This window comes from Coregonus clupeaformis, chromosome 21, assembly GCF_020615455.1.
Source record: "Coregonus clupeaformis isolate EN_2021a chromosome 21, ASM2061545v1, whole genome shotgun sequence".
Lineage (NCBI taxonomy): Eukaryota > Metazoa > Chordata > Actinopteri > Salmoniformes > Salmonidae > Coregonus > Coregonus clupeaformis.
This window is the reverse complement of record NC_059212.1, coordinates 41,621,232-41,727,170: the sequence shown is the minus strand read 5'-3', so window position 1 is coordinate 41,727,170 and position 105,939 is coordinate 41,621,232. Positions and strand designations below refer to the sequence as shown.

Genomic DNA, 105,939 nt, shown 5'->3' with positions numbered 1-105,939 from the left:
GTTGGGTGCAGTTATGCAGTTTCTCCACTGGAGGAAGCTGTTGAACTGATCAAATCGAATTTTATTTGCCACATGCGCCGAATACAACAGGTGTAGACATTACAGTGAAATGCTTACTTACAAGCCCTTAACCAACTATGCAGTTTTTTAAAGAAAAAAAGTAAAAGAAAAAAAGAAAAGAAAATAACTAAAGAGCAGCAGCAAAATAAAATACCAGTAGGGAGGCTATATACAGGGGGGTACCGGTACAGAGTCAATGTGAGGGGGCACCGGCTAGTCGAGGTAATTGAGGTCTTATGTACATGTGGGTAGAGTTAAAGTGACTATGCATAAATAATAAACAGAGCATGTTCTCAAGTGCCGCATTGTCATATTCTTGGAGTGATAAGGTTTTGTAAAAATTGGGGTTTTGTGGTCTTAACAGGGGAAGGACAAGGACCATAGTTTGCCAGTTCTCCCTGGCAAGTGCTCTCCTCTCCCATCTCTCCTTCAGTAACAGTAGCCAACACTTATCTGAACAAAGGACAGGTGACAGTAATATGGAGGATGTCTACCTGTCATTCACCAATCCTAGTCTTTCATATCATCGGTGCAGGTGAAGGGAGAGGAGACAGCCTTTGGACTATTGGGATGTCATGTACACCTTTCCCCATGTCCTTCATGTACACTGTTCTGAAAACACTGGACCGTTGATAAGCGATATGGTGGATGCCTGCTCAGTTCTTTCACACCAGAGCAGATAAAGGAGAGGAAGCCCCTTTATACTGTTAAGATGAAGCCCATCTCTCTCTGACTTTCCCACGATTGTTCAGTCTCACCAACAGGAAACTGTCTGTCTTGATTTGACAGAGAACTTGACTTTACCATCTGTAGGCAGTAGGCTACCACACACGTACACACACACACACGCACCCACGCACTTTACATTTTTACATTTTAGTCATTTAGCGGACACTCTTATCCAGAGCAACTTACAGTTAGCGCATTCTTCTTAAGATAGCTAGGTGGGACAACCACATATCACAGGCATAGAAAGTAAATGTTTCCTCAATAAGTAGAGTCAGAGCTAGAAAGGGGGGGTCAAGTGCAAGTGCTGCACACACACACACACACACACACACACACACACACACACACACACACACACACACACACACACACACACACACACACACACACACACACACACAGGCCATTAAAGCTACAATATTTAGTTGCTACATCCATTTTTTGACTTATAAATTAATGATATATACTTGAAGAATATAACTTAGAAATGCCCCGTGAGCTTAGTTCAACTGCAGTACCTCACCAGAACCCAAAAACATAAGCTTGTTTACTCCAATGTTTACTCCACTGCTTTGTTATTGTTTAATGTAAAGGACTCTAGCTTTAAGCTGTCAAACCATCATTGTAGTGCTGCTGGGGGGGTAGAAGGAGAGAGGAGAATATGCATTCGGAAAGTAATCAGACCCATTTACTTTTTCCACATTTTGTTACGTTACAGCCTTATTTAAAATTGATTAAATTGTTTTTTTCCCCTCGTCAATCTACTTACATACAATACTCCATAATGACAAAGAAAAAAATGGTTTTTAGAAAATTTTGCAAATGTATTAAAAATAAAAAACAGAAATACCTTATTTATATAGGTCTTCAGACCCTTTCCTCAGTACTTTGTTGAAGCACCTTTGGCAGCGATTACAGCCTTGAGTCTTCTTGGATATGACAGTACAAGCTTGGCACACCTGTATTTGGGGAGTTTCTCCCATTCTTCTCTGCAGATCCTCTCAAGCTCAGTCTGGTTGGATGGGGAGCGTCGCTGCACAGTTATTTTCAGGTCTTTCCAGAGATGTTTTATCGGGTTCAAGTCCGGGCTCTGGCTGGGCCACTCAAGGACATTCAGAGACTTGTCCTGAAGCCACTCCTGCATTGTCTTGGCTGTGTGCTTAGGGTCGTTGTCCTGTTGGAAGGTAAACCTTCGCCCCAGTCTGAGGTCCTGAGCGCTCTGGAGCAGGTGGACTCCAATCAAGTTGTAGAAACATCTCAAGGATGATCAATGGAAACAGGATGCACCTGAGCTCCATTTTGAGTCTCATACCAAAGGGTCTGAAAATTTGCAAACATTTCTAAGAAACGGTGTTGGCTTTGTCATTATGGGGTATTGTGTGCAGATTGATGAGGAAAAATAATAATTCAATCAATTTTAGAATAAGGCTGTAACATAACAAAATGTGGAAAAAGTCAAGGGGTCTGAATACTTTCCGAATGCACTGTAGAGTAGAGACGAGAGGAGTGATGAGAAGAATGAAGGATAAAACTGAGGGCATTTGTGCCTGTGTTTCAACACTGGTAGACATATCTTTACAGGTGTGTGTATGTCTGCGTGTGTACAGGAGTGTCTGTGTGAGAGATCTTTGCAGCTGTTTGCTTTTCCTAAATAGAGGAAGTCCTTCCTGTTTTGAATACTCTATGAATAGAGGAGAATAATGTGTGTTTGTGTGTTTATGTGTGTCACCAAACCCCTGTTCGTGCCACTGACCCATTAGCAGCTGCATGGGTTTGGGAAGTGGGAAGTTTTGGATGTGGGGTATGTGAGGTGCATCTGTGTGTGTGTGTATGTGTGTGAGTTTGTTTGTATGAGAGTGTGTGTGGGTGAGGGGTGAGTGTTGGGGCATGGGTACTTTTGAGGGTGTTGATTTGTCTTCTCCTCTCTTCTCTCTGTTTCCTTCGCTCTTCCTCATCCTCTTCCTCCCTCTCTTCGTCAGGAAGCTGAGACAAACAGCCTCTGTTTTAATGCTGGGAGAGGCAGTCAACTTCCAGCTTCTGTTTCTGCCACTTCCATGTGTGTGTGTGTGTGTGTGTATGTGTGTGTGTGTGTGTGTGTGTGTGTGTGTGTGTGTGTGTGTGTGTGTGTATGGGAAGTGCTTGAGAGGCCCTGGGAAAATTGACTCTGCTTGTCACTCACCGACCCCCTCAATTCCCATTTAACATGCTTGGCTCAAAGTTCAAACTGCTTGAGACTGCAATAGCAGCAGCAGCAGTACTAGCAATACTGTGATAACTATTGTTCCCTACTGTGTTTCTTTCTACCTTTATTTTACACCAACATCCTGCTTATGTGCAGAAATACTATTTTCTTGCTCCTCTGTTCTGTTACATTTACATTTACATTTTAGTCATTTAGCAGACGCTCTTATCCAGAGCGACTTACAGTTACTTACTGTTCTGTTAGTGTGTGTGTTTGTGTGTGTGTGTGTGTGTGTGTTTGGGGGGCTGTAATTAACACAGCTGAAAGGAAAGAGCTAAACCAGCTGGTCACCAGCACTGTCGTGGGAACAGGCTCCATGGTTCGACCAGAAACACCTGCTCGCCTCTGTGTGTCTGTGTGTGTGTGTGTTTTGCTGCATTTGACCATTTATGCCCCTATACTGTAAGTGTTGTAGGCCTGAGTCCTTACTATGGTAGAGTTCATAGCTGTGTAATAAGGCCTGATAACTCTCAAACAGTGAAGGCTCCTCAGTGGAGGAAGGGGAGGACCATCCTCCTCAGTGAATTTCATAAAAATATAAATAGTGAAACATTAAAAAATGTATAATTTTTAGATATAACTATACTAAATATTTTCACGTCACCAAATAATTGATTAAAACACACTGTTTTGCAATGAAGGTCTACAGTAGCCTCAACAGCACTCTGTAGGGTAGCACCATGCTGTAGCCGGAGGACAGATACACTACATGGCCAAAGGTATATGGACAGCCTTCAAATTAGTGAATTCGGCTATTTCAGCCAGACCCGTTGCTGACAGGTGTATAACATCGAGCACACAGCCATGCAACAAACATTGGCAGTAGAATGGCCTGTACTGAAGAGGTCAGTGACTTTCAACAAGGCACCGTCATAGGATGGCACCTTTCCAACAAGTCAGTTTGTCAAATTTCTGCCCTGAAAGAGCTGCCCCGGTCAACTGTAAGTGCTGTTATTGTGAAGTGGAAATGTCTAGGAGCAACAATGGCTCAGCCGCGAAGTGGAAGGCCACACAAGCTGACAGAATGGAACCGCCGAGTGCTGAAGTGCGTAGCACGTAAAACTTGTCTGTCCTCGGTTGCAACACTCACTACCGATTTCCAAACTGCCTCTGGAAGCACAATAACTGTTCGTCAGAAGCTTCATGAAATGGGTTTCCATGGCCGAGCAGCCGCACACAAGCCTAAGATCACCATGAACAGTACCAAGCGTCGGCTGGAGTGGTGTAAAGCTCGCCGCCATTGGACTCCGGAGCAGTGGAAATGCGTTCTCTGGAGTGATGAATCACGCTTCACCATCTGGCAGTCCGACAGACAAATCTGGGTTTGGTGGATGCCAGGAGAACGCTACCTACCCCAATGCATAGTGCCAACTGTAAAGTTTGGTGGAGGAGGAATAATAGTCTTGGGCTGTTTTTCATGGTTCGGGCTAGGCCCTTTCCTGTTTCAGCATGACAATGCCCCCATGCACAAAGCGAGGTCCATACAGAAATGGTTTGTCGAGATCGGTGTGGAAGAACTTGACTGGCCTGCACAGAGCCCTGACTTCAACCCCATCGAACACCTTTAGAATGAATTGGAACGCCAACTGCGAGCCAGGCCTAATCGCCCAATATCAGTGCCGACCTCACCAATGCTCTTGTGGCTGAATGGAAGCAAGTTCCCGCAGCAATGTTCCAACATCTAGTGGAAATCCTTCCCAGAAGAGTGGAGGCTGTTATAGCAGCAAAGGGGGGGACCAACTCCATATTAATGCCCATGATTTTGGAATGAGATGTTTGACGAGCAGGTGTCCACATACTTTTGTACATGTTGTGTAATTTCCATCCTCCTCTGGGTACATTAACTTAAATAAAAAACCTAGGAGGCTCATGGTTCTCACCCCCTTCCATAGACAAAGTAATTATGACAACTTCCGGAGGACATCCTCCAACCTATCAGAGCTCTTGCTGCATGAACTGACATTTTGACCACCCAAGCAAAGGATCAGAGAATGAATCTGGTACTGAAAAGCATAAGCTACAGCTAGCTAGCACTGCAGTGCATAAAATGTGGTGAGTACTTGACTCAAAGAGAGAGAAAGACAATAGTCGAACAGTTGTGAACAAATTAATTTCTTCAAAAATGAAGGAGAAGCAAGAGCGAGATAAATATTTATTTCACTTTCACTTACTTAGCTAGCCAATGCAGCTAGCTGGTTTAGCCTACTCAAACACCCGGCTCAAACAGAGAGGGATGCTATGATAGCTAGCTGGATATGGCTATCCAACACTGGAACTGTTCCAAGTCAAGGTAAGCTTTTGTTTTTATTAATATATTGCCACCTGCTAAACCACTTGCTGATTGTACACTGTACTGCATCATTGTAGCGGGTTTACTAATGCGTTAGTTGTATTAGCTATGTTACCTATGATGTTAGCTAGCTAATATGGTGACAACGATGTAGGCTGTTAGCGGTTATGATATGAAGGTTTGGCTTGGAATGGTTTTTTCGCCTGGTCACAGACAGCTGATGTGTTGTGCACTGAAGTCCACAAGTGAAGGGAAAAGGTGAGAGAGGAGGAGAGCGTGTAGTTTAGATAAGGAATTGAAACGAGCAAAGTGATCATGCTATTTGTATGTGGCTGCTATGAAAGTGAACTGTGTTTGCGTGTGATCAGGGGTGTATTCATTCCGCTGATTCTGTTGAAAAACGTTTCTTAAACGGAAGCAAACGGAACGAAACGGGGATAAACATACCTGAATTTGTCCAATAGAAACTCTAGTTTGCAACTGTTGGACTAATGATTACACCCTAGATCAGCTAGATGCAGGTAAGAGTGTGCAAGGCGGTATTGAATGTGTCACTGTCTGTCACCTTGATTACAAAAAAATTATCTCAACGTGTGCAACTAAGTTGTAAACTTTAATTCATAGGCTAGATTGTTGCAACCTCATAATAGGTATAGGGAAGATTTAAGTATCATGTAATAGCCTAAACCTATCGATGTTACATTGAACTGGGTGAATGGAATATGAATGACAGTCATCCAATATGATGTAATAGAAGTAAGGCCATGCTCATTTAAAAAAAAGTCCTCCCTCATCTTAAACGGCACCGACTGCCACTGCTATCAAAATACCGTATTTTCCCTTCAATCTTTTTGAGTCTACATGAGAGATGAGAGTGGGTGCAAAGTGGGTCCCTAAGTACAGGAGGTCTTTAATTAGGCCTCTGAGGAGGAGAGGAGAGGGAGAGACAGTATGGGTGATGAAAGGGAGAGGAGAGAGAGAGAGAGAGAGAGAGAGAGAGAGAGAGAGAGAGAGAGAGAGAGAGAGAGAGAGAGAGAGAGAGAGAGAGAGAGAGAGAGAGAGAGAGAGAGAAAAGGTGTATAGGGTGAGGAAAGGAAAGATGTGTGAGGGTGTAGGAAGGTAGAGAGAGTGGGGTAAAGGGTGAGAGAGAACAGTCAGGTGACACCAGTCAGTGTTGTCTGGGTCTGAGTCTATGTCTGTATAGGATATGGCTCACCTATAACGGACATCACACACAGTCTACACCTCAACCACACACCAGGGTTCCCCAACTGGCGGCCTGCGGGTGGTTTTATTTGTTTTCTGAGCAAAAAATATACATTATATGTATACAATGCATTCGGAAAGTATTCAGACCCCTTGACTTTACAGCCGTTACAGCCTTATTCTAAAATTGATTAAATTGTTCCCCCCTCATCAATCTACACACAATACCCCATAATGACAAAGCAAAAACAGGTTTTTAGTCATTTTTGCAAATGTATAAAAAAAAAAAACTGAAATTATACATTTACATAAGCATTCAGACCCTTTAATCAGTACTTTGCTGAAGCACCTTTGTCAGCGATTACAGCCTTGAGTCTTCTTGGGTATGACGCTACAAGCTTGGCACATCTGTATTTGGGGAGTTTCTCCCATTCTTCTCTGAAGATCCTCTCAAGCTCTGTCCGGTTGGATGGGGAGCGTCACTGCACAGTTATTTTCAGGTCTCTCCAGAGATGTTAGATTGGGTTCAAGTCCGGGCTCTAGCTGGGCCACTCAAGGACATTCAGAGACTTGTCCCAAAGCCACTTCTGCATTGTCTTGGCTGTGCGCTTAGGATCATTGTCCTGTTGGAAGGTGAACCTTTGCCCCAGTCTGAGGTCCTGAGCACTCTGGAGCAGATTTTCATCAAGTATCTCTCTGTACTTTGCTCCGTTCATCTCTCCCTTGATCCTGACTAGTCTCCCAGTTCCTGCCGCTGAAAAACATCCCCACATGATGATGCTGCCACTAGGGCTGTTGCGGTGACCATATTACTGCCACACCGGCGGTCACGAGTCATGAAGGCAGTCAAATTCCACATGACCGTTTATACACGGTAATTAGGCTTCTCCCAGCTCTGATGCTGCTGCTGGTCATTAGTAGCCTACCAAACTTGCTAACTTCCTGGTACTCAGCACTCTATTGTCCCTCTAATCACTCTGACATCAATGCAAATGTATTCGAAATCAAACACTTCATGAGAGCCCATGAGCTCATGTTGCGCAACATTTCTATAGGCTACGCAGTTGCAGGAGAAAACAGTGATGGCCGCTAATAAAAAGAGGAGGATCCCATCAGCTTTCTTTAGGCTTACTATATTTACATGTATTTCTCAACTTTCCTAATATGAAGCACATTGCTTATATTTACAACAGGAGTATAGTCTACCTGGCTGGCATGAACATAAACCACGGGGAAAAGCGTCCACCATTCGCTATTTAAGTGCATGGATGACATGTATTTTTTCCGCTGCCCATGTTTCGATACAGATGCATGATAATGGTCCATTCTAAATCAAAACAAAGCAGTGTGGGTGCAGTGATTGAATAACATGTATGTGCACATTTATTTTGCAACGCGTGGTCAGGATGTAACTGGCATATATAAGCAGCTCATGAGTTTCAAGTTTGGGGAAGATAATTTACACCATAAAAAGGCATCTTTATAGTGTGGTGGCCGAACAACGATGATGTGTTGATAAGAAATCCGCTGACACTGTACTCTGATTATAAAGGTTTATTATATCAACGATTTCAGCATCAATTTACAGACTTCTGCAGAATCTGGAGAGCAACAAACCCAATCTCAAATATGGTCACTCTCCCCTTCCTTTGTTCAAACATGGTATATATATCCTATGCCCTATGTAACATAAGATGGCGTGTTTTGAATAGACCAATCCCTGGCCTCCACATAGCCCAAATTCCACTGTTTTAGGGGGCCCCTATAGTAACACTTTCCAGATGTTTCAGCAAAGTAGAGTATGCAAACCTCAGCCAAAGTTATAGAATGTTCAGATACTACAATAGTAAAAGCATTACATGCATAATTGCATTTGCGGTCACTTTTGATAATGGTGTTTTTCGGTAATGGAACATTCGTGCTTATAGTCTACTACCATGTGCGCATTGCTGTGCTTATAATGTGAAGAAACAGCCTAATAATTTCAACACTTTAAGCTAATCGTTCTAATCTGTTGCGTCAGCCACATTGCATAAATAAGGTTTTTTGATGCTAGTGGTTGAATTAATTTGGGATCTATCGCATCCCACAATTGTCCCAGACTATGTTAGAACATTTATTTCTCTCACAGAATAGAATAGGTTGACTTTTGTACTATGGGGGATAGTAGATTGACATAGGCTAGTGCTTTTGCTGTTCGTTAAGCCTACTCTTGTTGGCTGACGAAAAGTAAATGTGGACAAGTTCTTCCAATATCTTCAATATGCACCTCGGAATTGGATAAGGACGCGCGCATTTGCGTCCCGGATGTGTCTGTCTTAATTTGTAGACTGTGAGAAAGACCCGATCACGTGACGGAGAGCCATGTGAGTGAGAGGGCTTCTGATTGCGCAGTACACTCAGGGAGAAGGGCACAACGCAGCACAAAAGGCATGGATTTCTTTAGGGTGCATTACGGCCACAAAGGGGATGCAGCCACGAAATTCGAGACATTATCAAGTGCTTGTCAAATTGTGAATGAGAGACTATTGGAGTGTGTACAGCCTGCGTAAAAAACAAAGCAGAGCTCATGCCTTTCAAGCGACTTTTTTCAAATCATCATTAGAATCTCATCATGCAGCCTTACAATGTATAAAAAATCTAAACATATAGCCCAACGTTTGTACAACAACTAAAGTTAATAGCTCTAAATTAAGCATATAGGAGTACCTATTTCTTTGTTAACAGCTCAACACAGAATAACCGCATGTGCACACTCCCTCAAATCGTTTGGAGAAAATATTTATATTTTATTCAGCTTTGTTCTATTGTATTCTTCATACTATAAAATAATATAAAATAATGCCACGGAATTATAAGCAAATCTTTTCTGCTAAATGAACTAGTGTAGCCCACAGCCATTTGGCATAGCCACATCAGGACCTAACATAAGGACAACTCAGAGTATGCTATTATTTTCTTCAGAAATAGACTACATTTTCTTCATCTCATGCTTCTTTAGACCTGTCTAAAATAAATAATGGATTTATTGTAAATGTGTAGGCTATATTACATTGATATATTGTACTTTTTTTAATGGCTTGTAGGCTATGTGTGGACGCCAGGAGATGCTAAATATGTTTATGTTAATTAACGGTAAATTGTCGTGAGACAATTTACCGTTTGACAATCACTGGCTGATGAAATTTCGTGACCGCCACAGCCCTAGCTGCCACCACCATGCTTCACCGTAGGGATGGTGCCAGGTTTCCTCCAGACGTGACGCTTGGTATTCAGGCCAAAGAGGTCAATCTTGGTTTCATCAGACCAGAGAATCTTGTTTCTCATGGTCTGAGAATCATAAAGGTGCCTTTTGGCAAATTCCAAGCGGGCTGTCATGTGCCTTTTACTGAGGAGTGGCTTCCGTCTGGCCACTCTACCATAAAGGCCTGCTTGGTGGAGTGCTGCAGAGATGGTTGTCCTTCTGGAAGGTTCTCCCATCTCCACAGAGGAACTGGAGTCGGCTCTTCACCGTTGACGTTGAAAATGGTGTTTTGCGGGTACTATTTAATGAAGCTGCCAGTTGAGGACCTGTGAGGCGCCTGTTTCTCAAACTAGACACTCTAATGTATTTGCTCCAGATACTCAACTAGTCTCAAGAAGGCCAGTTTTATTGCTTCTTTAATCAGCACAACAGTTTTCAGCTGTGCTAACATAATTGCAAAAGGGTTTTCTAATGATCAATTAGCCTTTTAAAATGATAAACTTGGATTAGCAAACACAACGTGCCATTGGAACACAGGACTGATGGTTGCTGATAATGGGCCTCTGTACGCCTATGTAGATATTCCATTAAAAATCAGCCGTTTCCAGCTACAATAGCAATTTACAACATTACCAATGTCTACACTGTATTTCTGATCAATTTGATGTTATTTTAATGGACAAAAAAATTGCTTTTCTTTCGAAAACAAGGACATTTCTAAGTGACTCCAACCTTTTGAACGTTAGTGTATATCAGTCCTTCTCAAATAGTGGGGCGCGCCCCCCTGGTGGGGCTCGGAGCAATGCCAGGGGGGGCGCGTGTGACCCCGTGGAACATGCTTTTTTTTTGCCGCAGGGAGTAGGTTTTTTTTGCACCGAACAAGAGCACACAGCACAGAGCAGGAGATATGAAGTGCAGATAACAAACCCTTAAGATACACCATGGACAATTATTTAACAGGGATGAAAAGAAAGGCGGAGAGAGACTGAGATAATGAGACAAACGTAAGTCTCCCGAAAGCTAAGATGAGGAAATATGACGAAGCGTATGTAGCGCTTGGCTTCACTGTGACTACGGTGGGAGACGAGGAAAGACCGGTATGTTTACTGTGTCTAAAAATGTTGGCAGCGGACAGCATGAAGCCAAATAAATTAAGGCGTCACTTAAAGACATTACACCCCAATCACGCTGATAAGCCGCTTGAGTTTTTTCAGCGAAAACGTGCCGAATATTGCCAACAATCGTCCCGCTTTGTGAATGCTACTTCAGTAAACCAGCGAGCACTGTTAGCATCATATAAGGTGGCGTACCAAATTGCTCAGTGCAAAAAAAAACACTCCATAGCAGAGGAGCTGATACTGCCTGCAGCATTAGACATGGTCTCTGTCATGCTGGATGACGCAAGTGCTGCAAAAATAAAAACTATCCCTCTGTCCAATGACACTGTCGCCAGACGTATAAATGACATTGCTAACGATCTTAAAGAACAGCTGGTAGATAAACTCAAAGACAAACGTTTTGCCTTACAGTTCGATGAAGCAACTGACAGCAACAAAGACTGTTTGTTTATCGCTTATGTACGTTTTGACATGACAAACTCCCTGTGTGAGGATCTACTTTTTTGTAAATATGTCAGAGACAGAGCCACAGCTGAAGAGCTATTCAAAATGCTGAACTGCTTCCTGACTGAGAATGGGCTAAAGTGGGAGAACTGCATTGGTGTTTGCAGTGATGGTGCACAGACCATGGCAGGGATGAGAAAAGGACTTCGGGCACTCATCAAGAAGGCCTCACCTAATGCTGAGTGGACACACTGTGTTATACACAGAGAAGCACTGGCATCAAGGCACCTTTCCTCTGAATTAAGTGAGGTTATGACTGACATTGTAGGTGTAGTCAATTTTATAAAGACCAGACCACTAAAAACAAGAGTCTTCTCTGCTATCTGTGAGGAGATGGGAGCTGAACATCAAGCTGTGCTGTTTCACAGTGAAGCAAGGTGGCTGTCACGAGGAAAAGTCTTGTCCCGAGTTTTTGAGCTCAGAGAGCAGATAAGAATGTTTTCGGAGCAGGAGCACAAGTATGACCTCGCAGAAAAATTTAGTGTTGAGAACTTCCTGGCAAAGCTGGCCTACCTGAGTGATATATTTGGAAAGCTAAATGAACTAAATCTACAGCTTCAAGGGAAAGATTAACACCTCCCTCAGGTCACAGACAAGATCAGCTCTTTCACTCGAAAGCTTGCAATGTGGGGCAGGCGACTTGATGAAGGAAATAGTGATTCATTCGAGAACCTGCATGAATTTGTTGACACTACTGACTATGATGCCACCTCAGTGATTCCATATATTAAGGAGCATATTTAATCACTGATGGGATTCTTTAAAAAGTACTTCCCTGAAAACAGTTCCCAATATGACTGGGTGAGAGATCCATTCAATGCACCAGCTCCAACTGGTTTCAGCTCTGCAGAGGAGGACCAGTTCATTGATATGACGTCTGACTCCCCATTGAGAATGAGGTTCACATCACAGACACTGAGTGAATTCTGTCTGAGTGTAGAGAGGCAGTATCCACTCTTAGGGCAGAGGGCCATGGGCATTCTTCTTCCTTTTGCAACATCTTATCTTTGTGAGACTGGCTTCTCTGCTGTTGCTGCACTGAAGACCAAGTACAGGTCCCAGCTAAACATTGAGCAGGAGCTGAGAGTTGCAGTATCATGCTTCAAACCCCGCTTCGAAAAGCTGTGCACTGCAAAACGTGCTCATTGTAGCCATTAATCCTGACTTCCTCATTTAGATTTTTTAAAAATCAGCACAAATTGTTTTATTCATTTTTGTTTTATAGGTCAAAGTGTTTCATATATTGTGCGCCTGAGTTAATGTTGCTGATCAATTTGAATATATTATTATTTATTGATTATATTTTATTTTATTTTTCAGTATCAAATGGTCAAAAAATGTTTACAGTTTAATTAAGGTTTGAATTTTTATTTTTTTTTCAGGCAAATTGATGCACTTTAAGTATTTTCTGTTACAGACTAAAAAACAATGTTAATAAAGTTATTCTTTGTTGTTGTCACGGTTTCGGCCGAGGCTGCTCCTCCTCCTTGTTCGGGCAGGCTTCGGCGGTCGTCGTCCCCGGAGTACTAGCTGCCACCGTTCGATGTTTCATGTTTGTTTGGTTTTGTCTGTTTGTACACCTGTCCCTTGTTAGTGTTTGATTTGGTTGCCTATTTAGTTTTCGTGTGTGGGGGCAGGTGTTATGTGGTATTGTTTATTTGTCAAGCTGTTGCTCTTTGGTATTACTCTCAGGATTGTTGTTTTTCCGAGAGTCCGCACTGTGTGCGCTATCGTCATTTTTACGCACTGTGTGTGTTGTGCGTACTTTGTATTTTGCCTCCCGGTTGGGTTGGCTGTTCGCCTGTTTGGTGCTGTTATTTTTGTTACTAAAGTCTGTTGACGAACGCCCGTGTTTCCTGCGCTTGATTCCTCACCGCATCTACACTCAGCTACTGACAGAATACCACATCCCACCATGGAGTCAGCAGGAGCACCCGCGCCGACAGAGGTCATGGAGGACCGTCTTCGTGGACAGGAGGACCGGATTAACCAGATCGGGCACGCCTTGGATCGGGTGATGAACACTCTCCACCGATGGGAAAGCAGCGGGGTACCCACGCCCCCACCTACCGGACCATCCCCATCGGTCAGTCCTCCTGTCCACATTCCGGAACCCAGTGGGATTCGGCTCTCGCTCCCGAGGGCGTACGACGGGAGTAGTCGTGTACATCGACGATATTCTGGTGCACAGTTCTACCCGAGCAGAGCATGTAGCCCTGGTGCGCCGAGTGTTGAGGAGGCTGTTGGAGCATGACCTATATGTCAAGGCAGAGAAATGTCTGTTCTTTCAGAAGTCGGTCTCCTTTTTGGGTTATCAGTTGTCTGCGTCAGGGGTGAAGATGGAGGTTGACCGGGTGTCAGCTGTGCGTAATTGGCAAACCCCAACCACTGTGAAAGAGGTGCAACAGTTCTTGGGTTTTGCGAATTACTACCGGAGGTTTATCCGGGGTTTTGGACAGGTGGCAGATCCCATAACGTCTCTGTTGAAGGGGGGTCCGGTGCGCTTGCGGTGGTCAGCTGAGGCGGACAGGGCTTTTGGGAGACTGAAGGACCTGTTTACCTCGGCGCCGGTGTTGGCGCATCCGGATCCCGCTTTACCATTCCAGGTAGAGGTAGACGCGTCCGAGGCCAGTATTGGGGCTGTCCTCTCACAACGGTCTGGCACACCACCTAAACTCCGCCCCTGTGCTTTTTATTCTAAGAAACTCAGTCCGGCGGAGCGGAATTATGACGTAGGGGACAGGGAGCTGTTAGCCGTGGTACAGGCCCTAAAGGTGTGGAGGCATTGGCTTGAGGGGGCTCAACACCCTTTCCTCATTTTGACTGACCACCGTAACCTGGAATACATCCGGGCAGCTAGGAGACTGAATCCTCGCCAGGCCCGCTGGACTATGTTTCTAGCCCGGTTTGTGTTTAAAATCACTTACATCCCTGGGTCCCAGAACGGGAAGGCAGATGCCCTGTCTCGGCGGTATGACACGGAGGAGAGGTCCGTTGAGCCCACTCCCATACTACCAAAGTCTTGGCTGGTGGCACCGGTGGTATGGGAGGTCGATGCAGAGATCGAGCGGGCGTTACGCACCGACCCAAGTCCTCCACAGTGTCCAGTGGGTCGAACGTACGTTCCGCTCGAGGTACGCGATCGCCTCATTTATTGGGCTCATACGTCCCCCTCCTCTGGACATCCAGGTATCGGACGGACAGTTCACTGCCTTAGCACTAAGTACTGGTGGCCAACGTTAGCCAGGGATGTGAGGGTTTATGTCTCCTCCTGTTCGGTGTGTGCCCAGTGTAAGGCGCCCAGACATTTGCCCAGGGGTAAGCTACAACCCCTGCCCGTTCCACAACGACCCTGGTCCCACCTCTCGGTGGACTTTGTTACAGACCTTCCCCCCTCACAGGGGAATACTACCATCCTGGTCGTTGTGGATCGGTTCTCGAAGGCCTGTCGTCTCCTTCCCATGCCGGATCTCCCTACTGCCCTACAGACCGCTGAGGCTCTGTTTACCCATGTCTTCCGGCATTACGGGGTACCCGAGGATATAGTGTCTGATCGAGGCCCCCAGTTCACCTCCAGAGTGTGGAGAGCGTTTATGGAACGGTTGGGGGTTTCGGTGAGCCTTACCTCGGGTTACCACCCGGAGAGTAATGGGCAGGTTGAACGTGTCAACCAGGATGTGGGTAGGTTTCTGAGGTCTTATTGCCAGGGCCGGCCGGAGGAGTGGGCGAGATACGTTCCGTGGGCCGAGATGGCGCAGAACTCTCTCCGCCACTCCTCCACCCAACTAACCCCTTTCCAGTGTGTGTTAGGGTATCAGCCGGTTCTGGCACCTTGGCACGAGAGCCAGATCGAGGCCCCTGCGGTGGATGAGTGGGTGCAGCGCTCGGAGGAGACATGGAACGCTGCCCACGTTCATCTGCAGCGGGCCATCTGTCGGCATAAGACGAGCGCCGATCTCCACCGCAGTGAGGGGCCTGTATACGCACCTGGAGATCGAGTCTGGCTCTCGACCAGAAACCTGCCCCTCCGCCTGCCCTGCCGGAAGCTGGGTCGGCGGTTTGTGGGGCCATTCAAAGTCCTGAGGAGGTTGAACGAGGTGTGTTACAGGTTAGAACTGCCTATTGATTACAGGAATATTAACCCCTCGTTCCATGTGTCTCTCCTCAGGCCGGTGGTAGCTGGTCCACTCCAGGACTATGAGATAGAAGAGACTCCTCCGCCCCCGTTGGACATCGAGGGGCTCCGGCGCACACTGTGAGGTCCATCCTTGATTCGAGACGCCGGATGGGGGTCTCCAATATCTCGTGGAGTGGGAGGGGTACGGCCCGGAGGAGCGGTGCTGGGTGCCGAGGAGGGACATATTAGACCTGTCCCTGCTGACCGAGTTCCATCGGGGTCATCCTACGCGCCCTGCTCCGCGTCGTCCTGGTCGTCCCCGAGGCCGGGATCGGCGCACGGCTGGAGCCGCGCGTCAAGGGGTGGGTACTGTCACGGTTTTCGGCCGAGGCTGCTCCTCCTCCTAGTCGGGCAGGCTTCGGCGGTCGTCGTCCCCGGAGTACTAGCTGCCACCGTTCGATGTTTCATGTTTGTTTGGTTTTGTCTGTTTGTACACCTGTCCCTTGTTAGTGTTTGATTTGGTTGCCTATTTAGTTTTCGTGTGTGGGGGCAGGTGTTATGTGGTATTGTTTATTTGTCAAGCTGTTGCTCTTTGGTATTACTCTCAGGATTGTTGTTTTTCCGAGAGTCCGCACTGTGTGCGCTATCGTCATTTTTACGCACTGTGTGTGTTGTGCGTACTTTGTATTTTGCCTCCCGGTTGGGTTGGCTGTTCGCCTGTTTGGTGCTGTTATTTTTGTTACTAAAGTCTGTTGACGAACGCCCGTGTTTCCTGCGCTTGATTCCTCACCGCATCTACACTCAGCTACTGACAGTTGTAAGTTGATCTATATTTCTTTATTTTTTATTTTTTATTTTTCTTTAATGTTAATAAGGATACAATGTTATGCAGAGGTGTACTTATAACAATTTGATAGACAAATTATACTATTTACAGTCGTGGCGGAGAGTTGGGGGGCGCGAAATGTTTACTTCTTCCTAGGGATGGCGTAACAGAAAATAATTGAGAAGCACTGGTGTATATTATTATTTTTGTACAATTTTCATTGTTAGACATAAAAGACTATAAAAACACCAGGAAATCAGCTCCAAGTGATTTTAATTTTGAAAATATGTTCCTAAGTATTCCCATGCATAATAAAGAGAGACGTGATTGTATACAAATGTAGGCAATGTTTTAAATGATTATGTTTTAGTCAAATATTACATCTGTTTGGGATTCCTGAGGTCAATTTGTAGTCTACAAATTATCTGTACTTATATTCCGCCCCCCTACCATCCACTCAATAAATAATCGGCCCGTGGCTGAAGCTAGTTGATGATCCTTGCTGTAGACAATTCACACACCGGCTGTGGGTACACTGAGCACCCAGAATGCAGCAATGGCACCCTACGCCTCCAGATCTCGCACCAATCTGTAGTTGAGCATGTGGCGCATAGACTGGCGCACTGAGAGGCGACAGGGTTATAAGACACACTGTTCGTTTACTGAACAGAGAATGGGAGTAGATAAGCATCTGACATTCTTGAGCACAATATATCTCACACACAATCATAACCATTTCATATCAGAAGACGCACGTGTGAGAATTCTCTCACAGAGCCGAAACTCCAGCTACTCATGCAGGACTGTTCAGCTCTGTGTAAAAGGGACTAAGAGGTGCAACACCAAAACAGTTCTTTATTTCTCTCTCTCTATTTCTCTCTCTTACACAGAGACACAAACACATGCACACACGCACACACGCACACATACACAGTGCAGCTGTACCCCCATATACATACACAGTAGACACGCACTACAGCTGCACAGTGAGAATGTGTTTATAACGTTTCCTCTTTACTTTGGTAGACTGTCAATTAGACAACAGTGTTATATCATCATGCTATTACAAACAATATTATTCTCACAGATTTGATGTTAGGAGCCTAAACAATAAACAAAGGCACACACACGCACACACACACACAAACACAAACACACACTCAATATCCTGTGACAGAGCCACTTTCAGCACCTGACACCTCGAAAACAGGAAAAGCATTTCCGCGGGACACAGATGTGTGTATGTGTGTGTGTGTGTTGGGGGCGGAGCAAGTGAGGGAGCGGTGTTGGCAAGGCTATTTAACCTCACCGGGTACAAAACTATTCTCCACTCTGAGAAGAAAAAGAGAAAAGGGCTGGAAAGAACAGAGAGACAGAGAGTAAGCTGGCTCCATCATGTCCTATTATGAGGTACGGTTTCATTCACTATTTAGACCATGTTAACAAACTTTTATGGGACTTTACTGTAACATTTATCTCAGTTATCATGTTATTCACTTATCAGATTGTAGAATCTGTTCTTAGAGTTTTGCACATGTATTTGCAAGTTTGCTCAATTATCCTCTCTTTCTTCCTCTCTCTGAAGCACTTTGTGATAACAGAATCGGATTATGACTACAATGACACGAGTTCCGGTTTTGGTTCTGGCTTGGGCGATTTCGGCACTGGATTTGAGGAGCCGTGTGACCGTGAGCTGCTGAGCCCCAGCGTGCAGCGTGTCTTCCTCCCGGTGGTGTACGGTTTCATCTTCACCCTGGGGATCACTGGGAACGGCCTGGTGGTGTTCGTACTGGGCTGCCAGCGGAAGGCCCGGCTCAGTCTAACGGACCGCTACCGGCTGCATCTCTCCGCTGCAGACCTGCTCTTCGTTCTGGCACTGCCCTTCTGGGCTGTGGACGCTGCACTCGGGGACTGGCGCGTCGGAGCGGTCATGTGCGTGGGCGTGCACGTCATCTACACAGTGAACCTGTACGGCAGTGTGCTGATCCTGGCCTTCATCAGTCTGGACCGCTACCTTGCAGTAGTCAAAGCCACAGACACCAGCACCACACACACCCGGCAGCTGCTGGCATGCAGGCTGGTGTACGCTGGCGCCTGGCTGCCTGCTGGTCTCCTGGCCATCCCAGACATGGTGTTCGCTCGGACCCAGGAGGCAGGGGAGGGGGAGATGGTGTGCACGAGGCTCTACCCGCCGGAGAACGCCCCACTGTGGGTGTCCCTGTTCCACCTGCAGACGGTGCTGGTGGGGCTGGTGGTGCCGGGCCTGGTGCTGCTGGTGTGTTACTGCGTGATCGTGTCCAGGCTGACCCGGGGGCCGTTGGGGGGTCAGAGGCAGAAGAGGAGGGCGGTGCGGACCACTGTGGCTCTGGTTCTCTGTTTCTTCCTCTGCTGGCTGCCGTACTGCATTGGCATCGCCGTGGATGCGCTCCTCCGCTTGGAGCTGATCCCTCGTGGCTGTACGCTGGAGTCAGGCCTGGGGGTGTGGTTAGCGGTGTCTGAACCAATGGCGTATGCTCACTGCTGCTTGAATCCGCTGCTCTATGCCTTCCTGGGAGTGGGGTTCAAGAGTTCTGCTCGCCGCGCCCTCACACTTACCCGCACCTCCAGCCTGAAGATTCTCCCGCGTAGACGAACAGGCGCCATGACGTCCACGACAACAGAGTCAGAATCATCTAGTCTGCACTCCAGCTAACAAAGACAATAGGCTATAGCCTAATATTATGTGTGTGTGTATATATGTGTGAGAGAGAGTAAGGAGAAGTCTGCTGGTCAGTTGTTCTTTATAATGTCCTGAGGTCTTTGGGGTAAATATTTGTTGCTTTGCCACCATTCACTGTTGTTATGGTATTAATGTATGCTTTATACGGCTGAACATGTTTGTAATAAAATGTGCAAAAACATTATATTCGTCTTCACTAGGTTCTCTCAATTGAGTGGTGTTATGGTGTGTGTGTGTGCACGTGTGTGTACGTGTGTGTGTGTGTCAGAGAGAAAGCGGAAGAGAGATGACGTGTACCTTCACGCTCTTGAAAGTGAAACGGGGTAAATGCCCATGGTGCAGTTGGCCAGTCAAGCGCACCTAAAACAACCTGCTGTGCGTGTGGGCAGGAGGAAAGACATGAATTGGTTCTCCACCAGATGTTGTTATTGGAGCTGTATACCCCCCACCCACACAGGTAAGTGGCTAATAGATTTGTGTGTGTTCGTGTGTGATGATGGGTGGAAGGTGGGCCTCATATCACGTTATAATCAGCATGATACTCGCCTCACTATTACTCAGTCAAAGCTGAGTCAGCCAGCCCCCCTCCCACACACACACACACTGAAAATGAAACTAGCTGATATTTTAGACGTATGACTTTGGACCAGGTGTGAGTGAGTCACAACAACAGATAAACATTAGTGTGTGTGTGTGTGTGTACATGCATGCTGGTTTGAATCCCGAGCCGACTTGTACCCTTGAGCAAGGCATTTAAACCTAATTGCTCCTGTAAATCACTCTGGATAAGAGCGTCTGTTAAATGACTAAAATGTATGTTGGAGGGCTGCAGTGTGGGTTAGAGGCCAAAGCTGTTGACATGGACAGGAAGCAGTAACTTCTGGCAAGTCCATTAGAGAATATCCGTATGCGGACACACACAATATGTAGCAGATTTAGGCTAATTTTAGGCTAAGCCTAAATGCTACTAACTTTGCACTGTGAACTAATGCTTCTCTTGACAACACAAGTCATGTCCATACTGATACTGACTCAAAGGAAGGCCCAAACAGTTATGAAAATGCGTTAATATAATATGTCCTCATTATATTGGCTACTTATTTGATGCGCAGATTACCTGATACATACACCATAGAAATAACAATGAATAGAACGGGCGTCCCCATTCAAGTCAATGATGGCATAATGGGGGTCGTCACTAGTTACCACAGCCACAAAGTCATAAACCCAGCCTATTTCTACAATTTCTCTTCTAAAAATGGTATTATAAACCTAACTCTAACCGTAATCCTAACCTTAACCACACTGCTAACTTTATGCCTAACCCTAACTTTTTTTTTTTTATATAGCCAATTTGGACTTTGTGGCTGTGGTAACTAGTGGAAGCCGGCATAATGGGTGGACTGGCGCGGTTATTGCGAGTGTACCCATAGCGCTAATAGAACAATGAGGCAGATAATTCACTGCATGTATAAATGTGAAGCATCCGGTTGGCGTTTCCACTCACTACCAAATATGGTGATCAGAGGATGGATTTTGGCCGACATTCTGCTAATTTTCTCATCATACAGTTGATCTCCATACAGTTTTCTGTTTCCAAAACTACAATCTGTACCAAACAGAGTGGACTGCGTTTTGTAAACTTTATTCCTTGCCAAAGTTTCAATAAATGGTGTTGTTCAGAAGGAGCGCAAGTGCGAATTTAGTTATTGCCATAGATTGTATATACACTGAACACAAATATCAACACCACATGCAACAAATTCAAAGATTTTACTGAGTTACAGCTCATATAAGGAAATCAGTCAATTGAAATAAATAAATTAGGCCCTAATCTATGGATTTCAGATGAATGGGAATACAGAAATGCATCTGTTGGTCACAGAAACGTAAAAAAAAAAAAGTAGGGGTGTGGATCAGAAAACCAGTCAGTATCTGGTGTGACCACCATTTGCCTCATGCAGAGCGACACATGTCCTTCGCATAGAGTTGACCTGGCTGTTGATTGTGGCGTGTGGAATGTTGTCCCACTCCTCTTCAATGGCTGTGCGAAGATGCTGGATATTGGCGGAAACTGGAAAACGCTGTTGTACATGTCGATCCAGAGCATCCCAAACTTGCTCAATCGGTGACATGTCTGGTGTGTATGCAGGCCATGGAAGAACTCTGACATTTTCAGCTTCCAGGAATTGTGTACAGATCCTTGCGACATGGTGCCGTGTATTATCATGCTGAAACATGAGGTGATGGCAGCAGATGAATGGCACGACAATGGGCCTCAGGATCTCGTCACGGTATCTCTGTGCATTCAAATAAAATGCAATTGCGTTTGTTGTTCATAGTTTATGCCTGCTGTTGGGTTCTAGCTTGAAATATACTTATTCATGTTACCATACTAGAACTTATTGATTACTTTACATGTATAAGGAATGTATATGTTGGGGTCAATGGAGGGTGGTTAAGAACTAAGTGTATGGAAAGTTACTGAGTGAGACAAGGGGGAGTGCAGACATTTTACATTCTGTCAAACATGTTATTGTTAAATCTCATGGCTCCTATGGAGGGAGGCAAAGGGCAACAGTCTGGTTTCAGTCACTGATAAGGTAGGACAGGCGTGGATTAGGGAGGAGCGAGGAATTCAGCCTGAGGTCAGGTCAGATGAAGTGAGAAGGAACTGTCCTATTTCACACACATATACTTCCACGCCCACAAAGGTTCTAGCATCAGGCAGGGCCATGACTACACCAGTGAGAAGAACCAATTAAGTTCCAGACTAGCAACAGAGATGTATTGGCTGTCTAGATGTGCAAGGAGTTGACTCCGCCTAGTTGGAGAGTGTAAATATATGTGCTTGTGTAAACATGTATTTTTCTTTGCACCTGTATGACCCAGTGGGTGAATAAACTTGGTTTGAGCATTTTCTAGTTGTCCGTGAGTTTTTACTCTGTATTTTTTTTATTTTCATTTGTAATTTTTTAAATCTATTTTTATTTTTAGTCATTTAGCAGACACTCTTATCCAGAGCGACTTACAGTTAGTGAGTGCATACATTTTTTAAAAACATTTTTATTTCATACTGGCCCCCCGTGGGAGTCGAACCCACAACCCTGGCGTTGCAAACACCATGCTCCACCAACTGAGCTTCATCCCTGCCGGCCATTCCCTCCCCTACCCTGGATGACGCTGGGCCAATTGTGCACCGCCCCATGGGTCTCCCGGTCGCAGCCGGCTACGACAGAGCCTGGATTCGAACCAGGATCTCTAGTAGCACAGCTAGCACTGCGATACAGTGCCTTAGACCACTGCGCCACTCGGGAGAGTAACCTTTGTTCAGAACCTAACACTGCCAATACCATAACCCCACTGCCACCATGGGCACAACGTTGACATCGGCAAACTGCTTGCTCACACGACGCCATACATGCTGTCTGCCATCTGCCCGGTACAGTTGAAACCAGAATTGATCCGTGAAGAGCACACTTCTCCAGCGTGCCAGTGGCCATGGAAGGTCAGCATTTGCCCACTGAAGTCGGTTATGACTCCGAACTGCAGTCAGGTCAAGACCCTGGTGAGGACGACTAGAAAGCAGATGAGCTTTCCTTAGACGGTTTCTGACAGTTTGCGCATAAATTCTTCGGTTGTGCAAACCCACAGTTTCCTCAGCTGTCCGGGAAGCTGGTCTCAGATGATCCCGCAGGTGAAGAAGTCGGATGTGGAGGTCCTGGGCTGATATGATTACACGTGGCCTGTGGTTGTGAGGCCGGTTGGACATACTGCCAAATTCTCTAAAACGACATTGGAGGCAGATTATGAACTTTAAATTCTCTGGCAACAGCTCTGGTGGACATTCCTGCAGTCAGCATACCAATTGCACGCTCCCTCAAAACTTGAGACATATGTGGCATTGTGTTGTGTGACAAAACTGCACATTTTAGAGTGGCCTTTTATTGTCCCAAGCACAAGGTGCACCTGTGTAATGATCATGGTGTTTGATTAGCGTCTTGAAGGACATTCAACAAGCACAGCACTCACAAATGACTGATGATTGGCTGAGAGAAATGTATGATAAAAAGATTGTGGGGGCTGTTTTGTTAGACTTCAGTGCGACTTTTGCCATTATCGATCTTAGTCTGCTGCTGGAAAAACTTGTGTCTTATGGCTTTACACCCGCTGCTATATTGTGAATAAAGAGTTACCTGTCTAACAGAACACAGAGTGTGTTCTTTACTGGAAGCCTCTCCAACATAATCCAGGGAGAATCAGGAATTCCCCAGGGAAGCTGTCTAGGCCACTTACTTTTTTCAATCTTTACTAACGACATGCCAGGCTTTGAGTAAAGCCAGTGTGTCTATGTATGCGGATGACTCAACACTATACACGTCAGCTACTACAGCGACTGTAATGACTGCAACACTTAACAAAGAGCTAGTTAGTTTCAGAATGGGTGGCAAGGAATAAGTTAGTGTTAAATATTTCAAAAACTAGAAGCATTGTATTTGGGACAAATCATTCACTAAACCCTAAACCTCAGCTAAATCTTGTAAAGAATAATGTGGAAATTGAGCAAGTTGAGGTGACTAAACTGCTTGGAGTAACCATGGATTGTAAACTGTCATGGTCAAAACATGGGGAGAAGTCTGTCCATAATAAAGTGCTACTCTGCCTTCTTAACAGTACTATCAACAAGGCAGGTCCTACAGGCCCTAGTTTTGTTGCACCTGGACTACTGTTCAGTCGTGTGGTCAGGTGCCACAAAGAGGGACTTAGGAAAATTGCAATTGGCTCAGAATAGGGCAGCACGGCTGGCCTTTGGATGTACACAGAGAGCTAACATTAATGACATGCATGTCAATCTCTCCTGGCTCAAAGTGGAGGAGAGATTGACTTCATCACTACTTGTATTTGTGAGAGGTATTGACATGTTGAATGCACCCATGCATACCCCACAAGACATGCCACCAGAGTCTCTTCACAGTCCCCAAGTCCAGAACAGACTCTGGAAGGCACACAGTCCTACATAGAGCCATGACTACATGGAACTCTATTCCATGTCAAGTAACTGATGCAAGCAGTAAAATTAGATTAAGAAAACAGATAAAAATACACCTTATGGAACAGCGGGGACTGTGAAGAGACACAAACACAGGCACAGACACATGCATACACACACACGATAACATACACACTAAATCACTAGATCAATGATAATTAAATAATAAATATTATGTTGCACCTTTAACCAATGGTCTAACAAATGAACAACTCTTACAAATAAAGTACAAAGACTTAACTTTTGATTTTCTTTGTTAAGACATCCTCTATATCAAATTTCAGCCAGACCGCCCAGCCAGCCCGGGCCACCTGCATGCCCGATCCCCACCAGTCTAGTCAATAACTCAACTCTCTCCCCAACACAGCTTCCTTCCCATTTTTTTTTTTTTATGTCTCAAGGGAAAGGTTTGGAAAACAAAAGTTGAATGGAACCCCACATACATCTACACATTAGCACACAGAAACAGCACACCCTCCATATAATTCATACCATAGGCCTAATAGTACTGTAGAGCTCTTTTTACTTACACACAATATAGCTGGGTCACCCCGTCCTGCCCCTAGGGGTCCACGGCCCTGTAGCGCCCCAACCCAACACACCCCACTCAGCTTTAGGATCTTAGTGAAACATTCATTATTGGTTTCAGGTGTGTTAGGCCAAGGCCAGAGTGACAACAGTACAGCAGACCCCCAGGGCCAGGACTGAGCGGCCCAGCAATTTTAGTACACAGTTTCTTCTGATAACAGTCTCCAGCATGAACATTTACAACAAACAAAAACTGGGAGAAGGGAGAATCTGTAGAGATGCTGAGATAAAAGGACATACTCTTTGGCAGAACTCAGCCAGCCGTCAGAAGACCGTAGCATATGCAAATATGTCCCCTTTTGCGGAATAATTTCTGAGTGCATTATATTCAGTTTCACTTGCATATAGTACATTCTATGGATAGTAATTATGTCTGAGATTTTATGACTGGGCATTCTAACATATCTGTATCCATTTATCATCATCAATAGCATCTCCCAGGTCTTCCTCACATTTTTATCAAGCTTTGCTACATTTAGGAAATCAGAGGTTTGTCAAACTGCCTTAAAATAGGTTTAATCTTTGAAGCTTCTTGCTTGTCCAGTGTTTGCTGTACAGAGAGAATAAAGTGTTGTATCGGAAAAAGTTCACCTCTGTGCTGTCACAGACTGGTCTGCCCTGGCTGAACCTGATGAGACCCCTGTCACCATCTGATCCTGCTCAGATGAGGCATGACAAAGAACTACCTTGGTGTACATTTATACATCATATTATCCATGAATAGAATCACTGGTTCAATAATTGAAATGACCATTATTCCCAGATCCCAGACTGTAGCCTACCCATCAACTCAAGATGGAACTTCATAGCCATTCACTAATTGTTATAATATACTGCAAAATTCAACTGAGCTCCGTAGACTGGTCTTCCCTGGCTGTCTGACCCTGCAGGGACACCCGTCACCATCTGATCCTGCTAAAACATGATGAGCATAGTGTTGGGTACTGACTGTGCACTATGACAGTGAAGCCTGTAGAGCGGTCTATATCGTGTCAGTGTGAAAAGTAGGGCATTAGCTCGGGAAATTGACAGATCAGTAACGTTACATTACTGTACTTACTAATAAAAACTAACATTGTGCTGAAAAAACATCAGAATATCGGTCTTCAATCGTTTGGCAGATGGTTTCATTGTTTGAATCCCACTACCTTGGCGTTACAAGCGCCGTGCTCTACCAGCTGAGCTACAGAGGACCATCACAACCATTGCGAGTGTACCCATGAGTTTACCAATCAAATTTCCAGGCTTAGAGCACAGACAGAACAATGAGCCAGATAGTTCAACGGATGTATAAATGTGAAGCATCCGGTTGGTGTTTCCACCACTACCAAATATGGTGATGAGAGGAAGCCCAGTGGCCGGCAGTGGGAGAAGATGGAGCAAGATGGATTTTGGCCGACATTCTGCAAATTTTCTCATCGATGAAACATTTGATCTACATACAGTTTTCTGTTTCCAAAACTAGAATCTGTAACAAACAAAGTGGACTGTGTTTTGTAGACTTGACCCTTTGTCACAGTTTCCAAAAAAATTGCATTGTTGAGAAGGAGTGCAAGGGCTAAGGACCCTGGGACTAAACACCTCCCTCTGCAACTGGATCCTGGACTTCCTGACGGGCCGCCCCCAGTTGGTAAGGGTAGGTAACAACACATCTGCCACGCTGACCCTCAACACGGGGGCCCCTTGGGTGCGTCCTCAGTCCCCTCCTGTACTCCCTGTTCACCCATGACTGCATGGCCAGGCACGACTCCAACACCATCATTAAGTTTGCTGACGACACAACAGTGGTAGGCCTGATCACCGACTATGATGAGACAGCCTATAGGGAGGAGGTCAGAGACCTGGCCGTGTGGTGCCAGGATAACAACCTCTCCCTCAACGTGATCAAGGCAAAGGAGATGATTGTGGACTACAGGAAAAAAAAGAGGACTGAGCACGCCCCCAGGTTGAGAGCTTCAAGTTCCTTGGTGCCCACATCACCAACAAACTATTATGGTCCAAACACACCAAGACAGTCGTGAAGAGGGCACGACAAAGCCTATTCCCCCTCAGGAGACTGAAAAGATTTGGCATGGGTCTTCAGATCCTCAAAAAGTTCTACAGCTGCACCATCGAGAGCATCCTGACTGGTTGCATCACCGCCTGGTATGGCAACTGTTCTGCCTCCGACCGCAAGGCACTAGAGAGGGTAGTGCGTATGGCCCAGTACATCACTGGGGCCAAGCTTCCTGCCATCCAGGACCTCTATACCAGGCGGTGTCAGAGGAAGGCCCTAAAAATTATCAAAGACTCCAGCCACCCTAGTCATAGACTGTTCTCTCTGCTACCGCATGGGAAGTGGTACAAGAGCGCGAAGTCTAGGTCCAAAAGGCTTCTTAACAGCTTCTGCCCCCAAGCCATAAGACTCCTGAACAGCTAATCATGGCTACCCGGACTATTTGCATTGATTTGATTTGATTTGAATTGAGTTATTGCACACACGCACTTCACAAAGTAGGCGTTCCCTAACTAAAATATGTAAATAAATGCTAGAACGCGCCAATAGGATCTACCTCCTTGCTTGTTCTGCCAATTATGATTAATTTGCTCCCATTGAAAAGGACTCTTTCTCTTTTTCGCTCTGGTCTATCTTGCGTTAGTTATAAAAAAATATTTGGTTAGAGGGTCCAAGCCCGTTCTATTCATTCTTATTTCTATGTCATACACCACATCAGCTTCCAAACCAGTGATGGTCAAAAGGGTTTTATAACGAACCTACGTATATCGACGATCAGCAAGAAGGCCGACGAAGCTGATCATAATGAACAATGCAGATAAATGACAGCCAGTTTAACGAATCATAACGTCTGTGGGATGAAACCCCACCCACTTCTGGGTCAGCTGACTTAGGAATGTTCGTGTTACAAAACACGGATGTTTGGCGTTGTACTCGAGACGCAATCTCAAACAGAGGAAAACCCTAATAATTTTGGACATTTGGTAGGCTACAGCTTGTGTATCGTTATCGGAGTATGTCATGCTATGGATCCCACAGTAGCGCCAATGCAAAACGAAACTGAGACAGAGTAAGTTGTAACTCATGTGGTTTAACTATCCTTCCAGACATAGCCTACTGTTTTCATAATCTTTTGATGTGTTAATGTTATACCACCTTTAAATGGTCTGACTATCTAATGTCTGTCAAAACAACTTTTGTTGTTATGATGGGTGGCTGGCCGAATATGACATTGAGACTAGGCTACATAACATCAACGTAGACTACAATGTAGGGTCGCTCTGTGTTCATTGAAGAGCAGTGCAGCGCAGCGCAGCAGCGACGCTGTGTGGGGGCAGCCAGTAACAGTGAGTGACACTGCACTTTTCATCATGGCCCCTGCATCGCTGTAAAACGGCCCCCTCCTGTGTCAGCTGTTTTATAATTATAGGGTCAGGAGTTTTCCCTGGTCAGGTCACGTGGTGAGAACTCCTGGCTGTATAAATGTGTCTGAGGTCCCTCAAGGGGTCCTAGCTTCAGGTGTGTTTGATAGGCTGACTCTTAGACCTTTACCCTACTCTGTGTCTCTGCACTGTAGTGATCATGTCATTAGTGTCATAGTACAGTGTTTATGTTCCTGACAGCTATAGTAACACATTGTTTATCATCTCTCTCTTATCTTTCCATCCAGGCCATACTCAGGGTGGGGCTGGTGGCCTTCCTGGCGTCCGACTTCCATGTCCCTCCTGAAGAGCACAGAGGCCAAGATCCTCTCCTGTAAGACCATGTTAATAACTAATAATCTTACTACTTCTATATTTTCATAGGAGCAAAATGGTTGACTTGTTGTTTTATTGAGTAATACTTCACTTGTCTCTGACCTATTTCTCCGTGTGTGTGTATGTGTGTGTGTGTCCCAGGTATACAGAATGAAGTGTGGTCCAGGTTTGTCACGTTACCCAACCAGGACAGGATCTGGACCCTCACGTTGACCAACAAGACCGCCCGCAAACCTGTTGAGCAAGGTACTTTCATCCTCTCCTTCTCCTTGTCCCTCAAGGCTTTTGACATATGAACTAGCTTTTGTCTTGGTATTAACATCTTGTCTGTCCCTATCTGTCTCTCTGTCTGCTTCTCTCTCTTCCTGTCTGTCTCGCTGTCTGTCTGCTTCTCGCTCTTCCTGTCTGTCTCGCTGTCTGCTTCTCTCTCTTCCTGTCTGTCTCTCTGTCTGCTTCTCGCTCTTCCTGTCTGTCTCGCTGTCTGCTTCTCGCTCTTCCTGTCTGTCTCGCTGTCTGCTTCTCGCTCTTCCTGTCTGCTTCTCTCTCTTCCTGTCTGCTTCTCTCTCTTCCTGTCTGTCTCGCTGTCTGCTTCTCTCTCTTCCTGTCTGTCTCTCTGTCTGCTTCTCTCTTTGTCTGTCTCTCTGTCTGCTTCTCTCTCTTTCTGTCTGTCTCTCTGTCTGCTTCTCTCTCTCTCTTCCTGTCTGTCTCTGTCTGCTTCTCTCTCTCTCTTCCTGTCTGTCTCTCTGTCTGCTTCTCTCTCTTCCTGTCTGTCTCACTGTCTGCTTCTCTCTCTTCCTGTCTGTCTCTCTGTCTGCTTCTCGCTCTTCCTGTCTGTCTCTCTGTCTGCTTCTCGCTCTTCCTGTCTGTCTCGCTGTCTGCTTCTCTCTCTTCCTGTCTGCTTCTCTCTCTCCTGTCTGTCTCTCTGTCTGCTTCTCGCTCTTCCTGTCTGCTTCTCTCTCTTCCTGTCTGTCTCGCTGTCTGCTTCTCGCTCTTCCTGTCTGCTTCTCTCTCTTCCTGTCTGCTTCTCTCTCTTCCTGTCTGTCTCGCTGTCTGCTTCTCTCTCTTCCTGTCTGTCTCGCTGTCTGTCTTCTCTCTTTCTGTCTGTCTCGCTGTCTGCTTCTCTCTCTTCCTGTCTGTCTCACTGTCTGCTTCTCTCTCTTCCTGTCTGTCTCTCTGTCTGCTGCTCTCTCTTCCTGTCTGTCTCTCTGTCTGCTTCTCTCTCTTCCTGTCTGTCTTTCTTTCTATGTCCTCCCTCCCATAGCCCCAAAGAAGACTCCTCTGGTGATGGTCCATGGGTTTGGAGGAGGAGTGGGTCTGTGGATTCGTAACCTGGATGCTCTGAGTCACTCTCGGCCAGTCTACGCCTTCGACCTCCTGGGGTTCGGCCGGAGCTCCCGACCCCCCTTCCCAACAGACGCTGCCCTGGCCGAGGAGCAGTTTGTCAACTCCATGGAGCGGTGGAGGGAGTCTGTAGGCCTGGAGAACATGATTTTACTGGGACACAGTCTGGGGGGATACCTGGCAACGTCTTATGCCATCCAGCACCCTTCTAGGTGAGAGGCCATGTTTTTGATCACTCATGGTGATGTCACAGTATTTATGATGGTATTGCCTTAAAGCTAATGATTGATGACGTACAGTATGTCTCCTTATGTACGGTGATAGTTAAAAAATCTATCTACAATGCAATTTATTAGTAATCATTAGGACCATGATTCCTGGTCAGGAAAAACTCCATGACCAATTTTATTATAGTAATGGAATGATAACTTAGATTGTGTCTCCCCTTATTTAGGGTGCGTCACCTGATCCTGGTGGACCCGTGGGGTTTCCCTGAAAGCCCCCAGCCAGGGGTGGAGACCCCGGCGGGCCAGGGGCCAGAGGTGGTGAAGAGGCCGCCCCTTCCCCGCTGGGTGAAGGCTGTGGCCTCGGTCGTCTCTCTGTTCAACCCTCTGGCTGTCATCAGAGCAGCAGGTCCATGGGGTGAGAGACACTTTATTCACATTCAGATTGCTTATTCAAAGCTTTCTCAATTTTCTCGTGTTATATTAATACCTCCATCGTTCTCTTTGTTTTCTCTTTTCCTTTAATTCTGTCAGGTCCAGGGTTGGTAAATAGATTCCGTCCAGACTTCAAGAGGAAATTTGAGGACTTGTTTGATGATGATACCATGACAGAGTACATCTACCACTGTAATGCTCAGACCCCTAGGTACGTAGAGTCACTCCTTGGCTTGCATTACATATCACCACTATTAAACTGCATACTGCGTTCACATTCTCCTGAGCCCATAGGGACATGGCCTTACTTTACTGGCCTACATTTGCCCCTGACTCTGAATGACAAAACATTTATTTCTCCCCAAACCTCTTGCTTTATCCCACTGTCCATTATCCTCTTCTCTCTGTCCCTCTCAATCCTCTCTTTGTCCTCCTTCTCTTCCCTCTATCCCCAGTGGGGAGGTAGGCTTCAGGGCCATGTCAGAGTCCCTGGGCTGGGCCAAGAGGCCCATGCTGCAGCGGGTACACCTGCTGCCCCCCTCCATGCCCCTTACCATGCTATACGGTTCACGCTCCTGGGTGGACAGCGCCTCGGGGGACAAGGTGGCCCAGATCAGGGTCCAGACGGCCACACACACTGTGGTGAGTGGGATTTATCTTATTTCATATCAGTGTTGAGGTCTTAAAGACATACAGATTTAGAGGATAAAACATATCATACAACAACACATAATACAATACCCATGTGATCATTCCTGTCTGTCTCTCTCTTCAGATGATAGATGATGCGTCTCACCATGTATATGCTGACCAACCAATGGAGTTCAATAGAGTGGTCCAGAACATATGTAACAATGTAGACTGAGATGCATACATGACTGACAAACCAAGATGTCGTGTGTGTGTCTTGGTCTGTACCTCGCTAGTGCCACACATGGCATAGAACTGGCTCCATTTTGGTGGCATGGTGAGAGATGTTTTTAAGATGGCCCTATTCCACTACGCTCTTATCAATGGACACTAGTTGGCTAAGTGGTTATAATATATGCCATTTAGCAGACGCTTTTATCCAAAGCGACTTAACAGTAATCCGTGCATACATTTTACGTGTTGGTGGCCCAGGAGTCGAACCCACAATCCTGCCGTTACAAGCACCGTGCTCTACCAACTGAGCCATGCAGGACCAATTGGAATGCTTAGGGCCAGGAACTGACCATGTGACCTGAGCAGGAAATAGTCCTGGGCAGGTTACATGGTCGGGAGAACTCCTGGTTCTGCTCCCATGACTGTCAGGGAAACCAGACCCTGCACTGAAGGTCCCCTGTGCTGGTTGGGATGATAGGCAAGGCCTTGACAATGGAGTGTTTACCATTCAAACACTTATTCAGTTGTATTTTATCAGTACTGTTCCTATAAGTAGGGCAAGGAGTTTTTCCATGTAGTCTGGGAAACCCCTAGGATCTAGCTATATGCCATACACAGTAATCCATAGTCAGTTAGTTCAGATTGCAGCCTTCCGACTAAAGCGAACTTCACAATTTTGTTATTTGCATGAATCACATGTTAGTCTGTTGTTACGTTATGGAGAGTCAATGCAATAAGAGTTTGGGTGGAACACTCAAAATGTTCAGGGTATACATTTATGTTTCTTTCCGTAACTATGGTAAATGCAGCATGCTTTTATCATGTGCCTGAGTTGGACAGTAACTATGTGTTGTAATTTTCTCTGTGACCTCTGATCTTCACAATCAAAATGTTTTCTGTATTTTGTACTACTACATGGATTCAATATAAATGTATATGATTAACATAATGCTTGTCTCTGATCTCGTCATTGATCTGTCCGCTGTCAGGCGTCTGTCTCTGTGTTTCTCCATGTCGATGATGAGGGTATTCAACCATCTGATTGATTAATTGATGATTGCTTGATGTCTTTTTTTTGGTAATTGCTATGCACCTCATTTTGGCTTATTTAAAAAAGGGGGAAGTATATAGTTAGTAGATTTGTGCTCTCCAGAACCTAAGCTAAGGATCTTGCTACTATGACTGCTCTGTGAGATTGAAATGCATGGTAATATAATATATTTCTTAACATGACCACTAGAGGTCAGCATTTTGCTACCTAAGGTACTGTTCTGTGCAGGAGGTTTGGGGTGTTTCCGCTAAATTCCTTGCACTGCACCACTGCTTTTGCATGCTGGAGTCCAATAAGGGGCGTGAGAATGAGCCACATGGATCCCATTCATATCAACTGTAAATGCACTGTAGAGATTCAATTAGATGCATGAAATGTTCCATTTCCACAGGATAAAGTGTGCAAGACACACCTTTGCCTGAAGCTATACAATTTACGTTGATAATAACAGGTTAATGCATAAGCCAAGAATTCTGGATTAAACAAAGAGACTTGGCTGCAGATGGAACGTTCAGCTTCTACAAGTATGTAGTTACTGCTGTGAATGATGCCATTTTTCTGATCTCCTCACACCTTTCCAGCCAGTCGGGGGCTTGTCTTCCAGGGAGTCACGCACATAACTCAACAGGGAACATCATCACTCTGTAGTTGTTTTATTAGCAAATATATTGACAATAGAAAAAAAAAAATGTATATTGATAAATTAATACAATAAAAATGTAACTCTTTAAAATAGTTTCCTTCCTTGTATTTTATGTGCAGGGGTATATAAAAAACAAACTCATTAACACTAGGAGAGCAGAGCAAGGTCAACAAAGGCTTAATGCTCAGGAGCTGACTGTTTGTTTCATAAGAGCACTTTACGGCAAGGAACCACAATGACCAATGAATGGGCCATAACACTGACTCGTTTTTTCACAAACATAAACACACATTTAGAAGGACCTTTTTAGGTATAACCCTCATAAAATCTAACTAGTGCTTCACCTTCATATAAGCCCTGTAAGATGCAATTTGACCGACATGTTATGCTACATACATTGTCTAACATGTTGATACAATACATACTTGAACACTAACAATTGTACTATAATGCTTATATACTGTGCATTTATAAAATGTTTTTATGACAGCACTATGACATCGTTTGTTCAAAAATACAGTAATATTAGATCATGTGCAGCTAGATAATTACATTTACCACAGGATTTTTCACAAACCATTTCAATGCCCTAACAATAGTTTGATGTTTCTTCTTTATAGGTGTGGACAGCCCTTACAGTAACAACAAATCCATTTCAGAGCAAGGCACACTGGTAACTAGGATATTACGTGAGTGTCAAAAACATTAGCGCTGGTTAACAATAGTTTACAACTTCATCCAAAGATCAGGATATTTCCATCATTACATGTCAGCATGAAATATCAAATATATCAAACAATCCTTATATTCAAGTCATGGGAGAACTGAATAAAAGGTTTCCCATTTTCTTTGATGAGACTTGAATGAAAGGCCAGGTAAGTGGACAGGAGAGAGCTGCAGGCTCCCTCTCATTGGTTCTGGACGTGGATGTCAGCGACGCCGTGCACCTGTGTTAGCTGTTTACAGTCCAGAGCCGCTACCAGCTTCCTGGGCCCAGCCTGGGTAGGGATGAAGTGTTCTGTCAGAGTCACCGTGGAGTGGCTTCCAACATCACTGAGAGAGAGAGACAGAGAGAAAGGAGGGTTAACATTACTTAGAAGAGGGACAAAGAGTGGAAACATTTTATAAGTACAATACAGAGACAGATATAGATGGTGAGCGTAATTGACAGAGAAAAGGCGATGGAGGTACAGAGAGAGAGAGAGAGAATAGGCTAATACAGATATAGGATCTTAATCTGATCACTTTTGTTTCAGGAAATGCAAACTTAGTTTATTTGAGTTTTAAAAAGGCTTCTAAAGTTGTACATTTCCACTTAGACATTTCAGACTTGATTTGCCCTAACAAAAAAGTTATCAAACCCTACAAAAATGTTCATTAATTATAATCCACATAATAATTCACATTTCCTGTTGCTCAAGGATAATTTTCCTGCTGCAGCATACTTGCTCAAATTAAGATCCTACATATGTACATTGAGATGGTTAAAGGGTCTTGCCCATAGAGATCCTGTGAAATTACTAATATTAATATTCTAAATTACTTGTTTTCTAATTCTTAATTACATGGTCTTACCCCACAACCACCTTGTGGACCTTCTGCAGGCCCAATCCCTCCACCCTGAACACAACACCCCTCAGTTTATGTGGCAGAGGGTTGGTGAACGTGATCTTGGCTGCCATCTCCTTACCCACCACCGCGTTCCCTACAGGCTGAGGAAACAAACACAACATCATACTTTACAGTGCTACTGTTTATCTGTGCAATGACATCTGTATGCAATCTGTGCCATGGCCGCAGACATCTGTACTACTTAATTTCTATGGCATTGCATTTGGTTTGGTATTTAAATAGAGGCTGAGGAAAAAAATATTATGAGAGAAGTGAACATAACCAGCATACTGTATACAGTACTGCTGCTCAAATACAACTTTTAAAATTCAAATTTGAACCTTACAGGAATCCAGTAACAGGTTGTGCTAAAGATAAGTTGCATCTTACCTCGATGTTGAGGTCAGGTGTGCGGAGCCTGAAGTTGTTCTGAGTGGCCAGGACCTGCTGGGTCTCAGAGACCCGTCCAGACAGAGTCAGCATCAGAGCAGCCTGGTCCACCAGCTGGTTCTGGTAGCTCTGGTAGGGTAGGACCCACTGCATGGTCTTCACTGAGGAGGAAGAGACAGAGAGATTATTACACATTCTACAGTACAGGGGTCAGATGAGAGGATCGAGGATACACATGTGGTAACAGCAAATGCAGAGTGGAGATAATATTGTTACTGAGCTGAAAAGGTGCTAGCAGGGCATGGCTTGAGATAGAAGTTGCTCTAAACCACAGATCTAGGATCAGATTACTCCAAGCCTAACAATTAGGAGTATTACAATTATCTGACCCTGTAGCAGTGAGGGGCAACATCCTCCACCTATTCCACTTGCTAACTCACCTTCATTGGGCATGAGTTCCACAGGTAGTTTGTCCTTTTGGACGATTCCCTTCAGCACCCCGGTGTAGTACATGACGGCCACCTGGCTGTGGAGTGTGGTCCTGCGCGGCTGGGAGCTCAGGTTGGTCACCACGATGGTCAGCTGGGCATCTTCCCCCATACGAGGCCCCTCCCCCTCCATCTTCACCTCCACGCTCACGTCCTCCGCCATCGGCGTGGAGTACACATCAGGCCTGGTGCCATAGCGACTGGCCGTCTCCACAGCGATGCGCTCCTCCTCTGATTCTGGTTGGTGGGGGGAGCAGAGAGGGGTGATTATTGGTTGTGTGTGCTAATTTCAATCAAAAACCTAATTAGCCCAGGTAACGACAGAGTGTGATTATCTGACTATCCCTGATGTCTGTATAGAAAATGCTGTTCATTGCAGGTGCATAGGGGTATGGTTGTTGTTTTCGACCGTGTGGCACCTTCCTCATAGCCTGATCTCGGATGATCTTGTCTTTACAGGTGAGTGATGTCACCATTACAACCTGAGTGTTATTCCATGTGTATACGGTTACCAAGCGACCCTCTGACAGTGTACTGAAGTGTATGATGACATCACTGTACCTTCGGTGTGTTTGTACAGGTGTGTGATGTCAGCACGTTCATCAGAGCCCACAGCTTTGGTGCTGATGAAGTGTCCCACAGCCTTCTTCTCACTGTGGATCTGAGTGAAGGTACCATCCAGGTTCCTCTGCCAGTAGATCTTATCACTGTTCACCTGAGGAGACACACACAGAGACAGACAGGCAGGATCAGCACCATTCATTAATGGAGAAACAGGGAAAGAGTGTGATATTTGATAAAAGATAGGAAGTAATCCAATGTCAGTTTTGCCATTTATTCTCTAATTTGAGATCTGTGATGGGTGAGATGAAGTATGGCTCAATTGGTAGATCATGGTGCTTGCAACGGCAGAATTGTGGGTTCGATTCCCAGGGCCACGCATGACTCTAAGTCGCTTTGGATAAAAGCATCTGCTAAATGGCATATTTTATTATTACTATTCACAACTGATCATAGATCTTCAACCATCTCCTACCCATAGAGCTCACCTCAGCGAAGATGAAGGGCGTGTCATATTTGTGGTAGACCTGGCCAGTGCGGATGGCGGTGACAGAGGCGGGGCCACAGCGGAAGGTCCCCTGGCTGGTCTCCTGGGGGGTGGAGTCTAGCGCCTGCCAGCCACCCATACCAGAAGGAAGGTCTGGCCTGGACATCCAACAGTCGTTCCATACATGGAAGTTCCTACACAGAGAAGGGGGTTGTTGGGATTACATAGTTAGGAGTATCTGACCGCAAGGCGCTACAGAGGGTAGTGCGTATGGCCCAGTACATCACTGGGGCCAAGCTTCTTGCCATCCAGGACGTCTATGCCAGGCGGTGTCAGAGGAAGGCCCTAAAAATGGTCAAAGACTCCTGCCACCCTAGTCATAGACTGTTCACCCGGCTGCCGCACGGCAAGCGGTACCAGAGCGCCAAGTCTAGGTCCAAAAGGCTCCTTAACAGCTTCTACCCCTAAGCCATAAGACTGCTAAACAGTTAATCAAATGGCTACCCGGACTATTTGCATTGATCCCCTTTTTTTATGCTGCTGCTACTCGCTGTTTATTATAATATAATATGCCATTTAGCAGACGCTTTTATCCAAAGCGACTTACAGTCATGTGTGCATACATTTTTACGTATGGGTGGTCCCGGGGATTGAACCCACTACCTTGGCGTTACAAGCACCATGCTCTACCAATTGAGCTACAGAGGACCACCCTATGCATAGTCACTTTACCCCTACCTACATGTACATATTACCTCAATTACCTAGACTAACCTGTACCTCCGCACATTGACTCGGTACCGGTACCTCCTGTTTATAGCCACGTTATTGTAATTTTATTGTGGTACTTCTTTTTCTTACTTTAGTTTATTTTGTATTTTTTTTAAAGCAAATATTTTCTTACTTACTTTTAAAAAAATTCTGCATTGTCGTTTAAGGGCTTGTAAGTAAGCATTTCACAGTAAGATCTACACCTGTTGTATTCGGCGCATGTGACAAATACAATTGGATTTGAGTTTTACCGAAGACGTTTATTTCTATAACTCAAGCCTGGTGTTTCTTTTATAGAGTATGATTTGTGGCAAGGCATTTCTGTGTATTTAGAGCAAAGCCAAATATACACTCATGTGGCCTGGATTGAAGTGGAGAACTCTTAACCTGTGGCAGGTTAGATGCACTTGACTTGACCAGGAAAAACCGGGCCCTACTTAAAGTGGATGATAACTCACCAAACAGAGTCAGAGTTGAGGTGGTCCAACGGCTCCATATTCTCATCAAAATACACGTCTGTGGTAAGTGAGACGTCTGTGTCGTGGGCGGACTGGAAGTTTGTTACACTACGACACGGTATACCCAGACACCTGAGCACTGAGAGATGGAGAGAAGGAGGGTGGGTGGGGAGTGGGGGGGAGTGAGAGAGTGAGACCAGGTTAAATAAGAGTGTATGATAAGTCAAGTAACCATAGATTGAGCAAAAACAAAGCCAGGGATGAACAAAATTTGCACAGATATGAAAAGCAAGCAAACAGGAGACATCACACAGCCTTGCAAGGCCCAACATTGGCCAACACATTAATGGTGCGTGGGTCAACTCTTTGTTCACCCAAACCCGCCCGCAATTGTTAATAACCCATCCGCAACCGCCCGAATATATGTGATAAAGTGAAAATCTGAGGCCTCCACCCGACCCTAACCTGCTAATATAGAAAAAGGCTACAGTCAGAGACGGCGGAACTATTTTCTGACAGGGAGTGCAGGATTTCTTCCCCCGCCTGATTTAGATATGTTTCTGCTTATACTTTCTGACATTTTGGAAGGCTATTTGTTAGTCAACTTGTCTATAATAATTAGATACATGCAGATTCTCTTCTGTCAATAGGCTGTATGTTGCCCTGGAAGACTAAATAAACCCTTGGTTACCAGGATAATGTCATAAATTGATAGAATTAATGCTTCAATCTAGTTGACATCGGTAAAGTTCTCTCTGTCATCTCTGTTTCTTTTGCGGAGCAAAGATGTTTAGGGACCGTGGACGGGAAGTAGGGGTGCTGAGGGTGCTGCAGCACCCCCTGAAAAATCAGAATAAAAAATAAAGTCTTAATAAATAATATAAAAAAGTGTTGAAATGTAGTGCACTGAGCCTTTACTAGTCCTGTATTAGCGGACCGATATAGCGTCTGTAGCTCAGGCCCAAATACTTTTTCTGCCCGTTCCCAAAAGCATTTGGTGATTAGCATGTAGGCTATTTGGAGAGTGTCCAGTTATAGGCCCTAAAGCTTAGGCTTATACACTCATGCCATATAGCCTAAAATCATGAAAGAAAAACCTCAATGTAGCCTATAGATAGAAATTGCACAATAATTATATATTTATGGATTTTTTAAGGTATTGCTTTCTCTTTATTAAACCCAACCACCCTTCATCCACACAATATTTAATGACCCTAAACCCGCCTGCGGATATAACCACGGGGACTGCGGGTTATGAGTCAACCCGGGCATCACTACAACATACGGGCCTGTGTGTCTGTGACAAAAGTGGTAGGTATGAGAGGAATGTGGACGGGGAATGTTGGGTAGATATGAAGTATGGGGCCATTATCAGAGGCACTGCTGTGTTGCTCTGTGGTCAGCTACCGGGTGAGGGTCACCCTGACCTGTCACTACGAATGGTGTTCTGTTACAGACAGAAACGAATGAGAAAAGCATGATAAGACACCAGACACATAAGAGGACGTGATGGATCATGATATTGCCACTGTGTCTAGGTATGCAAAACACACATGTGCAGAAACTAGTATGCACACACACACACACACACACACACACACACACACACACACACACACACACACACACCTGTGGTGGTAACGCCAGAGAAGACCCAGCACTGTCCGTATTTGACAGGCTGGCCTCCCTCCTTGTGGTATTGCATCAGGATGTCCGCACTGCCACTCCAGGCTGTAGGGGAAACTCCTCCTACATAGTTCCCTGACCAGTTTCCTGCCAGGACCCCATTGTCATCTGGGGAGTTGATCTGACGCCACGAAGGGAGAGAGCGAATTAGAAAGAGTCCATTTTGATTACAGTAGGATAAAGTATAGCAGGTGGTTTATTTAACCAGATAGGTTATTGAGAACACAATATTTTTTACAATAATACAGTGATGGTAATGAAATTGACATCAGCATACCTCAGCATAATTCAGATCAATCGTTCATAAAGAAGATATGACACATGATATTACAGGTATAAATACATTGAAAAGTATGTGGAGTATGAGAAATATGTTGTACGTTCACTACTGAATGTCATATAAGTTGACCGGTAACTCACCATGGCAGATATGACTCTGACCACGTTCACAGAGTCTCCTCTACCAGACGGCGGGATCTCACACTTCTCCAGCACATAGAGACAGGCCTCCAGCATCCCCTCAAGGAACTGGACAGCACAAACAGGAGGAAACAGACAGACAGGGTGAGATGGAAGAGAGGACGGCGGTCAAAACAATGAATAAACAGAGGCTGCATCTTAAATGACCGGGGTTTGCAAAATCACTGGAATTTGCAGAAAGATTTCATCGCAACCACACTTGATTTCCTCCCTGTCTAATACCTGTCCATAGTTCCATGTGCGAGCTCCAATCTGTGTCTCTGTACCGTAGTAGAGTCTTCCTGTGTCATTCAGCACATACTCCTTCTTCTCCTCTTCGTCATCCATGTACACTGTGTCATCTAAGGAGAGAGAGAGAGCGAACCAGGGGACAAAGATTAGGTATACATTTATCATTTATTCACTGCTGAAGTTACAGGTGAAATGTGTACGTATTTGTGTGACATTTCTTAAATGTTCTCTCATTCACAGTCCACATTCTCGTCATATCTGTCTTACTAAATTACTATTTCGATAAACACCAGGGAGAGTCAGTGTAGCCAGGAGAGGGTTAACTGTTACTAGCACAATGTCTGGAGCTCACAGAGGGGCCGGCTCATTTAGAGGAAAAGGGCTGCATTGTATACATTTCATCTCAACAAGTGCTCAGAGAGAATGAGAGAGAGAGAGAGAGAGAGAGAGAGAGCATGAGAGAGAGAGAGCATGAGAGAGAGAATGAGAGAGAGAGAGCATGAGAGAGAGAGAGAGAGAGAGAGAGAGAGAGAGAGAGAGAGAGAGAGAGAGAGAGAGAGAGAAGATTACCAGCTGTTGTACAGTAATTGTGGACTGTCAACTTTTATGACAGGAAAGGATAGATTGGGCTACCTGCCAAACCATGCAATTAAAGACAGATAGCGCTATTCAAACACAGCGCTTTCCATAAGGCAGAACATATGTCTTAATCAGATTAAACAAAGCATATTTAAATCAATATAACCAGTTTCAATTTATTTTCATTTTACCAAGGATGTGCATGTACATCCATAGTTTTAATGAATCAAAACGCACATCCTGAAAGTGTTTTAACTCCAGAGACCTCAAAATACAGGTTGTGATTGAACAGTTAGAGACAGTATACGGTAAAGCATGCCAACGTCAATTGGAAAGACCAGAGTCCCAAGCAAATGGATGTGTGGTCTTGACGCGCAGCCAGAGAATGAAGAAAACATTCTGGGTCCCAATGGGTCAAGCAGTGACCTTTTTTGTGATGGATAGCAGGACGTTATTGGGCAGTGAGCTACGTGTCCCCCTATGTGCACATTTACATTAGTGCTGTTCTGAGAGACCAAGAGGATAAATTGTAGTCCCAGAACCAGCCTCCTCTGTGTCTGCTCTGTAACACTTGGCCCTGGTGTTTGAATTGGGCTAGAGGTCTGTTCCTATTGCAATGGAATAACAACATTGAAACATTACACCTATATACAGCATCGAAGCTGAATTGTGATTCAATGCAATATCTTTGTTTGCCCCACTTGTTTCACACTTTAGGTGAGCATGGGTGGGCGGGGTTGGCACGTCAGTGGCAATGGTCCTAAACATGCAAATCCCGCCCACCCAGTTTGCCAGGCGAGATAATCCAAGTGCAACTTTTGTCTCTCTCTCTTTTTCTCTCTACCTTCTGCTGTCCCACAACATTCCACTCATCCTTACCTTCACACCAGGGGTTGAACAGCATGACAACGTTTTTGCTGGGGTCGTGTGTGATGGCCGCCTCCCGCTTAGGGCACTGCACCATCACGGTTAGCTTGTACTGGCCAATCACGGCTTTGGGATGCGAGTTGACGGACAGCTTGATCCTGTTGCCGTTCTGCTTCATGATCTTGGCCTCCCAGCTGTCATCCGCCAGCTCCTCCACCAATTGAATTATGATGTGCGTGCCCTTAGACACCATGGGGAGGGGTCCTGTCAGACAAATTAATAAACGATTAGTTTACATTTATGGTTATCAGGGTAGTAAAACAAAGCTTCAGGTTGATTTAAGCAGTGTAATAACAGTGTAATAACAGTTTAATACAGTTTAATAACAGTTTAATAACAGTTTAATAACAGTTTAATAACAGTTTAATAACAGTTTAATAACAGTTTAATAACAGTTTAATAACAGTGTAATCTCGGTATAATAACAGTGTAGTGATGCCTGAAACCCACCTCAACAAACTATGCAATGTACAGGGGTGTGTTCATAAATTCACTCTGGAGGTCTCCTACGATTTCAGAGCACTCTCGTCTGAGTGTGCCAGAGCGCAGAATAACTGATGAATTTACTAATGATTAACACCCGTTGAATATGGCCGGTGTCGGTAAACGTCAGCACAAAAGCGTAATTAAATTGTTGCCAACAGCACAGTTACAGTCACCAACGCTCTGGATAACATGAAAACAGCCTAACCAGCTCTGCTAGGGTGAGTAAAATGGTCAGAGTGAGGTGTTCTCTCATTTTTGTCTGGAAGTAGCTAGCAAGCTAGCCAATGTCAGTTAGCTTGGGTGGGTGCTTGACTACTGTTGTGAGGTCAGAACGCTCGGTTCAACCCTACTCCTCGGCCAGAGCATCCAGTGTTGGCTCTGAACGCACCTGAGAGCGAAACGCTCTGAATTTACAAATGGACAATCTGTCAATGCTCTGAATTTACGAACGCCCAGAGCGCACTCTGAGCGCACTCTGGCACTCCAGATTGAATTTAGGAACCCACCCCAGATAACAATGAAGATTGATTGTTCTCTTACCTCTGATGGAAACTGTGCCAACCCACATTGCATTCATACCTTTCCTGAATATGTCAAAGGGCTCACTCTTCACTCACAAAAGGACCACACTAAACCAACATTTAAATGTGCATACAGTAAAATATACTGATATTTTATACAAATGCGCATACACATGCACACACCCTTACCAGCTGCACTTGACTGGCAGGAAATCACATTCCTCACGTAACCATGGGGATGGCAATTCCAATACCATCACACTCCACTTGGCAAATGCCAATGCTGACTATTTATACAGAGTGAATGAGTGTGTTTACGTGTGCTTGCTTGCCTGTTCTTTCTTGCCTGTTCTTGCATGTGTGAAAGAGCAAGAGAAAGCTCTGCAAACCAGTGAAACACTTGAATTGAATTGAAGAGACTAAATAAGGTAAGATAGTGGAATGACAGTGGTCTGTTTTACTGGCAATGTGTAGTCTGGTATGCAGTAAAGTGAGAAAACCACAGTCTCCACATCACTGTAATTCATAGTCTGCTGTCCCAGAGAGTGACAAACCAAGTGTAAACCACTAGTGTGTCACTGTCATGCAGTTCAGTTCAGATGAGGTAAACACAGTGTAGTACTGTGAAAACTCCACTGAGAGCATAGACACAGAACAAGTATGTGTGCCTGTGTACGTAGGCCTATTAAAATCTCTAGGCTGCTGTTTTGCTCTCTCTCTCTCTCTCTCTCTCTCTCTCTCTCTCTCTCTCTCTCTCTCTCTCTCTCTCTCTCTCTCTCTCTCTCTCTCTCTCTCTCTCTCTCTCTCTCTCTCTCTCTCTCTCTCTCTCTCTCTCTCTCTCTCTCTCTCTCTCTCTCTCTCTCTCTCTCTCTCTCTCTCTCTCTCTCTCTCTCTCTCTCTCTCTCTCTCTCTCTCTCTCTCTCTCTCTCTCTCTCTCTCTCTCTCTCTCTCTCTCTCTCTCTCTCTCTCTCTCTCTCTCTCTCTCTCTCTGCGCTTGTTGAGAGGAAATCTATCCAAACTGTCTCTGTCCTAGCATTGTTAGTAAGGCCAGCCGCTGAATCCTTATTAGTCTCCATAGTTTTGATTCCTTCTGACGGAAAAATTGCATTTCTCACTTTGCAAGTATACATAGTGTGCAGGAGACCCTGTTCTCTTCCAGACCACCAAGGTTTTGTCAGACACACTCAGGAAGCCATTCAAGGCAACAACTAGAGAGCATCCTACTTTCCTATCATATTATTTCCTCTTCTTAGAATGAATCATAGTTGTGAAAGTGAATTAAAGAAGATATGTTTTTTTTCCTGCCAATATGACTGATAGGAAACTGGGCTATATATAGGGCCTGAGTAATAGGGTTTTGACCCTTCACCTCTGCAGCAGTTGGAATGAAAGAAAAGGAGTTATTCCTGGTCAGCTCACAAGGTCAGGAAATACTCCTGGCCCCATCAAAACAGCAATATGTGGTGGAGTAAAAGTAATGGCATTACCTGAGTGCTTTAGCCATAATATACTACCAAAGTTATAAATACCAGCAGGGACTCTGCTAGCAGATCATCCTGAATGAATCGTGAAGAATGATGAGTGAGACAGTTACAGATGCACAAATATCATACCCCCAAGACATGCTAACCTCTCACCACTACAATAACAGGGGAGGTTAGCATTTTTTGGGGGGGTATGATATTTGTGCATCTGTAACTCTCTAACTCATAATTATTCAGGATTCATTCAGGATTGCTGTAATTTCTAAACGGTTCACCTGATATGGCTGAAAATACCCTCAAATTAAAGCTGTCAGGCTGCACATTGTATCATTTCAAATTCAAAGTGCTGGAGTACAGAGCCAAAACAAAGAAAAAAAAACGCACTGTCCAAATACTTTTGGAGCTTACTGTATGTCTTAAGCAGTGTAAATAATGTGAACAATTTTCATGTCACAGCTCCCTGTGTTCCCTTCCTGTGTCTGGGGAGCCAGGAAACAGCTGGACACGTCCTACAACTCTATATTATATTATGTGCTGCTTTATGTAAAGGACATACTGTACTGTACCAAGGATAACAAAATAGCCTTTTTGTGAGAGCCCTCAAAGTGAAACTGACCTGTCTTGAGGTCCAGGTGGAGTTTGTCTGTATTGGAGTTGAAAGGTCGCGACAGGTCCAGTTCTATCTGGAACGTCTGGCCACGTCGGATGATGAGCTCATTGCCATGATAAAGGTTGGTGTGATGCTCCAGGCGGTTCTGACCCGTCTTAGAGCTCAGTAGATCCACCGAGCGCACTGACAACATCAGCTCTGAGAGAGAGAGAGAGAGATTAAAAAAGTTAATGCAATGGTCAGCGCTTACTGCTTATACAGTGGCTTGCGAAAGTATTCACCCCCCTTGGCATTTTCCTATTTTGTTGCCTTACAACCTGCAATTAAAATGTTTTTTTTGGCATGCCTGATTTACACAACATGCCTACCACTTTGAAGATGCAAAATATTTTTTATTGTGAAACAAACAAGAAATATGACAAGAAAACAGAAAACTTGAGCGTGCATAACTATTCACCCCCCCAAAGTCAATACTTTGTAGAACCACCTTTTGCAGCAATTACAGCTGCAAGTCTCTTGGGGTATGTCTCTATAAGCTTGGCACATCTAGCCACTGGGATTTTTGCCCATTCTTCAAGGCAAAACTGCTCCAGCTCCTTCAAGTTGGATGGGTTCTGCTGGTGTATCAATTGGATTGAGGTCTGGGCTTTGACTAGGCCATTCCAAGACATTTAACTGTTTCCCCTTAAACCACTCAAATGTTGCTTTAGCAGTATGCTTAGGGTCATTGTCCTGCTGGAAGGTGAACCTCCGTCCCAGTCTCAAATCTCTGGAAGACTGAAACAGGTTTCCCTCAAGAATTTCCCTGTATTTAGCGCCATCCATCAGTCCTTCAATTCTGACCAGTTTCCCAGTCCCTGCCGATGAAAAACATCCCCACAGCATGATGCTGCCACCACCATGCTTCACTGTGGGGATGGTGTTCTCGGGGTGATGAGAGGTGTTGGGTTTGCGCCAGACATAGCGTTTTCCTTGATGGCCAAAAAGCTCAATTTTACTTTCATCTGACCACAGTACCTTCTTCCATATTTTTGTGGAGTCTCCCACATGACTTTTGGCGAACACCAAACATGTTTGCTTATTTTTTCTTTAAGCAATGGCTTTTTTCTGGCCACTCTTCCGTAAAGCCCAGCTCTGTGGAGTGTAAGGCTTAAAGTGGTCCTATGGACAGATACTCCAATCTCCGCTGTGGAGCTTTGCAGCTCCCTCAGGGTTATCTTTGGTCTCTTTTTTGCCTCTCTGATTAATGCCCTCCTTGCCTGGTCCGTGAGTTTTGGTGGGCGGCCCTCTCTTGGCAGGTTTGTTGTGGTGCCATATTCTTTCCATTTTTTAATAATGGATTTAATGGTGCTCTGTGGGATGTTCAAAGTTTCTGATATTTTTTTATAACCCAACCCTGATCTGTACTTCTCCACAACTTTGTCCCTGACCTGTTTGGAGAGCTCCTTGGTCTTCATGGTGCCACTTGCTTGGTGGTGCCCCTTGCTTAGTGGTGTTGCAGACTCTGGGGCCTTTCAGAACAGGTGTATATATACTGAGATCATGTGACAGATCATGTGACACTTAGATTGCACACAGGTGGACTTTATTTAACTAATTATGTGACTTCTGAAGGTAATTGGTAGCTCCAGATCTTATTTAGGGGCTTCATAGCAAAGGGGGTGAATACATATGCATGCACCACTTTTCCGTTATTTATGTTTTAGAATTTTTTGAAAGAAGTTATTTTTTTCATTTCACTTCACCAATTTGGACTATTTTGTGTATGTCCATTACATGAAATCCAAATAAAATCCATTTAAATTACAGGTTGTAATGCAACAAAATAGTAAAAACGCCAAGCGGGATTTTTTCCTATGGTGTTACTATTATGAACGATGCTGTTGCTTCATGTAACCTACCTTCCAGCTCGTTGTCTCCAGTGTGGGGCTGAGGGGGCTCGGGGAGCGTGGCCGGTTTCACCCCGTCGTCTGTGACGACTGTGTCTGTGATGTCATACGAGCTGCTCTGGGCGTCGACAGCAGCAGGGGCACATCTTCTGAAACCAACGGCGACAGCCACCCTGCTCCTTAGAATTAGATTCCGCCTCCTTCTGGTTGGTTACCTGCACTGTGGTCGGGGCGACGCCATGGAAACGGCCCACATCAGAACCACTCACAGTCAATCGGGCTCCTGGCATTCTGAGAGGGGTGATACAGAAGGTAAAGTTAAAGATGAGATTATGAGACTGTTAGATTGGTGATACAGACAGAGATAAATAGTAGTCATATTGGAGATTGCAGAGTTCAAGAAATGAAAGGATAGAAAACAAGAGCAATTGATTGAGAAAATCTATAAAATAACATCAAATGAAGATACAAAAGTATGTAAACAATTCAATGTTAGAGAGGTTAAGTGCACACATATTACTTGGACAACACTGCACAATACTCCACTGAGAACGATAGTAACATTACTATTCCTATACTTCAACCGCTATTCCCCCAATGTAAACCTCTCTTCTGCATGTTCTCTCCGCTTACATATTTTCTACCGCTCTTTTCCTCCCTCCATTCCTGAAACCAGCTTGTTTTCTTTTTAATCTTTTCCCACAATTACCACATTCATGACTCACACTCTTTACAACAGTCTGCCTTTCCCAAAGCATGCTGGGGTAGTTAGCATTTTGTCCCAGGTCAGACACACTCCCCAAATTCCCCAAACATCCTAACATACCTCTTGACTCACTGATTGATACCGGACCCTACAGCCCCACCTAGCCACAGATGTATGTGTGTGTAATCTCTAGATATGATGGGAAACAATAATCATATTGTCATGACAACGCAGAGCATTTAATTAATCCCAGTTACATCTAGTTTAGTTCATCTGTTTAGACCGCCATTCATATAACTGAAAGGTTAGGGGAACCATGAGACTATGATTCTGAGAGGATCCAGGCTACAACTTCAGAGTTCAGGCTTCAACTCTAAAAATAATGGGGGTTCAATGTCAAATGTCAGAGGTCAGGTGAGTTAAAAACAAGAGGAGCATGAGGCATGTTCAAAGAAGACCAAGAGGAGTTTCCAACCATGGTCTCCATCTGTACTTTATCGGCTGTGTCTAAACATAAAAGCCACTTTGATGCGTGTAGAGGCTAGTGAAAAAGTTTCACTAACCTTTTGATAATTAAGACTGCTAAGAGAGCAAAACAGAGAGAACATAGGGAGAAGTTCAGAGGGAGTAGAGAGAACAGCGAGCGGGTGTAGAAGAGGGGTGTGTGGTCATGGTGGGCTTAGTAACTATAACACTGTGTGTGTGTGTGTGTGTGTGTGTGTGTTTGTACGCGTGTGTGTGTGCTAAATGCATGCCTGTGTGAGTAGCTGATTTCGAAACTCCTCAGTCCATATGCTGGTCCAATAATGTTCCCCTCCCTTACAGTCATCCAAATGTCCTAAGAATTGCTATGTAGCAATGATGACAAATGCAAATATTGATTGCAACATTGGTCCCCACCCAAAACCTCTCCCTCGGGTCCCCACCCAAAACCTCTCCCTCTCTAGCACCACTCCCCAATGTTTCCATGGCCCCTGCCCCGCTCCCTGTTTCCCTCCCACACAGTGGGTTTGTTTTGGCAGTTAGCACCTTGCTAGCACGGTTGGAATGCAATTCAATGCACTTTCCCAACAACAACACCCAAATACTATTACATTTTACTCATTTAGCAGATGCTCTTATCCAGAGCGACTTACAGTTAGTGAGTGCATACATTCTTTTTTTGTCATACTGGCCCCCCGTGGGAATCAAACCCACAACCCACAATGCTCTACCAAGTGAGCTACACCCCTGCCGGCCATTCCCTCCCCTGGACGACGCTGGGCCAATTGTGCGCTGCCCCATGGGTCTCCCGGTCGCGGCCGGCCTTAGACCACTGCGCCACTCGGGAGGCTATGAGTTGAAGCCTGCTTCCCCAACACACATATAAAACGTCACTCAAGTTGATGCCTGATGTAGAAAACACCCACTATCAGCATTTGTTTGCAAATGAAATGTCATATAACATACAACATATATCCACTTGTTTGAGAACAAAGGTCATTAGACCACATGAGAGGTGAAATGATGGCAGAAGTCATAGGATAAAGGTAAAAATGCCACATGATTTTTCATTGGTTGTTTTGCATAGAACCTTCCCACAACTTTCTGGAAATGGTGCAGTATAGTTGCTTGGCTTTGGAACATTCTCAGCACATTTAAGGAACTTTATTTCATTACTTTAACAGAAGGTTTTCTAAAAATTGTTCTAGGAACGTTCTCCAATTTTTCAGAGAACGTTAAGAAACAACGTTCTTCTGTGGGAATTTCAATACTTCAGCATAATGTTTCCAACAGGTTTCCTCGTAGTTCTATTTAAAGTCATGTTCTCAAATTGTTCCAAGAACGTTAAGAAACAACGTTCTTCTGTGGGAATTTCAATACTTCAGCATAATGTTTCCAACAGGTTTCCTCGTAGTTCTATTTAAAGTCATGTTCTCAAATTGTTCAGAGAATGTTAAGAAAACATTCCATAAAACCACAAGAAAACTTTAGTAACGTTCAGAGAACGTTTTAAGAATGTTATTTAAAAACATATACAATCCGTTCTCAGCATCAACAAAACTCTCTCTCTCCTCTATCTTGTTAAGTGTGTTCAGGTGTGTTGGCCGCACCCACTAATCGGCCACACCTGATCCTAATGAGAGCTTGTTTCCTTTGAAATGGTGTCTGTTTGAATGGACAAAAATGAACAGCTTTGTATGCGTAAAAAACATGGCATGCTAGCTCCATCCTGGTGGCACAGTGGAACCATTCCATGGATAGAGAAGAGAAGATTGTTTGAATCTGATGCCATGTCACAATAAAAAATAACTGAGGATACATGGAAATTAATTTCCTTAGGCATTAATCATGCAAACAATCTGTGCTTTATAAGCTAGCAGTGTTATTAAAAGTCTTATTGAAACATTCAGGGAGAGTTAAGGAGTCATTGTTAATAAGTATTTATTTTTCTTAATTGACTTGCAGAGTTAAATAAAGCTTAAATAAAATAAATAAATAACATCTCCCAGGAAAACATTAAAGGAACCATATTCAAATGTGCTCAGAACCTCCCTGCAACCTAAAAATGTACTTTACCAAAACAGGCAAAATGTTCACTTCAGTTCTCAGACCTTTATAGCTTGGTTCCCAGGAAATGTATAGCTTGGTTCCCAGAACCAATGGGAAATTTTAAAAAACGTATGTTCCCACAACTTCCAAAGAACCAAATGTGCTAGCTGGGCAACATGATGTGAGGGAACAGGACAAACTTATAGGAGGGAGAGAAAAATGTGTTTCAGGTTTTTTCAGCATGGTATTTGAAATATTTATGTGGACATGTGTTTGCAATTGGGAATCCCTCATTTTAGGAGCAGAGGAGCCTGGTACCACTGGAGCCAATAGGCCTAACACCCATCACCTACCCACCAAAGGTAATATTGCTCGGTTGAGCTAATAACTCTGTCTATCTACCATTTAAGTGCCTGGTATTTTGCTTGATCAATAGGCTACATGAGCACTTTCCTCTGCCTGCCTTTGATGAGCTTCTCACTCAAACATGGCATGCTAGCTCGTGCCGCATCTAACGGTTCGCAAATCAGCAAAACGCATCCCGACCGAGAAAGTTGTGAAAAACCTAATCACATGAGTAGCCTACCACAGTGTAACTATTTCTCAAGAGTTCTACGCGCATTTGATAAATAGCTAATCTAAAAATGAATTAATGAAAAATTCCTTACTTTGTCTTGGGTGATGGCTTCTTGATTCACCAAAAAAGTTTGAATTACGTTTTAAAGTTTTCAATGGATCTCCGTTCTTTTATTATTAGGTTTAACAGTTTTTCTTGCCAGTTCCTCTGTCTCTTATACACGCTTCTTAGATCTGGGTTTATATGCTCTTTAGGAATGCAAACGGCATTTGACTTGACACACCCTCTGCTTCAAGCCCCCCCTACCCCAGCCGCTCCAGCCACCGTTAGCACAGTAGTAGGCTATATCAAACGAACCATCGTAGTCTCTATCCAGGATGTCCTGTGTGGATTATCGAGGCACAGCACAGCAAACCCGCAGGTTACGCAATAGCAGGCGCGATTGTTTCCAATGCAGGAAGGGAGTGAAAATGCAGTGAAATACAGTGGTGGGAATAAAAGAAAGGCATGTGGTAAGAAGAAAAAAAACGACATCATCAACAGTGGGTGGACTGTGATGATCATATAGGAGCAAAGGCAAGGTCAGAATAAAACCAAGTCGATCACCGTTGGATACAGTGGCAGCTGAATGTAAACTGTCCATTCTAAACTAATTCAAGGGATATTTTAGCATCTCCATGTCCCAATTTAACCCCTGCCCGAGTGGCTGCTTGACATAATACTGTAGGCCTTCTCATTCTCTCTCTCTGGACAATTCGGATATGATTCATCACTGTTTCCTAATGCATGTAAAGACAGAGAGTGAGCCACACACACACGCCCCCCTACAAAGGTTAGTATGGTCTCATTCCTTGTCAACCTCCCTTAATGACTTTCGGTTCTCTTTTACATTACACCCCTGCCCCACTTTTTCATAACTCATGACCTCACAAGCTGGACCCCATCTGTGGTACGAGTTCCTCTGAGTTCCTATCGTAATCCTCTCAGAAGGTCATATCCTGGATCAATATCCTTTTTGGTCATGGGGCTGAAATGTCAAGCTGAGGCAAATCGAGAGTTTGAGCAGAATAGAAATAAAGAAAAGAAAACTAATGTTGGTCTTTCAGGATTACATTCAGTCAGAAACAATGACACATGATGACACGAGCACATCTAATTTATTAGCCTGTACTGTATGTTTTTGTCAAGACCTGTGTCCAAGGTGTGCTCTCTGAAAACTCTTCCCACGTTCAACTCATCAGGTAAATGAAAACACCTGTCACCATGTAAGTTCCAAGTCTCACGGTTATGTTCCCACCCACTGGTTGAATCAACATTGCTTCCATTTCAATTAAATTAAATTGAACCAACGTGGAATAGACAATAAATTGACGTCTGTGCCCAGTGGGCAGAGAGTCGTCCTCATCCCAGAGACCAGTCATGTAGCAGTGGAGGGGAAAGTATGACCTGGCAGGTCTGTGTTTTACTCCATCATCAGGGACAAACTGCCATGGTTGCTGTGGGAGACCAGAGCCTGCCCTATCCTGTCTAAACCTGCCCTTGCAGAGTGATAAATAATATGTTTAACATCATGTTGACGTGATTGAATGTGATGAAGAAGGTAATAATCAGGATGCACTGAATAGATTCCCTTTACGATCAATTATTATGACCAGAGAGCAATGGCAAGGGAAAAATGCAGAACCTTTGTCCTACAAAATCTCACAAAACCACCCATTCTTTAAATCTCAGGTTTATACTCACATGTAAAAATAAATAAAAAATGCTTGTCCTACTACAGTACACCTAACACAGTCTAGAAATAGAATTGTTGTGATTGAGGCTGAGGGTCAAGAGTCACGATTGGTATGTGCCGTATTGACACTGTGTTATATAATTACTACTGCAGCTGAAGGTGAATGGAAAGTAAATGTTTTTTTCGGTGGTCAACGGCAGCTCAAACGTCTTCGGAATCAGGGTGTGGCTATGACCCGAAAGATGAAAGCTGACCGCTACCTCAAATCTACTGCCGATAATCTGAATAATCCCTCCAAATTTTGGCAAATAGTGAAAGGTTTGGAGTGCAAAAAAAGATGCATAACTTCCTAAACAACTGCTGGTAGACTCACAAGTGGTAACTGAGAAAACCTGTATTTTGAACTCTTTTAATCAGCATTTCCTTGACGCAGGCATATTATTTGATAGGGTTAAATGTCAAAATGAGCCCCCTGTGAAATGACCTGATACCCCTGTCTACTCCTTCTCCAGGTTCTCCTTCTCACCCTTTCTCTGTCTCAGAGGTGCGTAGAGCCCTGAAGGCAATTGATGTCAAAAAAATCCCCTGGACCTGATGATCTAGACCCCCGCCTACTACAACTGGCTGCAGACATAATCACTATCCCCTTAACATGCATCTTCAACCTCACCTTAGAATGGAATGAAATCCACAAACTATAGAAATCAGCATATTTGTCCTTCCTCTTTTGGAAGGAGGAGATCCCACTCTACTGAACAACTATCGGCCAATATCTAAATTGTCTGTTTTGGCAAAAGTAGTCCCTAGCCAATAAACAGCTTATGGTCTACCTTCAGGAAAACAACATTCTGAGTGGTATGCAATCAGGTTTCAGGTCAAGCCACAGCACTGTGACAGCAACCTTTAAGGTTTTGAACAATATCCACTGTGCCCTGGATAAGAAGTTACATTGTGTATCTGTGTTCATAGACTTTTGACATTGTCGACCTTACTGTCTTTGTGCAGAGATCGGGATTACTGGTCATGCTATGGAGTGGTTTGTGAACTACCTGTCAAATCAAACCCAGTGTGTTAAGGCAGATTGTTGTACACCATAGAGCTGCTCGGGTGTGCCTGAAGGATACATTTTAGGTCTTCTATTGTTTATTACCTATCCCTTATTTTACCAAGAACACATTATCATTTACAGCAATGACCTTAGGGAATGGTTACATGGGAGAGGAATGAGACAATTGGAAGCTGGGGATGATTAGGTGGCTATGATGGTATGAGGGCCAGATTAAGGAATTTAGCCAGGACACCAGGGTTAACACCCCTACTCTTAGTGCCATAGGATCTTTAACAACCACAGAGAATCAGGACACCAGTTTAACATCCCACCTGAAAGACGGCACCCTACACAGAGCTATGTCTCCAATCACTGCCCTGGCGCATTGGGATTTTTTTTTTTAGACCAGAGGAAAGAATGCCTCCTACTAGCCCTCCAACACCACTTCCAGCAGCATCTGGTCTCCCATCCAGGGACCGACCAGGACCAACCCTGCTTAGCTTCAGAGGCAAGCCAGTAGTGCGATGCAGAGTGGTATGCTGCTGACGTATTGAGACAGCTGTTGTACATTTTTATGCGGAAGACATTATTCTCTACTCTAGTGGCAGCAGTTTGACTTTGGCTATTGAAAGAGCTCAAACAGCTCCAACTCGTACAGATTCTGTTGAATGGGGTTAAAAGCTGTTTGAGCATTTTCAAAAGCAATAGCTCAAACAGCCTTTAACACCATTTAACAGAATCTGTACGAGTTGGAGCTTGTTCTAAATTCCTCAAAATCAAAATGCATGGTATTTTCCAATAGTAAACACTGAAAACCATGTCACTACCTTGGAAGGACATTCCATAGAGTTTGGATGAGGTGACAACTTGAGCTTCACTACCCATGTAGAGAACCTTGTCAGGAAACTCAAGTTGCTTATTGGGTTTTATTAACGGCACAAAGCTTTATTTTCCTTTGCCGACAAAAGGGATTGATTCGTTGTACTTTTCTTTCTGTGTTGGACTATGGTGATACTATTTATGTTCAAGCTCTACACTGAAGGCTCTTGACTCTGTATATCATGCATCCTTCGTTTTGTCACTAACCACAGATGTCTAACTCACCATTATGAACTTTACAATGCTGTCGGATGGACATCGATAGCAACACGCAGACTCAAACACTGGTACATTCTTATTTATAAGACCAGTTTAGGAAAACTGCCATTTTATCTATCGTCTCTTCTAGCTTGAAACGAAAACACATACTTGTACGTTTTCATCCTAATCTTGTTTTATGATAACAGTCCCGAACATTAGAACCGAGCATGGAAAAAAGTATTTTCATTACTCAGCCCCCCTGCTCTTGGAATTTCCTCCAAGCCAACCTAAAGCTACAGGACCTGGTCTCTAGAGGAGTTCAAAGGTCAAATAGATGGACAGGTTGGTTAGTTATGTAGCTGTTTCTAGTTGTCACCTGATATCACTAGTCAGCGTTGCCTTATGTAAGGAGGCATGTTGTTTTACTTGAAGTATTTTTGATACTGTAATGGCCCTGTAATTTCACGTATTGCACTATAACGTTTTTTGACTTGTGTCGTCTACTTGTTCTTTACTGGCGTGTTGCTTTTTATACTGATGTATCTTCATCAGACTAACCTGTTTAAATAAATATTAAATAAAACAAGTACTGGGGAAAGGCCAAGCCAGGGTCAGAGCAGGTATTTCAGGTATTGATTCCATATCATCACTGGACTATTATACTGTTTCTCTAACAGGAAATGGGTTGGGTCAGGGGCAGGGCTGGTATAACATTGGCCATAGCCCATCACAGTCTGAAAGAGCTGAAATATTCACGTACTTCCTCAATATTTGAATAAAGCATATTGAAGAGCATGGGTATTTAGTCGTATCTTCAGAGCCCTGAAATTCATGAAACGGAAATGGGCAAACAATTAATTGTTTAATATAATGACTTATGCTATGTTGGGCTGGGTTTTAAGAAAACACAATGAAGAACATTCAATAGGAAGTGATGCCTTTGGTGATCATTTTGACAGACAGCCAAGAGGAGAGGGCCACATCAGAAATGTATGGAATATAAATATATTTTAGCGGCCTCCCGTGTGGCGCAGCGGTCTAAGGCACTGGATTGCTGTGCTTGAGGCGTCACTACAGACCCGGGTTTAATCCCAGGCTGTGTCACAACCGGCTGTGACCTGGAGTCCCATAGGGCGGTGCACAATTGGCCCAGCGTCGTCTGGGTTAGGGGAGGGTTTGGCCGGGGGGCTTTACATGGCTCATGGCGTTCTAGCGACTCCTTGTGGCGGGCAGGGCACCTGCAGGCTGATGTCAGTTGAACAGTGTTTCCTCTGACACATTGGTGCAGGTGGGTGTTAAGAAGTGCAGTTTGGCGTGTCATGTTTCGGAGGACGCATTACTTGACCTTTGCCTCTCCTGAGCCCGCTGGGGAGTTGCAGTGATGAGACAAGATCACAATTGGGTATCACGAAAAAGGGGGTGAAATATATATATATACAGTTGAAGTCGGAAGTTTACACACACTTAGGTTGGAGTCATTAAAACTTGTTTTTCAACCACTCCACAAATGTCTTGTTAACAAACTATAGTTTTGGCAAGTCGGTTAGGACATCTACTTTGTGCATGACACAAGTAATTTTTCCAACAATTGTTTACAGACAGATTATTTCACTTATAAATCACTGTATCACAATTCCAGTGGGTCAGACGTTTACATACACTAAGTTGACTGTGCCTTTTAAACAGCTTGGAAAATTCCAGAAAATGATGTCATGGCTTTAGAAGCTTCTGATAGGCTAATTGACATCATTTGAGTCAATTGGAGGTGTACCTGTGGATGTATTTCAAGGCCTACCTTCAAACACAGTGCCTCTTTGCTTGACATCATGGGAAAATCAAAAGAAATCAGCCAAGACCTCAGAAAAATAATAAAGTCTGGTTCATCCTTGGGAGCAATTTCCAAATGCCTGAAGGTACCACGTTCATCTCTACAAATAATAGTACGCAAGTATAAACACCATGGGACCACGCAGCCATCATACCGCTCAGGAAGGAGATGCGTTCTGTCTCCTAGTGATGAACGTACTTTGGTGCGAAAAGTGCAAATCAATCCCAGAACAACAGCAAAGGACCTTGTGAAGAAGCTGGAGGAAACAGGTACAAAAGTATCTATATCCACAGTAAAAACGAGTCCTATATTAACATAACCTGAAAGGCCGCTCAGCAAGGAAGAAGCCACTGTTCCAACGCCATAAAAAAGCCAGACTACGGTTTGCAACTGCACATGGGGACAAAGATCGTACTTTTTGGAGAAATGTCCTCTGGTCTGATGAAACAAAAATAGAACTGTTTGGCCATAATGACCATTGTTATGTTTGGAGGAAAAAGGGGAAGGCTTGCAAGCCAAATAACACCATCCCAACCGTGAAGCACGGGGGTGGCAGCATCATGCTGTGGGGGTGCTTTGCTTTGAAGGAAAATTATGTGGATATATTGAAGCAACATCTGAAGACATCAGTCAGGAAGTTAAAGCTTGGTCGCAAATGGTTCTTCCAAATGACCCCAAGCATACTTCCAAAGTTGTGGCAAAATGGCTTAAGGACAAAAAAGTCAAGGTACTGTAGTGGCCATCACAAAGCACTGACCTCAATCCTATAGAAAATGTGTGGTCAGAACTGAAAAAGCGTGTGCGAGCAAGGAAGCCTACAAACCTGACTCAGTTACACCAGCTCTGTCAGGAGGAATGGGCCAGAATTCACCCAACTTATTGTGGGAAGCTTGTGGAAGGCTACCCGAACCGTTTGACCCAAGTTAAACAATTTAAAGACAATGCTACCAAATACTAATTGAGTGTATGTAAACTTCTGACCCACTGGGAATGTGATGAAAGAAATAAAAGCTGAAATAAATCATTCTCTCTACTATTATTCTGACATTTCACATTCTTAAAATAAAGTGGTGATCCTAACTGACCTAAGACAGGGAATTCTTACTATGATTAAATGTCAGGAATTGTGAAAAACAGACTTTAAATGTATTTGGCTAAGGTGTATGTAAACTTCCGACTTCAACTGTGTGTGTGTATGTATATATACAGTGGGGGAAAAAAGTATTTAGTCAGCCACCAATTGTGCAAGTTCTCCCACTTAAAAAGATGAGAGAGGCCTGTAATTTTCATCATAGGTACATGTCAACTATGACAGACAAATTGAGAGAAAAAAATCCAGAAAATCACATTGTAGGATTTTTAATGAATTTATTTGCAAATTATGGTGGAAAATAAGTATTTGGTCACCTACAAACAAGCAAGATTTCTGGCTCTCACAGACCTGTAACTTCTTCTTTAAGAGGCTCCTCTGTCCTCCACTCGTTACCTGTATTAATGGCACCTGTTTGAACTTGTTATCAGTATAAAAGACACCTGTCCACAACCTCAAACAGTCACACTCCAAACTCCACTATGGCCAAGACCAAAGAGCTGTCAAAGGACACCAGAAACAAAATTGTAGACCTGCACCAGGCTGGGAAGACTGAATCTGCAATAGGTAAGCAGCTTGGTTTGAAGAAATCCACTGTGGGAGCAATTATTAGGAAATGGAAGACATACAAGACCACTGATAATCTCCCTCGATCTGGGGCTCCACGCAAGATCTCACCCCGTGGGGTCAAAATGATCACAAGAACGGTGAGCAAAAATCCCAGAACCACACGGGGGGACCTAGTGAATGACCTGCAGAGAGCTGGGACCAAAGTAACAAAGCCTACCATCAGTAACACACTACGCTGCCAGGGACTCAAATCCTGCAGTGCAAGACGTGTCCCACTGCTTAAGCCAGTACATGTCCAGGCCCGTCTGAAGTTTGCTAGAGTGCATTTGGATGATCCAGAAGAGGATTGGGAGAATGTCATATGGTCAGATGAAACCAAAATATAACTTTTTGGTAAAAACTCAACTCGTCGTGTTTGGAGGACAAAGAATGCTGAGTTGCATCCAAAGAACACCATACCTACTGTGAAGCATGGGGGTGAAAACATCATGCTTTGGGGCTGTTTTTCTGCAAAGGGACCAGGACGACTGATCCGTGTAAAGGAAAGAATGAATGGGGCCATGTATCGTGAGATTTTAAGAAGCATTTCAAGGTCCTGGAGTGGCCTAGCCAGTTTCCAGATCTCAACCCCATAGAAAATCTTTGGAGGGAGTTGAAAGTCCGTGTTGCCCAGCGACAGCCCCAAAACATCACTGCTCTAGAGGATATCTGCATGGAGGAATGGGCCAAAATACCAGCAACAGTGTGTGAAAACCTTGTGAAGACTTACAGAAAACGTTTGACCTGTGTCATTGCCAACAAAGGGTATATAACAAAGTATTGAGAAACTTTTGTTATTGACCAAATACTTATTTTCCACCATAATTTGCAAATAAATTCATTAAAAATCCTACAATGTGATTTTCTGGATTTTTCTTCCTCATTTTGTCTGTCATAGTTGACGTGTACCTATGATGAAAATTACAGGCCTCTCTCATCTTTTTAAGTGGGAGAACTTGCACAATTGGTGGCTGACTAAATACTTTTTTCCCCCACTGTATATATATATATATATATATATATATATATATATATATATATATAGTAGATTAAGGTTACCACATTTTTTAAATTAAAATCTGGGATTTGTTTAATATGTTGTAGATTACCCAGAGAGAGAGCACCCATAGATGAGGAGAACTCAGAAACGTTATTAAGGTCAGGAAGGGAGTGAGGGAATTATATGAAATACAGGAATAAAACAGATGATCTATGTGCATGTTTTGTATATACATGTTCTATCTTGCTTTATTGTGTCATGTCTTTACTGTGTCTGAGGGTTTACGTCAGGGGAGTGGAGGGATTTTTTTGCAATCAAGAGTTCGAGCTAACGACCTGGTGACATCATGAGGGTGATTGCCTCACTGTGTGTGAGTCAAGGGATGTTAGACAATGTGATGATGGTGATTCTTTTTTTTTTTATCAACCATTCATAAAACCCACATACTGTATTTGCTAACCACCAACCACTATTGATGATTCACTAAGTGGCCCTGGGTATAAAACAATGACGCAAAGCCAAGAGCCCCCTGCCAGTTAATAAAAAAGAAAACGACTTTTGCACATTGACGTCATCATCATGTGCCAACACACAATCTCCACTGAAAGAGTAACCAGACACGTCACAGGGGCTTTAAAGCTGAAGCATCCGTTTATAAAGTTCAATTCAATTCCATTTAAGGGCTTTATTGGCATGGGAAACGTGTGTTAACATTGCCAAAGCAAGTGAAGTAGATAGTAAACAAAAGTGAAATAAACAATAAATATTAACAGTAAACATGACACTCAGAAGTTTCAAAAGAATAAAGACATTTCAAATGTCATATTGTGTATATATACAGTGTTGTAACAATGTGCAAATAGTTAAAGTACAAATGGGAAAATAAATAAACATAAATATGGGTTGTATTTACAATGGTGTTTGTTCTTCACTGGTTGCCCTTTTCTTGTGGCAACAGGTCACAAATCTTGCAGCTGTGATGGCACACTGTGGTTTTTCACCCAGTAGATAAGGGAGTTTATCAAAATTGGGTTTGTTTTCGAATTCTTTGTGGATCGCTGTAATCTGAGGGAAATATGTGTCTCTAATATGGTCATACATTTGGCAGGAGGTTAGGAAGTGCAGCTCAGTTTCCACCTCATTTTGTGGGCATTGTGCACATAGCCTGTCTTCTCTTGAGAGCCAGGTCTGCCTATGGCGGCCTTTCTCAATAGCAAGGCTATGCTCACTGAGTCTGTACATAGTCAAAGCTTTCCTTAAGTTTGGGTCAGTCACAGTGGTCAGGTATTCTGCCACTGTGTACTCTCTGTTTAGGGCCAAATAGCATTCTAGTTTACTCTGTTTTTTTTTTTGTTCTTTCCAATGTGTCAAGTAATTCTCTTTTTGTTTTCTCATGATTTGGTTGGGTCTAGTTGTGTTGTTGTTGTTGTTGTCCTGGGGCTGTGTGGGGTCTGTTTGTGTTTGTGAACAGAGCCCCAGGACAAGCTTACTTAGGGGACTCTTCTCCAAGTTCATCTCTCTGTAGGTGATGGCTTTGTTATGGAAGGTTTGGGAATCGCTTCCTTTTAAGTGGTTATAGAATTTAACGGCTCTTTTCTGGATTTTGATAATTAGCGGGTATTGGCCTAATTCTGCTCTGCATGCATTATTTGGTGTTTTACGTTGTACACGGAGGATGTTTTTGCAGAATTCTGCATGCAGAGTCTCAATTTGGTGTTTGTCCCATTTTGTGAATTCTTGGTTGGTGAGCGGACCCCAGACCTCAGAATCATAAAGGGCAATGGGTTCTATAACTGATTCAAGTATTTTTAGCCAGATCCTAATTGGTATGTCAAATTTTATGTTCCTTTTGATGGCATAGAAGGCCCTTCTTGCCTTGTCTCTCAGATCGTTCACAGCTTTGTGGAAGTTACCTGTGGCGCTGATGTTTAGGCCGAGGTATGTATAGTTTTTTGTGTGCTCTAGGGCAACGGTGTCTAGATGGAATTTGTATTTGTGGTCCTGGCAACTGGACCTTTTTTGGAACACCATTATTTTTGTCTTACTGATATTTACTGTCAGGGCCCAGGTCTGACAGAATCTGTGCAGAAGATCTAGGTGCTGCTGTAGGCCCTCCTTGGTTGGTGACAGAAGCACCAGATCATCAGCAAACAGAAGACATTTGACTTCAGATTCTAGTAGGGTGAGGCCGGGTGCTGCAGACTGTTCTAGTGCCCTCGCCAATTCGTTGATATATATGTTGAAGAGGGTGGGGCTTAAACTGCATCCCTGTCTCACCCCACGGCCCCGTGGAAAGAAATGTGTGTGTTTTTTTGCCATTTTTAACCGCACACTTGTTGTTTGTGTACATGGATTTTATAATGTCGTATGTTTTTCCCCCAACCCCACTTTCCATCAATTTGTATAGCAGACCCTCATGCCAAATTGAGTCAAAAGCTTTTTTGAAATCAACAAAGCATGAGAAGACTTTGCCTTTGTTTTGGTTTGTTAGTTTGTCAATTAGGGTGTGCAGGGTGAATACGTGGTCTGTCGTACGGTAATTTGGTAAAAAGCCAATTTGACATTTGCTCAGTACATTGTTTTCACTGAGGAAATGAACTAGTCTGCTGTTAATGATAATGCAGAGGATTTTCCCAAGGTTGCTGTTGACGCATATCCCACGGTAGTTATTGGGGTCAAATTTGTCTCCACTTTTGTGGATTGGGGTGATCAGTCCTTGGTTCCAAATATTGGGGAAGATGCCAGAGCTAAGGATGATGTTAAAGAGTTTAAGTATAGCTAATTGAAATTTGTGGTCTGTATATTTTATCATTTCATTGAGGATACCATCAACACCACAGGACTTTTTGGGTTGGAGGGTTTGCATTTTGTTCTGTAGTTCATTCAATGTAATTGGAGAATCCAGTGGGTTCTGGTAGTCTTTAATAGTTGATTCTAAGATTTGCATTTGATCATGTATATTTTTTTGCTGCTTGTTCTCTGTTATAGGGCCAAAAAGATTGGAGAAGTGGTTTACCCATACATCTCCATTTTGGATAGATAGCTCTTCGTGTTGTTGTTTGTTTAGTGTTTTCCAATTTTCCCAGAAGTGGTTAGAGTCTATGGATTCTTCAATTACATTGAGCTGATTTCTGACATGCTGTTCCTTCTTTTTCCGTAGTGTATTTCTGTATTGTTTTAGTGATTCACCATAGTGAAGGCGTAGGCTCAGGTTTTCTGGGTCTCTATGTTTTTGGTTGGATAGGTTTCTCAATTTCTTTCTTAGGTTTTTGCATTCTTCATCAAACCATTTATCACTGTTAAAACTTTTCTTTGGTTTTCTGTTATAGAGATTTTTCGATTTGATAGGGAAGCTGAGAGGTCAAATATACTGTTTAGGTTTTCTTCTGCCAAGTTTACACCTTCACTATTACAGTGGAACGTTTTGTCCAGGAAGTTGTCTAGAATGGATTGAATTTGTTGTTTCCTAATTGTTTTTTGGTAGGTTTCAACACTACTTTCCTTCCATCTATAGCATTTCTTAATATTATTCAGTTCCTTTGGCTTTGATGCCTCATGATTGAGTATTGCTCTGTTCAAGTATACTGTGATTTTGCTGTGGTCTGATAGGGGTGTCAGTGGGCTGACTGTGAACGCTCTGAGAGACTCTGGGTTGAGGTCAGTGATAAAGTAGTCTACAGTACTACTGCCAAGAGATGAGCTATAGGTGTACCTACCATAGGAGTCCCCTCGAAGCCTACCATTGACTATGTACATACCCAGTGTGCGACAGAGCTGCAGGAGTCGTGACCCGTTTTTGTTGGTTATGTTGTCGTAGTTGTGCCTAGGGGGGCATATGGGGGAGGGAATGCTGTCACCTCCAGGTAGGTGTTTGTGCCCCTGTGTGCTGAGGGTGTCAGGTTCTTGTCCAGTTCTGGCATTTAGGTCGCCACAGACTAGTACATGTCCCTGGGTCTGGAAATGATTGATTTCCCCCTCCAGGATGGAGAAACTGTCTTCATTAAAGTATGGGGATTCTAGTGGGGGGATATAGGTGGCACACAGGAGGACATTTTTCTCAGTTGAGATAATTTCCTTTTGAATTTCTAACCAAATGTTAGGTCTGCTCTATACCAAATTAGCATACCCCCTGAGTCCCTTCCCTGTTTCACACCTGGTAGTTTGGTGGATGGGACTACCAGCTCTCTGTAACCTAGAGGGCAACCAGTGGGTCCGTCTCCTCTATACCATGTTTCTTGTAGGATGACAATGTCTGTATTTCCGATTTCTTTGGTGAAGTCCAGATTCCTGCTCTTTAGGCCAAAGGCAGATGACCTCAGGCCTTGGATATTCCAGGATGAAATAGTGAAGGCTTTGTGTTCCATAAATATGGTTGTGAGAGGTAGTCCAGTCAAGGGTAGTTGGAGAGGATGGAACTAGGTAAAACTGGGGCGACATTCTGCAAATTTTCTTATCGATGAAACATATGATCTCAATACATCTTTCTGTTCCTAAAACTAGAATATGTTAAGAACACAGTTCACTAAGTTGTATAGACTTGACACTTTGCCAAAGTTCACAAAGTTTTATAGACTTGACACTTTGCCAAAGTATTTTTTTAATTGCGTTGTTTAGAAGCAGTGCAAGGTTGAATTAAATTTGTGCACACGCGCACTTCACAGAGGAGGCGTTCCCTAATGGAAATATGCAAATACACGCTACAACGCGCCAATAGGATCTCGACTTGCTCGTGCTTGGCTTTGCCCAACTCCTTGCTTGTTCTGCCCACTATGCTTCATTTGCTCCCACTGTAAACGACAAAGATGAACTATCTTGGGTTAGTTAAAAATATTTTTGCCATCACTTCACATGTGAGTTGTACTATTAGCTAGCGTGCTGGCTGCATTTGGTAACATTTATATTGTAATATATCTTGCTACTGAGTTGACTCCTATGGTAAAGTTATAAGATATTAATAAAGATGAACAATGTAGGCGATTTGAATAGGCTGAAAGGGGTTGTAGCCGGCTTCCATGACCATGGTTCTTATTAGCTAACGTTAGGTAGCTTCACCAAAAGCAGATTCAGATCAGACATATTCTTAATTTGTTGACCACTCCTTCAACGAAAGTGGTCAAAATTGTATTTTTTTATTGACAAAAAAATTATCTTGGCTTGTCAGTTAACTCGTAGCTTCCTAGAGAGACCAGGGGTAAAAATTTGTTTTTCATCATACTCAACAGCATGCACATTCTTTATCAGGATGAAGACCCCAGTACACCAGTGATCAATTTACATTTGTGTATTTTAAAATGTTGGCTAAAATTGAAGAAAATAACCAGTGGCGAGAGGGAGGACTGAAGAGGAAACATTTTAGAGATGGAGAGAGAATTAGGAGGTGGAAGAGGAGGAGGAGAGGAGGAGGAGCGAGTGGAGGAGGAGGAAGAGGAGGAGATGGGAGTGGAAGAAGAGGAGAAGCGGGTGAACGAGGAGAAGATGGAGAGAGAAAGAGAAGAGGAGTGGGTGGAATAGGAGGTAGGGGTGGAAGAGGAGGAGGCGAAGAAGGAGGTGCCAGGAAGCATCTGGATGCCTTGAGTGTGGGCTACTTCCGCAGAGTGGGAGAGAGACTCAGCGAAGGCTTCACAGAGGATGAGGAGAGAGGTGAGATGAATGACCTTGCACAGGGGGAGGGGATTGGGGGAGAAATTGTGTGTGTGTAAATGTACATTTCTGTGGCCTTTACAACATATCTTTATTTCTTCCTCCCTCCCTTGTAGTTCTCTTTGTGGAGAACGTGCTAACGGAGATCAAAGGGTAGGCCGCCCTGGTTGCCATGGATGTGACCAGAAGTGTCACCCTCCAGCAGCTGCTCCCATTGGCTAGCCCCGGCCAGGTGGGGGACGTGCTGGCCAAGCTTGGCGGAGAATCCGGGTTGGAGTTCAAGACAGTGTCATGTGACAAATGTGGGGGTCACGTCGTGGAGAGCGCCCTCAGACAGATGCCCAGATGGAGAGGTGAATCTGATGGTGACCAATCTGAAAAAAACACCTAGGCCCTGAAATGTCTTGTTTTAGGTAACTTCATTAAGGTCTAATAGAATGACACATATAATGAATCTTACTTGTTTATGTCAGCCACCACAGAAGGAGATGCAGAGACAAAAGGGGAGGATTATGGGATACTGGAGGCCCAGGTTCTGTCCCTGTGTTGCGTAGTGAGGGAGCACTGTGTAGAGTTCATCAGACACACACATGGCTCCCACGTAGCTCGCACGCTCATAAATGTACTGGCAGGCTGCCTTGTCCAGCCCGCACCAATACAGCACGCTCAGGTACACACACACAAACGATTATCCAAACATACACTCATACACACTAACTTATCTTATCTGTGTATTTTGTTTCAGGTGTAAAGGACAGGAATGTCACCACTCAGCTGACATACTTTGAGATGGCCACGTCATTTTGGTGGGAATTGAAAACCCTGTCTACCTCCTTGATGGACAAGTTCAATCGCAAGGCTTCTGTCATCAAGCTACAGTATATATAAAACTAAGCCCCACATTGCACATTGCACATCTTCATAGTAGATGTTCATACAGTGAGAGAAAAAAGTATTTGATCCCCTGCTGATTTTGTACGTTTGCCCACTGACAAAGACATGATTAATGGTAGGTTTATTTGAACAGTGAGAGACAGAATAACAACAAACAAATCCAGAAAAACGCATGTCAAAAATGTTATAAATTGATTTGCATTTTAATGAGGGAAATAAGTATTTGACCCCTCTGCAAACCATGACTTAGTACTTGGTGGCAAAACCCTTGTTGGCAATAACAGAGGTCAGATGTTTCTTGTAGTTGGCCACCAGGTTTGCACACATCTCAGGATGGATTTTGTCCCACTCCTCTTTGCAGATCTTCTCCAAGTTATTAAGGTTTCGAGGCTGACGTTTGGGAACTCGAACCTTCAGCTCCCTCCACAGATTTTCTATGGGATTAAAGTCTGGAGACTGGCTAGGCCACTCCAGGACCTTAATGTGCTTCTTCTTGAGCCACTCCTTTGTTGCCTTGGCCGTGTGGTTTGGGTCATTGTCATGCTGGAATACCCAGCCACGACCCATTTTCAATGCCCTAGCTGAGGGAAGGAGGTTCTCACCCAAGATTTGACGGTACATGGCCCCATCCATCGTCCCTTTGATGCGGTGAAGTTGTCCTGTCCCCTTAGCAGAAAAACACCCCCAAAGCATAATGTTTCCACCTCCATGTTTGACGGTGGGGATGGTGTTCTTGGGGTCATAGGCAGCATTCCTCCTCCTCCAAATATGGCGAGTTGAGTTGATGCCAAAGAGCTCGATTTTGGTCTCATCTGACCACAACACTTTCACCCAGTTCTCCTCTGAATCATTCAGATGTTCATTGGCAAACTTCAGACGGGCCTGTATCTGTGCTTTCTTGAGCAGGGGGACCTTGCGGGCACTGCAGGATTTCAGTCCTTCAAGGCGTAGTGTGTTACCAATTGTTTTCTTGGTGACTATGGTCCCAGCTGCCTTGAAATCATTGACAAGATCCTCCCGTGTAGTTCTGGGCTGATTCCTCACCGTTCTCATGATCATTGCAACTCCACAAGGTGAGATCTTGTATGGTGCCCCAGGCCGAGGGAGATTGACAGTTCTTTTGTGTTTCTTCCATTTGCGAATAATCGCACCAACTGTTATCACCTTCTCACCAAGCTGTTTGGCGATGGTCTTGTAGCCCATTCCAGCCTTGTGTAGGTCTACAATCTTGTCCCTGACATCCTTGGAGAGCTCTTTGGTCTTGGCCATGGTGGAGTTTGGAATCTGATTGATTGATTGCTTCTGTGGACAGGTGTCTTTTATACAGGTAACAAGCTGAGATTAGGAGCACTCCCTTTAAGAGTGTGCTCCTAATCTCAGCTCGTTACCTGTATATAAGACACCTGGGAGCCAGAAATCTTTCTGATTGAGAGGGGGTCAAATACTTATTTCCCTCATTAAAATGCAAATCAATTTATAACATTTTTGACATGCGTTTTTCTGGATTTGTTTGTTGTTATTCTGTCTCTCACTGTTCAAATAAACCTACCATTAAAATTATAGACTGATCATTTCTTTGTCAGTGGGCAAACATACAAAATCAGCAGGGGATCAAATACTTTTTTCCCTCACTGTAGTACATACTATTGGAGACATTTTGTCACAGTGACATTACATGACCTATCTCTCCTCTTCCGTCTCTCCATCAGTGTGTATGACCGATGCTGTGGCTAGTATTGTGTTCCAGACCATGTTGACGGTGTGTCACAGAAACCGGCCCAAACTCTGCAAACTTCTCACCAAAGGCATCGTGAAGTACCTGACATCACTCACCTCTGCTCCTGGAGTTAGGTGATTAGAGGAAGTCTCACAGACCTAAGTCAATGTTTCTATGTCCTTGTGGTTTTGAATCCAATGTGTCGTATGTCTCTCTGTCTCTCTCTTTCTCTCAGTCCTCTCTTTGTGTTTCTGAAAGACCAGGCTTCTAGTTGGCTCATTGAGACAGTCATCCAGCTGTCCCACAAGGCCTTGCTCCGGCACCTCTATAAGAACCACCTCCAGGGTCAGCTGGCCACCCTGGCCATCCATCCAATCGCTAACTTCCCAATACAGAGACTGACAGCAGCTTCCACCAATTACAAAGTTGTATGCCAATATGTATACCCCCTATAGTTATTTCTGTGTATACATCATTGTTACTTAGTAGCATTGTTCACACAAATACCATACTATTAGTCCCCAAATCCATAAGATGGTAGATACTGCTGAATATAATCTGTTTTGTTGGTATTCATCAGAGTTCATACAGAACACAGGTTTACAGTGACAGTAGGAACTCTATACCTTCTACTTCTTTCTCTCCTCTCCCTTCCTCCCGCTCCCCTTTCCACAGTTTCTGAAGGTGTTCGATGAGCTAGCCTAGGGTCTGGAGGCCATCTTGGCGGCAGGTCACATGGGTGTGATCGTCCAGCTGACAGACAGCTGTGCAGAGCGGGAGGAGAAACGGCGAGAGATGATGCAACGCCTCCTCAGTGCTTTTCACTGTGCTGAACCTGCCTCCCGACACACCGCCTGCCTGCCTCTCTTCCTGTCGCTGCTCACACACGAGGTGTACTACAGCTCAGAGACAGCAGAGGGCACAGCAGAGGGCGAAACAGAGGTATTGGTCTCGAAGTTACTGTATTAACTTGATATTCTGAATGCAAACCCTACAAAAATGTGAGTACTTTTGTACCTGACACCAAAGCTCACAGTCTTTTGTTATTTATGAAAGCATACTACGTGTCTACCAATGTAGAGACCAACACCACTGTCCTTTGTATCTCCCTCTTTAGTGCCCCCTATCCTCTATCTGTTACCTTGGCTCCCGTCTGGTCCAATCGCTGGCCAAGTTTAAAGACCGCTCCCTGCTCCTGAACAGCCTCCGCTCTCTGACCCCCTCTGACCACCTGACCCTGGGAACCGACCAATCAGGCAGCCACGTTCTCCAGCTCCTGGTGACATCATACAGCGATAAGGGGAGGGGCAAGATCCTGAGGAGACTGGAGGTAGGACCTGTGCGAGAGATGATAACCTGAACAGAGTACTTCCTCTCATTGTTAAAGATAACCTGAACAGAGTACTTCATCTCACTGTTAAAGATGATAACCTGAACAGAGTACTTCATCTCACTGTTAAAGATGATAACCTGAACAGAGTACTTCATCTCACTGTTAAAGATGATAACCTGAACAGAGTATTTCCTCTCACTGTTAAAGATGATAACCTGAACAGAGTACGTCCTCTCACTGCTAGTCATGGTCATGATCCAAAGCTGGCTGTTTCATTGATCATATTCTCACAGCAGTCCCCATAACCCTAATCCCCTGTGTCCTCTCCCTCTCCCTGCCATGTCCTGACTTGGCTCCTAGGGCCAGTATGTCCAGATGGCCTGTTCCAGGTATGGCAGCCGTGTGTTGGAGGCAGTCTGGAACAGCACCACTGTACTCCTTTACTGGTTAGAGTTGAGGGCGGCAGGTAGCTTAGTGGTTAAGAGCGTTGTGCCAGTAACCGAAAGGTCGCTGGTTCTAATCCCCGAGCAGACTAGGTGAAAAATCTGTCGATGTGCCCTTGAGCAAGGCACTTAACCCTAATTGCTCCTGTAAGTCGCTCTGGATAAGAGCGTCTGCTAAATGACTAAAATGTTGATTTCATTGTGTGGGGTGTTGTTGCAAGCGTAATCATATTCTGTGTCAGTCCTTAGCACTAAATAGCTGATAAAAATTATCAAAGCTTGAGGAGTTGATTATTTGAATCAGCTGTGTAGTGCTAGGGCAAAAAACAAAATGTGCCCCCAGTACAGAGTTTGGGAAACGCTGTTTTAGACCAGGGTTTCCCAAACTTATTTCCCATAGGGGATTTTAGAAACATTTAAAATAAGGGCTGTGTTTCGTGTAGGCTTACCCTGGCGTGACGTTTGGATAACCATGTAAATCTCTCTCGGACAAGGTGACTAATCAATATATTAGTCTCTATTTACTCTTAAATTCGAAAATGCTAATTAGCGTCAAAGTAGACCATGCAAAACTACAAATCCCTGCAAGCTCCTGCACGTCATCCCTAACTGACACCTTTGCTAACAGGTATTGTGTCAACTTAAAAATTACACAAGACTGTTCACAGAATTATCAATTTAAAGAAATGTAGCCAATTTATTAATTACTACATTTAGCTAACATTAGATATTTAATCCAGAGATTCTTACCTTTACCTCTTCTGCAGTCTCGTCCAGATCATCATGGCATTTGTAGTTGTAAAAAAAATAAAAAAATAAAAAATATATGCACTGGATAAGAGCGTCTGCTAAATGTCTAAAATGTAAAATGTAGTTCTTTATAATAGCCACATTAGCAGCTAATTAGCATTTCATTTTGGGGGGTAATAATGAATAATAAGTCACCTTGTCCTAGAGAGATTTACATGGTTATCAAAACATCACGCCAGGGTAAGCCTACACGAACCACAGCCCTTATTTTAAGTGTTTCTAAAATCCCCTATTGGAAAAATGAATGGTGGAAAAACGATTGGAACCCTTTCCCTGTTTGACCGCCAGGTCTCATGGGTATTATGACTGGGACTCTTATTTATCTCTCTTTCCCTCTCAGTGCCTTGTGAGACACAACTGAGATCAGACCAGTTTGCTCGTCACGTTTGGCCCAAATTTGCCCTGACCCACTTTGTGAAGAGGCGGGCCCAGTGGCAGGAAGTACAGACAGGCGAATCAAAGAAGCCGAAGCTCTTTAGTGACATTCTGGAGTGAGAAGAGTAGATGGTGCTGGGAATTATATTCTATGGAATTTCACTGTGATTTTTCTACATTTAAAAAATCATATAATCATCCACTCTTCATTTGTGTACATGGTAATGAGTGATAAAAGTCCACTAATGACCAAAACTCACACTAAGATTCACAGAACTTTAGATGGAATTTTTGTGTGAAAATCCATAGACACATTTTTTACTATGAAAATTATTTATTGCTTGCAACATAACAGTTGGATTGCCAACTGCCATAAAACTCCAAAGAAGTATTTAAATCTTGATATTATCAAGAGGAAATGACATCACCTAACAAGAAATTGTGGCCCTGAGCATCAGGTGTGTTGATAGGTTCTCATTAAATGGTTCTCTGGTGTGTGTCAAAGGAGCTGAAAGCTGAAAATCAACTGAAAGGCACTCAAATATTAGGTTAGTGATAATAAATGAAGCCTCAAATAGAATTGGTGGTGAAACTTGAGGTCTAGCCACAGCTTCTGCATCACTGGAGAAGCTCATTCTCCTTCCATTGTCCAGTTTCTTCGATAGAAACATCTTGTTTTGTAAATGCAACAAACCTCCGAAGCTTTACCAGCAACATGGCTGAAAGTTTGAGGACACCGGTTATAAAGAACGAAGAAAACAACCATCCTAATCGACTGTCGAAAGGAAGAAAAAGGATTCCAGAGTTGTCCGATGGTAAAGGTGAAAGCTGAGCCAGTTGAAGAGATATTAGCTTCCTCTAACATGGCTGATGTGAGGACACAGCTGAGGCCATATCACCCATGAAGGTAAGCTCCAGACAGGCCCTCTATCAAATAACACATGATAATCCTCAAAGTGTTTGGTTGTGCATACATTCTTTTGTTAACACATTACTTCATGTTAATCCTCTGTTTTCACACACATCACATATGTTATGTGGATATTTACTTGTCATTTTTAATTCAGCAGAATGAGCTGTGAACAAATAAAAGGTATAGTATTGTCTTTCTTTCCTCCTTACATTGTTTTCTATTTTGAGTATATTACTGGTCCTATCTATGCCATCTCTTTATTATTTTCTAGTCTGATTAAGATGGAACAAGGGGAAGAAGTTGATGCCAAGTCCATTAATGATACAAAGATCTGTAAGTGTTCCAACTCCCATGTTACCAAAACCTCAACCACCCCCATACAGCGAGTTATGAAGGTGCAACCAGCACGTCCAGACTACTGAGAATCTCTAAGTCACCAAAGGTCCTCTGTATCCAGACACTAAACCAAATAAGACACATCAAGTCAGAAACTTGCATGTCGTTCCACCACGGCCTCCTGATGCAGTTCCTCTCGGGTCAAACTTGTGCTCTGCGTGGGAGAAGCTTTGGAAGCGAGAGTGAGCCTCAAAATGCCTCATTGTACCACATGTGGTAAGAGTTATCCTTATATGGATGGTCTTGTGCTTAATATGCGACTCCATACTGGTGAGAAGCTGTTCCCCTTGTTACAGTGTGAAAATAACTTCACAATGAAAAGTGTCTTGTTGTATCATGGCCGAAGCCACACTGGAGAGAAACCGTATCAAAGGGCTTCACCAAGAGATTTGGCTTGAAAAACCACAAGCGAGCCCACACTGAATTCAAACCTCATCAGTGCCAAGACTGCAGGAAGGTTTTCAGTTCCGTAACCCATCTGAAGGAGCATACGTTTCTTCACACTGGAGAAAGACGTATTCCTGCACTCTGTGTGACACAACATTCTTTAGAAAGTCTACCCTTGAGTATCAAATGTGCAAACATGCTGGACAAAGACCATTCCACTGTTCGTTCAAAGTGTGGCAAGGACTATGAGCTTGTTACACATCAAACGATACACTTTGAAGACAGACCGTTTCAGTGCTCTGAATGTGAGAAAGCTTTCTGCCGCGCCTCATCTCACATCACACACGAGAACTCACTGGAGAGAAGCCGCACAAATGTACCCTATGTGAGAAGACGTTCAGCCGCCTCAATATTCTGAAAAACCACCACAGAGTTCACACAGGTGAGCAACCTTACCCTTCTGTCCATTGTGAGAAGAGGTTAAGCTGCTCTGGCTATCTGTCGAAACACCTCCGTAGCCACACCGATGAGAAACCATACAAGTGTTCCTTATGCGAGAAGAGTTTCCGACACTCTACCACTCTGAAAGGACATCAGAAAACCCACTCCGAGGACAGACCCTTCTCTTGTGTGCAATGTGGAAAGACTTTCAGAAGGCTTGACAGACTCAAATGGCATGAGATACATCCTACTAACCAGAGACAACAGCTTTCGTCACTGTAGGATGTGTGTTAACACTCCTAGTAATCTGAAATCACATCAGATCATTCACCACCGAGGGACCATTTCACTGAGGTGAGTGTGGCAAGACCTTCACTATAAAATACACTTTCAAGAAACACCAGGACCTCCACTCTGGTGCCAAAGAGTACAAATGCTCAAAATGCGTGAAAACACTAAGCTCTTCTAGCAACCACAAACTCCATGTCCGAAAATCACCAGGGGGAAAGAAAGATGTACGATTGCCCCGACAGTGAGAAGAGTTTCAGTTCAGTAGCATATCTAAAGAAGCACCAACAGCTCCACACTTGGGAGAAGCCCTACCACTGCTCAGTGTGGAGAGTCCTTCTTCTACCTAGGGTAGCTGGTGAGTCACCAGCTGGGCCACACTGGAGAGAGGGCACACACCTGTACCCAGTGTGGGAAGACCTTTGCCCAGCTGATGCACCTCAGAAAGCATGAGAAGATCCACTCTGGGGAGAAACCACACCAGTGTGGTGTTTGTGGAAAGGGTTTTATCAGGACATTTTCATCTGAAGAGCCATCTGCAAACTCATGTAGATAAGGCATGAAGAAAGAGGGATCGTTTGGCACATGAGATGTGATTGAATACTGTAAGTTTTTGTTTCACCCAGTGTTTCCCGAAAATATGGTTGCTTTGACTCACTGCACTTTTGATTTGATCTACGGAAACACTTATTTTGAAGGAACTACACTGCTCAAAAAAATTAAAGGGAACACTTAAACAACACAATGTAACTCCAAGTCAATCACACTTCTGTGAAATCAAACTGTCCACTTAGGAAGCAACACTGATTGACAATACATTTCACATGCTGTTGTGCAAATGGAATAGACAACAGGTGGAAATTATAGGCAATTAGCAAGACACCCCCAATAAAGGAGTGGTTCTGCAGGTGGTGACCACAGACCACTTCTCAGTTCCTATGCTTCCTGGCTGATGTTTTGGTCACTTTTGAATGCTGGCGGTGCTTTCACTCTAGTGGTAGCATGAGACGGAGTCTACAACCCACACAAGTGGCTCAGGTAGTGCAGCTCATCCAGGATGGCACATCAATGCGAGCTGTGGCAAGAAGGTTTGCTGTGTCTGTCAGCGTAGTGTCCAGAGCATGGAGGCGCTACCAGGAGACAGGCCAGTACATCAGGAGACGTGGAGGAGGCCGTAGGAGGGCAACAACCCAGCAGCAGGACCGCTACCTCCGCCTTTGTGCAAGGAGGAGCAGGAGGAGCACTGCCAGAGCCCTGCAAAATGACCTCCAGCAGGCCACAAATGTGCATGTGTCTGCTCAAATGGTCAGAAACAGACTCCATGAGGGTGGTATGAGGGCCCGACGTCCACAGGTGGTGGTTGTGCTTACAGCCCAACATCGTGCAGGACGTTTGGCATTTGCCAGAGAACACCAAGATTGGCAAATTCGCCACTGGCGCCCTGTGCTCTTCACAGATGAAAGCAGGTTCACACTGAGCACATGTGACAGACGTGACAGAGTCTGGAGACGCCGTGGAGAACGTTCTGCTGCCTGCAACATCCTCCAGCATGACCGGTTTGGCGGTGGGTCAGTCATGGTGTACGGTGGCATTTCTTTGGGGGGCTGCACAGCCTCCATGTGCTCGCCAGAGGTAGCCTGACTGCCATTAGGTACCGAGATGAGATCCTCAGACCCCTTGTGAGACCATATGCTGGTGCGGTTGGCCCTGGGTTCCTCCTAATGCAAGACAATGCTAGACCTCATGTGGCTGGAGTGTGTCAGCAGTTCCTGCAAGAGGAAGGCATTGATGCTATGGACTGGCCCGCCCGTTCCCCAGACCTGAATCCAATTGAGCACATCTTGGACATCATGTCTCGCTCCATCCACCAACGCCACGTTGCACCACAGACTGTCCAGGAGTTGGCGGATGCTTTAGTCCAGGTCTGGGAGGAGATCCCTCAGGAGACCATCCGCCACCTCATCAGGAGCATGCCCAGGCGTTGTAGGGAGGTCAAACAGGCACGTGGAGGCCACACACACTACTGAGCCTCATTTTGACTTGTTTTAAGGACATTACATCAAAGTTGGATCAGCCTGTAGTGTGGTTTCCCACTTTAATTTTGAGTGTGACTCCAAATCCAGACCTCCATGGGTTGATAAATTTGATTTCCATTGATAATTTTTGTGTGATTTTGTTGTCAGCACATTCAACTATGTAAAGAAAAAAGTATTTAATAAGATTATTTCATTCATTCAGATCAAGGATGTGTTATTTTAGTGTTCCCTTTATTTTTTTGAGCAGTGTATATATTTACAAATTAATCTTGACTGATTCATTGGAATGCATTATACCTGTGTCAAATCTGCACTTATTCCAAAAGGTATGTCATGCTTATTTTTGTTTTTAATTGAGAATCAATAAATGTTTTGGTTAATCATGTTCACTTCCTCTATTGTCATTCTAATGATGTTCTATGTGCTCGGTCTTAATGGTATTGCAACTGGAAGCACTTGTCATAATGGCATTGCAACTGGAAGCACTTGTCATAATGGCATTGCAACTGGAAGCACTTGTCATAATGGCATTGCAACTGGAAGCACTTGTCATAATGGCATTGCAACTGGAAGCACCTGTCATAATGGCATTGCAACTGGAACTGGAAGCACTTACCTGGTTTGTTTTATGAAGGTCTGGTTAAAAATGCCTCTTCTTTCCAGCTCAGCACGAAGAATAAACTCATAGGGCCACACAATGCTCTATACTCCCCACTAGATGGCAGTGTGATAGCAAAGAATCACATAATAATGCACTGCAACGTCACCATTAATCAGCTCTTAACACACATTTCTGTATAGATACTACTGTATCCATACAGAGGGCTTATAGGCTGATGGCATTGGAGGTAAAATAAATATGTTATTGAGTCTGTTCAGTTTATCCTCTTCATGTAATCTATTGTGTATAATTGTTTTCAACAATAGGCCTATGTCCAAACATTCAAATCGATACTAATGCCATAAACTCATTCTGTCACACTAGCCAAAAAGAGCTTAAGAACCACATGTCGTTTTCCTCTTGCCTGTTTACCTGCTATTAATCCACATTAAGGGGGTTTAGTGGGCTTTCAGCCCATATTGATGTTGATTTGCCACTTTTCCTCCAACAATGAAATCATTTAGCATGATGCGTTGTCTCTACTGTACTCTGTGGGGCACGATTCTTATGCAACAAAATCTGCATGAATAAGAAGCCACAGTGTACTCCATTTAGTGGTGTGTTTCTCTGTCCTTAGAAGCTCTGTGGATGTTTATTAGTGTGCATGTACAATCTGCTCTATATGCACAGGGGAGAGCCGGCAGAACACTGACCTTTAGGGTACAATGAGGCAGTGCTCTATGAAAATAAATCACAACCATTCCCCTGGGATTCAGTGCAGCATCCCTCAATGCCATTGAATGTCTTAGTTACTTCAGTGCATGGCAGCTATCAGTAGTTGAGCACAGCTGCCTTTATGTGCATTAGGCTCCATCCCCCTCCTGCTAAATTGCCTCTTTCATAACATACTGCCACACGCACTCACAAGCGCACACACACACACAAACAAAGATATGCATATTAATATCATTGTGTGTTTAGAGATGTAACCTATACTCCAATTTACTAAGAATGAGTTTACTTGTTTTTAGGTGATGTTTTTAAGATTAGTCAGGATATAAATGATCTCTGGCATAGATATTACTACACCTCTCTCTCCCCATCCCTCCTCTTCATCTAGCCAGTCTATCTGTCTTTGCCCAGAGAATGAGTCAGCATAGGAGTGATAGAAGGCATCTGGCATCTGTCACGATTTGAGAGACTGATCAGGTTTCAGTGAAGAATCATGTCATGTTCTATCATTTTCCACTTTGCTTTACCCCTGTACTCTCCAATTTGAGCTTATCATTATGTGGTGCATTTTCATATGTGATTTCAGTGTGACAGTGAGTCCACAGCTATTTTTTGAGTGTGTTTGTGTGATTTTGATCATATGTTAATGCGTATGTTGTGTTCCTCAAGTGTACAGTATATTTGTGAATGTGTGCAGGCCTGTGAGAGAGAGGTGTGTATTAAATAGCTCTGATTAGTCCTAGGCTGAATATGTGCTTATTCTTTTCCTTCTACTTTCACTTTACAACAGACAGCACCTCCCTGCTTATTTCTGTCCCTCTCTCTTCTGGAAAAAACAAAACAACCTACTCCAAAATATTAAAAAATATATAAAAAAGACGGAGATGTCAAAGGACCCTGGGACTCCTTGTCTCCTTGACAACAGTTTCCAAGCAACCATCACGCTTCCACCCCGATCTTCCCCTACCCCTCTGTCTGTCCCTTCCCCTATCTTCCCTCTCCATCTCAAGAGTTCACCTAGATTCACTTCAGCTAACCCCAATGAACATCAGTAGTTCTGAGTCTGTAGCTTCGGCTGTGTATTCCCCTCTGAAAGGGAACAGGGTGTGTGATGTTATTTTTGCCCACATACTAGGGTAAAGCAGAAAGAACTGTGCAATACTGGAATGGTGCTAAATGCCAGAAGACTTGTCCTTGATGAAGATTTCTAATGCTTTCTTTCTGGAGAGTACAAGAACATGTTGACATTGGAGTTATTTTCTATCCCCCGAAGTGTTGTGGTTGTACTTTTACTTGAAGAACTGACACCAGAAATTTAAACTGGAGCACATATACCTGCCCTCAATAGCCTTTTTTTCTTTGTAGACTTTGTGCTCTATTCAATCCATATCGCGGAAGTTCAGCGTTACAGTGTGATTGAAATGTAAAGGCAATGTTCTCGAGTTAGAAAAGACTGCATTCATGGTAAAAGCTGCATATGTTGGCTCCAGGGGCATCATGCACCCCAAAGATCTGAGGGGGCACAAAATATGTGAAGATGGCTGTGGGGTGGTCCGGAAGTTGGAGAATTTAGCATTTTCAAACACCTGAAACAACTTTTTCCTGCAATTTAGAGCCATAATCATTATGCTTAATTATATGTAAAAAATATGTATATTTTTCTGCATACCTCTTGAGCTGTCTGTGGTGACTGGTGGTTCTTTTTTAAAATAAACTAAATATGCTTCTCTGCATCTCTGCTAAAATCTGGGTAAAAGATTGAAATGAATCTTATTCCGTACATTTAGGTATTGCTTGGATTTCTAAAGTCTATGAACCTTGCCAGCAGGCATGCCAGCTAAGATAGTTAGACAAGCTAGCTACTCTAACTTGATTGATAGCCTGAAATGGATTCTTGGTAGCTAGTTATGAGATTGGGAACCTATCTGGGCTAGCTAAAGCTAACTTCATAAAATTGCTATGTGGCTAATAGTATTACAGAGAAACAACCACCAAAAAACTAAACACATCTATGAACGTGACGCCTCTGGCTAAGCTCAATCGGAAATGACCTTTACATTTCTATCACACAATCTGTAACTCTTTAGCAATACATATTTTATAGAGCCTTTTATTTTAAGATCAAGATCACTTTTTTTGTCAATTGTACACCAGGTCTGACTGAAATTTGACTTCCACTTTTAAAACTGCAGGCAATGGCATCTAGGATTTGATACCAGCAACCCTCAGGTTGCCAGCTCACTTCCTGCCAGATTCTTCCCGTTCGGTCCTGGGATTCGAACTGTCGACGCTCCGGCTACTGGCTCGCCTCTCTAACTGCTAGGCTACCTTACAACGCCAGTACTTCAGTGAGACACTATTGTCATGCTGTCAAGTTCAAACAAATGAGACAAGAGCATAACACTCATCAAAGATGTCAAACAAAATTAATTTATTCTCTTTCGAAAGACAAGAGTGTGAAATAATAGACAGTGACAAATAATTGAGCATGTGTAGCTAATGTATATCAATGACGTTGCCACACGCTGTCAACACATCCAAGCAACGTTTCCAGAACGCGTATTGTTGTGTTTGCCTGTGTGGCCAGCCCCCACAGTAATGCTCTGTTCTATGGTTGGGAATGTTTATGTACATGTTCTCTATGTATGTACTGTATGTACACAATTTCAGCAGGTAAAAAAACTATCTAACAATCTAACATGAAACAGCCACAGGTAGGCTAGTTGAGTCTTTCTCCTCATCTGCTCTTATATATCTATCGTCCTGTGTTCTTCTAGCAAGCCAACGTGCTCTCAATCTGCCTCAGTCAGGAGTTAGTGGAGTGGGTTCTGCCAGTCTGTGGGTTCTACCAGTCTGTGGGTACACATAGGGACCAGAGTTTTCCCTGTCAGGTCTTCAAGTCCTGTGGACGGGGACAACTCTGGGCCTTAGTTACAAGTATTGTTTACTTCTATTGATTTAGAGCTTTTTACTTATCGCTAGGCACTGCAGTAGCTGCATATATAGGTAGGGCCTGGTAAGGAAAATTATTGAGTGCAGGTATGTTTAGCATGGAGTCAGTGTAAAGGTGAGTGTAGTGGGATAAGTGGCCAGATTTCATGTAACTGCAAGACTTGAGTCTACATTCACTTTCAAAATAGCTACTGTAATATATGACCTGCTCCAACCAAGTTCTTTAATCTGTGGGATTATTGAGCACTGTGTGCTCTACTGAAAAAATGATCTCCAAAATCAGTACCTGATATAAAGGGATTATGCAGCAGCGACATTAAATCTGATTGGTATAAAAAGTGCATGGATGAGGCATTTGTAAAGGGCCTTGCATTGAACATCACAGAGGACGGAGGGACAGTATACCGTAGCTTCCGGCCAGTAAGAAGTAAATCCAGGACGCTGTTATTATAATTACATGAGCCTACTGAGCAAGTCTTATCTCTGCAACTCTATTCACTGTGTAACATCATGCTTTTAAACAGGGACTATATTAGATCTCTATCAGTCTCTACATAATCAGACACTACATGCCTCTTGGGTGTGTTCATTTGTGACCAATTCTTTTCCATCTTGCACAATCATTTTCCAATCACCTTTTTCCTACTTGATTCATTCATCTTTCCCCAATTTCACTTTTCACTGTGTTTTTTTTCTCTCTCTCTCATTGTACAATGAGTCATCTCGTATTCATCTCATCCTGCTATTCTAATGACTTCACCTCTTTCCCTCGCTCTCCCTCAGGTACTGCCTCATTTCTAACCAGGTCTTCTTCTGCTCTCTCTCTCTCTCTCCTTTGTCCTTCACTAGTCTTTCTTCCTCTACACTTCTCACCATCCTCCTCTTCTGTTTCCCCCTCCATAACGCATCTCCCATCTCCTGTTGTCCTCCTTCATTCTTTCCCCTTTTCACACACCTCCCATCCCCCTCTCTCTCTCAGTCTGTCTGGTGTCACATCGCACTGAGGTCATGGCAGGAGCGTGATTTCTGTCGGAGGATCTTGCTGCCCCGGTGCCTGCTCATTTCCCTGTATTGGCCTCGGTCCCTGTCTCCTCGGCCGTAGGAACGTGGCACCAGGCCAGTCAGGAAGCGCTTGGCCTTGCTGGTCAGGCTCTCCCTGCGCCCTGCCCCAGGGTCCCCCTCCGTCCAGCCTGGCCCCACGCAGTCGCCCCTGGCAGCCTTCACTGCCCCCTCCAGCAGCTCGGTGGTGCCGTGGTCCAGGGAAGCAGACAGCTCCAGATACTGGCAGTCATACATCATGGCACTGGAGTGGGCCTCTGGAACACAGAGAGAGTGGTTAGGTACATAGCGATAGAGAGATACCATGACAGTCATGTTTAGTGGAAAGGAAAAAAATTCCCAATCAGATCAGCTGGGCTTATCCTAATATCTACTACATATAACAGCTGATTGAGTCTTAACTTGTTAAGAGCGGAATGAAAATGAAATTTTACTGAACGTAGCTGAGCCGCTCTGAGCTGAGCCGAGGCAGGGATGAGCCACAATAAGATGAGACCAACATGAGATCATAGTGTTGTGGTGGCAGTGGCTGAGGTGGGAGAGGAGAGGGGATGGGGGAGGGGAGGGGGGAGGGGAGAGGGGAGTAGAGGGGAGAGCGAGTGAGAGAGAGAGAGAGAGAGAGAGAGAGCAGGGACAAAGAAGGAGAGGGAGGAGGGGGTGAGAGGGAGGAGGGGAGGAGAGAGGGAGGAGGGGAGGAGAGGAGAGAGGGAGGAGGAAGGAGGGGAGGAGAGAGGGAGAAGGAGAGGAGAGAGGGAGGAGGGGTAGAGAGAAGGCAGACTAAGCATTAGAAAGAGCAGCATATATTAAACAACAGCATTGTGTTATTAACGATGGTTAGGGCTCAGTGAAAGCTGCTGAGGGGAGGACGGCTCATAATAACGGCTGGAACAGAGCAAATGGAATGGCATCAAACTATGTGTTTGATGTATTTGATACCATTCCACCCATTCTGCTCCAGCCATTACCACAAGCCCGTCCTCCCCAATTAAGGTGGTTGGCTTCGCCCTCACTTAGCTAATGAATGAATAACATATATGTGTATATATATAGTGAGAGAAAGAGAGGGGAGAGAGAAATAAATGTGCCACAGTAATACCATAAATACATTTTATGACCAAACCCATATCTCAAACACAGGCACCAAGCAATATTGTCAATGATAAGTAGTCCACCAGCCAGGCAAGTTTTCTTCCTTATTCAGGCTGAAATATCGGACAGGGAGTCAAGGCTCAGAATACCCTAGATCGATTAATACAAAAGAGAGATGTAGCTTTTCCACATCGATGATCACATCATTACTGTGGTTCTCTGTCTCTCTCTCTCACACACACACACATGCGCACACGCACACACACACACTTTGACTCTCTTCTGGACAACCTATACTAAACAAACAAAAATTCACCCAAAACAAAAGGTCTCACACCCACACTCTACACAAATACAGACTCTCACAACTGGCCCCATTTAATCACTTTTATTCACACACCCCTGCAGCAGCCCCTTGTAGCATGGACATCCCAGTCATTTCTCTCTGAGGCTCCTTATCACAGCTTTCCACACATGGCACAAGCAGTGTCACACACCACCCCTCCTCCCACACACACACACACTGAGAGGGGAGGGAGAGGTGTGAGAGTGTGTGGGTGCGTGTGTCCGTGTATGCATGTGTGTAAAGATAGTGACACCAGCCCTCTGTGCTAGAGAGATAATCCAAATAACAACAGAAGACAGGAGGCATACAGCTGAATTCCCCCAGCATGGCATGAGATAGCAGGGAGAGCTACGTGTTCATAAACACCTCTACAAGTAGGTAGAGGTCACTGCTTTAATTCTGAACAGGCATGAAAGAATAATAATAAAAGGGAAACAAAAACTGTGGTTTTCTGTTACTTACTGTAGGCTATGTAACTATGAGTTTTGCATTGTAATCACGGAAATGGATACAGAGACATAGGCCATTCCACTAGAAAGCTCTGTGGTTTCACAGAGTCAATTCTGTGCATCATGTCCAAATGGGACAAAGGCCCACAGAAACTAAAGGTAGCCAACATAATTTCCCGGGCCTAGAGAATGTGTGCTCTTAAACCCACTGGAAGCCATTTCGCAGTAAGGGCTCTATTCAATTTGTATCTCTGTTACAGATTGTGCAATAGACATTTAAAGGTCATTTCAGATTGAGCCAACATATAGTGCCTTGCAAAAAAAAGCCATTGCTTAAAGAAAAACATAAGCAAACACGTTTGGTGTTCGCCAAAAGGCATGTGGGAGACTCCCCAAACATATGGAAGAAGGTACTCTGGTCAGATGAGACTAAAATTGAGCTTTTTGGCCATCAAGGAAAACGCTATTTGGCGCAAACCCAACACTTCTCATCACCCCGAAAACACCATCCCCACAGTGAAGCATGGTGATGGCAGCATCATGCTGTGGGGATGTTTTTCATCGGCAGGGACTGGGAAACTGGTCAGAATTGAAGGAATGATGGATGGCGCTAAAAACAGGGAAATTCTTGAGGGAAACCTGATTCAGTCTTCCAGAGATTTGAGACTGGGACGGAGATTCACCTTCCAGCAGGACAATGACCCTAAGCATACTGCTAAAGCAACACTTGAGTGGTTTAAGGGGAAACATTTAAATGTCTTGGAATGGCCTAGTCAAAGCCCAGACCTCAATCCAATTGAGAATCTGTGGTATGACTTGCTGTACACCAGCGGAACCCATCCAACTTGAAGGAGCTGGAGCAGTTTTGCCTTGAAGAATGGGCAAACATCCCAGTGGCTAGATGTGCCAAGCTTATAGAGACATACCCCAAGGTACTTGCAGCTGTAATTGCTGCAATAGGTGGCTCTACAAAGTATTGACTTTGGGGGGGTGAATAGTTATGCACGCTCAAGTTTTCTGTTTTTTTGTCTTATTTCACAATACAAAACATTTTGCATCTTCAAAGTGGTGGGCATGTTGTATAAATCAAATTATACAAACTCCCCAAAAATCAATTTTAATTCCAGGTTGTAAGGCAACAAAATAGGAAAAATGCCAAGGGGGATGAATACTTTCGCAAGCCCACTGTATGCAGCATTTACCGTAAATGTAGTCTCCGCTAACGCATGAACATTGCCTTTAACCCTACACTGGCACACCTAATTCAATTAGTCAAAGGCTTGATGATTAGTTGACTAATTGAATCAGGTGTGCCAGTTTAGGGTTTAATGTCTGGTGGGGCCCAAGGAGAGGTTTGGGAAACCCTGCTGAGAGGTTGACATGGGGACAGGAGTGTTGCAGGTCCCGCGGGATTCCAGCAGGAATGGGAGAGAAGATCTAGAGTCAAGTTCAGGACAGGATGGGACAGGTTCGACAGTCCACAGTAGCGGGCAGTACAGGAATAGTTGTAAACTGAGTTTTGGGGCGGGGTTATAAATATGTAATGTGTGGAGCATTTAATTTTAAAAAGTGTGTGTAGGCCTAATATAGTTTACTTAATAAAAATCTATACAAATAAATTGTCATTTCGCTCCAGTTGTCCCCCCTCTCCGGCGCTCGACGTCACCGGTCTAATAACCACCGGTCCTAGCATCCCATCATTACGCACACCTGGCAACCCTCATTACGCACACCTGCACCCAATCATGAGGCACACCTGGACTCCATCACTACTCTGATTACTCCCCCTTTATCTAGCACTCCCTCGCATCACTCTGCAGGCAGCATTGGTTTAGTTTTCATGTCCAGACGGTTCTCTTGTTTTGTACTCTTCATGGTCTTTATGATTAAACTCACCATCTGCTTCCTGACTCCCTGCGTCTACGTTACAACTGCGCACTCACTACTTTACCTTAGATGCCAATGTACATCAGTCAATGATGAAGCCTTCAGGAGAGGAATTGAGTTCATCCAAATCTCTGGGTAAGTAGTATGGCTGCCTTCATTGCCAAAATCTCATAATGTGGTTGTTATCGGCTGTGTGTGCAGGGCAGGCAACTGTCTCGTGAGCGCTGAGCAGCAGCCAAAACAGAACAGTTGCTATGGCTACTCACATTCAGAGCTGACTTCTGATTTCTGCGTGTTAAAATTAGCACGGGACGGGATAGGAGTGATTTTTATCGGGCGGGACAGGAAAGTTTCCAGTATACAGAACTGTTACAGGATCAAGACAGTATGGGGAAAAAATGGACAGGACAAGAATGGATTTTCACTCCGGTGCCAACCTCTACCATGCTGTACTGAGGCACTGCAGGTGTTATGATGATAATGGTTGGGAAAGGGTGGGGGTTATATTGTATCGACTGTAAGTATGTATTTTATACATTTTCATGCAATACTGTATCTCTGTACTGTAGGTGAACACATGAGAATGGTGGCACAAGGTGGAAAGGCAAGACCATTAGATTGACAGGAGGTACATATTAAAATGCTGTGGGCACTCATGTGATAACGGTGTGTGTGTTACAGTATAGCGAGGCCGTCCTCCCTACCTTCTGTGCTGATCTCTCGAGAGCGGACAAGGTCACTCTTGTTGCCCACGAGGATGATGGGAGTTTGGGGCAGTGACTCCCTGAGGATGAGGCGGAGCTGTGCAGTGCGCTGGAAACTCCTCCTGTCAGTCAACGAGAACACCAGGACAACCACCTCACACTGCAGCGTGGACAGGTCCTGCATCACGCGCACACACATATACAGTGGCGAGAACAAGTATTTGATACACTGCCGATTTTGCAGGTTTTCCTACTTACAAAGCATGTAGAGGTCTATAATTTTTATCATAGGTACACTTCAACTGTGAGAGACGGAGTCTAAAACAAAAATCCAGAAAATCACATTGTATGATTTTTAAGTAATGAATTTGCATTTTATTGCATGACATAAGTATTTGATACATCAGAAAAGCAGAACTTAATATTTGGTACAGAAACCTTTGTTTGCAATTACAGAGATCATACGTTTCCTGTAGGTCTTGACCAGGTTTGCACACACTGCAGCAGGGATTTTGGCCCACTCCTCCATACAGACCTTCTCCAGATCCTTCAGGTTTCGGGGCTGTCGCTGGACAATACGGACTTTCAGCTCCCTCCAAAGATTTTCTATTGGGTTCAGGTCTGGAGACGGCTAGGCCACTCCAGGACCTTGAGATGCTTCTTACGGAGCCACTCCTTAGTTGCCCTGGCTGTGTGTTTCGGGTCGTTGTCATGCTGGAAGACCCAGCCACGACCCATCTTCAATGCTCTTACTGAGGGAAGGAGGTTGTTGGCCAAGATCTCGCGATACATGGCCCCATCCATCCTCCCCTCAGTACGGTGCCGTCGTCCTGTCCCCTTTGCAGAAAAGCATCCCCAAAGAATGATGTTTCCACCTCCATTCTTCACGGTTGGGATGGTGTTCTTGGGGTTGTACTCATCCTTCTACTTCCTCCAAACACGGCGAGTGGAGTTTAGACCAAAAAGCTCTATTTTTGTCTCATCAGACCACATGACCTTCTCCCATTCCTCCTCTGGATCATCCAGATGGTCATTGGCAAACTTCAGACGGGCCTGGACATGCGCTGGCTTGAGCAGGGGGACCTTGCGTGTGCTGCAGGATTTTAATCCATGACGGCGTAGTGTGTTACTAATGGTTTTCTTTGAGACTGTGGTCAGGTCTGTGAGAGCCGGAATTCTTACTGGTTGGTAGTGATCAAATACTTATGTCATGCAATACAATGCAAATTAATTACTTAAAAATCATACAATGTGATTTTCTGGATTTTTGTTTTAGATTCTGTCTCTCACAGTTGAAGTGTACCTATGATAAAAATTACAGACCTCTACATGCTTTGTAAGTAGGAAAACCTGCAAAATCGGCAGTGTATTAAATACTTGTTCTCCCCACTGTATATATACACACACACATTAATGACACTGATACACACTTGTTCTCAATAACCTAATTTTTGTTAATATAAATATATTTAGCATTTTTGTATGTTTTGTTGGATAGCGTAGAGACCGAGAGAAAGAAAGGTAAAGAGTGGGCTGGATTCAAACCCACACCGGCAAACATGTAAACTGACCACCAGGCCACAACTTACCGGGTTTAAATGCAGGTAACATAATGAAAGCTTATATCAGAGGGATGATTTAAGATGATTACCCAGCTCAGAAATTCTCAATTTAAATCATTCTAAATCAGTACTTTTGGGCCAGTTCTTATCCCTCACCACCTGGCATAAAGCTTATTTTAATCCTACTTTATGTTCTCTGATGAGTGGACTCACAGGGGCTTTGTCCTGAATCCAACACAACACATTGTGAACTTCCTGCTTCAGTTTGAGGCTTCTCACCCTTTTAGTGGTGGCCACTCCCCACTGAAGCACTGTTTCACTGGGCTTCAATTAATGTCTCTCTCCCTCTAGTCCTGGCCTGTATAGTAAGCTGTGGTTCTAGAGGACAGGCCTCACTGATTCACTCCCTGATTTAGGCACACAGGAGGAGAAGAGCTGCCATCCTCCTCTCTTAACCCACCATAGCCAGCCATGTCTGCCTGTGTCTGTTTCTGTCTGTGTGCCCTACATTCAAATGGCCCTGAAGGTACATTTCAGCCCTATGGAGAGCCTCCAAATGAAAAATTCCCAGCTTCTACAAGCCAAAGAGGATTGTACCCCGCAGCAGGGAATCCATGGTCTCCGGAACCCACTTCATCTTTCTCTGGAGGAGGGAGGGGAGCTAGCGTCGCGGAAGTGAGCCTGGCCACCTGTCACAGTCTGGGCTGGGTGCGGGGGGAGGAAAGAGGGGAGGGGATGAGTGGAGGGAGGAGATGGGTAGTGAGAGTGGGACTAGCAGGCTTTGTGGAGCAGGGAGAGACAGCCACTAATCTTTGTAAGCAGTCAAGAGAAACACAGCAACGTCAGAGATCGATGGGTGGCGTCATGACAGATAGCTCTCCAGGGTAACTGTGATAAAATAAAAGGGTTTTCCATCAGAGGGATGCTTGATAACTCAACACTGTGTTTGTCTTCTAGTCAGTCAGCTCCTCTCTGTTCTGTTCCACTGCTGCCGCTCAGACCATCTGTCATGGTATACAGCCCTCCACACACACACACACACACACACGTGAGTACACACCACACAAGCAAACAAAATAATTTACAGCTCGCATATGTGTACTACCCTCTCACATGGCCACACTAAGGAACATATATACCCTCAAAGTGTGCTTGTGAGAGTCCGGTAACTTATTACTTAGCGTATGTCACCATATACTCACCAGAGATGATTGATGTACCAGGGCCTCCTGAGTAAAAGCCGTAAACAGAAACAACTGAAACCTAATGATTTCACCATGAATCTCATTCAGGATCATGTGTAAAACCAATGCAGGAAAACTGTGAATATACATGACATTAGACATCATTTTGTCAAATGTTTTGAAGTTAAAAGTATTTGTTTTTTTACAAAGAAAGCTGAATGATTTCCAATGCATTTCTAGACATACAGTTGACTTGTATGCTTAGCCTCTCTGATGAACGATTCCTACAGAAAATACACTGTCATTCTCTTACTGTATGTTAGTGTCTCCAAGACAGTCTGCATTCTCCTCCTGTAGTCCATTGTTCTTATTTTAAATGTGTGTAGTTCTGTCCTTGAGCTGTTCTTTTCTATTAGTGTTCTGTATTATGTCATGTTTTATGTGGATCCCAGGAAGAGTAGCTGCTTCTTCAGCAACAGCTAATGGGGATCCTAATGAACTACCAAATACTGTGTCCCATGTTAAACTCTGAACTCAGTAAAAAACCCTCAAATCTATTTGTTCTAAAGCCACTTCTTAACAAAAACAAGATGAGTTATGAGAGTTCAAAATAAAGCAGCTTACATGGAAAACAGTTCAGAAATCACCCCTCATTACACCGAATAACACACACTTGCATGCACACGCACACAAACAGACAGACAACCGTCCAGCACCACAAGAGAATGAAGTGGCAGAATAAAATAGGTCAAGAGTATGATGAATAGAGATAGATAGGCCCAGAGACCTTCCTCTGGGTGAGGAGTCAAAATCTGATAATTGGATGTAGAGCTTCAGTGGTGTTGAGTGCTGAGTTGGTTTCTTGGGGCATCGAGGCGCCACACCCCTCCGGACAGACATTATAGAGGCCATCTGGTCAGCTCTGGCTCCGGTCGTACACACACACACAGCACAGATATACACAACAATAGATACTGAACCTCTACACAGACACACACAACAATAGATACTGACCCCTCTATACAGACACACACAACAATAGATACTGACCCCTCTATACAGACACACACAACAGTAGATACTGACCCCTCTACACAGACACACACCAATAGATACTGACCCCTCTATACAGACACACAACAGTAGATACTGAGGCCTCAACACAGACACACACAACAATAGATACTGACCCCTCTATACAGACACACACAACAGTAGATACTGACTCCTCTACACAGACACACAACAATAGATACTGACCCCTCTATACAGACACACAACAATAGATACTGACCCCTCTATACAGACACACACAACAGTAGATACTGACTCCTCTACACAGACACACAATAGATACTGACCCCTCAACACAGACACACAACAATAGATACTGACCCCTCTACACAGACACACAACAATAGATACTGACCCCTCTATACAGACACACACAACAGTAGATACTGACCCCTCTATACAGACACACACAACAATAGATACTGACTCCTCTATACAGACACACACAACAATAGATACTGACTCCTCTATACAGACACACACCAATAGATACTGACTCCTCTATACAGACACACAACAATAGATACTGACTCCTCTATACAGACACGCACAACAATAGATACTGACTCCTCTATACAAACACGCACAACAATAGATACTGACTCCTCTATACAAACACGCACAACAATAGATACTGACCCCTCTATACAGGCACGCACAACAATAGATACTGACTCCTCTACACAGACACACAACAATAGATACTGACCCCTCTATACAGACACACAACAATAGATACTGACCCCTCTATACAGACACACACAACAATAGATACTGACTCCTCTACACAGACACACAACAATAGATACTGACCCCTCTATACAGACACACACAACACTGCTCTACATACATAGAGCAGAACTGCTTCCTGTCTTCACACATACACAACAATGTAGACCGATCTTTCACTACACAAATACACACAACAATGCAGACTGATGAATGTAGTCCTACACAAGGATGCAGACTGACTTCTCTACACAAACAAAAACAATGCAGAATGACCTGTCTACACACATACACAACAACATAATGACCTGTCTACACACATACAGTACACAACAACATAATGACCAGTCTACACACATACAGTACACAACAACATAATGACCTGTCTACACACATACAGTACACAACATAATGACCTGTCTACACACATACAGTACACAACAACATAATGACCAGTCTACACACATACAGTACACAACAACATTATGACCTGTCTACACACATACAGTACACAACAACATTATGACCAGTCTACACACATACACAACAACATAATGACCAGTCTACACACATACACAACAACATTATGACCAGTCTACACACATACACAACAACATTATGACCAGTCTACACACATACACAACAACATTATTACCAGTCTACACACATACAGTACACAACAACATTATGACCTGTCTACACACATACACAACAACATTATGACCAGTCTACACACATACACAACAACATTATGACCAGTCTACACACATACACAACAACATTATGACCAGTCTACACACATACACAACAGTGCAGCTTAACAAATAAACATCACTGTAGACAAACCTCTCTACACAAATACCTGTACACACTATTGCACACTGACCAGGGACAAAGTCAACCCAACATCCCTACCCGAAAACATGACTTTACGCACCACTAGACCTGGATCTCCACATATACAAACACCATCATCCTCTCTAAAACCACACACCACCAGTGCATGACTTGGACTGAAATAGGTGCCGGTACTCAATTTAGGTGTTTATATTTAGGTGCAGGAACTCCACAATATTCTATAAGAGGTGGTTTTCATATAAGCCCTTGGGATCCAACCACACCTGCGCACTGTTTTTAAATTTTTTATTTCATCTGTATTGTTGTCTATCACTTGTTTTCTTTGGTGAAAATAAATTAAACTAAAATTAAACTAAACGAGCTCAAGCAGTATAAAATGTGAGGTGCCGGTCCTCAGCTCCGGTGAGCTCCTGCCCAAGTCAAGCACCACACACCACACACCACCAAATCACACACATCCATCTCCTTACAAAATGGCTACCATGTACTGGCCTACTTCAACTGGCCTTGGAGTGCATCCAAGGTTCTCTACCATAAATATTGCACTTTACAGTTGTCAAATAATTATGGACACTTGCAGCAGACAGACAGTGTATTTCGATAGGCTTGCCGGTGCAGTACTAAATGGCTCTACAATGAGATCCATTCACTCACAGCTGGCTCAGACCTCCAGCATCGAAAAAGCCTGGGGGTGCAGACAGGTGTGGCCAGCCTGTTATTAGAGAGAGGAAGTGCTAGAGAACCAACCCACAGCCATCAAAACACCTTGGCCCCTCCCACTGACCCTGAAAGATGGTGGCTGATTGGCTGCATGAGTGCTTTACATGGAAGACGGCCAATAGTACAGTAGAGGACATCCAAGCATGTGCCGGCTATTTTAGGAAGCTGGATGACTTATTTAAGCCTGACGTCAAGAACACTCCCAGTCCCAGGGCTAGCTGAAGAGACGCCTTTGAGCGCTGCTGTGTGTGTGTAGATGCTATGAGCGCTGTGTGTGTGTGTGTACTCTGTGAAATGTTCTGTGATGATGTTGCTGGATGGCTGTGGGGGCTGCTGACAGTGTAGGAGTCGGTTGCTTTGACATGGAAGAAGAAGGTACAACTAGCAGCAGGTCTGAATCAGCTGGGAACCAAGGAACCACTCTAAAATCACCATCTAGTTTTTATAAATGTTTTATTGTCCTATAAAATACTCCAGATAATTAGGTGGGTTATGATGAGGCACATGCAGCTCCAGTAAAACCAGTGGTTCCCCCCGACCCAGGGAGCCAGAAGCTTTGTAGCCCACTGCTTCTAAAACTACATGATGTAATCCTGGTCACCATGGTAACCTGGGGAGGGTGGAGCACCCATGGAATAGGGGACTAGCTAGAGTTAGGCAAAATCCTCTGGGGCCAGTGCACACTGCACGCATGCTACGCATGCAAGTACGCACACACACCCACAATGCGTTGCTGTGCTGCCAGGTTAAAAGTGGCATCAGCAGTTAAAGAAGGGTGTGTGTGTGTGTGTGTTGGGGAGAGCGGGAGCTGGACCAGTCTTATCTCTCTCCTTGCTGCTGCTGGGCTGGAGCCGCTCCAAACCCAACTGACCTGCTTATGTTGCCATGGCTTAATACCAGTGCTTGTATTAACATGCAGAGAATAACACATGTAATTGACATTCAGAGAGATGTAACTTCTACAAAAAAGGGTCAGTTCTGAGTATGAAAGGGAGCACACGAACGAGATGGGCGAGAGAGAGGAGATGGATTTTGAGATGACGACACAGCTGTAGAAAAGAGACCAACCCGGGAAAAGATGCAGGGAGGAGGCAGAGACAGAGTTACTGAAGAAAGCAAGACCAGACAGATAAAAAGAGGTGAAAGAAAGCTTGAAAGTTGATTCCCTTTTAGAGAAATGCCTTAAAATTGAGTTCCCCTGAGCGAGACGACACTACAGATGAAAAAAAAAAAAAGTATACAAAATTACTAACGAAAATGAAACATTAAAATAATGTATGTATACTCAAAGACTCCAGCCACCCAAGTCATAGACTGTTCTTTCTGCTACCGCACGGCAAGCGGTACCAGAGCACCAAGTCTGGGACCAACAGGCCCCTGAACAGCTTCTACCCCCAAGCCATAAGACTGCTAAATAGTTAGTCCGGGTAGCTATTGGTTAACTATTTTACTATCTGCATTGACCCTTTTTGATTAATCACATATACTGCTGCTACTGTTTATTATCTATCCTGTTGCCTAGTCACTATCCCTACCTACATATACATACAGTGCATTTGGAAAGTATTCAGACCCCTATACTTTTTCCTCATTTTGTTACGTTACCGCCTTATTCAAATCAAATCAAATTGTATTTGTCACATACACGTGTTTAGCAGATATTATTGCGGGTGTAGCGAAATGCTTGTGCTTCTAGCTCCGACAGTGCAGTAATATCTAACAAGTAATATCTAACAATTTCACAATATATACCAAATACACACAAATCTAAGTAAGGAATGGAATTAAGAATATATACATATATGGACGAGCAATGACAGAGCGGCATGGACTAAGATACAGTAGAATATTATAGAACACAGTATATACATATGAGATGAGTAATGCAAGATATGTAAACATTATTAAAGTGACTAGTGTTCCATTTCTTAAAGTGGCCAGTGTCAACTGTGGGACCTTATATAGACAGGTGTGTGCCTTTCTAAATCATGTCCAATCAATTGAATTTACCACAGGTGGACTCCAATCAAGTTGTAGAAAGATCTCAAATATGATCAATGGAAACAGAATGCACCTGAGCTAAAATTTCTAAAAATCTGTTTTCGCTTTGTCATTATGGGGTATTGTGTGTAGATCGATGAGGAAAAACATTAATTTAATCAATTTTAGAATAAGGCTGTAACGTAACAAAATGTGGAAAAAGTCAAGGGGTCTGAATACTTTCCGAATGCACTGTACTGTATCTACCTCAATTACCTCATACCCCTGCACATCGACTCGTCACTGGTACCCCATCGACTCGTTACTGGAACCCTGTGTATAGCCAAGTTATCGTTATTCATTGTGTATTTATTACTCACGTTATTATTTTTCTATTATTTATCTGTTTTTCTCTCTGCGTTGTTGTTAAGGGCCCGTAAGTAAGCATTTCACTGTTAGTCTACACCTGTTGTTTATGAAGCATGTCACAAACACTATTTTATGTTATTTGATGCAGGATCTTAATTTTAACCAGTTTGTTACAGCAGGAAAATCATTCTGCACTACCAGGAAATGTGAATTATTATGTGGATTATAATTCAAGGACATTTTTGTATGGGTTTATATATTTTTTGTAAGGGAAAATCAAGTCTGACATTTCAAAGTGGAAATTACAAACTTTACTAGCCTTTTTAAACCTCAAATACACTACAAGTTTTAAATGTCCTGCATTGCAGGAAAGTTATCCTGCAACAGGGTGATAAAATTAAGATCCTACATCTGTAGGTTTAAATCATTCAGACTTAGGGAGTACTCCTGGACACCTGGTATAAAGTCCATTTGTCCACACTACAGCACTGAGTGTACCATCGTCACAGAAGGCTATTACCTGGTTAATATTCGACTATTACCGAGTGTACTTTATCATAATGTAATCCTCAGTGGCACACACACACACACACACACACACACACACACACACACACACACACACACACCCACACACACACACACACACACATATTAACACAGATCAGCCTTAGAACAGCTGTGCTCCTCTAGCCTCTTTGTAACTCAAATATTTGAATAGGACAAAACAATCTCTTTCACATTCATGTTCCAATTTCTGTCGGATATTTGAAGGGTGGTAATACCGATGCGTACAGTCTTCTCTCTTCTGGCAGAATTTGGAAGAGATTTTGAATGAGCTTTGAATGAGATTGTTTTGTCCTATTCAAATATTTGAGTTACAAAGAGGCTAGAGGAGCACAGCTGTTCTAAGGCTGATCACACACACACACACACACACACACACACACAGTCTTGTGCAACTAACCTTGTGGGGACATACAATTCAGTCCCATTCAAAATCCTATTTTCCCTAACCCCAAAACTAACACTAACCCATACCCTAACCTTAACCCTAACCTTAACCCAAAAACCTAACCTTAACCTTAACCCAAACCCTAAACCTAATTCTAACTCTAACACTAATTCTAACCTTAACCCTAAACCCCCTAGAAATAGCATTTGACCTCGTGGACACCAACAAAATGTCCCCAGTTGGTCAAAGGTTTCTTGGTTTACTACTCTTGTGGGGACCAGTTAAACACGTCCACACACACACACACACGCACGCACACACCTACACACACGCACGCACACACCTACACACACACACACACACACCTACACACACACACACACACACACACACACACACACACACACACACACACACACACACACACACACACACACACACATATTAACACAGATGAGCCTTAGAACAGCTGTGCTCCTCTAGCCTCTTTGTAACTCAAATATTTGAATAAGACAAAACAATCTCATTCAAAGCCCATTCAAAATCTCTTCCAAATTCTGCCAGAAGAGAGAAGACTGTACGCATTCAGGCTATTTATCTAAATATGTAATGAATAAAATAATCGGTATTACCACCCTCCAAATATCAGAGATTTCAAGTTTTCTAAGTAAGAGTAGAAAAAGGCTAATAAGTCATTGGCTGCCACTGCCTTAGGGTGGCTACACACACACACACACACACTTCACACACACACACACACACACACACACTACACACACACACACACACACACACACACACACACACACACACTACACACACACACACACTACACACACACACACACAGCCCGGATACAGCCCGGATACATTGTTTCCAAGATGGCGTAGCAGTGCGGTCGCTTTTATTTCTTCGTCCTGTGTAAATATCCCGTTTCTTGATTTTTTTTGTCTATTTTGTATATATTTCTCAATTTTTTTACTTTCATTCTTTAACTAAATATACTTTCCTGCAACCCGCCTCACCCAACGTGGAAAGGATTCTATTATTTCTTTATAACTTTCATCAAGAACCGTAAGCTGAAACGAGTGTAGCCGCAATCTGAATGGCTACCTACTATTAGTCAACGTTAGCGTCTTCACCACTGTCCGTGGCCTACACTATCCACCAGCCAGCTCTAGCTCTAGCCTGGACAATTGGTCGGCCAGTCTGCACAGCGTGCTATCGACCCAGCGTGCTATCGACCCAGAGCTTATTGGACTTTCTGCCGGAATCACTGGACCCTAGCGCCGGATCATCACAACCAGCTAGCTAGCTGCAACCTGTTGTTGGCTGATTACCATTACCATTGCCCTATAGCAAGCACCAGTTAGCCTTGAGCTAGCCTCAGGCCCATCTCCCGGCTATCTACCTCTCTGTCAACCGGACGGGACCTCCTAGTGTTGACACTGAGCCCCGTCGATCCAACACGACTGGTTTGCCGACGAAATAGTCTGATGTGGTTTCAACAGGCTTCCCGTTGCGACGACCACGAAGATCCATCTGCCAGCCCCGGCCCACTAGCACACGCAAACTACAACTGTGCTCCCTGCTAGCTGTGCTGAAGCACCAATTTGAACTGCTCTCGGACTCACATATTGCTGTTCACTGGACCTTATGATCACTCAGCTGCACAGCTGATGCCTGCTGGACTGTTCCTTTACACGGTACCCTGTCCTGTTTATTCTGTTTAGTCTTAGCCCAAACGTTATCGCTATTTCCAGTTGTGTCTTAGCTCTCTCTAATAACACCTGTGACTGCTTTATGCCTCTCTCCCATGTAAATTATGCCTTGCCTATTGCTGTTTGGGTTAGTTCTTATTATACAATTTCACTGTAGAACCCCTAGTCCCTCTCAAACTGCCTCATATTGTAACGATCCCGGCAGTCTGAGTCGGGTCCTGTCTGTGGACTAGTTTTTCGGCTCGTGATCTCCAGTTTCCCGAGGGTTCTGGAACGCTCCGGGGAGTTCTCTTGATTTCCGCACCTGCATCCCATCAGCATCTGCACACCTGGTCCTGATCATCACCCTTCTTAGGCTCTGGCCTAACATCCATTCCCTGCCGGATCGTTAGCCATGAACAGTAGGTTTACCAGAGTATCAGTCTTAGAGCTTCTAGCGTTAGTTTTGTTGTTTTGCACCTTGTTGGTTTGTTGTTTACTTACCTCCGTTTTGTTCCATCTGCAGTCACTCGTCCGGAACCTTCATCCAACCTCTGCCTGGTGGTCGGCGGCTGCCGAGCCATGATTGGATCAACCACTGCACCCCCAACAACTAATCAACGCCGCCCGCTCTATTCCCTGGATTATCCAGCATCACTCTTGACTTTGTAAATAAACACTCACCTTCGTTTCAACTTACCTTGTCCTGGTCTGCTTCTGGGTTCTGGCTTTGTAACTCGTGACACATATAGTTCCTTTGTTCCTCCCCCCATACACGCCGAGACCGGCTCAATCGATGCCTCCAATGACGCTATCTCTTTCATTGTTACCCAACGCTTAGGGTTACCTGAACTGTACTCATATCCTTCCATATCCTTTTCTGTACATAATGCCCTGAATCTTTTCTACAACGCCCGGAGAACTGCCCCCTTTATTCTATGTACCCAACGCACTAGAAGACCAGTTCTTAAAGCCTTTAGTCGTATCCTTATTCTAGTCCTCCTCTGTTCCTCTGGTGATGTAGAGGCTAACCCAGGCCCTGCAGCCCCCAGTATCACTCCTACTCCCCAGGAGCTATCATTTGTTGACTTCTGTAACTGTAAAAGTCTTGGTTTTCTGCACATAAATATCAGAAGCCTCCTTCCTAAGTTTGGGTTATTCACTGCGTTAGCACACTCCGCCAACCCTGATGTTCTAGCAGTGTCTGAAAGCAGTGTAGGAAGGCCACCAAAAATTCTGAAATTTCCATCCCCAACTATAACATTTTCCGTCTAGATAGAACTGCCAAAGGGGGTGGAGTTGCAATCTACTGTAGAGATAGCCTGCAGAGCTCCATCATACTATCCAGGTCTGTGCCCAAACAGTTTGAGCTTCTACTTCCAAAAATCCACCTTTCCAGAAATAAATCTCTCACTGTTGCCGCTTGCTACAGACCCCCTCAGCCCCCAGCTGTGCCCTGGACACCATATGTGAATTGATTGCCCCCATCTATCCTCAGAGTTCGTACTGCTTGGTGACCTAAATTGGGATATGCTTAACACCCGGCCATCCTACAATCTAAACTAGATGCCCTCAATCTCACACAAATTATCAACGAACCTACCAGGTACAACCCTAAATCCGTAAAACATGGGTACCCTCATAGATATCATCCTGACTAACTTACCCTCTAAATACACCTCCGCTGTCTTCAACCAGGATCTCAGCGATCACTGCCTTATTGCCTGCATCCGTAACGGGTCCGCGGTCAAACGACCACCCCTCATCACTGTCAAACGCTCCCAAAAACACTTCAGCGAGCAGGCCTTCCTAATTGACCTGGCCCAGGTATCCTGGATGGATATAGATCTCATTCCGTCAGTAGAGGATGCCTGGTTGTTCTTTAAAAGTAATTTCCTCTCAATCTTAAATAGACATGCCCCATTCAAAAAATACAGAACTAAGAACAGATATAGCCCCTGGTTCTCCTCAGACTTGACTGCCCTTGACCAGCACAAAAACATCCTGTGGCGTACTGCATTAGCATCAAATAGCCCCCGCGATATGCAACTTTTCAGGGAAGTTAGGAACCAATATACACAAGCAGTTAGGAAAGCAAAGGCTAACTTTTTCAAACAGAAATTTGCATCCTGTAGCACTAACTCCAAAAAGTTTTGGGACACTGTAAAGTCCATGGAAAATAAGAGCACTTCCTCCCAGCTGCCCACTGCACTGAGGCTAGGAAACACTATCACCACCGATAAATCTACAATAATCGAGAATTTCAACAAGCATTTTGCTACGGCTGGCCATGCTTTCCACCTGGCTACCACTACCCCGGCCACCAGCTCTGCACCCTCCGCTGCAACTTGCCCATGCCCCCCGCTTCTCCTTCACACAAATCCAGACAGCTGATGTTCTAAAAGAGCTGCAAAATCTGGACCCCTACAAATCATCTGGGCTAGACAATCTGGACCCTTTCTTTCTAAAACTAGCCACCGAAATTGTCGCAACCCCTATTACTAGCCTGTTCAACCTCTCTTTCGTAACGTCTGAGATCCCCAGAGATTGGAAAGCTGCCACGGTCATCCCCCTCTTCAAAGGGGGTGACACTCTAGATCCAAACTGTTACAGACCCATATCCATCCTGCCCTGCCTTTCAAAAGTTTTTGAAAGCCAAGTCAACAAACAGATCACCGACCATTTCGAATCCCACCGTACCTTCTCCGCTATGCAATCCGGTTTCCGAGCTGGTCATGGGTGCACTTCAGCCACGCTCAAGGTCCTAAACGATATTATAACCGTGATCGATAATAGACAGTACTGTGCAGCCGTTTTCATTGACCTGGCCAAGGCTTTCGACTCTGTCAACCACCGCATTCTTATTGGCAGACTAAATAGCCTTGGTTTCTCAAATGACTGCCTCGCCTGGTTCACCAACTACTTCTCAGATAGAGTTCAATGTGTCAAATCGGAGGGCCTGTTGTCTGGACCTATGGCAGTCTCTATGGGGGTGCCACAGGGTTCAATTCTTGGGCCGACTCTTTTCTCTGTGTATATCAATGACGTCGCTCTTGCTGCTGGTGACTCTCAGATCCACCTCTACGCAGACGACACCATTTTGTATACATCTGGCCCTTCATTGGACACTGTGTTAACAAACCTCCAAACGAGCTTCAATTCCATACAACACTCCTTCAGTAGCCTCCAACTGCTCTTAAACACTAGTAAAACTAAATGCATGCTCTTCAACCGAACGCTGCTTGCACCCGCCCACCCGACTAGAATCACTACTCTCGACGTGGTCTGACCTAGAGTATGTGGACAACTACAAATATCTAGGTGTCTGGTTAGACTGTAAACTCTCCTTCCAGACTCACATTAAGAATCTCCAATCCAAAGTTAAATCTAGAATCGGTTTCCTATTTCGCAACAAAGCCTCCTTCACTCATGCTGCCAAACATGCCCTCGTAAAACGGACTATCCTACCGATCCTTGACTTCGGCGATGTCATTTACAAAATAGCCTCCAACACTCTACTCAGCAAATTGGATGTTGTCTATCACAGTGCCATCTGTTTTGTCTCCAAAGCCCCATATAATACCCACCACTGTGACCTGTACGCTCTTGTTGGCTGGTCCTCACTACATATTCGTCGCCAAACCCACTGGCTCCAGGCCATCTATAAATCACTGCTAGGCAAATCCCGCCTTATCTTAGCTCATTGGTCACCATAGCAACACCCACCCGTAGTCTGCGCTCCAGCGGGTATATCTCACTGGTCATCCCCAAAGCCAACACCTCCTTTGGCCGCAATTCCTTCCAGTTCTCTGCCCAATGACTGGAACAAATTGCAAAAATCTCTGAAGCTGGAGACACTTATCTCCCTCACTAACTTTAAGCATCAGTTGTCAGAGCACCTTACCGATCACTGCACCTGTACACAGCCCATCTGAAATTAGCCCGCCCAACTACCTCATCCCTATATTGTTATTTATTTTGCTCATTTGTACCCCAGTATCTCTATTTGCACATCATCTCTTGCACATCTATCATTCCAGTGTTAATACTAATTGTAATTATTTTGCACTATAGCCTATTTTATTGCCTTACCTCCATAACTTGCTAAATTTGCACACTGTATATTATATGTATTTCTGTTGTATTTTTGACTTTGTTTTGTTTTACCCCATATGTAACTCTGTGTTGTTGTTTTTATCGCACTGCTTTGCTTTATCTTGGCCAGGACGCAGTTGTAAATGAGAACTTGTTCTCAACTGGTTTACCTGGTTAAATAAAGGTGGAAAAAAAAAAAAAAAAAAAACATCTCTTCCTGAAATTTGAAAGAACTCAAAAAACTACTTTCTATTCAAAATGCAGCAGCATGAACAGAAATGCAATCAGTGTCATAAAGGCAAAGTGAAAGAGAGAGAGAGACCAGGACAGTACAGTGTGACGTAGTAGAACACATTGACAGTAGTAGAATGACAGTGTAGAGCAGTGGTGTCAAACTCATTCCATGGAGGGCCGAATGTCTGCTGGTCTTTGTTATTTCCATTCCATTTGTGTCCAATTAAGACCTAGACAACAAGGTGAGTGGAGTTTGTAACTAATCAGTGACCTTAGTTGATCAATCAAGTACAAGGGAGGAGCGAAAACCCGCAGACACTCGGCCCTCCGTGGAACGAGTTTGACACCTGTGGTGTAGAGAATGCCTTAAATACCTGTTTCCAGTTGTCATAAATGATGACTGAACTCTCCTCATCGTCAACTGACACTGTGCGCTTGTAGCCTTCTCCTGTAAACAAACATGCTTGTCACAAACACACATGAACATACACAGCAATGCTTCCACACAAAGTGACACACAAACACATGATAACATACCCTCACAAATGGTTTGAGGTTGATATGCAGGAAAACATTCAGCCCATTGAGTACCGTTAACCTGGGCCCATGCCTGGTATTACACAATGATAGGCTGAGGAGTTGGAAGCACACACAGATCTGGGACAAGGTTATCGTAGCCTACGGTAGGGTGCCCCACATAGAACATTAAGGTTCCAGAAATAGCTATGTTGTAAATACTATAGAACACCTTGACTCTCCAGGCGATCTAGGATCCATAATGAATACTGTGTGGTGTGACTCTTCATGACGTCTCTGGCAGCACCTCTTACAGAGCAGTGTGCCCATCACTCTGCTGAAGCATTTATTGGTTGAGTGATTGGCCCAAGACTGCTGTTATCATCACCCTGACCTTTCAGACAGCCTAGTGACACAGAGTGCTTTTTTGGTTTATCTTGTCATTTCTCAGCCTTGAGAGTGCACTCAGAGAAAGGGAAAAGTGACACTCAACCTCACGAATCAGAATGATGTTGCTCTTTTGTGGTGGCTGGCATAAAATGATTGACATAAAGTAGATACCACGTGCACACTGCACACACACTACAATGCACACACGCACGCACCCACACACACAAATATACATACACACTGAAGAACTTTACCACAGGCTGTTTCAGAGTCCACAGACAGAGATCTGTCTGACAGTCCAGCCAGGGACAGAGCCAGTGATGATTTCCCAACCCCATTCTGCCCAAGTAGTACGATCCTTATAGCACTCCCATGATACCCTTCTGCCGCCTGACTAAATGATTCATCCCGGCAAAGAGTGTCACTGATTGGCAGTGTGGACGGTTCGTCAATCCCTGGTATCCAATCATGGTTCTCTGATACGGCCTCCTCACGCCTCAGCTGGTGCTTGATTGGTAGAGGTGTGCTTCCTCTTCTCAGAGGGGGAGCGGTGGTGAGAAACATACTGTACTGAGAGAGACAAGAAATAGGTATGAGCATGGAGCTGAGAGCATGTTAATGCAGGAGAGGAAGTGTTACGTTTGACAGAAATAGTTGATGCAGTAGGCCTACTACTATGGAGGCAAAGGCTGCGTTTAGACACTAATTGGTCTTTTGACCAATCAGATCAGCTCCACGGCTTTCGTGGAGCGATATGTAACGATGCATCGTGGGAGGCTGTTGTTGATGTGTTCAGGAGGTTCCTGGTTCAAGCTCAGGTTGGGGCGAGGAGAGGGACGGAAGCAAGACTGTTACAATGGGACTCTGGGATGCATTAGCAGAAAATAGGTCCAAAACATAAATGTCCATGAGCCCTCCTCCCTCCCATCCCTGCATTTCAAACACAAAAGCAGATACACGTGTCTACAGTAAGCTATGGGCTCTATGCACGCGGACAGTAAACACATACACCTACGTATAGGCCTACGTAAACCTTTGTGTGTGTATATGCAAACACGCACAACACACACACAGTATAGAGACTTCAGTGTTCTCTGGTTTCAACAACAACCAGAGCCATCAGTTTGCGTTGTTGGGAGCGTTCAGCATGTGTACTGCAGCAGGTCAGTCAGATGACCTCCATCAATATTAATACAGCAATTCATCTAGCTGGAGCACTCACCCTGGGAGCCAGCAAACAGCCAGCCCCAAGCCAGCACACAGCCAGAACAGAGCCAGCACACAGCCAGAACAGAGCCAGCACACAGCCAGAACAGAGCCAGCAAACAGCCAGAACAGAGCCAGCACAGAGCCAGCACACAGCCAGAACAGAGCCAGCACACAGCCAGAACAGAGCCAGCACACAGCCAGAACAGAGCCAGCAAACAGCCAGAACAGAGCCAGCACACAGCCAGAACAGAGCCAGCACACAGCCAGAACAGAGCCAGCAAACAGCCAGAACAGAGCCAGCACACAGCCAGAACAGAGCCAGCAAACAGCCAGAACAGAGCCAGCACACAGCCAGAACAGAGCCAGCAAACAGCCAGAACAGAGCCAGCAAACAGCCAGAACAGAGCCAGCACACAGCCAGAACATAGCCAGCAAACAGCCAGAACAGAGCCAGCAAACAGCCAGAACAGAGCCAGCAAACAGCCAGAACAGAGCCAGCACACAGCCAGAACAGAGCCAGCACATAGCCAGAACAAAGCCAGCAAACAGCCAGAACAGAGCCAGCACACAGCCAGAACAGAGCCAGCACACAGCCAGAACAGAGCCAGCACACAGCCAGAACAGAGCCAGAACAGAGCCAGCACACAGCCAGAACAGAGCCAGCACACAGCCAGAACAGAGCCAGAACAGAGCCAGCACACAGCCAGCACACAGCCAGAACAGAGCCAGCAAACAGCCAGAACAGAGCCAGCACACAGCCAGAACAGAGCCAGCAAACAGTCAGAACAGAGCCAGCACACAGCCAGAACAGAGCCAGCAAACAGCCAGAACAGAGCCAGCACACAGACAGAACAGAGCCAGCACACAGCTAGGAGCAGGTGTGCCTGTGGCTGAGCTCCACTCCACTCAGTGACACACAGGGATAGTGTATGGCTGGACCAATAAGAGTAATTGAAAGGGTGTAATTAATTAATCACGGTCTTTGTTGTCAAGGAGATGCAGGAGAGCAATAAAGAAAGACACAGAGAAGGGTCATCGACTGACCTGTGAGAAACTAGGGCAAACGGTAACACACAGACAACATGAGGCAATAACAAATACTACAGTACAATACTGTAGGCCTACAGGCAATGCTTTGTTGCTATACTTCTGTTTGCTCATGTTATTACCACTATAGAACATAAATTGCTCTGGCTGCTTGGCTACCGTTGGTGGTGTTGCCACTATAGTGCAATTATTAGGCCCGCTATTATGTCGCCAACTGATGTTCACATTTTAGTTTCAGGATTCAAACTGTCGAGTAATTGTACTGTAATAACATCATAATAATGATAACACTAATTAGGCTAATTTATTATAAAAGCGAGATGGGCATGCTTATGAAAAAAATACTAATTGATGTAGGCTACATTTCTCAACTGAGTGTCCGCACCTTTTGAAGATGACAGACAAGTGTGAGTTGTGCGCGTAAACATAGTGACAGCTTTGTCAGCGTGCTCGTGCTACTGGAATGCTAGTTATCGTGAAGCCCCCCAGCCAGCTCCATAGTCTTTCCGCTAAAGACGGTGTGTTGCCTACAGCGCACCGGTGTGTAGCCTAAATATGCAATAGGTTATAGTCTACTGAACTCAAATAAAACGTTTGGCACACATAAAAACAGCAAGGTGAGTGCTGACATTTTTTTGTCACCTTACCTGGTCAGTCATCGTGTTAAATTCTTCCTCTATTTTTCACAAATAAAGTCCTTAACTGCGACCACAATCTATGTCAAGTCATTTGCGCTCAGGAAGTATGGATGAGCGAGAACAAAAGAACCGCACCAAATAGCAATTAACATTGCAAAACCATTCTCCGGCTGGTAATTCCTCCCGAAGCCCCTTGGTCTCGATGTGTAGGTATTGATCGAAGAAGAGTGCAGAGCATGTGAAGAGGTGGCCTGCTCCACACCTGCGTCTTGGAGTGTTATGAATAAGCTGCCCTTCTCTTGCAAAGAAAAAAACGTTAGCACGCCCCCTTCTCAACCCCTCCTCTTGTCCCAACGCCCAAGAATGCCCTTAGTGTATACCTGAGCTACAAAGCTCATCTCTCTCTCTCTCTCTCTCTCTCTCTCTCTCTCTCTCTCTCTCTCTCTCCCGCTCTCGCTCTCTCCCGCTCTCTTTCTCTCCCTCACTCCCCTCTACTATAATAAGTAAGCATCGGGCTGCATTCTTGACTGAGATACATTGCCTTTGCTGTCACTGGCTGCATAATTGACACATGCAGAACAAAGCAGGCAAAACCTGGCCTCAACATCTGAATTTAAAGTGAATATCTCTGGTATGAGGGGGACTCTGTGAACTAATATGAACCTATTGGTCCTCATCCATTGGATGTTAGAAGCTCCATCAATTTATGATAATGTTATTTATGACTGTTTCATTTGGGGGCTTAACTAATTGTTTGTCCATGACTTATAACCTTATAGTGGTTTGTACTCCCATGTCTCACCCTGTATCTGTGGAGTTTACCTGTTACCGGCTGGTTATTGGACCACAGTCTCCTACGCACCATAAATACCATGTTAGCCCACTGAGCTAAAGCCTGAGGCATTTCCTCTGGGAGCTAACATGAGTCTGCAGGTCTCAGGCAAGGTTAGTTTACTCATCACATGAACAACGGCTCACTGAACCACCTCCAACACACTCACTACACCTCAGGGATAATTAACAAGAGCCCCAGTCCCTCCTTGTGGTTGATTGTTACACACTTATGGGTCTGATAAAGCAATCTCCTGTGTCTGTCTATCTCTCTATGTCTGTCTGGGCCCCAGCCTCAGTAGCAGTTGCAGCTAGAGCGAGGCGGCATGTTGTGGTTTAGAGTGAGACTGATGCAGACTGAAAGGGGACTGAATGGGGAGTGGGAGACGATCGCTCCTCAATGGGCCTGTGGAGACTTTAAACCCTTTACTGCAGTGGGCTAAAGCAGGGTTGTCACGGTTTCGGCCGAGGCTGCTCCTCCTCCTTGCTCGGGCAGGCGGTCGTCGTCCCCGGAGTACTAGCTACCACCGTTGTATGTTATCGATGTTTGTTTGGTTTTGTCTTTATTGTACACCTGTTTCCGCTTGGGTTAATGATGTCCCCTATAAGTTTCTCGTTTTGTTAGTCGTGTGTTGTGTGTTATTGTTCGCCTGTCATTTTTGGTGCTGCTCGTGTTTTGTATTTTCCTGGTCTGTCGCACTGTGTGTTTTCGTGCGCTTGGAGTATTGTACTTTACGCACTGGTGCGTATCACTCGCCTCCTGTTTTGTTTGAGGTCAGTGTCTTGTTTATTGTTTTGTGCAGTAAAAGTCGGTTGACTTAGCTTCTGTGTCCTGCGTGTGACTCCTCCACCACATCCACCTCAGCCGGTTACTGACAAGGGTCACACAGTGTTTCTTGGTAGTCTTAAACAAATCTACTTTGAAACAAAAGTATACACCTCTCACACATGGTTATGGGCTTAAAAAAAAGAAGACACCTGTACCATGTGTCACGATCGTCTAAGGAGGAGGACCAATGCGCAGCGTTGAAGGTGAACATATTTATTTAGAGAATGATCACACGATCAAAACAACAGACGATAACGTGATGTCTACGGTTGAACACAAACCAAATAAGAACAAGAAACCACAATGAATGAGTGCCAAACGGCTACCTAAGTATGACTCCCAATCAGAGACAACGAGCTACAGCCGTCTCTGATTGGGAGCCACCCTGGCCAACATAGAAAAGCAAAACTAGACCCACAACCTACAACACAAAACATAGAAACTCACACCCTGGCTCAACATACGAGAGTCCCCCGAGCCAGGGCGTGACACCATGTCAGATATAGAGTTGGAATGTATTCAGTTTTGCATTTGCATCCCAATATTACACTTGATATACATCACAGAAGACTGAAATAAAACAAAACCGTTTGACATAGAAACATTGGATTTTTGGCTTTACGTTTTTTTAATGTTTATAAATTCCGAAATTATGAAAA

At 44.3% G+C, this 105,939-nt stretch overlaps 5 protein-coding genes across 7 annotated transcripts; 3 read left to right on the top strand and 2 right to left on the bottom strand.

Annotated features, from left to right (window-relative positions):
• The first annotated feature begins 17,656 nt into the window (after nt 1-17,656).
• LOC121534725 (C-X-C chemokine receptor type 4) lies at nt 17,657-19,239 on the top strand. The gene is made up of 2 exons (XM_041841307.2): nt 17,657-17,746; nt 17,922-19,239. Exons 1-2 carry the CDS (start codon nt 17,732-17,734, stop codon nt 19,026-19,028), a joined length of 1,122 nt encoding a protein of 373 aa, XP_041697241.1. The 5' UTR covers nt 17,657-17,731; the 3' UTR covers nt 19,029-19,239.
• Nucleotides 19,240-27,570: 8,331 nt separating this feature from the next.
• On the top strand, nt 27,571-32,259 carry abhd4 (abhydrolase domain containing 4, N-acyl phospholipase B). The gene is made up of 8 exons (XM_041842900.2): nt 27,571-27,758; nt 28,359-28,444; nt 28,588-28,692; nt 29,708-29,999; nt 30,242-30,429; nt 30,546-30,657; nt 30,902-31,088; nt 31,222-32,259. The coding sequence occupies exons 1-8, from the start codon at nt 27,607-27,609 to the stop codon at nt 31,309-31,311; spliced, it is 1,212 nt and encodes a 403-aa protein (XP_041698834.2). The 5' UTR covers nt 27,571-27,606; the 3' UTR covers nt 31,312-32,259.
• A 739-nt stretch (nt 32,260-32,998) lies between these two features.
• LOC121535651 (protein-glutamine gamma-glutamyltransferase K) lies at nt 32,999-50,820 on the bottom strand. Its single transcript, XM_041842899.2, is given in 15 exon segments — nt 32,999-34,057; nt 34,580-34,716; nt 35,006-35,166; nt 35,446-35,730; nt 36,055-36,208; nt 36,543-36,735; nt 37,771-37,909; nt 39,400-39,577; nt 39,877-39,984; nt 40,159-40,277; nt 41,626-41,877; nt 44,781-44,972; nt 46,676-46,790; nt 46,792-46,954; nt 50,570-50,820. Coding segments are annotated over 14 exon segments (2,340 nt in total). The 5' UTR covers nt 46,954; nt 50,570-50,820; the 3' UTR covers nt 32,999-33,912.
• Nucleotides 50,821-64,680: 13,860 nt separating this feature from the next.
• Nucleotides 64,681-70,200, top strand: LOC121534502 (nucleolar protein 9-like). The gene is given in 8 exon segments (XM_045206043.1): nt 64,681-64,861; nt 64,982-65,178; nt 67,150-67,253; nt 67,355-67,547; nt 67,795-68,061; nt 68,237-68,449; nt 68,813-68,918; nt 70,046-70,200. Coding segments are annotated over 8 exon segments (1,416 nt in total).
• Nucleotides 70,201-78,283: 8,083 nt separating this feature from the next.
• LOC121535650 (GTP-binding protein REM 2) lies at nt 78,284-104,020 on the bottom strand. Of its 3 annotated transcripts, XM_041842896.2 has the most exons (6): nt 103,630-104,018; nt 100,981-101,296; nt 100,195-100,268; nt 87,125-87,151; nt 84,361-84,538; nt 78,284-80,142 (listed from the first exon to the last, which is right to left on the bottom strand). In XM_041842896.2, exons 1-6 carry the CDS (start codon nt 103,639-103,641, stop codon nt 79,817-79,819), a joined length of 933 nt encoding a protein of 310 aa, XP_041698830.1. In that variant the 5' UTR covers nt 103,642-104,018; the 3' UTR covers nt 78,284-79,816. The 3 variants fall into 3 exon arrangements, with proteins under 3 accessions (XP_041698830.1, XP_041698832.1, XP_041698831.1); XM_041842898.2 differs by lacking the exon at nt 87,125-87,151 and having other exon boundaries at nt 84,361-84,482; nt 100,964-101,296; nt 103,630-104,020; XM_041842897.2 differs by lacking the exon at nt 87,125-87,151 and having other exon boundaries at nt 103,630-104,017.
• Nucleotides 104,021-105,939: the final 1,919 nt, after the last annotated feature.

What these genes read in the sequence shown, in the direction of transcription:
- abhd4 (XM_041842900.2), top strand. Translation starts at nt 27,607, where the DNA reads ATGTTTGGCGTTGTACTCGAGACGCAATCTCAAACAGAGGAAAACCCT. An exon ending in CAAAACGAAACTGAGACAGA is followed by an intron (nt 27,759 to 28,358) that starts GTAAGTTGTAAC and finishes CTTTCCATCCAG; the next exon opens with GCCATACTCAGGGTGGGGCT. An exon ending in TGTAATGCTCAGACCCCTAG is followed by an intron (nt 30,658 to 30,901) that starts GTACGTAGAGTC and finishes CTCTATCCCCAG; the next exon opens with TGGGGAGGTAGGCTTCAGGG.
- LOC121535650 (XM_041842896.2), bottom strand. An exon ending in GGACTCTGAAACAGCCTGTG is followed by an intron (nt 100,269 to 100,980) that starts GTAAAGTTCTTC and finishes GTTTGTTTACAG; the next exon opens with GAGAAGGCTACAAGCGCACA. An exon ending in TCGAGAGATCAGCACAGAAG is followed by an intron (nt 80,143 to 84,360) that starts GTAGGGAGGACG and finishes TCTGTGTTCCAG; the next exon opens with AGGCCCACTCCAGTGCCATG.